Here is a 135,117-nt window from a genome sequence, read left to right as displayed (position 1 = left end):
AGTCCCTAGCCCTGCAGCACGGCTACCTCTCACAGCACCTCCTGGGCCCATGTGGCCAGTGGGGCTCCCTTGGCTCTCTGAGTGCTCCTCTGTCCCCAGGCAGGCAGGGATGCCTCTCGCAGGGAACTGAAAGCAGCCTCCACTCCCCTGGGCGTGGGGCTCTGCCTCGTACCCTGCCAGCAGCAGGCTGCCCATGGGAAGCCGAGCAGCGTGCTGTGGCGGCTTTGGGTAATTAATGCTGTTTCTCTGCACTGAGTGCTACCTAGCACTTATGCCCTGATTGATATCTGCGCTGATAAAGATACACCCTGCAACAACTGGATGAAAAAAAGGTTTGAGAGGAATCATATTATGGACTGGTTTGGGTTGGAAGGACCCTACAGACCAGACAGTTCCATCTCCCCTGACACCTCCCACCAGACCAGCTTGCCCAAAGCCCCAACCAGCCTGGCCTTGAGCACCTCCAGGGATGGGGCACCCACAGCTTCTCTGGGCAGCCTGTGCCAGGGCCTCACCACCCTCTGAGTGAATAATTTCTTCCTGAAGCCTAATCTAAATCTCCCCTCTTTTAGTTTAAGACCATACCCCCTTGTTCTATCCCTAGGCTCCCTAACCAACAGTCTTTCCCCAGCTTTTCTGGAGGCCTCTTTAGGTACTGGAAGGCCTCTATGAGGTCTCCCTTGAGCCTTCTCTTCCCCAGCTCTCTCAGTCTTAAAAAAAACAAGGATTTTTTGCTACATGACTGAACATGGGTCCCAACATCACATTCACCCTCCCAAAACACAGCTACACTCCACTTGGTGACCCCCCCCATAGAGGCCCCTAGTGCTCTCCCCCGAGCCGACCTGTGTATGTTGTGCCCCAGGCCCCTGCCTGGAGGTGGGGAAGGGGCTCGGTGCCCCCCACACTGCTCATGGGGACACCAGGGCTGGGCTGGGGTCAGGGGCAGCACCCTCCTGCCCCCCACCTGCCTCTGCCCTAAGGCCGAGCAGGGGGAGAGGAGCTGCTGCCACCCGCCCTGCTTAGTGTATGCTGTGAAGTTGTGGGGAATTTGTGTGTGTGTGTGTGTGTGTGTATGTGTGTGTGTGTGTGTGTGTTGTTTAGTGAGCAGCTTGCTGTGAATTTAATGGTTGAGTTTTGCTATCGGTTACAACTCCCCAAACTCCCCGAGCAGTTTATTTCATGTATACAGGAGTGAAAAAGGGAAAAGTAAGAACACCTCTGGGGAAAATAAGGGGTTGGGAAACGGCTCGAAATGTGAGCGCGAGATTGCCAAACCCACACATTCAAAAAGCATGAATCAGATCTCCAGGAATCACAAGACTGGTGGTCTGAATTTCAAATATGAAATCTGGGCAGTTTCTGAAGGGTATTTCCCTCCTTGTTTTCAGTGCTTCGGGGGAAGCTCATGCCCTGGCTCTTGGAGCCAGCACTTGTGGGCTGGAGGCAAGGCTCACAGGAGCCCGTCCTCCTCAGCCTCCAAGTCCCCCCAGCCCACCAGGTTGCACTGTTCCCTGTCCCTGCTCTTCCTCTGTGGGACATTGCTGCTGCTGGTGTCCCCACCGAGCTGCCTGGAGGGATGCCTGGGCCCTGGTAGGTGGGAAAGTGGGCTCTCTGTTTTGGGTGTATGGACTTTAATGAGAGAGAGACATTGCTTCAAGTAATTCAAACACTTGCATAACCTGGGCCAGAGCAGCACTCCCCAAGGCAAGGAGGGACATGAATTACCAGAGATTGCCCTGAAAGACTCATGCTGGGGCCAACACGCCTGCACTGGGCAGCTCGCTGCCTCTTGCACCGTCCTTCCTCCCTGAAGATGAGGGAGCACCACGACCTTGTTTCCAGATGATGGAACCTTCTGGCCAAATGCTGCATCCCCTCTCAGAAGAGGAGAGCACCATGGCATACTTAGGCAGTGCTAGACTAAATCTCCCAATTTGCTGGAGCCCAAAGCCCGAGGCAGCGAGCAGCCCTCACCCACACCTCCAAATATGTCTGTGCTGGCAGGAGATGGGAGCTTCCTCCCTCTCCTGCCTCACTTGAGGGCCTTCAGATCTATCACTGATCTAAACTGCTGTTGCCCAACTCAGCCTTGCAGACTCAGCTTTGCTGCAAGTCTTTTCTTGTCTATTCCTCTGGAGTCCCTCAGCCACTGCCAGTGCCATGGCGTTGGTCCTCTCCAGTTTCCTGGTCATGCTCCATCTGCTCAGCTCCAGCTGTCCACACCAGAGGACCTGTGTGGTGACCCTTTTGGGAGAAGATTGCCAAGGATGGTTGCTGATGCACCACCATGAGACCTTCTTCCCAAGCCAATGCACATTAGCATTGTCCCCCCTGCACTGGACCAATGTCTTCTTCCTTGGCAGACGTTACCCTCACCCTGTTGTGTTGCCCCCTTGTCACTGCTGTCCCAGCTCACAGTTACACGAGCGTCCCCACTGGACCTCATTGGTGAGAAATGTGGGGAAATCCCAGGCTGAATGGCTCTTCCCGAGCTCCCGTCAGTCAGGCAAATTACCTGTCACAGGGAGAGCGTTCAGCAGTTAGAGGGAATTGCATGCAAATGGAAAGAGCAGCCAAAGAGCTCCAGTTCTCCCAGACCTGCTGAGACTGAAGTCTGCAGTCGGCCGTGCACCTGCTTCGGAGAAGGGTGGAGCTGCAGTGGGTAAAACCTCACAGGCTTTCTCCTTCAAAGCTGAGCGGTGCATTATGCATTGAAGCATTTGTACCAGCCGCCCATGGTGGAGGAATCCGGGTGACTTCTAAGCCGGTGGGCAGAGACAGCAACCAGCGGGCAGCGAAACCACTAAAACCTAACAGGAGCAGGAGCTGTTGCAACGGTAGCTCATGAGTTGGTCGGCTTCCAGTGGAGGAATGACTCAAAGCCAGTTTATGGTTACCTGTGAGCTGTCATGCCCGGCCCCGGGCTCCCCGGGGCCTTGTGCAGAGACGTTTTGCTTCCTGAGTTCGGTGAAAGGGAAAAGGTGCCTCGGCCTCTATTGATGAGTGTGAATTAATCCACTCTTGCCCTAGGTTGGAGGTAATACCAACAGCACCAAGCACTCCCTCCTGCTGCATAACAAACAGGTGTGGGAGTATCCTGGCCTGAAGGACCAAGCACATTAGCCTGTCCCATAAGCGAAGTGCCTACATCAAAGCCGAGGTGAGAATAACGCGTACGCGCACAGCCAGCGGCACCTTGTAAACATGCCTGCTCGCCTTGTTAAAGGCTCTTTATCTGGTAGATGGTCTCATTATCTGGTAGATGGTCTCATTTGCCAATATGAATACACAGGTCTGCTTCCACGCTCGCTAGTGGGAGGCACACCGTGCATGCAGCACAGAAGCAGAGAGGGAGGCGAGCCCAGAGCATGTGAAGATCCAAGGCAACGTGCGCAGTCACAGCCCCAGGGGAGCAGACCCAACCACACCCCAGAGAAGCTCTTGCTTCCACTCCTCTTCTCCCAGTCCCTCCCAAACCACACCTTCCTGAGGGGGAGAGAGACCAGGAGAAGCCCTTCTCAATGCTTACTGGGGTCATGTGTAGTAAGTCAGTCTACACTCTTGGTTGGAGCTTGATGGAGCACCTTTAGCTTCTCCCAGGCTGAGTCTCTTCAGTGTAGTCTCCAGAGAGGGAAATTTAACCCTCTCTTCATTCTCAATCCATAGCTGGCCCCTCATGCTTTCTAGCTGATCAGCCAACACCATGCATGGCCTCCTGGGCATGGTGCTGGCTCCAGGGATGAATGAAATGGAGCTCCATGGCAAAGCCATCTCCAGTTGCTCCCTGACAGCCGGGGCTGTGATGTCTCAGCCCAAATGCTGCTCTAAGTCAACACAGCAAGCACCCAACCCAGATCTGTATGTGGCTCCCACTCTTCCTTGGGGACAGGGAGTGCACAGTGCAAGGTGCATGGATCGCCCTCTCGAGCCTTTTGTCCACACTGCAGGCCTGCTGAGCTACTCACTGAATCCCACCTGCCCAGTTTCCCAGATACAAATTTCCATTCCTGGAGGCTGCCAGCACTCAGGCTGGCAAGCCATTCCTCTTGGCCCCCTTGCACACTTCTCCCACCTGCTTCTCCCCCTGGAGTTGCCCACAGTGTTTGTTTTGGGACTCAGAGAGTCAGCCCATGGGTGACTCTCTGAGTGGCGAGTGAAGAATTTTACTCATCTCAAGCTCTCCATCAAGTTCGTCAGTGTGTGCAGGCTCTGGAAGAGCTGTTTTTATGAAGCAACACTCAGCTGGCTTTAGCTACGTGTGCCATCAGCCTACTGAACTTTCCTTTGAAGGAGAGGGATTTCCCAGCCTTTGCTGCAAACTTCCAGTGTGCAGAGAGGTGCTTTGGTCTAGGCAAGATGGCCTCGGCAGGGATGGCTCTGTTCTTCATTTCTGAATACCGCTGACTCTTCGAAAGAATGGATTTGCTGCTTGCTCCTTGGCTTCAGAGCAGCAGCCCTTACCCAGCTAAATCCAGCTGGGGGAATTCCACCTGTAAGACGTGCAAGTAAGGGCAAAGACATCCTCTGCTTTGTCCCTGTCAAGTTTCTGCTCCCCAAGGCCTTGCTTTCCCTGTTGGTAGTTCCTGCATGCAGCAGCAAGTCTGCTCCCCATGTGTTTCGCTAAAGCAGAAATGCCCACACATTTTTTCCATTGTGAACCTGGCTACATCCCTGCCAGCTCACGCAACAAGCTATTGTTAAGTAATTGTTTGAGTCATCAGCCGAGCCCACACCCAAGCAGGCTTTTTAGATTTGACACATGGAGGATTCACTACCGTTGGTGTTGCTCTGGGGTACTCGGCCTCCTGCCTCGGCCCAGGATGGGGACAGCAGTCAGGGCTGACCGTGGCCATGTCCTGCTCCTCCAGCCCTCAGCAAGCCTTTTCAGAGGAACAGAAGCTGAATGTGATGCAGAAGAGCCACCAAATTGCTCCACACAGGAGCTCCTTCCCCCCTTCCCAGTAGCTTGCCTTTGCTTCTTGATGTTGCTATAGATAGAGGTCTCTCTTGCTCTCCCTGTCCCCGCTGTCATTACCAGGTAATGCAGAGCAAATACTGGCGCTGCTTCCCCAGCCGGTGCCGATGCCTCCTACTGATCCCTGTTTGACGTGTGGGATTTATAGTTCAATTTAAGTTTGGCACGGTTGCTACTCCCCGACTCCGGCAATTAGGGGATTTGAGAAGTGCATTGTGGGACCCTGATTTTTCATATGGTCATTCTGGCTGACACCACCCTCTTACCGCCTTTTTACATACACAGCCAAAATGCTCGGCACATTTTCAGAAGAGGGAAGATTAAAAACCCAACCAAAAAAAAAAAAAAAAAAAAAAGAGGCAACAAAAAAAAGAAAACAAAGTGAATTACTAAAGTTTATAAGGCTAATACTTTATAGGGCTAGTATGCACAGGCCTGAGGCCTTCCAGATAATATAATCTAATACTTGGAGATCCCCTGATGAAAGGCACTATATATGCAAAGTGCTTTATAAACATTAATTAGTTAATGTTGAAAATTTTGCCCAGGGCAAAAAAAAAGAAAAAAAATACCAAAAATCCCCCTTCCCTCCCTCCCTCTAGTCCCTAACTATTCAACGTTAATGATTCTCTGTGTGCAAACTTAGAGCACATTTTAATTTCTGTTTACTTCTGGGAAGATGGAAGCACTTTCATATATATTATATTTCTGCAAGCACTAGTAACATGGTTCTTTTGCCTATCTTCTGATTTAAGCTTTGTGAATCAAGACACCTCAATGCCTCCAGCATGATCTTGGCCGCAGTGTTTGCAGTAACACTGTCCAAGCTCTGCCATCAGTCTCAGCTCATCCCTTCGTACTCTGTAATCACCAACCAACCAGCCCATGTGCCCTTGTGATGATAGCTTTCATACCACGCCACTTGCCCAAACCCTGGGTGCTCTGGGCAGCTGCTTTCAGCGTCATCACACCCCTTTACATATGCACGGGAGCAACAGGCAAGGCAATAGACTTGTTAGTTACTGAAAAATGAATGAAATAAGGGGGTCTGAAGGGAAAAGTAGACCTTGCTTCTGTAGCCTGTTGCATGTAGGATGAGGCTGTGTTTCAAAGCAGCTTGTGTACAGGACAGCAAGTTGTGCTTTCAATATTTCCATCAAGAAGAACATTTCATGATCCTTGCTGAGGAAGTGCCTAGCTTCTAGGTAACATCTCTGGAAGTGTTCAGAGTTGGGTGGGATGGGGCCTGATCTAGTGGTGGATGTCTCTGCCCATGGCAGGGGGGGTGGACTAGGTGATGTTTAAGGTCCCTTTGAACCCAAACCCCTCTGTGGTTCTGTGATTACTGGGGCTCCTTTCAGCTCAAGGCTACATCTGTGCTGGTCTGCTGTAGAGACACTGTGCAAGACCCCCTGACAAGCGAGCATGTTGCACCTTCCACCACAGTCCCTCCTGTTGCCTTCAGAGCACCGTGCTCACCTCCAGACTTTGCAAAGTTTGGGGACCCCCATCTATCACCCTGCCACCAGCTGGGCTACCACAGGCACCAGCAGCAGGACACCCAGACGGACATTTTGTGTCCACCACAGAGAGGCAGCACCAAGGGATGAGACCCCTGGTAAGGAGCCACCATTTCCCTCAGCCTGAGACTTGGTAACCGGTTATGAGCAAACTCCTCATGTGAGACAGCCCAAATAACCGCTGGCAGCGCATCCATCCCCGAGGAGTGGTGAGAGCTGACTTCAAAACGCGCGTCCCCAGCACAGAGGCAGGCAGGGAGCCAGGGCAGCACCTGCAGCAGGGCTCGGTGCCGGCGGGGCTACCAGCCACACGCTGCCTGGCCTCGGCCCTGCCCAAACTCGGCCCGGCGCTGCCGTACAGTCTGCACTGGGGAATGTGGAAGGAGTGCTGGAACAGCGGCCTGGCCCTGCTCTTCTCCATACCTAGGCTCTGACAGGCCAGCTTCAGCCAGCATGACCCAAACGAGCCCCGTCCTTGCAGTGGCTACCAGAGCAGGAGGTGGGGTGGCCCCAGCCAAGGGGCAGGAGGACATCTGAGGATGGGTCCAGACCTCAGCAGGCAGGCTGGGGAAGGCTGGCTCCTTCCCACCACCACAGATAGGGATGAAATAAAACGCAGGGCCCCAGTGAAGCTGCTGGAGGGCTCTGGTGGGGACAAGGGAAGCTGGACTCTTGGACATGTCTCCAGTCCAGCCAGACTCCTCCAGCCCTGGGGTCCTCGTGGTCTCCCAGTGTTGGGTCCCAGCTCCTCATCTTTAGAGAAGAGGTGAGTTATCAAGCTTGAACTCTTCAAGAAGAGTTTGGACAACACTTTCAGACGTATGGTTTAACTCTTATGTTGCCCTGTGTGGAATCAGTAGTTGGGCTTGATCTTCATGGGTCCTTTCCAGCTCAGGACACTCTGTGATTCTTGTTGGAGAAGCATTGTACCACAAGCTCCATGGATTCCTGAGGACCTCCAATCTTAATGACAAGCCCTCCTCCTATCAGCCCTCTTTGTATCGATGACAGCTATCGATGGGGCCTTCAGAGAATCAAAGTCTGTGGTATTTTGCCCTGGCCCAGTCCAACCGCTGCCACCTCTGGGCATTGTTGCCGTTCATCTGAGCATCCGAGGCAGGCGAGCCTTCCCGGGGGAGTTTTGTCTGTACATGAACGCAAGATCAAGCTAGCAAAGAGTAATCACTTACACACGTATCTAATGCAGACGTACCTGAATGAGCTAAGCTGTGCTTTCATCTCGCGCAGTTAAGGATGTTTAATTTTAATCCTGTGTCAATGGGGAGAAAAAAAAAAAAAACTGTACTGACGTTCTAATAAATAAACCATGCCACTGAATGCTCAGATCAGCACATCCTTGCTAGAAGCAGTACAGAAAAAGCCGCCTTCCAGCACTGCAGACTGTTAAAACATCCCTTCAAATAGATGCTATTGCAAGGCAGTGATACACTGGTGCTGTTGTGTTGACTTCAGATTGTGAAGTTGTTGCCATTCTGAGTGCATAAAACACCAAGGAAGAAGAAAAATGTGAAATATTTAGTGGCTCTTGATGTTCGGCTTAACTCTTGAAGACCTCTGATTTTTAGAAACGATTCAGCGTCTGCTCTCAGACAGTCTGGCTGTTTCAAGGTGCATCATGCTGGGCACCTGCCAAGTCAGCCACTGAAATCACGAGTCTTCTTGGAAAACCCAGATCAGAGATCGCAGTGGGGTAAACCATCTGCGCGGCTATTGCTGAAGTCATTGATTTTTACCTCTCCTGCTTTTAAATTACTTTGTGGCATTATCTGCTCTCAAGGAGAAAACTGGAAAACTGGAGAAAACTGGAAATTTCAAAAGCAAGAGAAGCCATTTGTAGTGCAACAGGCAAAAGACCTGATTTTCCTGGGATTTCTTGAATACTTAGGCCCTGGTTAGGCTCCCACGACAGCAGCTAGCACAGTGAACTATTGTGTCTCAGTCAGATGCTACCAATTTTACCAAAGCCGTCAGTCTGTGCCGCAGCAAAATTATTTGCAATATGTATTAGGACCAAAGCTGTTTACCACCCACTGACGAGCTTTTATGTGTAAAACGTCCCTTTCACTCTCTGTGCTGAAGCAGACACAGGTTTGTTGCTTTGATAGTTATATGAAAAACCTTAACTTTGCTTCAGGATATTTATAACCAAAACATGCAGAATTATTGCACCATAAAGTCTGCTTCACTGGGTTTTGCCAATATAAAGAGAAAAAAGGAAAAAGAAGGTTAATATAATAAAGAAAAAAAAAAAGACAGATGAGTACACTGAACACAGTTCAGATCTACAGCACTATATCGTCCCAGCAATGCCACCAATTCAATTTAAATCCTAAGGAAAAAGCTAATGCTATTGAGGCACGGCAAATTAACAACAGCGCTGGCCTTGTACATCACCTCTCCAAGACAACGAGCACATCAAACACCTTTGCTGCTCTGTGCGGAGACGGAGCAGGGGAAAAGTAGCATGAAAGTGAAATGGTTTCTCTTCCTTCGCCACGCCAGAGGCAAGTGCCAACTTTTGCTGCTGTAAACTGTAAGGCAAGGCAATCTGAGGAGCTATGGAGAGAAAATGAATGCTACACTAGCAGGCAGGCAGGCAGGCAAAATGAGACAGAGGTATTTTTAATTGATGCTAGACGAACATAAATACCTGAAGCTGGCATTAAGCAGCACAGCCCTTTTTCTCTCAGTGCCAGGTACCCATTTACCCGGGCTCATAACCAAAGGCCAACATGACATCAGAAGCCCTATGGTGTTTTGCCTTTGGGCAACAGCCGGTAAAACTGGTTTCATCTGGCAGATGAGTGTGTGAGCTGAGGTAATTGGTGTGTTCTTTTCTGCCTCAGATTCCTTATCTCATCCTGAATATTCCCATAACCTCCCTTTTTCCAGCCCTTTTGTTTCTCAACAAAAAAATATTTACATTGAAATAAACAGTGGGAGCCTCTAGATTGCATCATGGCGAGACACAGGTGCCGGGAGCAGCGAGCAGCGCAGCGGCAGCTGCGGGAAAGGGGAGCTGGAAATGGGGCTTTTTCTGGTGGGATGTCTCATGCGGAGCAGAAGGGGTTTAGGCAGACACCATTTGACAAAGGAGCCCAGCTCAAAAACAGCTGCCACCCTACCGGTCTTTCACTCACAAGATCCGTTTGGATTATTTTTCTGGGTTGTTTCACAACCGAAGAATAAAAAGCCTCTGAATGTGATGGCAGTGCCACAAGGGAGTCTTTCCTTCTACAAACCAAGGCTAGAAACAGCCCTGGCTGTTTCCAGCACAGCGTGAGCAGTGCTTTGCTCGTGCAGCCAGCCCGGGTTATGCAGATGTTGAGTGGTCTTCCTGCGGGCATCCCCCCCCATCAGTCCTTGCTTTGCTCGTTGGAGAGAGCAGGCCACAGAACAAATCCTGCTGGTAGAAGCATATTTTCCAAAATGTCAGTGAATGCACATTATGAATTTATTTTTAGTTTGGCTCTGTGGGTGAGGTGCTTCACCCATCGTTGCTGTTGGTTTGGGAAGACCACAACGTGTCCACAGCATACACAGGCTCAGAAGGCTACTGTGGGGCAGCACCACAGTCAGGCAACGTGTGAGCCTGTCATCTAGGTCGATGGGACAAATATTTCCAGCTTGCCAGGAACAAGCGAACCTCTATGAGCTGCCCCTGGTAACACCTTGAAAGGGAATAAATTTTGGGGGATAAAATCCCCTTCTTTCCAATTGTATTACTGACAGGCATAAGTATATCACAAGGACTGGGCATGATGCCTAGCAAAGAAAGGCTTTCCAGAGATAAGGTCCCTGCTCTGACACGCTGGATCAACCCTGGTGGGATAAAGCCTCCATCATCTGCAACCTAAGGAGATGTGCCCTGCTTTCCAGTGTCCTTTCTACCTACAGATCCAGCTGAAGCGGCGAAGGGGTGCTGGGTGCAGAGAGGAGCCTGGGAAACATGGCCAGGTACAAGTCCAGAAACTTAGTTTTAGTCTCCCATATTGGAACATTTTGGAAGTTTTCCCTGATCCTATGGAAATCACTGTTGAGGTTTCCCACTGAAGCCGAGCTGGATCCCAAGTCTGTCAACCCCAGCCTAGATTAAGAGGCAGAAGAAAAAGCAGATGATAGAAAAGGGAGACTTTAACTTGTCGAACAAGGCTAAAACACAAATCTAGTGGTTATGTTAAACAGTCCAAATGAAAATTATCCAAATGTACAGGATTATAGCAGAAGAAAGAAAACAGACGACTGGAAGGAGATGATGAAAAATGGGTTAAGGGAGGAGGAATATATAAAAGGTGGGAAAATGAATGGGAAAATCCACTCTGGGATGAGGGAGAGGCCGAAGAAGATGTGAGAGGAGGCCACATGGAGGAACATCGGTGTGAAAATGTGACAGAAGTGCAGGAGGTGCTGGGGGTGGGGATGGACACAGGAGGTTCAACACTGGGGTCTGAGCCCCATCAGTGACGCGAAGAGGGGGGCACTACCACCTCTGGAGAGGCTGGAGACTCAGAGCTGTTTGTGCCTGATGCACACATGCATCCCTCGTTGCACACCTGGGGATAGCCCTGTCCAAGGGGCTGTGGCACTGCTGCGGTGTGCCACCACTTCACCCCTACCTTGGCAGGTAGTTTTTTGGCAAAAAAAAACATCTTGAGAAGATGCTGAGCCCACCCAAGACGGTGCTTCTCCCATGGCCCAGACCAGACAGCTCAGTGACCACACATGATGGTCCTTGGCCACCATTTTCTAAAACAGGTCCGTGGCTATGAATTTGGGATCACGGTTTGGTCGCTGCCCTCTCTCCCATGCTTGGGAAGTCTTGGCCCCCTGCTTGGCCAGGGTCTCCATCACAGAGCAACTTGCCTCCCTCCTGCTTCCCTTTCTCTTGGGTGAAACGCCTGCCAGCACACAGCTTCAGGGACTGGAGGAGATGAATGCCTTGCATTCAGGAAACATGTTTCGGACTTTTAAGAATGATGAAATGAGGCAGCTGTCCATTGTGAGCAATTTAGCCTAGTGTGATACCGAATTCATCTGTTTAATACACCCAGATGCTCCAGCAGTGAGTGCATTAAAAAAAAAATCTTCAATAAATAATGGAGATGTGAATAAATTTTTTTCTTTTTCTAATGAAAATGGCAAAAACAGTAATTTGCTACTGTACATCTGCATCAGTTATTTAACATGACATCTTGCTGTAGTAATAATCCATCAACATCCAGCATTACATATGGATTCATAAAAAGGTTTATGCTTGTGTTGGTGCATTTGCTGTCTGCCAAACCAATTATATACATTTTACAATAAATTATACATATTGAACTGAGAACCTGCTGTGTTAATTGCTTGCATTTTTATAGGGGAAAATGTGGTCACAGAGTGATTTTTCTTTTTAAGCATATTGAGAACATGGCAGAAGAAGACGCTATGTCTTCAGTTTGCAGAGCTGAGAAATCAATATTTAGCCTGACAGTTTACCATCACTAAAACAAACTAAAAGATCAGCAACAAACACTTGGAAAAGCTTTCTCTGGTGCCTTCACTTTCCTCATTCCTTTAGGCATCCGTGCATTAGCTTGGAGAAGTATGGACATGTATGCACAGTTTTAGTATAAACTTCACAGTTTTAGACTAAACTTCAAAGGTACCAAGAGTTAAGGAGACTTTTCCATGCCTTCCCGTGCTGGGGCTCCATGAAGAACTTGTGAGCAGCACTGGGCCCACCTTTCTCAATGCTCTGCTACTCACTTGTTTGTTCTCCAGCAACAGTGCTGTGTAATTATGAGCTACGGCTTTGCTGCTCTCAGATGTTCTGTGAGTAATGCTTTAAATATGGTTCAATACATCAAGCTCAGCACTGGCGCTTGATGGCTTTCAACCCCCAGTAAGACTGAATCCCCATTCAGTTCCCTACTGAAAAAAAAATATATATTGCAAAAGACCTCTGTCAATTGAAAACAAACAAAAAGCAAAAAACAGAGGGCAGAATTAAAAACCCAGATAATATGACCAAGTGAGGAAAGCAGAATTAAGTGATATCTTAATTGTAAGAAAATCTGAGACCATATTGATGACAGAAACGAATGGTGTAACTTTAGAGTGACACTTGGAGGGAGAAATGCTCTTTGTATCATTGTAAGTAGAAGGAAGCACACATGTAAAACCCCTGTCCTGATGTTTTTTATTTTTGAGGCAGTACATGAAGACTGTTCTGTTTTCAGGGAGAAAAACTACAGAAAATACAGCAGTTACAGTTCCTGTTGTATAAAAGAAGCTGAAAAGTGAAACCATTTTCCAATGCTGCTCGAAAGGCTCTGCTTTCCTTTATCCCTGTTTCACCAGAGCTCCTGGTTGTCGCCTGCAAGAAGAGCTCTTCCTACAAAAGAGTAACAGCTTCATGCTACGGCACTTCCCAAAGCAAACCTTTCCTTAGACTCTGCCACATCCAGTTTCTCTCAAAATATATTAAATTTTAAGTTGAAGGAATGGATAGATGCAGAGTTCATAATCTCTTATTAAGAAAAACAGTCAGGTATAAATAATGCTTTTTTTAAAAAAAAAAAATCAGAATATTGTTTCTGCTTCTTTTGATGAACTTGCTAACAGTCCATAGCACATGCTGCTGAGCAAGAAAGAATGAAGGGATGGCCAGGCAGGAGACTGACTTCGTAATTAATGTAGAGATGTTGGAGGAAGAAAGTAATGAGAACATTTTCTGTAACAAAACAGGCTTTTTCAGGTTGTCTTTTCCACTCAACATCATGTGTTTTGTTTTGTTTTGTTTTTTCCTCTCTTTTTTTTTTTTTTTTTTTTTTTTTTTTTTTTCCTGTAGTACCAGGTGTAGCTGTAACATTTTCCTCTCTAAAGAATGAAAACAATCACGAGCTCCTCCTTGCACTGTCACTCAGATTCCTTCTCCCACTCTGGCATGCCACGTAAAAAGTGTGTGTTAGTCCCTTCATCTGATGAATGTTTCACTTGCCCTCATCTTTTATCATTCCCGTGTTTTATCATCACAAACCTAATACCAGAGCTGCCAGTGACCTTACATGCTGCTTTTATGACAAGCTTGTTAAACATTGCTGATGACTTACAGCTTCGTTCTCCCACGCTGGGACCCTTCCCTGTTTACACAGCACTTTTCCTCCCATACTCTCTTTGTACCCCTGCAAGGTTCAGCTTGCCCTGCGGAATGGCAGGGCTGGGATACGGGATGCCAAGCCCTCAGTCCAGCTAATTACTCAAAATGCACTTGTTGTCACCTGGGGACACAGCTGGCCTGTGCCTGTCACCACCAGGGAGGCCCCAGTGCTTGTCCAACACAGGCTTTGATGCCCTTCCCCAGTCTGCCTTCTTTGGCACATATATATATATATATATATAAAAAATACATATTTTTGTTTTAACAATGCTTGCTTAAGCTGACAGCAAAGCTGTAAAGAGTGTTTTCCCTGGTCTCTTCACAACTTCTGTAGACAGGATAATTGTCTCCCTGGATTTATTTTATTTATTTATTTTTGAGCTACAGGCACACCTTTCAGCAAAAAGAGGAGGACAATGGGTGGCCATTGGTCACCCGTGCTGTTCAGCCACCACATCAGTGCTGCTGAGCACCTAACTAGACCACACCGTCTGAGGCTGCTGCAATAAAAATAAAGCCAAGCAAGTATTGAGGAGCGGTAAATACCCTAATTTTTAATGACATGCATTGCAAGAGGTGGTTCATCTTGTACTGCAGCTGTTACCAGGCCAATTAAAACAGCAAGCAAGCAACATCCTAGGATGAAGCTAAATCTCTAAAGTTAAGAATACATAGCAAGGTAAGTATGTTTAAAATGAAGGCATACTGCCTAAGAGGTGCTAGCAAAAGACAAAGAGCAACTTCATCACAGTACAGCCCTGTAACATGCCTTTGATATATCTCATGGAATAAGTCAGAAATAGAAACAGTCCTGGTCCTGGGGAACAGGAAAGAAGCATTTCCTACACATTTTAAGAAACATTTTTTTTTTTTTTTAATTCTTTTCCCACCAAAACAAAGTATTTATTATCTGACTGATTTATTATCTCAGCCTTCGGGCTGAACGGATATATTAACATTAACAGGTAAAGACTTAAGGATCAGCTAAAACAGAGCTTGCAGCAGAGCTGTAGATCAGACTGATCTGTGATGTCGTTAGGTGGAAAAAAAAAAAAAACAAAAAAAAAAAACAAAACAAAAAAAAACAACCAGAAACACTCTGTTAAATTTAGGCAAAAAAAAACATTTGTGTTTAAAGGCATCAGTGAGAAGGAGGTGTGACAAGCGTTGGTCACCTGGGAACACTGGCCCGTCCAGAGATGGGATCTCGTGCTGTGCTGCTGTGTGAACACGGTTGGGGCTCACAGGAAGGTCTTTCCCGTGAGCCTGACATTCATTCACTCTCCAAAGAGCAACCATAGGATTTTCTTTTTCCTTTCGACGAATGAGATCAATCAGGAATGAACTTGACTGCATGCAACATGTTAAAGCACCAAGTTACACGCGCTATGTTTGATTTTTCTTCAACGCTGTTTCTCTGTGCCCCCTCCCCAGCCTTCGAAATACTCAAAGAACTCGGCTCATGCAATATCTGGTTTCAGGCAAGCAGTGTGGCAGTTTGCCTGAGCTGAGAAAATATGCTTGAAGTCTGCATTCACAGGCGGCTTCAACGTCCTAAGGAAAATGCTTTGTTTTTCTAGCCCGAAAGTATGTCACAAACATGAATAGAATTATCTGCTCACTCTCCCTCGCCCTCAATCCTCTGCACCTTAGGAAAAAATTATACACTTCCAATTACAGGGCCAGTTAAAATCAATACAAAGGTGGGAGAAAACAGATCATTTTTCTTATGGAAGTAACTGTTTTCATTAATTTTTCATTAGTCCTGCTTTTGTTGTGCTATCCATCACTGAAGGAGCTGGTATGCAGTAGATTACATTTAGGTTATCTTACATGCTTCCAGGATTTAGTAGATATTGCCTGATAAAGCTGCAAGCTTTATGGCTTTAACTTACATCTATCAATAATGCATCAGAAGAGATTTTTCTGCACAACAGCGGTCCCTGAGCCAAGCAGCTTTCTCCTGGAAGAGTTGCACTGGTTACGGCGGATACGCTAACACAGATTTCAAGCTACTCCTCTAAAGGCTACAACTGCACGAAACACGAGCAGATGCTTCAGGAGGAAGACGGTTTTTGGAGGGTTTAGCCCTAGTTTTCTGGTGTTGCCATTTTGATTTTAGAGCTTTTTAAGCCAGGAGCCAGCCGTGCTTTGCTCGATGTCAGCAACCACAGCTGGAAACCTTCCTGGCATTGACCAACCTGGTGCATCTGGGGATTTTGTTGTGATCACTTTATTGATGACCAAAGCTCTTTCACAAATTAAAAGGATTTGTTGTTGTTGTTGCAGGCTTCCCCCCTTCATAATGCCCAAGTTCTGTGGTAAGGAACCAAAACATCACAAATAGAAAATTACAGTCACTTCTGAAGAGCAGGGCCAGAGGAAGGAGAAGACATAAGTAGAGCCCACTTACATCATGACAGGTGAGGGGAATTTTCACAGAACGGTCTGGGTTTGAAGGGACCCCTGGAAGTCATCTGGGCCCACCTCCTGCTCAGCCAGGGCCACCTAGGACAGGTTGCTCAGGACCATGTCCAGCTGTCTTTTGAAGATTTTGTTTCATTTATTTTTCTCTTGCCTGGGAAGGAATTAGAAAAAAATCCCCAAGGTGTACCAAGCCTAACAGTGTTACTTTTTGAGCTTGTTCAGGTATCTCAAGGGTGACTTGTATGTGCTCAGCTTTAAAACCGTGTGCCATAGCACCTCACAAACTCCAGCTTCTTTCCATCCTGTATGGGCATTGCAGAAGGCAGCTGAAGGTGAATCCTGAAATGCAGCTTGCCACCCATGTGCTTGGAAGTCAGCCCTCACGAGTCCCTCCCCCAGCTGTAAGACGAGCTTATTGCTACCTTTTCTCCTTACAGTTGGAGAGACGCTTAACTGAAGGTTTGCACGATGCTTTGAAGAAACCAAGTACGGCGCTGGGCCAAAATTACTACTCTTGAGCTGCCTAGGCTTAGCCTCAAGCAGAAGAAAACCAAGCCTCCTGAACTGCAGAAAATGAGGGAAAGAAATGCATGGCTAGTTTTGTTATTTATTATCTGGCAATACATGTTTTTAACGTGAGCCCTCAAGATCTTAAACATTTATTCATTCAGAGGCAGTAGGAATTAGTGAAATTTCTGCTACAGATCTTCAGAACCAGCATCCATACTTGGGTTGTTTTGCCTTTTGCTTTTCCATTGACTGTGATTTCTTTGGGACTAATCAAGAAAGCATCAAACATCCCCTTGTATCCTTGCTGAGCCCCCTGATTTGAGCGGAGCCAGAATGAGAGCAGTAGGGGAGGTCAAGGGACTTCAGCAAATGCAGTTTTTGCTTTGTCAGTGCCCCGAGCAAGGTACACACTTAGCATGTTGCCACCCTGCCCTATAGGCTTGTGTGCCACCAGCAATGGGCTATCTGGAGAGAAGACCCTGTGGACCTGCAGCTCAGCCAGGCTTGGAGAGAGGAGTCTGATTGAACGAGGCTTCCTACAACCTTCAGTGGGAAATAGTGTTGATTTTAAAAATGGCACACCACAGGGACCATGCACAATTGCATCTGATGCAACCATACAGCTGACTACCATGTGGTGCCTCTTCTCATAACCCCCAAATTGCACCAACCTGTAATTCCATTCACAACTTGGGTGTGGGGCAAATTCACAATGAATACAGAAGGCAGAAAATGGGATCTGGCCCACAGAATCTAACATCAGTTGAAAAATAATGTACTCTATTTTAGGGGCACAGAACTCAGTAGCATATTAAGCCACTAGACGACAAATGTGAAGAAAAACACAGATTCAAGGAAAATGGCCTTTCTCCATCTGTCAGAAGACACCCTCATTTCTTGAGCTCGCTCTTGTACAAATGGAGGATGCTTTTGGGGGTTGGCATCAGCATTTTCCTCCAGCATGGACATAAGCATCCCAGTTACCAGCACTGTCTCAGCTTACAAAGGGATGAATTTTTGTGCTATGCATGTGCATCTTTTATTTAGAAGATATATGGTTTTAAGCAATGAGACTTCAACAATTTTGATCTCAAATAGAGTCCCCCAAATGCCAAGTCAGTTTTGGGGTCTTCAGTAACCATATCAGTGAGGTGGCAGCCAAAGCCAACACAGGGACCTGATGCAATGTATTGATTTTTGGTGGTGGCGATCCCTCTAGACCCTGAAGAAATAATAAACCACTCAAACTAAAGTCTGAGAAAAAGCAACTGATCTACAGGCCCTAAGGGTGTCTTGGTTTCATTTCCACTGTAAATAAACCTCAGGCTGCAAGAATGACTACATACAAATACCAGTTGTCCCTAGAAATAATTCATAATATAGAACTCTGCAGTCAAGAAATGACAGATGGAAATAAATGTTTTTATTTCTCTGAAAAAAAATGCCTCATTGTCAATAAAAATACTTTCCTCATCCTCGCCCCCCAAATCAAGTCTTCTTCCCCCAAGTCCCCAAAAAAGCAAACATCAAAGAAAAATGCACTTGATGACTTATTTCAGTGATGGTAAAACCCTTGTAATTATCAATCCGTTTTTATAGGTTGTTGTAAAAAAAATATGCTCATGAACAATATGTTTCTCTTCAAGTTGAAATCAGGGCCTATTTTGTGTAAAGAAAAGTAACTAAGGCTCAAATTTAATGTTTTCAGCAGGTAGTAGGATGTCCCCATTGGATTTTGTTATGGATTCAACCAGACATCAAGAAATAGTGCCTCACCTCTACGTGTCTGTGGCAATCAGACACTGAAATTTGTTCTGGACATATGGCAATAGAAAGGTAAAACATCAGCTGGGCTAGACTGCCTGGCCAGTAAGATCTTGGAGATAAAATAAATTAGCATCGCTTGTTTACAGGCAGTACTGCTGGAAAGAGAAAGTCATGACTCTGTGGGACTACACGCATCCCAGCTGGTGAAACCAGCTCAGTCTTCAATGGGACACTCGTGGCTTAAAGGTTCATCCAAGCATGCCAGGATCCATATTTATTTTATGCACTTATTTAATACATTAGGGAGGCAATAGGGAAAGAATTAAACCTCAGGTCGATGGCTGCTGCAGGAATCCAGTTGTCACGTTGCAGAAAGAAACAATGAAGAGCCAGCTCCTCTGCCTGTGTCTCACCATGAGAAAGGGTGGCAAGAGACATCTGCCATCTCTGCATGTCCACAGCGCTTCTCCTGACAACTGCTTGACCAAGTTGCTGAAGTACAATGTTGGCAGCTACTGTTCACTGTAACTCTTCCTCTTATTGAACACAGCACCACTGATAGCAACATTTTTAATTAAAAAAATTAGGTAAATTTAAGCTATGGTACATGTCAACACTACTAACCTCCAGAAAATAGCTGGCTGTAGAGTCTGGTCTTTCCCTACCCTCCACCCCCTTGAAATATTTCTCATTTGTCTCACTTTTTGTAAAGAACATTTTAAGAAATGTTATTTTTAACATTTTTTTTCTGAAGAACATTTTAGAAACACATGGTTACAAGTCTCATTTGCAAACAGGACTACCTCACTTGTTCTCCAAAATCCACGTCCAGCTTACTCCTGCAAATTGTTTGCCATCAGGCATAGCTGTGTTTACTCATCACCTCTGACTCTGTAATAGCACTGTAATCGCAGAGACATTCACATACAGGTTATCGGGGTGATTTATGACTCCTTTAACAATGAACACAGCCTCAGTGGGAGGCCATCCAGCCAGCCAGAGGTGTGGAAGGAGCACAGGGGTGTCCCTTGGTGCTGTCAACTCAAACACGTATGGACTGAGCAAGCAGAACTACTGGCTGAGCACAGCCTGATGGCACGACAAGAAGCAGAAGGAGCAAAAAGTGGGGTGAAGATCAAGTGGATCCACACCAAGGCTGTGCAAAGGCACTGTGGGGCCAATTTCGGGCCTGACAGTGCTCCCAGGCTTTGACTCCGGCCTACACCAGAGCCAATGCCCACACACAGGCACAGGGCAGGTCTGGATCTGGGAGTACGTCTGGGCTCAGCAGCCTGGAAATGTGTCCTTGGGTGCATGTGGGGCTGCACCTGGGAGCGCAGGAAGGGTTTCTGCAGCAAACCATCTCCAAAACGCCCCGTCACCTTGCACCAACGTCAGTCGGCGCATTGTCAGCCCACGGGACCGGCTTCTTTGTTGACATTGCTAACACCGTACCACTTCCAGAAGCCTGAAAATCTGTTAAAAATATTTATTTCCCATTTTTTTGTTGTCGTTTGTTTTCTAACCGACTTCTATGCAGACTAACAACCAAATTTTAGGCAGGAAGAGTAAGCATTTATTTGTTAAGAGGACTACTTGCTGCTGATTGAAAGCAAGCACTTGTGCTTGTTTGAGGCAGCTGTTTCAGTACTGGGAATAGACCGATCAGCGTCACATTGAAGATCTAATAATCTGCTAATGAACCTTAATTTCTGGAGTCCCCCTCCCCCTCCCATTTCCGTGTTTCAATAATTTCAAAACCCACTGATTATGTGCCGACAGAGTTATTTAAATATGCCCTCTGACAAATTTTAATAAAAACCAGCAAAATTGTAGCTTTGAGTTATCAGACTATATTAAAAACCTTGTTACATGTATTTACTTTAACAATTTCTTTTTTCTTTTCTTAAATAAATAGCAAAGTGTCACCAAAATGAATGGAACGCCGGCACCATTGCCTCGATAGAAACTTCCATACCAGCATGAGTACACAGTCATATTTTGGAATATTGCATAAAAAGATACTTTGGAGGAAAGAAGGTGGTTGCTGGTGCATCTTACGTGGCGAAAGCATCACCCTGCGAAGGGGCCGTGCAGCAGCCTCGTTACGTGGCATGTTTGCAAAGCCTTGCCAAGCCGGGCTGGCCCCAGCGAGGCTCTGCAAAGGAGCAGCTGGCAGGACAACCACAGGGACGGCCTGACACAAGGGGCTGGCGGCCTCACTCTCTCTAGGCAGAAGAACGCTAGCTCTAAACAAGGGAAATGAAGGGCATTAAAACAAACAGGCTGGCTAACACTCAGCAGGGCAAGGTCTTTGAGAATTGGAGCTGCCAGCTCCTTAGTTAAGAGGGAAGGACGCAATGTGGATGGTTACAAAACCAGGCACCCCTTTTTGACGGGCTTCCCTGGGCTGGACTGGTATTTTCTGAGCTTGGCCAGCAGCTGCTCGTCAAACTGGGACAAAGCTTACAAGGGACAGTGCTGAAGGAAGACCTGTGCACTGGACTGACCCCGCAAAGCAACCCCACAACAGCACCTGCTGCCTTTAGCTCACTCCACCGCGCCGGACTGCAGTGAGCTAAATCCCACTTCTCTGCTCTTGTTGGCTGAAATCAGACCCTCGTTACTTTAAACAGAGTTTATTGTATTTAATACATTATAAAATTTGAAAAATTGTAGGAAAGCAGCAGATTCAAACCAGAGCATCTCTACCAAATATTAATTATTCTGGCCCCCTTTGAAAAAACACAAAACGAAACAACAACAAAAAAAAAAAACAACGAAAAACTCATTCAAAAGAAAAGTTAACCTTTCACATCTGTGAGGGCAGACAAAACGTGTGCGACTTCTGTACAAACTACATTTAAAATTTCAGTCGACTAGCTTTCCAACGCAATGGATGGTCGTCTCCTGAACGCCTGCCCATCCACCTCTAAAAAAGACAGACATAAACCTCCATATGCAAATAAAGTTGAATCAAGGTGTGTACACATTAAAAATTGGATGGTGTTTGGCAATGGAAAATGCATTTTGTATGAGCAGTCTATGTATTCCCCAATGGTAATGGCTTGTACACCGTTAAGTGGGCCCGAGTCAGGCCTAGGACACTTAATGGCCATCACAGCACCAACCTCATCTACTTCTTTGTTGTTGCATTTCCTACTCTTTGACATATACATACATATATGCATGTACATACATACCTATACATACATACATATATATGTGTGTGTGTGTGTTTTCATTTACACCTTGAGGTTATTATTATTACTACTATTCCAAGTGTTCCCATATGAATTCAGGTGTGGTCTCTATATTTGATATAAATGTGTCTTTTATTCAATTTTAGTTCCAGGACGTGTTTGGAGTCCAAACTGCACATGAAACGTCCCCTTTTTTTTTCTTTTTTTTTCCTTTCTATCTTTTTTTTTTTTTTTTTTTTTTTGCATAAAGAAACATGTCCATTTTAGTCCAGAGGCTCTTGCTTTATTCGAATGACGGAGGGTGCACGAGATGTCCTTCTGAGTTCTCGTCTCAGTACGTATTCACTGAATTGGGAAGAGTCCACCCCACCTCCACACGAGCCAACAATCTCAAAACCTCTTTGCTGTAACCTCTCAAGTACCTGCAAAAAGAGGAAACAAAACAAAATGTGTAAGTAAATAAACAGACTATTTGCTGTCCAAAGATGATAGTTGCTGTGTTCAAATGGATCCAGCTAGAAAACAAATGTGGTTACACAGATCCACTAAGTGGTTCCCTAAGCTCCATTGTATTGTCTGATTTTTGCTGACTTTTGGGCACAGAGCAATAAGAAAAATGGAGAGAAATAGGTATTCTTTAGTACTGTCAGCAAATACAGTATTCTTCTATCCACCAATTCATGTCTGAAAAAATGCATTCTCTGCTTCACACAATTTACAATACAATAGGGCAAATACAGGATTGCACATCAGACACAGAAGCATGCTGAGCAAACACTTCAGTTCAATTGTGATAATGCAGATACTGTGGTCGCAATTTCAGAAAAGTTGCCATTAGATTTTCTAGAGACTTAAAAGTTACCATGACTGCAAAGATCTATGGCTGTACTCGTAACAGTGGCAAAACCTGGGACCTAGCTAGGACATGTGCTAGGACAGCAAGGGCAAGCAGAGAGTTGGGACAGAGGCAGAAGTAAGCTGGGATTCAAAATGCCTATAAAACTACAAGACACGTCACATTTTTACATTCATTGCTTTAGGTTAGCAAATGTCTTTCCAAAATCCAGCTAATTAACACAGCAGACAAATCTCAAAAAGCAGGAGGTGGGAAAAGAGTCTCAGAAGCCCCCAGTGAAGATCAAACATCAAAACTTCAGTGCAAGTTTTATTTAACCTGAGCTTTATCTTTTAATAATATAAGCCCAAATACGTCTCAATGCAAGCCACTGAAAAATAGAGGAAGAGAATTTCAGTGCTGAGAGAAAATGTGATGGGTCAGGAAACTAGTGAAGCCCTGGGCAAATCACTGAGCCTGCACTCCACTTTCCAGGCCTACCACTAGTCCTTGTCTTGCCTCATACTGTTCTTGGAACAGAGATGTTTACTTCCCCCAAAATGGAAGATCAGCGTGGGATCAGCATCTCTCTTGAAGCCTGTGTGTATTTTGCCACTCTGACTTGAGTTTTGCACATCACTAGGCTTGGCAATCCTTATTTGTGTGACAAAAATGTAAATATCAGGAAAAAAGCTAAGCTGCTGATGGATAAAATTGTTTTGACAACTATCATACGACATTTGTCCCCCTTGGAGTAAGTACTGTGTCCAGGTATGGGGCCCCCAGCACAAGAAGGATGTGGATCTGTTAGATCGGGTCCAGAGGAGGGCCACGAAGTTGCTCAGAGGGCTGGAGCACCTCTCCTGTGAAGAAAGACTGAGAGATGTTCAGCCAGGAGAAGAAAAGGCTCGGGGGAGACCTTATTGTAGCTTTTCAATACTTACAGGGGGCTTATGAAAAAGATGGAGAACAACTTTTTGATCAGTCAGATAATGACAGGACAAGGGGAAACACAGGCTGCCCAGAGAAGCTGTGGATGCCCCATCCCTGGAGATGTTCAAGGCCAGGCTGGATGGGGCTTTGGGCAGCCTGGTCTGGTTGGAGGTGTCCCTGCCCATGGCAGGGAGCTTAGGACGAGGTGATCTTTACGGTCCCTTCCGACCAGCCCAAGCCATTGTGTGATTCCACGGACATGTGGCTAAATATCCCTCTTTGCATGCAATATCCCTTTTCCATTATAATCTTGCATGCAGCGGTGTTCTAAATTTGAATTAGTCACTCTGACAAAACAACTTTGATGTTTCAGCATGACAATAAAGGCCAATTCTTTAAGAGACAACTGTCCAAGCATAGCATGCATTAACCATGTCTTGACAGGTCAGATATGACTGTTCCTCCTCCTGTGTTGAAGCACTAGCATTATATGCAGCATCTAGAGAGCCCTCAGCACATACCACATTGCTCAACCCTCTTCATCAGGGGATGGGAGCAGAGCTTTGCTACCTGGAGAGCAGGACCTGGCAGCAGAAAGATGTCAAGCTCAATTGGCAAGTCTCCATGTAAGAATTTGCTCCTAAGTCTGGAGCATTTAGGAGGTGTACCTAAACCAAGCAGCATCAATAGTGCTAATGATGATTCCAGATATTAAAAAGTGCTCTCCAAATTGCTGCCTGTGCATGATGTACTAACTTAGATGAAGGTGGGTGTGGATTTTTGTTTTCACTAACAAAGGATAAAACAGATGACACTACAGCTTGTAAGCTTAATGCAATTCTTCTAGAAATTACCTGCGTTTGTCTCCCAGATTATTTTACCCATTTCACAATTGTTCTTTTTTTTTAAAACAAATACTACTGATTTTAGTTATTGCCACATCCTCTGAATGGGGAAAAGGAGGCCCTTCCTTAAGACCACAGAATTAGATGGGTCCATTTTTGCAATATGCAGATGTGTCATTGTTGTTGCCACTGAATGAAGGCGAAAGAACGAGCCAGTTGTTTTTGTCCAAGGTAAAAAGCATATGGTACATTTGTTCAAGAAGCATTTAAGGATATCATAATCAATGACCTGTGTACCACTGGAAAAATATATGATAGTTTTTACCATATGTGTGATAACTTCCCCCCTACTGCCCTATAAGAATCCTTCACATTTCAGCTTGCCTGACAGTGTCACACAAGTGTCAAAGCCCCACCAAGATGCTCCACATTGAGGTGTAATAGAGAGAGCTGAGAGGCTCCTTTCTTCTGTGCTTCCTTCTCCAGAAATACTTGGTGCTACTTCAGGAGAAGGAGGAGGAGGAGGCTGGCTGTGCTCTCCCTTTGTCGATGCATGACCCTCATTTCAGAGGCTGGCCAACACTAATGTCCAGTCACCTTTCTCACTTTAACTCCTTTTTTCTCTCACTTATCCTGTGTTATCCAGAATAAGAGACTAGGGCTTTACTGTTTTTGTTCTTCTCTCTATTCAGTTTCCGAGCTCCTAAGGACTCTAGGAAATCAGAGCACCTCCACCACCTTTCTCAGTGCACGGCAATTGTTACCTTCCAAGGTGAAGGGACATAGCCTGATGCTCACACAGTTGCTCTGTGGAGATGTGGCACCCTCCTTCCCCAGCTTGAGATGTCCCTGGGCCCTTGCATCAATCCAAAAAAGCAATTTATGACAAGCAGGGCATGGGACTGGAAGCAGGGTTGAATAGTCGCCTTATGTTCAAGTGTCAAAAAAAATGTTTATCCAGATATACAGTGTCTTTATAAATTGAGGCAAACATACCTCTTAGAGCTGATTTTTTAACCCTAGTGTAGTTTGTTTTGCAAAGAGATTTGGTGATGATGTGTGAGAATTAAGTTGAGAAAGCAGCCCTGACCCACGGAAGTAAATAACTAGCTCAGAGACTCCAGCTGATTTTGTTCATTGAAACCTTCCAGTGAGAGAGAAGCGCATCAACCCACAGGTACCTGGCCAGCAGGCTCCCCTCCAATAAACGTGTATGCGACCTCCTACCTGAACTGAGTTGAGGTGACAGTATCCGTTCAGTGGAAATCTGATGACATGCGTTGAGTCATGATTCCAGCCGGCATTGACAGAATTACACATCACATCACCGATTTCTGGAAACACTTCTTCTATCAACGACTTATCGCCACTCAGTGTAATCCTCTCTCCGAGATCTGGGGCAACTCGCACCACCAGGCACTCGCAAGACTTCGAGAAGCGGCCACTCTCCCGGTCCTGTTTCCACCTTTCCATCTCTCCTAGCATGGGCTGAAGCTGGAAATACTTTGCTTCTTCGTATAGCAAACTGTAGTCCTGAAAGACATGCATATTACTGTGCATAATTAAGAAAGAGACATTGATAATGTACCACTTAATGTATATGGTTATTCAGGCTAACACTGCTCTGTATCTGGAACCTTTTAGAGCTCATAGCTCATAAGTAGCTCATAGCTACTGCGTAGGAAGGTGTAATAAAATAATAGTGCAAGCAAAAAAATACATATATAAATAAAAAAAATAACATCAGCAAATTGAAGCAGACTGAGTATAGCAGCATTTGTGAGGGGAGGGGGAGGTTACGCTTGATCAGGTAATCATGCTATGGAATAATCCAGGCAGCCACATTCCACTTTTCCCCACATCTTTATCCCCACAGTGATGTCATAAAATAATGACCTCATTGAACAGATGGAACAGAATTCAATCAGGATTCAGAAAATTCATCATTAGGATCCATCGCTTCTTACAGCAATACTAGCAGGCATTGTAACAGGTATAAGAATGTAAATGAGAGAGACTGCAATGGTTCTCAGTGCAAAATGCTTCAGATATTTGCATAATGAATTGCACATATTACTGCATTTTAAAAATTAAGTATTTTTTAATACCTCTCAATTTTGCCAACAGTATTGTTTACTACATCATCTCAAGCACCAGAGCAGAGAGAATGCATTTCTACGCATAGCCAGTACAGATGTAATTTAGAATTGATGATCCCGAGTTTGTCTACTGCTGTATTTTAAATAAATAAATAAATAAAGATCGAAATCCTGTTTTTCTACGTTTAAGACCATAAGACCATTTGGAAAATATACAGAGAAAAAGAAAGAAATGAGAACTATAGAGGGCAGAGGAATCAAATGACCACTAGAGATGATTGCTAACAATCAACACAGCCCTGATTTGGGCTACAGATGGAATACTTGATGAGTATAGGACACCTGAAGCATATTTAGAATACTGTTTATATTTAATGTCTAATTAAAAAAATCATCTATATATTTCTAAAGAAACACAGGGCTGAAGTTCACTTTAAGCACTGATTTGTTAGATGACTTACAGCACAACTGGAAGGGACACCCCTTTGAACATCATGGGGGTTGGGTGAACTTGCCAGGAGTTAACGTCTCTAATTTCAGCTGAGCTATGGTATATTTATGTGGTTAAAGCATCCTGCATATATAATTTCTTAATATTGCATGGAAGGTGGCTTTTCCTTTCTCTGTACTTCTGATTACTTTTAGGACAGGCGCTCAGAACAGCACAAAGACATTCCAAGGCTTCAAAAGAGGGACACGATGCTATCAGCCGTTTCTGAACTCCCACATTATTCGGGTAGGTCTACCACATCCCCCAGGGAGAAATATGTAGGTATCTACAACAGATAATTCAAAGATTGCTCCTGAACCAAACCTCACACCTATTATGCCTCAAACACCTGAAAATGTCTCAGGTATGAGGGATAAAAGACTGCACTCCAGTGTGAACTGCTCTAACCCTTCCACATCACCTCTTCTGTTCAGTCTAAATTGCTGCATTTCCTACGGTGAACTAATGGTGCAGCCAGCCACTCTGATATGCATTCATAAAGTAATGATAAAGATCTCTTCTGATTGCAACTTTGGTCTCCAGCACTCACTTCACTGACACCACAGGTACACCCACATACCTGCAAGCACACGAGTCTGAAGGTCTGCCTCTGTAGGCTGAAGTCTGACATGGGGAACTATTACAAATTTGTTATCAAAAAGAGAAAAGCAGACTTTTTAATAAAGGTTAAATGATAAACATAGAACTACTCATCCCTGACTTCTCTAAAAATGTAAAACTAAATTGCCATTATGCATCCAGGAGTCTGGGGAAGAAAATATTCTTCTATGACTTAATGCTCAAATATTACCACGTGTGCTGTTTATTTTGTCAATACCATGATTCCCACATGGTTCTCTGAATTTCAGCATGTGAGTGGAAGCTGGAGTTGCTGCAATCAGAAGGGAATGATAAAAGAGGATGACAGGACAAGTAACCAGCAAAGCTCATGATTGGTTGGTTGCAGATGGTAACATCCTTTGATTCCACCATCATCCTGCAATGTTTAATTTCCCTGGGTCAAATGTGGCAAGATTACTCCACCACACTATAGCTAGGAGGGGAAAATGTAATATTGATGCCACTTTAGGAAAGCCTGACAGATGCCGCTGTAGCAACCCAATGCTTACTTTTGCCAAGTACCTGAAATCAAACACCGTATTCCAGAAGTACCCCCTGTCTGGGGCTCTGTTTTGACTGTATGTCAGACTCTTATTTCACCAAGGTACATGCAAAACATCCAAGTCCCTTGAAATCTCACCTTGAAATCATCAGGAATGAGGAGTTTTGATGTTCTTAAAAAATTCAAGATATATCTGAACATTTGCCCATCTCTGTCGATGAAATAATGCTGCTTGAGGCTGTCGAGGACGATGGGCTCCGTGCCATCAAAGAGCCTGCCGATTCTGGAGAGGAAACAAGAGGTGAACGTTAGTGTCAGACCACACACAGTTCAGCAGTGACTGGGAAAACTTGCTACCCAAGCCCTGTCTCGTGAGATGACAGTGCTAGAGTATTTGGGGCACCTTTCTCAATGGCCCCTTGAGCAGTTGCCATCCCACCCTGCAGCACCAACCTCCTCAATCAGCTCCGTTTCGCTTCCTGGAGGAAGTACATGGTGAATTAGCTTGAAAATTAGATTCAGAAAAACTTTTTATTTAATTATTTTATTATGAAATTATTGTTAAACTCAGATCATTTCTGGATGCTATTTACTGCAACCAATGCTTGGACCGCCGCAATTGAGGGAGCAGCGGGGATTAAGTAGCTGGGGAAACAAAAGTTATAATATTTCAACGTGAGGTAATGATTTCACAGCAAAATCCAGCCATTTGTGGCAGGTATCAATTAGCATGCTTTAAATTAATCAGGAGAAATGCCTCAGCATTTACGGAGACCACCCACCACTACGCAGTTGCCCAGAGAGCATCCGCTTGCTAAAAACACTTGCAACATCAGCTGCTGGCTGAACGCACATTTTCTAAAGGTGTTCCTTGCAAAACCTGATTTAGTCGGAGCTGTAGGAAGGACTAAAAACTGGGAACAACCCCCCTGCCACAGTAAGACGAAATACACGCCGTGTTTTTGCGCTGAGGTGTTTGCAAAACACTCCGGAGTTACTCACAATTTCCCAATGAAATCACCAGGGGTGACTGGCACGTCTGATGTTGTGTGCATGTTTATGTGCCTATACGTGCATGTGGAAGCACTTTTTGACTCTTTCCAATTCCACCCCTCCAAAGAACTGTAAACAAAACAGTCTCAAAATAGCTAACTTGTGATACGTCACGTGGGCGCTTTGCATGAAACCCCACTGACATTCTTGGGCATGGTTTTTGAGCCTTGTCACAAGCTGTTAGATTCTGCTATATTCCGCAGATTTTGCACCTTCATGGTTTTAATGAAAAAGCTCATTCGTATGTAGTTTTTGTCCTAATATAATCAATCTGTTTTGGGAATTAGCACAGAGAAACCTATGCAGTTCACTAAGGAACGTGCAATACCACCACCGTGCACCAGCATGCAGCTAGGGGATGGACTCTTGTTCCCTGATCACACTCTGCTTTTGGCATAGGCAAGGTACAAGTCTGTCTTTTTACAAAACGAACCCCACAAGCACAACAAATAGCCATGACACACTGTTTTCCTTTTAAAAGAAGCAAGGAAACACCATTCCTCACCACCATCCTAAGGCTGCTTTGATCTCTCACAGAAAACCAAACCCCAAACCAGCACAGCTCAGACACGACCAACCCTCCTGGCTGCACAGAGCATCCCAGGATGAGATACACCTGTACTTGAGCAAGGAAAGGAGATCTCCAGCAAGGGTTCAGGAGGCAAAAAGATGGAAACAGCTTGCAAAGTTGGAAGGATGGCAGGGCTTGCAGTGAGGTTGTGGGGAATTGCTGAGAAACTGAGCTTCACGTTATCATCAAATGGTTGGGGTTGGAAGGGACCTTAAAGATCACCTTGTTCCAACCCCCTGCCATGGGCAGGGACACCTCCCACCAGACCAGGTTGCCCAAAGCCCCATCCAGCCTGGCCTTGAACACCTCCAGGGATGGGGCACCCACAGCTTCTCTGGGAAACCTGTGCCCATTCCTCACCACCCTCAGAGTGAAGAATTTCTTCCTAATGTTTAATCTAAACCTTCCCTCTTAAACCTTCCCTCTTTTAGTTTAAAACCATTACCCCTTGCAATAAGTCTCTCACCATCTTTCCTGCAGGCCCCCTTTAAGCATTGTAAGGCTGCTGTAAGGTCTCCCCGGAGCCTTCTCTTCTCCAGGCTGAACAACCCCAACTCCCTCATAGGAGATGTTCTCCAGCCCTCTTCCTTGTGGCCCTCCTCGGGACTCACTCCAACAGGTCCATGTCCTTCTTGTGCTGGAGGCCCCAGAGCTAAACTCAAGACTTTAGGCAGGGTCTTGTGAGAGCAGACCAAAAGGGGAGAATCACAGAATGGCCGAGTTGGAAGGGACCTCCAGAGATCATCTAGTCCAACCCCTCTGCTCAAGCAGGGTCACCTGGAGCATGTTACACAGGATGGCATCCAGGCGGGTTTTGAGTATCTCCAGAGAAGGAGGCTCCACAGCCTCTCTGGGCAGCCTGTGACCCAAACCATAAAGGGCTCTGTCACCCGAACCATAAAGAAGTCCTCCCTCATATGTCAATGAAATCTCCTGGGAATCACCTCCCTTGGCCTGCAAGACATTCATCTTTTGATGTGGCCCAGGCTCTCTGGGTTGCAAGTATACATTGCCAGCTCATATTCATTTTTTCATTCACCAGTACCCCAAGTCCTTCACCGCAAGCCTGCTCTCAATCCATTCATCACACAGTCTGCACTGATGTTTGGGATCACCCTGACCCAGTGCAGGATGTGAACAGAGGATGCTTCGCACCCACAGTCATATATCCTTCCTTTAAAACAGCACAGCCAACCCAGACGGGTCTCCTCTCACTAGCCAGGAGAGGTGAAGACTGGGAAAGAAATAAAAACCCATTAACCTTGGCTGGCCATTTAAAATTCTGTAGGAAATGCCAGAATCAATTCAAACCATGTGAAATCTGTAACATATAAGGAATTAAACATATTTTCCAGAATGATCCAGCACAAAACACTTTTTTCTCAAAGCTATCCCTTAGAACAATTCAAGCTTTCTTCCAAGGTTACTTGTTACTGCCTGCCCCGCTGCTCAAAATTTAAGCTGTGACAGGCCATATAATACAGACTTCTGTTCGCTAGGTGGATGAGCAACATTTATGTCTAATATGGTAAAATGAGGCATTTAGATTTGATTTTCTCCCATACTCAAGCACGTTGTCTTGGAATCTGTCACAGAATTCACACACAAACCATATATATTTGGCCAAGTCAGTCATTACTGAAATGTATAATTGTAATTGGTTTCTGCAGCATTTCCCTAGATCTAAATTACTGTTATAATTACATATTTTAAACCTCTAGGCTTTCTGTCTTCATTTTATTAATTGTTTAGAAGAAGAACAAGATAGTATCGGAGGCTGGAGCCTTCTGACAAAATCACAAAGCTGACACCAGCACACAAAAAGCAGGGACCTGAAAGCCAGTCTGTCCGGCTTGGAGGAGCTCGCAAAGTGCCACCTTCGTGTGCTGCTGCTTTCCAGCAGCAGCAAACCACGAGGAACTGCTAAGAGCTGAGGAACTGCTAAGCACCGACTCCTCCCCTCCCCAGGACCACTTTGCGGTACACAATGGTATTTTCCAATGGTACAGCAGCTTCAGGAGACATCTGTAAATAAAATTAAAGCCTTTTTCAGACCGAAAACTACAGAGTCCAGCTTCATTGGCTCCAGGGAAGGACTTGTGATAGCTCGGTGGCAGGGTCTAAGTTGCATCTGCAGCCATGAGAAGAGACTGGAGACCAGAAGAAGCACAGCAGAAAACTTTGCCTTGTCTCGAGCTGCACACTTGCTAGACGGTAATATCTGAGCACCCATCCTCCCTGTCACCCACAGCTCTGCTTCTCCTTCTGCTTGGTCTCATGCTGAAATTACAAATGCTTAAGTGACACCAGACTGCTGGCATGAGAAAAGACTGTGAAACCATGTTCATTAAAATTTTGCTTCCCAAGAAAACCTAGAAGATGCTTTTCCCCATCTCCTCCTTGACAGCTTCAGATGATGACTGACAAAAGATTTATATATCTATATTTTTAAATGACAAACACAAAACAGCTGAATGGATTGCCAAACAGCAAAATGCTTTGAAGGATGCTTGCAAAATAAGTTGATATTTATATGCAGAATTAGCCAAATATCAAGGGTAAAGGCTAAAAAAAAACCTGTAGTCCATTTATAAGGAAATTTACTTCTGAAATGTTTAATTAAAACTAACAGGCTGGAATTTTCTGTATATATGGAAAATTAATGTCCCATGGGTTGAAAGTGCGACCTCCAACGGGTAATAATTAACGTCTTTGGCTTTAAGTATCATAATCCACTGTCAGAAATCGAATACTTTAAGGGTTGAAAATATAACCATTGTAAAACCCAGCTTCCACCAGAGAACTTGGGTTTACTTTAAGGACACAAACCTGGTTTTAGTGGGGAAAAAACAACAGGACATGGAGAAGATCAATGTTTTACTTCCATAAAATACTACAGGGACCCTTGTCCCCACAGACCAGCACTTGCGGAACAGCATTTCTACAACAAAAAGCAGGGGAAGATGACATTGCTTACAGGGTTTCTCAAGTTCTTCAGAAACAAGTCCTGTTTGTCAAGTATAAAAATACACTCAGTCTGCAGCAAAGCTGCACAGCATAAGTGTTTATATCCTTGCTCTCTGAGCATATAAATATTTACATATATTATTATAGACATGAAGAGAAAGTCTCTCCTTTAGTATATTCTGCCTCAGTTGAGTATTTGGGAAAGAAGCGGTAATTAAGAACAAGATGGACAATATTAATTGAACAAGCCAAGTACTGCACAGCTTTCTCACCACTATTAAAATGTTACAGTTCTGCAGATTGAGTGACTTCACTGGACAGAGCAACAATTCTTCTCTTTTGTATTTTGTATTCTCAGAAGGATACAAGGAACACGGAAAGGCAGCAGGCTTTGTTATCTGCAAGCATGCAGAATATTGCCTTACGTTTAATCATTTCAAGAGGTAGAAATGAATGTTTATTTTCCCCAAGAAAATACAGAACTCTTATTGCTCAATATATTCAGCATATAATCACTCATGTTATTATTATTTAAAGAGGACACTACAAACTCAGAACTGATTTTTTTTTTTCCCAATAAATCCTTTTCAACTGTTCCAAGTTGTCAGCTTTTCTTGTTCTCTGTGCCTTTCACAAAACAGCAGAAAGGGAGGAAAACTCACGATGCAAAGTCCTTTCAGTAACCTGGCAGAGGAAGAGGTGCAGCATTGGCGATGTGGTACCTGCAGTCCCGTGCTATCAACCTGCCTGGGACTTGACTGTGCTCTGACAACCAAGTGGCAAACCCACCTCTCCTTCCTCAAATAATGAGTTGCATGGCAAATAATTATATATATAGAGAGAGATATAGATATATAGATATAGATATATAGATACAGTTGAAAGCTTACATGGTTGGAGCCATGGAAGCAAAGACAGCAGGGATGAGTGAATGCAGGTTTTCCTATCTCGTCATTACATTTAAGTGGCTAATGCGAATGAATGCTTATTTAACACTCCAGGGTGTGCAGAGAGTGAGTTGGAAGAAGCTTTTACTTTTTTTTTTTTTTTTCTCTGCGACTTTTTAGTCCACATTGTCCTTATTAATTTCTTTTCATTTTCTTTTGCTGAGTGCTCAAAGGCAATTTGCATAAGAGCCCATTATAAATTAGATCTGTTTAATGGTATGCTCATCTCATGGCTATTTAATTTTACTTCCTCATATGTCTAAATTATATAATTTTGCACTCTCCCTAGAAGCTAGTACATTTGAAGGGGTAGCCACACCACGGAAAAATGCTATGCTACCCAAGTGAAGAATGACGAGGCTTTTATTCATTTTTCAAAGGACCACTTTAGCAGTAACAACCTGCTCATTTTTTTTTCCCCCAACATCTCATGTCATTTGGATCCACAGCGACTGAATACCTAGCAACCTTCATAACTCTGCATAACAAAAGTTGCCTCATAAACATGATATAAGAGAATAAATTTGCAATTTTCAGTAAGACATACATTATGAAAACCACATTTTAACCAAATACCCTGTTGTAATCTCCTGCTCTCAGTGCTATTATAATTTGTTCTTATCTCTTCCTCCTTACATTTAATTTAAGGTTTCGTGTCCATGAGTCTCAGGAATTCCTTGGCACAGACAGACAGTTCCTAAGTTATTAGAAGAGGCATGAATACAATGATTGTAAAGTGAAGGTAACGGGGGAAAAGTGTATTAACACCTAAAATCTTATTAAACCTTCTAGAGAAAAGGTATTTATATAGGAGCCAAAGCAGACAAAGCAAGAAGGAGAAGACATTAAAACATCGGGTCTTATGAGATTTAAGAGAGAATGTTACATGGCATTTTAAAGAACAGATAAATCCCAGATATTGAGTGGAAGTGATGTCAGAAACCTTTGTGGAAATATTTGCCAAAGATTAAAGGACTGAATCATTTACATGGAGACCATTTCAAACATCTTCTGATTGTTATTTGAGCATGGAGGCAAAAGAGAGGGTAAGGACAAGCTCAAGGGGCTAATAAAACACTTAGAAGGAATTGAGATAGATGGGAGGTGGTGAGTAGCCTTAAATGCAGAGTAAAGTATATGAGGAACAGATGGGAAGAATTCGAAATGATGAGTGAGGTGGTATCATGAGGGAAGGCATCAGAGACAAAAAAAAACAAAACGTGGGATTTGCTATAACCTGCTTGATCAGCAGCAGCACCAGGAGCAGAGATGAAAGCAAATCAGGCCTATTAAAACTGAACCAATAGTCACTGGATCCAACCCACATGGACAAACTGACACATTAACTGGGAGAGAACAAATTGCACAACTCCGTGCAGTCATGTTGCAGGAATGAGACGGCCACGAGAGACAACTGCAGCTTTATATGCTGCAGATGAGTGTGGAGATGCTGGGGATGTATAACTGAACGACAGCCATGCAAACGAGAACATGTGGGTCACAGGAAACTTTGGGGTGAACTAAACAATGGATGGCAAAGGCCCCAGAAGACAAAAGCAACCGCCTGATCTGTTTGCCTGAAAAGGAAGTTTTTCCAAGAAAAATTAAAGCCTGTATTTTCCCCACTAAACAGGTGATCTGGCAACCAAGGAAATTCAGAGCAGAGGCAAATAATTATTAAATAATAATTCTCCTGTGATGTTCAAATGCCCACATTCAGGACCATCAGCCACCCAGATCCAAATGGCACTTGTAGAAATACTGATGATTTAGAAAGGAAGGCAATAAATAATTGGGATGGGATGTTGAGAGCTGGTGACTCATGGCTAGAAGAGTATATATGTGGGCAGACAGAAACCCTTTCCCCCCACTACACGACTGCAGCCTGGGTGAGGCCAGCACAGTGCTAACCCCAGACTGCAGATGATGGGATGGGGAGTTTCTGTTTACCATATACCCTCTGTCTCTGCTCTGTACCTCTCAGCTTCTGGTATAACAAAAGAGATGCAGACAGATAAGAGGAACAGCCCTTTTTGCTACCATACAGACCCGTCTCCCAACAAAACCAAGCCTTGCAAACCCCAAACAGGCTGTCCCTTCAGCTAAACCACTACCTACAACACAGCCCCTCTCCTCCTTCCTGCAGGACCCTGAGACATCTCTCCAGCTGGCCAGCTCCCTGATCAACCAGACCTACACGCCAAGTCAAGGGCTGGGCACTTGACCATTGATGTTTGATGCTTTGTTGTGTCACCTTCTCCTTGCTCCTTTTTTCAGACTCACTCATGCACTGGATCAGCTGCAGAGCAGGCTGCAAGCCTTTAAGCTCCACATCTCCTGCAGTGTTTGATATCTTGCAAATAAGTCCCAGGAAACTTTTTAGTTTTCCAGCGCGTATCAAAACCAGTTTTCCTAAAATCACTTAAGCCAATGAAATGTTAAATCAATTATTTACGCAAATACTTTCTCCATCTCTATTTTTTTGTAACCAAGTTTTCTTGGCAATGATAACATTTCACAGAAAAATTAACAAATATTCTCTTTGCTTGCCAAGATAATTTTACTAAGCTCGAATCCGATTTCATTGAGGTACGTTATTTATGTTTTATCTTGAGGGAAGCTGCCTATTAAGTTAGTAGCAACCGTGTCCTTTTGCTTATGATACGGTTATTACCAAGTTATCAGGAGTACCTTTAAGTTATTAGGGTGCAATGGCAAATTAAGTACTTTGCGTCATAATTAGCTAATAACTTTTGAATTATATTTTAATCATGTTTAAGATGGTCAGGTTTGCTGTGAGTACAGATAATGGAGGATAGGAGCAGAACTGGAGTGTTTATCGTTCAATACCAAAAGCCAGAAAGCAGCTAAACTGGTGAATGTGCAACATCCCAAAGGCCATGATGCTCTATATATGCAGAAGACTGAGCCCCTTCACAGTCAGCAACGTATTGAAGTAGAACTCGTGTCTTGGGACCGCTTTTAGGTAGAAAGCAGAAAATGTATCTGCTCCAACCCGCCTTCCTTCAAGCCTGTCATTTTTTTAAAAAAGACATGTTAGCAATAGCCTTCTTCATAGCTCTGTCAATAAACCCTGTAAACCTAGATTACACAAAGAGACAACGCTAAAAAAAAAAAAATAAGAAAAGCTACTAGAGACATTTCTCTTTCAAAAATCTTGGCACTGGGGAAAAAAATCACCCCAAACTACCTTCCCAGAACGGGGGAAATTCTTTGATGTATTCTTCCGTACATCAAACTTGCCCCTCAGCTTTCATGAATTTCATTCAAACCACTGCTAGCTCTCAGTATTTCCTCTGTACCCTGAAGAACGCTCAGCATTAAAATTCCACATTCAAATCACTGGAAATTAGGAAATACTGCCATGAAATTGTAACAGATCAAGCTTTCCAAGATCTTCACAACTCTGGCTACTTAGCCAGAAACCCTACCTGTGTTGTTTTGCTAGCTGCTGCCTCCTCTAGAAGGACAGATAACCCGTTTCTGCAGACGGGACAAGAAGGCACTTGCCATAAAGGCATCAGAGTGTGAAACCAACCTCTGCGTGCCACACAGGGGGTCCTACAAGGACTAATTCCCGAGAGGCCACTTCTACATTGCAGCCTAATTAACAGCTTCTCACCAATGAATAAATTTCAAAGTGCTTCTGAAACCTCTAGCTGTTAACTACAACAAGCCTGTGTCCCCGGAAAACACAGCACCCAGCACGGAATAAAGCATTCCCACGTACTGTCACAAGGCAAATTTGCCAGGGAAGGTGCAAAGTTCTTTTAAAGCCTTCTAAGAATAGACAAACGGGGAAAAATACACATGTAAAGAACATTGTCCTAGTCAAAACAAGCATCGCAAGTTAAGATGTCAGACACCGGAGGTCCTTCTGCAGCTTCTGTTTGCAAACCTCCCTGTGCCTGAAATGTGACCTTTTTGTGGTCTTTCGTGACCTACAGCCTTCCCACAGCACCCTCCACTCGGGCAGCACGGGATGTGGGATCAGCCAGGGCTGCAGAGTGTAGCAGACCCTTGCCCATGGGACCCCTGCTTCAGCTGCTGGAGGAGCTGGGAGAGGCCTGAGGGGTGAGGCGAGGGGAGGCAGGAAGGGGTGGAGGCCATGCAGAGAGGGACCACGCTGGAGAAACAAACTCCATCCAGATCTCCTGTGTGATGCTACCAAGTGTGTCTGCCTTATTTTGTGAGCTCCCACCCCACAACACGGGGGTCAGCTCACAGAAGCACTGAGAGCTCATGGCCTGAGGTGCTGCGATGCCTCGGAGAGCAGCGGCCTGGTGGCCAGAGCACAAACCCAGCCACAGCCTCCACGTCTCCCCACCTCAGCCCTTTTCACGTCACATCTCTGCCTTCAAACACAATCTGCCATGAGTGAGGCAAGAAGGTGCCAGGCTACGGAAAACTGCAAGAAAGCATGCAAGAATGACTCCTCAGAACGGGACTTGAATAACGTGCAGAAAATACAGCCCAAGGACACGTGCTGAACAGTGAGGAGGAACAGGAGATGCTGACGAGATGTTTATTAATTGAGCAGCACATTTCTCTGTGCAGAGCAGCAGGCAATCACGTATTGGAGATGGTATTACTGCACATCTACCATGAAGATGACAGACTAAGGTTGCCCTGGCAGCTCTGATAACGTTCTTTTCCTATTAAAGCTGACTTTAATTGCACGGAGAAAAGCTGCAAGGCCAGCTACACAGTAACAGGTTTACTACATGTGTCTCGAGCACTTGTGCTCTGCTTTAGTGCATAGATCACCTGCTCCCACATTCCTCCACCCGGACCGAGGACGCGCTTCCAGGTTCACAGCTCAGATTACAAATTCCTTGAGAAAGGCAACCCAGATAGCATGAGAGCACGCACAATAGAGGCAAGGAAGGTGTGGGCGTTACGACCACAGAATTTACTATGAGAAACGCAGGGCCACGCACTGCTATTGTTCTGACTAACTCTAGCTTATATGCATTACAATTACATTGCCTCGATTCCTAGTGTGGACACCCGTGTGCCTACATAGAGAGACGTGTTTATACCTGTCTAATTTATTCTCATACATTTACATGTTTAACTGCTTCCACGCTAGAGGTTGAAATGATTTAGGCATTTCAGTAACTAGGAAAATCACACCATTAACCAAATCAGTTAATACAAAACCTGTGTGCTAATCAGTTAGGAGGACAGGAAAGTCCACCTAAAACATCTTAGACTGTGGCTCTGAGCAACAAACAATGCTTAATGCATAGGTTAGAAATGCCAAAGCCACGCCTGCATATTCTGCTGGTGGTGGGGGTGATAAAAAGCACACAGATAACATTACTTCCATTGACAAACTTTACATATACTAAACAGTGGCTTTATTGTTTATTAAATTAGATGCTGTCATGGTGTAATAGTCCCTGCAGCCATACCAAACCCCACAGTAAGAATGTATTTCTGTGGAGGAGGTAAAGAAGAAAGGATAAGAACTGAGATACCGTTCAGAAGCAATACAGCCCTGTAAATAGGGTGATGAGGATTAATTAATCAATGTAGCTGAAAACAGACAGCATTATTCTGGCAAATGAAGCTCTCAAAAATACCATGTCCAACATGAAAGTCACACCACGGTTCTTTCAAAGCAGGAAAGCCAGGATGCAACTCAGCTGTCAAACTGAAGGTGCCTGGTGTCATTTGGGATGCTCGAAGGCATCCTGGGGACCCCGAAAGGGCTATGGACGATGCAGGGAAGCTGCCAAAGGCTCACGGAGCAGCCACGGAGTCCCAGCAAGAGCCGTGAACGAGCACTTGCTGCCCATGCTCAGCCAGCATCTCCCACCCATGGGATGGCCAGATCTTACTGGTAGAAACCAGGGCAGCCCAACAGCCAGGATTTCCTTGTGGCTACACCAGGCTGCTAATAAACAAGTTGCCTCCCTGGAAAGCTGAGCACTGCTTTTAAGCAAGCAGCTAGACGTTGCTCATGGAGTAGTCTACTGCTTGAATCTATATATTTTTATTATTTCCTATGCTTAATTTGAAGCCTTTCTCTAAAAAGACATTATGAAATTTAACTATGCCTGGATTAAAGGGGGGGGGGCGGGGGGGGAACAGACATTGCTTAAGGGTCTTTCCATGCTGTATCTGTCCTCATCCCCAGACACAGGTACTGCTGCTGCACATTTCTTCTAGCAATAGCTTAAGTTGCAGCTTGCACTAACGATGGATACTGAAAAACCTGATCAACGCCTAACATGAGTAAGTGTACACCACAAGGCCACAATTCCCTTACCAACAACAAAAAAAAGACCTACAAATCCTATAAGAAAAATCCTGAATTTCAGAACTGCAATTTTGGAGAATAACACAAGTCCCAACACAGGCATTTCCAGGGACAGAGAAGTGTTTCAGTGTTCTTTTCCTCTCTGTGCTTGCTGAAAATAAAACATGTTTCAACAACCTTGCATTATCCCCTCCACTTGTGTAGCTACTTAATACCAATACATTTTTTCTCTATTCCTGAATGTAATAAAATTTTAATTTAGCAGAAATCCAGGTGTTTTGTTAGATTTTTTTTTTCTTGCATCACCACAAGGCATAGATGTAATTGTTTTCTGCTATCTTTACAGGAGATCTACAGAACCACATTCTGGTTTGCCTGAAAATAGTTTAGGATGATCAAAAGCTGTGCTGTTTCATCAAAGCTCTGCACCCCCCACCTCTCCAGAATTTGTCAAGGCTGCAATAAATGGTTTGGGGCTGTGGGACGGTTCTGATCATTTACCACTACCTTCCCGAAAGCCTACTTTTCTTGGAGTTTAGAGGCAGGTAGAAGCCAATTAGCACAACACAAGGCTGGAAAAGATAACGTCTTTTAAAACAAGCAATTCCAACCATGAAGCAAGACCACCAAACTATACTTTCTCATTAACTGCATCCATGAAAGTCTGTCTTTATGTGCATCAGCCATGCAGACCTCTATGAGGAAAAATTATGGATTGCCCTGTTTGGCCGATAACTTTTGCACAGCTTTCTTCCCCTCTTGGTGTATGCTGCAAGGTGCCCAAGTTGCCAGGCAGAAGCTGCTGCTGAGCACCAGCTTTGTGATGGGCTTTACCAGGAGGGAGAAGGCTCTGAGATGGTTGGGCACTGCGATGTTAGCAGCAATATTGCAGTGATACAGCTGACAGGAAAGCAGCAAGTACGATGAGGATCTGTTTGCAGGTCTGCTGATTGACATCAGTCAAGATATGCTTGCTCCTTAAAGTCAAAGGCAAAATTAATACAAAAAAAAAAACAACACCAGGCATAATTAAACTCCCAATCCCATTTTGGGAGCACATTGCTGGCTTATCATCACAGGACGTGCAGAGAAGACAAAGAGGGGATTTCTCGTGGACCCATGGAGCACGGATGGTATTGGGAACAGCGCGGAGCCCTTTCTGACCGTAGGGACCAGCCCCGCTCACACACTGTCCCACAAATGTTTTGTTACTACGGCAGAATAACATTAGCACAGCGATGAGGAAAATAAACTCTCCGTGCTATGATGGATGTGCCCTCCTTTTGTACGTAAGTTTAGTCAGCAATGTACTGCAACAGACCTGACCTTTACTGGCACTGGGTTTCACCAGCCCTGTTTTTCCAGACCCCACCCCGTTTATTTTGTTCTGTCTGCAGCCTCCTCAGCTTCCAGCTGATGAAGCTTTCATAACTGCTCACCTTCCCCAGAGGAAGCAGTTTGCAAAGAAAGTTACCGAGGCACACGAGCCGAAGGTCCTTCGCAGGACGGGATGGGGCTGCAGGGAGATGTGCTCCTGAAGCAGCCCTACCCAGGCTCTCACAGTGCTGCAGCCCTCTCCACCTGCAGTTTGAAAACAACGTGACTGATTTTTCTCCTATGGATGAGAACTGCGCCACCAGCTTTATGATTTTTGCATGGTACAAAAACCGGGTGCATGTTCTTCACCAATTCCTCTGGCCTGTCCTGTTTTCAGGACTCCGTTAGAGAAGGAAGGAGGACTCACACCCCTTATTTAGCTACTTTGCATTTTAACAGGAAATAAAGTGACCCACATAGAAGCTAAATGCAGTAGAAAGTTACAGCCGTAGCAGCTGTTTCTATTTTCAAACCAATGCTTTACACCTTATAATGACACCAGACAAGTAGCGACTTCCAGCAACATCCTTTTCACCTCTCCTTTTGTTGAGCCTACCAAAGAGAGAAGCATGAAACGCGCCTGATTAGGGCTGTTATTTCTGTATCTGAAGTGAGGAATTAAAGGCTCACCTGGAACCAGACCTCTGCAGCTTGGAGAGCAGCATCCATTCAGTCAGAGGGAGCTGCGCCATTAATCCAAAGTGGAAAGGGGAAAGTGCAATTGTAGCTCTGCTGATGAGTTTATCTGGGTTAGCTACTAAGCAGGGAAAGGCCGGCATGAAAGGCATGGCCCAGGGCCCAGCTTTATGAGACAACAATAATAGAAGCTGGAAAAATGAGAATGCCTGACAAAAAGCGGAGCCTCCAAATACACATTAGCTACTGAAAAGCAGAAGCTTTTCTCTCCTCGTCCTTTCCCTTGAGTTAGGTCTTCCACAAGGAAAATACAAGCAGGGAGGCATCTTTCCCCTAGCTTACTTCTGCCTGTAACAGCATGTTAGCAAGACTTAAGAAACATCCATTCAAAAATAAGACACCGGAATACTGGGAGTCAATCATGATTGGCAGCAAAATGACTTGAAAACCAAAGAGCAGAAAACAAATACAGTATATATGTTTGAAAAGTAATTGTCTGCTTTTCAAACGCTTGCTGGTGACTTCATTCATAGGCAGCTGTACCAGCAGCACTTGGAGAACACGCAAATTACCTTATTTTTTCAAATACAACACACGCTGTTTCACGCGACAAGCTCCAAGTGGAAAATTAAAAAAATACATTTTTAAAATTCTGCAATTATACAGCTAGTAGAACAGAATTTAATAGCCAAAGTGAATAAGCAGTAGGTTTTGAGGCTGGAGAAATTACCATCGCGGTGTTATCTAATCTCTCCCCAGAAGTCAAGAATTATGACTAAGCCCTTCCAACATAGATGCAGCCTGCAATCCTATGTCAGAAGTATGTCCAATTGCATTTGGCAACCCTTAGTCAAGAGAGAGGCTGGATATAATTGGATGAATATTTGAAGTACTTCATTATTCATGTAGGAAGGCTAGGTAGAAAGTATTTTGTAGTCCCAAGACACTCGAGGGTGTGCGTTATTGGGTAATAACCAATTAGGAATGTTGACAGCACTCTGCCTTTAGGATCACCATGGCCAACAATGCACCTGGGTGGATGTTGTTGTGCAAAAGCACACACCCACTGCTTACTGCCCAGTTTATTTAAGCAAACCTTTCTCTAAAGGAAATGGAGGACACCCCGAAGGACGTAAGCTTGACGAGTCAGTTGTATTCTGGAATACTGTCTGTGTTCTTCCCGTTGCAGCTGCCCTCCAAAAATACATTTTTTCACTAGTCCTCCTGGATTATTGATACTACTGATTACTGGAATTGATCCTCATTTCTTCTCTTTTATTTCATATAATTTAACAAAGAAAAACGTCCTTATTATTTGCAGCAAGGAAACACTGGCAGCAAAATATCAGCTTCTAACCACACAATCTGGTAAAATAACACCAGTAAACACTGCAAACTCAGAACAGCTGAAACCAAGTATCTTCCTTTCATGCTCGTCTAAGTAAAACATACAAATCATTAATACAGGCATGCAAAAAATTTAAAAAACGTCAATGTTTAAAAACTAACAGTTGTGACACACTCAACTCACAAGAACTTGAAATTCAACACCAGTTTAGCACATGATAGTGCCGTCTAACCCCTTGACAACCTGCCAAAACAAGGCTAGAATGCACTGACAGCACATGACACCGATCTTTTTCTTTCCTCTTTTATTCTCTTTATCATCGTAAAGCAAAAAAAAAAAAAAATCTGAAAGAAAGTTTGTATTCTGATCTAAAGCAAAGCAATTATTGTAATAGATGCCCAACAGGGCTTTCCTACCGACACAAGAGGCACTCAAAACTTTTCCTGAACGATTTGTTTGTGTTTCAAACATGTAAAATATGAAATCAATTTGTTATAAAAAGGAACATATCAGTTTTGCTGCAGCTCTCATTTTCTGGCTTGTAACGTGTTTAGCCTATCCTGTGGCACTGGGAGCACCACAGTCTTCTCTGAATTCCCCGAACGCCGCCTCACCCTCTCCCCCCACGTATCACTGAGATGATGATGTTTTGATGAAGCACCACACGCAGGCCCTCAAGATAATGGATTCAACGGGATACACTCAAAAGATCATTTTTCTCTTTTGTATTGACTGCCTGCACTGCTCTAAGACAGGAAGGGTTTTCATTTTTTATGCACGCCGCGAGCCCCCCAGGGCCCTCTGAACTATTTAAGAGAAATCAATTCTCAGATGGGCGAAAGGGGCCTGGCGGAGCTCCTTGAATGGGGTGGCTGTTTTGGGAGGCTTCTCCTTTGGATTGCCGGCAAGTTTGGGCAGACCAGGAACCATCTCCCAGCCCGGTCGCTCTCTGGCACAGCGGCGCTTCCTAGCATTTAAGCTCTGAGGTTAGTGCTCGCGCAGAGCTGTAATTTATCATGTGCATATGGGCAAGAAAATAAGAAGAAAAGTTCCACAGAAGCAAAATCATCACCGCTGCTGATGGAGATAAACAGCAATATTGCTGCTAAGCAAAGCAGTCCTTGGCACTCGCATAGCGGCAGGAAACCATTGCCCCATGACAAGGTTTTAATACCCTGACATTGTTGCAATTACATCCAGGCAACCTAACAAAACACATTCACTGTATGGCAGAAAATATTTCCAATTCAACATTGCAACATTTATTTTTTAATTATAGCACAAAGAATGCTTTTGGGGTGTGGAAGGACGTAATCCATCATTTGCTCTGAAGTGACACACTTACGGGAAATGCCCCGTACTATAACTTTCTACGCCGCAAGAAGTAACTACAAGCAATGTCTCAGGCAGGGAATGCAAAGAGCCTGGGTGCGGCCCTGGGAGATGCTGCTTCTCCCTCCATCTCCCTCGCTGGCAGCAGGAGCCGAAGGCAAGCCACATTTTGCTGCTCTGGACTTCAATCGCTCCCGCTTCACGTGTGTATCACACAGATCAGGCCAGCTCCCTGCAATGCGCCTCGCATGGAAAGGGCTTCAGCAGTTCGGGTACTGACTGCGCCAGGACACAAATACAACTTTTAATTAAAAGGAATGGTATTTTAATAGGTCACTTAAAGAACAATTATGCCTACCATTTGATTGACAGACGAGTCACATTTCAGCATGGAAACCCCACTGGGGTTTAGGAAGTAGAATTAATCTTTGTCTTTATAAATTGATGAACTGCTAAAGTATACTGCCATTGAACTTAATATTGCTATGCTCTGCCATTTAATCTTACGAAGAAAATCTCTGTACCTTTCTATCACTTTCCCCTTTCACCTCTTTTACTCCTTCACAAACAAAGTTGATTTATAGAAACTGAGTTGCCAGCATTGCTCTCCTTTCACCGAGTGCCTGTGCTGCAAAATGCAGTGGTGCATAGAAATATAAAGTATTGGTCTTCAGTAATTAGCTTGGGTACCAGCGGCAGCACAGCTGAGTTAGCTGGAAGCAGGATAAACGAGTCCAGGTGGAGCGTTGTACTATATTGCTCTGAGCATCAGAGCTAACCCAAGTGTCTACGCAGACTGAGCTGTGCAGTGGAAGGACTGGGTGGAAAGGTGACCGTCAGACCACTGCTCTCCTAAAGGTATGCTCCTGCAAAGCAGGCCGTGAGAATTAGCTACAAGCTCAACTCAAAGCTGTTGTTCCAGCTGTTACAGGAGCCCCTTGATTCTCTGAGGCAGGCGGAGTGCCTCAAAAGTGCCTCGATTGTCCAAATGAAGTGCAGAGACAACTGTGCTGGATCTAAGATAACATACCCACCACAGTTATCAATGCTTTATTTTGATCACCGATTCAAAGATTCGGTGCAAAAGATTGGTATCAGTGAGTCTCAGAGCATCCTTTCAGCTGATGTCACTATGAGTGAAAGCATCATATGAGATATCCAAAAACCAGGCTGGCTGCTTAACTACACCAAGAGAACTCACCATTAACAGGAGTCAGAAACCTAATGGTGTGTGGGGAGAAAGGGACAAGAAGTAAGCAATGTGCCTTGATCTGGTCAGGTAAAGATCACTTGTGATCTTTGTGAGCTCTGATTCCCTTCTGACAGAGACAGAAAAACACAGGTGAAGAAGAAATGAAGACAAAGCAATGAGGGAATTCTGATGGCAAAATTAAGCTCGATGCTCAGAGATGAATGCGGACAGAAAAAAAAGAGGTAGTCAAAGAGAGCGACATACTGAGAGCTGAAGATTATAGGGAAAGAGACTGAGAATGAATGACAAAGGAGAACTCAAGCCTGTCAGCTGACAGTTGTCTGGTTATGACACGACTGCATTTGAATACGCTGCAAACCAGTTAAGTTAGAGGACGTGTTCACATAACAGGAGCTGGTGACAATCCCACAGTACTTATGCATTATTTGTATTAGAAAGAGCGCAGATAAACATTGGGTCCTAAGCAGTTTTTCCAAATTCCTATGCAAACTTTGCAGATATAGCCCCAAATGGCAAACACACTTGTATGCCTGAAACCCAACAGGAAAATTGACCATTGTCAATAGGAAGACAAGTCAGAACCTACGTCCTAAAGCTCCAAACACACCCAATCGGTGGCCAGGTGTTGATGGCAAAACTGGAAACCAAATGTTTACTTCTCCAATTGCGTACGTAGGAGATGCCAATTTCCTTAGCAACTGCATTGCAGTTCACGAAAGACCAACAAAGAGCAAACAGCCCATGTGGCAGCGGAATCAGGACCTAGTGCTAACGCACAGAGGTCCTCGAGTGCAAGGACCGGGTACAGCAAAAGGCAAAACAAACCAGTGAACCTCCAGGCTGTGATTCAAATCTGGACCCAATCAGAAATGACCGATAAGCACAACGCTTCAGTGCCAAGCAGGAAGCTGCCACCTCAGTTTCTCATGGGCTTGTCCTTATCAGAACAGCACAACTCACAGGCTGAGCACTCCCTTTTCTCTGAGCATTTTCTTGGTCAGTTAGAACGAGCCATACAGCTCGGGTGGCTTTATGCTGGTTTATGAGCCACGCTACCGGGCTACAAGTCTGAAAGCTCCTCAGCTGTTCCTCACTAACAAATTTCCACTCACGGAGCTGAAATCAAGCAGACTGTGCAATGAGAAGATTTATTGGAGCACTGACCCTTCACAACCAGTAATTAACATCCTCTTGCTGACTGACAGCTTGCACCAAACCATACCACCTCGCCCAGGCCTACTGGTACATGGACCTGTGAGCCATGCTGACAATATGGATACAGATTTTCTTCTTTTTCTTCTAGAAAAGCATTTGTTACCTCAGAAGACTACTAGCCTCAGAAATAAGGAGATGAAGCCTTTCACTTTGTAACACTCATGAGTGTAGAAACTTATTCTGAATACTTCTACCCACACCATCACACTCATGCAGCCATGGCTAAGCATGGCATGAACCCCTGTGATAGAAAGTCCTTGGGCCTGCATGTGTGAGGACTGCTCTAACACTTTGCTATCTTGATTTCACTATTATTTTACTCATTAGACTGAAAATGTATATAATAAATAGAAAACCATTTAATCCTACAAATAACTAATACACAAAGACAATTTTACTGACACTTTTAACAGGAAGACACCAACTTGATGGCCCCTTTCAGTGATGACTCACTACCAGTTACTGACCACACGATGTGAAAACCTGCTAATCTGATCATGCTATTTCTTTCACCCAGTCACTAGCCACAAGCAACGGCGATGGCTTGCTGACCTTGCTAGGTAAACATAGTACAGGACTAAGATTCAGAAAATATTCGCTTCTACCAAGGAGACAGTGATGGCTGACCTGTGGTGATCATTCGTTGAGGCAAAGTGAGGTCAATATATACCTTGAGTTCAATATACATACCTAGAGATACAATTAATCTCAGCTCAGCCATGACTAGAAAATACCCCTCTGAGCAATTTATTGACAGATGTGTGTTACAAAAGATTTCTCTTTACAAAATCAGTTGTGTAAATTCTCTAAATTTCTTGAAGTAGGAATGAAGTATACTATCATTTACTGTTCTATTTTCCCCCCAGATCTGTATACGTGGTTACAGCAACCAAGACAAGATAAAGAACAGCAGCCCAGGAGTAACACCAGGTGACAGCGCAGAAGTTTTAAACTTTGTTGAACTAACTGCATTGTGCATGGTCCTTCTGAATCAGCATTTCATTTTTCACTGATACATGCTTCTGATGATAATAATGTCATCAACTGTTTCTATCGCTGTTACTGGCATCTATAAATATTTATGCTTAGAGACGGCAATCTTTTACACTTCAATCCTCATCACAAAGCATTTTACAAATTGCTTTTTTGTTAACCTTAGCAGGAAGCAACCAAAGCTCAAAGTCAAATCAGTTATCTTGGGTCACAGAACACATCAGTGGTAGAGGGTTGTCCTATCCCAAACCTTTTTTCTTACCACAAGACCATGCAGCAATCAAATGATGAAATATAAAAAGTGAATGATTAGATGAGCAAGCCAGGGTAGGTAACAAAGATTAAACCAAGACTTTGCCAACCTCTTCTGTCTATTTCCCCTTGCCAGGACAAAAAACAAAAACAAAATATAAAATAAAAAATACAAAATATTAAAAAATTGCCACCTGGACCACTCATACTGAGGCAGCTGCCCAAGTATAACAACACTGAAAACTCTCAAGGGAGCTTGCTTTTTACAACTTACAGAAGAAAAAGCTGTATAAGAAATTTAGCACAATGGTTTAAGTAATATTACCTCAGCCAGCTTTGACGTTGCTACTCTAGAAAGATCACCAAATAGTTCTGCTGATACAGATGTGCCTTCCAGGAAAATGAATTCAAATAAGGAGACTAGAAGTAAAGATGTAATAACACCCATTCTGTTAGCATTTTCATAAAAACAACCAAAAAATCAAACATAAAGCTCATTAATTAGAAAACCTAGCTTTTTTTTTTTTTTTTTTTTTTTTTTAAATGACTAGCCTCATATGACAATAGTTTGAGAGGTACCATGAGTCAGAAACAAGTATGAGGACTGCTCTCATGAGGTGTTGCATGGGGACTCCTATACTCCTATGCACAGCACGGAACAGCCCCACCACAACAGGCCTCCTACCTAACAAGAAGCCTCCAGCATGGCCTTGCAACCTAGAGAAGCATGAACCAAGGGATGTGTCTTCTTCTGGAACTGCAGACAGCCTTCAAACAGCAGAAACTGCCAAAGCTCTGAAACAGGCAAACAGCGGTACCCTGCCTAATGCACAGGATGTCCTTGGGGGTTCACATACGCAACCTATGAAGGGTAAGGCCTGCTCCCAAACTCTCAGTAAGGGCCAAGGGCAATCTGGGCATTTTCCTAAGTAATTTTATGCTATTGATGCAAAAGAAACCCTCGTCAACCAAAAAAGCCAGTGTCCTAACTAGATCCAAGTGTGTGAAATTTAATTTCCCTGAGGGCTGAGAATGAAGATTGGGTAAGAAAACTGGGACATGAATGGATTGGTTCATATGAAAACCTGAAACAGCCCTGGGCAGAAATTTGGAAGTATTGTGAAATACTATACAAGAACCCATCTTTGTATGCAGGGAGTAACTCAAGATGGGAGATGTAGCAACGCAATCAAATACCCCAAAAGGTTCTAGAAGGAAAAATATCTAATGTTTTTAAGAAATCTTCTGATTCTACAGTGGGAATACAAGATGTGCCAATTTGATGCCATGGAATTATGCAAAGGTTTGTACTGTGCGAATCGGACAGAACTAATTAAAAGTCCAGATGCTTTGAACCTGTGACAGACCACACTGCTGCTATTGCTGATAACAGAGATATCAGAGAGCTGATGCTCATACGGATCAAAGTCAAACATCTCATTTAGTTACGACAGTCATTTGAGGTTGTCTTAGCCTGGCGCACAACAACTTTTGGTAGACAACATACAGACAGGATAAGGCTGAGAAATGTAGGATTGCCATCTCCAAGCAAAGGGTTGATCTTATGCAAGATGATAATACACTGAGAGAAGGTGAGTAGGCTGCTCGGGTTCAAACACGAGAACTAACAGACCTGTGTTTCCTCTACTCATAAACTCTACAAACACAAGCTACTTTCCTCAGACTCTTTGGTAGCCATGAAGAACAATGGAAGAACTTGCACATGCCTCAGCTCTCAGGTGAGAAAGGCACTTCTAGGAGATCCTCATCTTGTATCCATCTTCCCATTAAAAAATGTGAGGCTTATTCTGGGTTGTTAGAAAGCAGGCTCATTTTTGAAAATCTTTATTTGCAAAAACAAAGTAATAAGATAAAAAAAAAAAAAACAGTGCATCCAAATGCTTAACAGAAAACCATGTTGCCAAATATTATCCTGCATAATCTAGTTCAAAACAGAACAAATTCTAAAACCTCGAGATTTTTCACAGAGCAGAAACAACCACATCTGGTCCATTCACATGGACATATGCATCACCGTTGGTCAACAACTGAAAAACAGGAGGAACAATCTACACATGAGTGAATGCAGCAAAGTTTACAGTATTGTAGGGAAAAGGTGCACAAAAGGACACTTGCCCCTGCTCAGGTACTTAAAGAAAAATAGCTTTTTAATTTTTTTTCCGGCCTTAACGCTAGGTTTTGTAGGTAGATAAACTGATTCAATTTACCTTTTCATGAAGCCTAACTCTGGCAAATTTTATTATTCAGCTGTATGAGATCATGTCTGAGGCATGGTTTCACTGATGGCTTGGGAGAACCTGAAGTTTGTTGATGAGATAAAACAATCATATGAGATCTTCCTTGTGAAAACAGCATGTTCTCCCTGGTCTGAAATATAAACTGGGCTCCCCTGCGTTTTATACTGCTGATTCGTTATGAACTGTATTTTTTTAAGCATTATTTCACCTTCAGAATTTTACATTCCAGGATTACTTAATTCAAAGATAAGCTGCTTGTCTGCTGGATTTCTTCACTGCAATCAGCCTTTGGCCAGAATACAGTTAGGTCCTGACTCCTTGGTTTCTTTGTAAGAGTATTTGAGAGAAGCCCTCGATGGACTTTCCATAGCAAAGGGCAAGGGCCCAGCATCATCAGCAAGAAGCTTTTATACTCTCACCTAGGTTTTCTTTGGAGGAATGGATGGATGCTTGTCAGTAGGCGTTTTACATATCAAGTCACAAACTGGTTCTGTGGATCTAACAAAAGAATTACAGAAAACGTGCCCTGCAAGCTGCAAGTCTTTACCTGGTACCATTTAAGGAACCCTTTTTGAAGTACTCTTTCCAATTCCTACTATCCTGTCCAAGAAGGGAAGAAGGGAGAGGCACAAGAAGAGATGTTACTGAACCCAAAAGGAGAAGGAAGAGTACAGTTGCTCCAAAGCAAAGACTGCTCTATCAGGACAGGTCTCCTCCATACTGGCAAGTCGCAGTGACTCCAAAGCTGCTGCTTTGGATATCACCCTTTCAATCTCGCAAAGAAAGATGACTCTGGTACCTGGCCCACAGATGAAAGGTTCATTTTAGGCTTCTGGCCCTTAGACTGCATGTAATACGAGTCAGGAGCCTAATGACTTTCATGTCTCAACCTGTTAGATGCTGGAGCCTGCAACCTATGCCTTGACTCATCCCTGGAGCAGTGCTCTTTCAGGCAAGATAGTCAAGACCTTATTTTTCAAAGACAATACTTCATGTGACAGTAAGCCTCAGGAGGCTTCAACTCACCCTAAGAGATTGGTGAGGCCCTGCCTTAGTTTTGATTTCATTCACACACACAATATTGGTAGAAAAAAATTAATAAAAAAAAAGCAATGTTGACCAAAAGCTTGGATTAGAGTAAACCAGCACTAACAAAGTTAGTCTGTGGATACAGACTGATCAGGTCAGGCTACAAGGAACAATTTCTAGTAAGGCCCAAATACTACTAGATAATGTGTACCCAGCACTCACCATATGTATACACAAACGCAACACTGGAAATAAACGTTAAGGTAAGATCTCACAGACAAAAAACAAGCTACAATATCATGATTGCCAGCTTATTGCTTCACGCCACGGTCTTGACATCCAAACGAGTTTAGTAATTGCTCTTTTGAAGCTGCTAATGTTAAAAAAAATATATCTCAAGTTCTGGAAGTGTCTGGGAATTCCAGATTCTAATAACTGTACTGGAATTATTCACTCATCAAGGGGTTCAAAAGACACTTACTGTCAGAACTGAAACATAAACGCATGTCAGAACGACTTGAAACAGAATGACTATAACTTAGAGTTTGGGTTTTCTTTAAATTATGTTTGAAGAGCTTTAAAATGTTTAATTTATTAAACCAGCTTTGATACTAGAGGCATGGCTTCCACTTTAAAGTGTTACAATAGCTCAATTGAATGCAGAATGCATTAAGCTTAAATTCCACTGCCACCAAACACACTTATGAAAGACATTTCAGTGTTTCTTCACTTAAAAAGGAATATGCTGTCCCGGTGAATTTGACATGGAAACAGAAGCTGCATGCATTATTAATAGAAACAGCCACTTCTACTGCACTGAAAGAAGGAATACACAACAGGAAGGCACTTCCCTACAGTTTCAGACACCACCACTACTACAGCTACTGAGAAAACGCTAAGTAATCACCACTTCTAGTAGCTGAACACAATCAGGTCCTAAGAAAAGCTTCTGAAAAGGGCAGATTCCATTCTTGAAGAACAGTTCAAGCTTTTCCAGACATTGCTTCAATCTCTCCTGGCAGGCCTTTGCTTTGGCACTGCTTTTATTACTTTGCTCTGCCTGGCCTTCCTTGAGGAGGTTGTCATAAGAAAGGCCATGTGTTCAGCTGTTTCTCTTTCATATGCCATTCTCTTCCCATAGCACTGTCAGCTCTTACTGTTAGAAGCGCTGTCCCAGTCCCATGCTGCAGAGGCAGTAGTACCAGTGAAACCTATGCTTAGAACAAAATTATATCCCATGAAGTGTATCTTGTACCCTCTGGAAAGGCAAGTTAGAGTTGTGGGATCAAGAAACTCACAAACTCGCCTCTGGTCTTCACCCTCCACAACCCAGTAGCTAAGGGCTGATGGAAACAAAATCTGAGAAGACAAAAGAAATTCTCTGAATAAATGCTTCAGTTGTGAATTGCTGCTATTAAAATAGCTGAAAATAATGGGCAAAAGCGACACTGGAGACCAGTCATGTGATAGGACAATAATTAATAGAGGGAATTGCTCTTGAAGCAGAAACAGAGAATTGGCTGCTTGAATTGCAATAAGGATCTTTCTGGGTAATTGTTAAATGAACCACTTAACTGAGATTCTACTAGAGCGATAGGATTCCACCAAGACATGGACTAACCTGAATACTTCTATTCTAAGTTTCTCTTAAAGCCTTAGTCAGCACTGATTTAATTTCTTTAGGTCCCAGTGCAAGAATTACAAGTCTCATCATGGTGAACAGGATCACTCAAACCATTCACAAAATAAAAAAAAAAAAAAAAGGATCTCAATGCTGCCAAGAACCCCTCTGGCCAAGAATCTGACAGACTGCACCTTCCTTCTTCCACTAAACCCCCGTACACCAACCCATCTGTCCTGTTAGAAGTAATGAGACCTGCCCTCACCCCTCTGCAGGACACATGTCAAGGTAGCAATGGGGCCCCTCTGGGTCTTCCACTCCCGTGAACTTATGCCGACAACACTACACAGAGTTTCTTTTTTGCCCTAGTAGTGCAGAGGCTGGGGGGAATGGGAGCTGCACCTTAATTTCTTCCCCACTCAAAGGTTGGCGTGGAAAGACCATGAAGGTAACCCTGTCTTCCCGCAGGATCAGGCAGTGAAGGGCAAGGTGTAGACTAATACTGTAGACACAATCAACCTCTGATAACTGATAACCACTCTTAGAATTACAATATCACTACAATGTTTATCTGCCACCACCACCATGAAACATCCACATACCACAATATGTTCGATGAACTCTTGTTCTCTTAAAGCTGCACTTTTATTACATCAACTCTACATACACCCTTTGCTCATGCACCCCAAATTTTTCTAACTGCTTAATGCTAGTAAGTTACCAAAGCCACTAAATTCTCATTTAGAAGATACATGAAGTGAGAGTTAAGAGAGTCAATTATGTAAAAGATCCTAAGATTCTATAAAAAGTATGAAATTAACGCTGTCCTATATTCTGTTACATACAACCTTGCCTTTACCTCAATTGACACATCTGCAAATCTACTGTGACAGTACAGGAAAGTAGACCCAAAAGAAAAAAATCCCAGCACTTCTACATTTAGACTTAAATGCAGTACCTATACAGTTTTGGATTGTCATAAACCACAGAACAGGTCCCAGGCATCAAACCAGAATCCTACGTGGTAGAAAGTCAACCTACTTTACCATCAACTTTGTTTTAGTACATAAACATATGGGTCTGTAGAGATGCCATTTGTCTGAAACACAGTGGAGCAGGGGAAGAAAAGTCAGTGTCTAACCTCCTAAGAACAAAGAAACCTCATTTAATTTTGAAACAAAAGGAACTAAATTTATCAGTCTAAGACAGCCCAGGGATGTCCGAGCATGAAATTGAAGAAAAAGAGTTGCCAAAGACATGCAGAACAATCTTTTTAAAGTTACCTGGAATCGGGATATTTTGTAAGCGTGGCCAAGCTGCTGGTATACATGTGCCCACCCACATCAATGTGAACTGGTGCGTTGGATTTTGTGAGTTGTGCTGGAGTGGGGATGCCTTGATTGTTCAATGGAGATGCAGGGGATCTAGTGATCAGAGGTCTTGACATATTGGGCCGACTGTCCTGTGAAGAGATAGACGTGGGTTAATGATCTCCTTGAAAACCTCGCAGAAACCCACAGTCTCGAGTCAATAGCACTGTCTCATAGTCTCAGCTTATGATTTTCATCTCATTAAAGCACAGACAAATATTTGGCAATCTTTAAAATCAATCCAAAAGTCTTAACTGGCTATGTTTTAGGTAGGTAAAGTGTGGCAAAACACAACGACCAAACCCAGAAAGTAGAAACCACGTTCAATACAACAAGTTCTTCCTGAACCCTGCTCATGACAGACGACCCGTGCAGAGAGAAAAAAAGCTCATTCTCGCATTTCAGAGCTGATATAGGCTCTGACAAAGACACCACGAGCTGCAGACAGAAAGCCTAAGAACAATTACTATTTTAATTAAAACCCACAGGTAGCATATCTGCGCTCCTTCCCAAGCCCTCCACAGTCATTGCGAGGCAGTCAGAAGAGAAATACAAACCCTCAACTCCTCCATTCTGCACACTCTTCTCTCGAATTTCCAACTCACATATCACGGAAACCGAAGCAGAGACACCTGGACTAGCCAACTGTTCATGCACTGCAGACCACTGGACATCGACAGCCTTTGAGAAAGACATTTTCCATTTAAAAGTTAGACGTATAGCGACAGATGCCCCGGCGTGCCCCACATAGGCGGCGGGTCTGAGCGGCTTCCCCGGGCAAGCGAGCTCGGAAAGTGGAGCAGGAGCAGATGCTTGCTGATGAAACCAACTTTTAGTCACAAAGGCAGAGATGTAACGCCGGTAAACAGCGCGCTCGTAGTCTGTGCGCCCAACAGGGTGGGGCAGGGCAGAGCGATTTGCTGGAGCCAGTAAGGCAGGCTGCATTCAAAGTTGGGGATTAAAATAGAAATGCATTCGAGAGCGGTTTTGAGACAGGCGAGCTTTCTGCTGAAGGAAAGCTCCACGCACCTTGGAACCTTACAGAGATGCCCTGAGAACTAAAAGCCCTTGCAAATTACCAGGTTTTACATTTAAAAGGTAAGCAAAGCAGCGAGAAGTCAGATACACTTCATCACAAAACTCTCTTTGTTCTTTCAACACATCTTTTAGCTGCACAAGGTAATGGCTCCTTTGTAAACATCTCCGCAGAGCCGGGTACTGAAACCTCGCAGAAGCGGGGAATTGCGGGGAATTTTGGCCGGCGAAGCCCTTCGCCGCCGAACACATTTATACATTTTTCACGGCTGTTAAAGATTCAAAGCATAAAGGCAACGTGAGCCAGGTAAATGTCTAACTGAAATGATTTACAGGCCAGCATTGCACAATAAATCCAAGTAATATGTAACAAAAGGCATCTATAAACCACAAGGTACTTAACTAATTTTCTTTCATACGCAAAAGCAAGCTTAGGTCAAATACCGATAAAAACGAAGGGGATGAAGAAAAATGCCTAGTTTAGATGTTGAGGGGGGAGGGTTGGGTTTTGTTTTTTTCTCCCCCTGTTTCTGTATAAGCAGAAGTTAATATATTATTTGCAGAAATACCACTCTTAATCACTACAATTGCTCGAGGAGGTGCCTGCAGCGCAATGAAGACAAGTCCAGACAAAATAAGGTACACACGCTATGCAAAACTAATGTCTGCTATAAATGCTATGTGGTACAACCACCACCCAAGATGCTACTGATCTGCAGTGTGATATTTAGTAAAATAATGAAGAAAAAATGAAAAACAACAACTGGAAAGGTGAAAGTAAGAAGGCAAGAAACGATACGAAGTGGGGAAAGAGCACACGTCATGGGGAAAGGAACACCTTTCAGTGCTTAAAAGCAGGCAAACAATTTGAAAAATCAACAAAGGAGGCTGAAACTAAAAGGAAAAATAAATTCTGTAACTTGTATGAAATACATAACATCACTCCCCTCACCAGGATCCTCTCAGTCAGAAAAACACAGCCCTGTTACAATTTAGCAGACTGCAGCACCGCGGAGCCTGTAATAGTTTTTCAATTGGACACATTCTCCTGTATAACCTGCCTGGGGCTGCTCGGGAGAAAATGAACAGATTTGCAGGGTTAATATTGTAGTTAGGCTGGGACCTCATTCAGCATAGCTGTGATAGCACTGGGTGTACAAAATGGGAGAAGGTGGCGTAGGATAAACATCACCGCGAGGATGGGATATTGGTCAAAGGACCGTGGGTCTTTCACAAGGCAAAAAGAGGTATGAAAAAAGAACTGGTTTCCAAAAGTGAGACAACCAAGCAGCCCTTTACAAAGTTTACCTCCTAAAACTCCCAAGAAATACAGAATAAAAGTACATACAATTTTATCTGAAAACCTTTGCTATTTTATTTCACCCTCCTCCTTTTCAACGTTCCCCCTTCAAGTTACCTGCAGTCGTTGTGCCTCAAAAAACAATGCCCCATATACTTAATATTTAGATATTAAAAACTCTAATGCTAATATTGCTCCAGCCTCAGCTCACAAAGAGCATTTCCCTGGATGAAACCTGTTCACTACCGTTTTGGCGGCCACTTTGAAATGAAGCAATAGTATTACTATTATTTCTATTTCTATCCAGTTGCCCCGGAGAAATTAATGCAGAAGTGGGATTCAAAGAACCAGGCGATTGAAAACCAGCTTCTTTTATGTGGCGCAATCCACCAGCGCAGCAGAGAAGATCACCGCTCTGACATTTGCTTAACAGATTGGAGTTAAACTGTTGTTTTAGTTCAGCTATGGAAAAGATGATAGGGGCAGATAGTCCCTCTGAAAAATATACTGCTTTTGCTGGATTACTGCAAATACGAGGTGAACAAGCTTAGATTAAAAAAGTGGTTAGAATAAGGCGCTACTGGTAAATTAGGCATCCACTAACATGAAGTGTTTACAAATATAATTCCTTGCACACAATTAGAGGAGGAGAGAAAGCAGTTACGGAAATCAAACTCAGTGGGACCCAGCTGATTTCAAGCTATTTAAAACAGCTGATGATAAAGAGGGCTGAAAGGCTCTTCAGCAGCCTTCCTTGGGGTGTTTGGTCTCACATAGGTCCCTCTGTGACCCAAGAAAGGTCTGTAGCTCAGCCATGGCTGCTCCCAACCGGCAGGGAGATCACAGAGGTGGTTTTGTGCCTCAGGAACTGCACTGACTTTGTTCACGAGCAGGACACAAAGCACAGCCAGAGCCCATGCAGGCTATAGGGGCAGCGACCTTCCCAATCTGCTAGCAGTTCATTTTTCACTTGGTATCTTTCCTTTCCAAATATTTCAATTTTTGCCCTATGGAAAATTTAAAAAGAACAGGAAATCTCAGTGTTTTACACCACTTCCCATGGACCAAAATGCTTGAAATACCTTTTAAACATTTATCATTACTACTACTCAATGACTTTTTTTTCCCCCCAACAACTTTTCAAACTAATGAGTTCAGATTTCAAACAGAACAAATTTACTGCTGGAGCTACATATTGAAAGGACTACTAAAAATCTATGCACCGGGCAGCTTAAAGATATTTAGCTTTCAACAGCAAGCAGTTAGTCGGCCCAGGTCATCAGAGGATATTTGAACCTCCTTCTCACTTTCTGCCCTAGGAAAGCCTTCCTGTAGACTCAACAGAAAAGCAACCTTGCCTCAACTCCTCCTCCCCTGCACCTACAGAAGTCCTTAGGACTGAGAAGCCTTTCTACCAAAGAGGACCAAAGATCGTGGAGGAAAGCTTTCAGATCTCTTCTCCTCCCTGTCTTCCTCTCACCAACTCCATTGAAGAGGGTTGGTAAAGAATAAGCCTTTACATCCAGGCTGACAAAACACAGTAACTGTAGGGCTGAGATGTGCACCAATGCCACTGGTCCACCAAAGGACAACACAGAAGCCATGTCAATCTTCTGGCAGCAAGTGGAAGAAATAAGAGGTATATAAACTCATATACATAAATATAAATAAGCTCAAGAACACGAGCTATTAAAATGTGCTGCTAAGTGTACAAAATCAAAGAGACAGGAGGCTTCCTCCTCCCCTGAAAATATGTGCTCGTGTTAGGCTTCTGTGATTAGAAGCATTTCAAAAGTGTTATTTACACTCTGTGGTCTTGAGCAGTCATTTCAGTTCCCTTCTTAAACCAGGAACCCTGACATAAGCCACAGCACTACAAGACAACCCGTGCTCACCCAACTGGAGGACCAATGCTCAAGTACAAAGAATCCACCTACCTGACCCACAAGACTGGGGTATCATTATTGGTTGTGGTTAGTATAGCCAATATACGTCCAGGAGCCAGCCCAGCTCAAGCAGGAGCACATAAATGCTACTCGATATACTACAGGTCTTGTCTTTGTATCATACTGGATCCTCCCTGACACAATTCAAGGAATTATAATTGCTGAGAAACTCCAAGTTACATATTTCAAAGTTTCTTGGATTTTTTGGGGGGAAGGTGAGGACAAGCTTGTCTCACCTAGACAGGACAGCAGAAAAGACAATCATGCAACAGCTTATTGTATTGCATCAAATCTGTCTGTACCCATTATCTTTTCTTACAATAGAAAGCCATGAGGGAGAGGTTTCTCTTCACAGAAGCTCTGTGCTTAGGAATCACTTCAAGTAGCAAAAGCAGACAGCGTAGTCACACCAGCAGTCTCTGGCAGAAACATCTCCTCCAAAGACATGCAACCCCACTGTGTGGAAAATGAATCCAAATGGTGAAAAAAAAAACCCTTCAGAAAATAGAGGCACAAATGCCTATTCCTTCAGTACAAAGTAGGAACCATTCAAATCTCATGGACAGCTGTGTGCCCCACCACTGAAATAAACAGCGGGCTGATACTTAGGGGTGTCTGAGGGTATGCGCGATACCCTGCTTCAAGTCCCTCATCCAAACCAGGAACATTAGGATGACTCTCTCAGATTTGGCTCCTGCAGAAGTGTCCTCGTTTTGAGGCCACACTTTTTCAAAATAAACATTTCATTAAAGATAAAAAAAAAAAAATAATCATGATCATGTCTCACCACAATGCTTAAGCAAGTACCCCCCACTTTTTTTCAATTCAGCAGAAACAGTCACCACAACAAAGAGGCTGGAGAATATATTTATTCAATATAAACAATATCAGTAGAGTACAAACAGCTCTTCTGAAAGGTGTAAGAAGCACACAGAGATACAGAGCTACGTGTCCAGGAAGCCCAGACACTTTCTCTTGGAAGGGGAAAACCCAGCCCTGGGTTCCTTCACGGGCTGAATCCTCACATGAGCTGAATCCTCTGGCTACAGCCATGGTATGCTGCATCCACAGATGACACCAGGTTGTGCTGGCCCCTCAGAAGGAGCCCACAAGGTGTTCAAAAGACGACTATGTGCACAGCATGGAGCGTGACAGATGCTTTTCAGTCTCCTAAGTCTTCGTATGCCATCGTGGTGCTTCTCTTCATCTTCGTTCTGAGTAACACAGACACCAAGAAGTAGCCCAGGCTACTGGCCAAACCCTTGCAAAAGGTGTTTACACATGAGTATATCAATGCTCTTTCTTCTGCTTCTTCACCCTTACCCTGACAGGTGGTAGCTCTCTGAGGAGATGGTTGGGCTGTACTGGAGCCACTGGGTCTGCAAAACAAAGAAGTAACGCATCACTTTCCCCAGTGAAAATCTGCCGATTGTGCTGTAATGTTTTGCCTTTCATCAATATAATGAGTGTTCTCTCCCTTGCAGCTGCGAGCTTTAGGACTGCTGACTCTGAACATTAAGAATTGCATTTATAAAGCAAAACTCCAAAACAATTGTGTTTGAGTGCTGCATGAAAGACAGGCCCAAAACACTATCAGATGCAATTTAGTGCCACAGTAAGCTGAGATACTAGGTCCCCTGAGATGCAGCAGTAGTAGTAGAAGAATTATTTTAGACCTCTGGAGGAAAAGTCTGATTTTACATCCTGAATGTCTGTCAACATGTGATGGAAGACCAAATTATCCTATACAAGAAAGTCAAGTACAACAGAGAGCTTGAGAAGTTAGGAGGGTTTTCTTGAGATGCTAAAGCACTGTACACTAAATGAGTACAGCACAAAACCAACTACTACACCAAGCAGCTGCTCACTGCCCACCACCAGTGCCATGTCTGCAGCAATCAGTACGATTTGCAGAAACACGTGGCTGCCTGAGAGATAGGACACAGATACCCAGAGGGGAACATCATAGCCGGGGGTAAGGTACAGGCCATCAGAAGACAATGACATGGCTCAAACCATCTCCTAGAGGTAAGTTCTTCTGCATTGTGCAACAGCTCAAACACTGACCAAGTTACAAAAGCAATGACGAACCTTTGTCACACCAGGGTGGCTACAGCGATACTGAGTGGAGCACTTACCTGACGGGACAATTTTAACTGCTACATCCTCCTTGTCCCAGAAGTGCTGTCCCCAGGGGTGGAGCGCCGATCCCATCCCTCGAGACAGGGGTCCCTTTTGCTCCATATCCTGCATGCCGGCTGCTCACAGCCTCCTCCTTGAGACCTGGGCACTGCTGAGCATATCTGCCCAGTCAGTGCTGCAAGCGCTGGAGAGAATGTGGTTGCATTTCCTCAGTGTAACGAGCCTTGCTGGGATTTCACCGGAGCTGATCAGGACCTAGGATAAACGCCACAGGTGCAGAGAACCATGTGCAAGGCAAGGGATCGAGGGAAAAAGGAGCGCTGCCTACCTGCAGGCTCAGGACAGCTAAAAGTGCCCTTGGACAGGAGCCTGAAGATGCTTTGAAAACCCCAACACCCAGGTGGACAGTAGCCGAACCTGTAGCTCACGATTGACTTCAGCAGCTCTAACCACAGAAGCTCTAACCACAGCTTCATCAGAAACTGTCCACTGAGAGCTTAAGAAAATATCTAATTAACCTGAGAAGGGAGGCTTTAGGGATAAGGGCAGGAGCTATGCTTATACCACTAGTGCAGCAAGTCCGAAATCTGGAGAAGGTCAAGTTTACAGAGAGAGGATATATTTTTTCGAGTGCTTATAAACTTTTCTGAAGCTTCCCGTAGGCCTTGAAACTGCATACAAAAGTTTAATACCTCCCTCAAGATATTCTGTAATTTTGTACTCTTTATGGGAACTCAGCCCCTTGCCTGTTTGGGTAGGCGCTGCTGAGGCCAGCCCAAATGTTTTATTACCTTCAGGCCCTGCAAGTAAAGCTCTGTTCTTCTGCACCACCTCCCCATTTCTCGCTGTGCACACCCTCTACACTTTGGTCAAGTCAGTGGTGAATGTGGCCGGCACAGGACTTGACCTAAGCCCATGATGCAGGCAGGATCTTCTGCATACATGCAACCCGCTGCACTATTAAAATAAAATCCCCACGAAACTCGGGGGCCCAGCCCAGGCCCATCGCCCTCCCCCAGTACATATCCACTGGCCACTTTGCTTTTCTTAATGGAAGCAGACTTGTACGGTCTCGGGGCTTGCTGCTGATTGGATTCTCGCTCAGGAAAAGTGGCAATTTAATTTACAAGCAGAACCGGATTTGAAAGCTGCTCCCAATTACCGTGCAGCACACAATGCCCACCCGACACCGGATAATCACAGGGTGCGCACCCCAGCACGCAGCTGGCAAAAACATCCCGTAAGCAAGCAGGAGGACGCAGGAGGACATCAGACCAAAGGTCAACAGACCTGCTGTGCCACTTCTCATGGCGTCCCAAGATAGGGATGGGCTAGATACCTGCAATTTCAGGCCGTTTGTTCCACGGGGAGCTTGTTTGTTCTGCACCGGCTTCTACTCAAACCTACAATAAAGTTGATTTAGGAGTGACCAAAAGGAAGTGCAAGGCCCCAGCCTGAGCCTTCCTGAAGTAACGTGCCCAGCCCCAAATATGTGAAGGTTTGCATAGCTGGGCATCTCAGTCACCTCACTCAGCCACCTGTGTTCTTGTGGACAAAAAGTGGATCCTGCCAGGTCCTGCAGAAATTATCACAAGACACAGACTGCCAACAGATCCCTCAGTCTCGATGGAGAAAGACCACAGTCATCTCGGACACCTTTATGTAGTTATTTTTATTTTTTAAAAGGAAACACACGACGATGAGCAGTCCCTGGGAAAGAAGCTTGCAGGCCTGAGAGCGTTTAGCAGCCTGGCAGCCCTGCCCACAACACTACAGCTGATACAAAAGCCTTTGCTTCTGCTGCCCCCAGGACAGTTTCATTCACTTCCCTTTAAGCCTGGAAAATAGGTCACTTTTCTTCTTCTCTTTCCTCTATCGAAGCTCAGGTAGCAGAGAGGAGGTGAATTCTCTTGCCCTCCATACCACAGCAAGCACACGAAGGGAGCTTCACCTTTTGGCGAAGGACGGAGGTGACAGACCCGTTCTCCTCCGCACAAGGCTTCAGTTGTCCAGCGGCAGCGTTGATCCAAACACCTTGGACCACTTCATCCCTTCTGCAGGAGGTACAGTGCCTTTGCAGATGAGATACCTACCTGCTCTGGGCCCTCATCCAGGGCCAGTACCTCCTGCCTGGAGGTGGCAGCTGCCTGAGCAGCTCTCCCTGGCCCTTGGGAAGAGCCCAGCCATCAGCTCCTGCTCTTGATGACGACCATGCAACAGCCACCTTAACCCCACGTGTGTACATGGGATTCAGATCAGGAACGGAGGTGGGAAGGGGCAGGGAAGCTCCGAACACTGGAAACCATCTTCTAACTCCTCCCAGGTGGACACCTCGCAGCTTGAGATGTTGATATTAATAGCATAATTTTTGTCAGACTTCTCACTGGAGTGTTGCCTTTCATCCACTTCTAGCAGGCACTCTATGCATATTTTGTAAGAGTCTTTACATAATAAAAGCACAAGGAAAAAAAAAAAAGCAACAACAGAAAAAAAATACAACACTCCCTCCTGGGTTTAAAAGAAAAGAACTTATGTTTGCCAGGACCATGTTGGTACATTTGAATGCAAAGTTAAACAACTCCTTAAAGATGCTGTCAAAATTTGAGTGGGGGAAAAAAAACACCAAACAACAACTGGTTACATTCTTCTTGTACTGAGTTTGTAATTTGTCCCATAATCTTCTGGTGAGAAGCAACACCAAAAAACAAGCATTGCTAAAATCTGTCTGTTTTGTTTGCGAGTTAAGATCCTATCAGCAGTACATGAATAAAGATTACCATCTTGAATTGCAGTCATATCTGAAGATTTTAAAGACTCATAAAAATGCAGACTTCAGTGGGATAACTGGAAGATTGTCATTAACTGTCAGAATTTGAGAAATGGGCCTTTTCTGCAAATTTGACTCACAACCCCAACAGAAATAAGCCCACACTACCTTATTTAAAGTTAATTTACACTACAGTTTGAATAGCACCTGCCCTTGGGCATGTTCCAGAAGAACGTCTACCTTTTCACAAAGCCAGGCTAACACCCATTGTAAAACTTCCAGAGGCACATTAGATGTCTATTCTCCCCCCAGCAATTTCACCCTTAGAAGTAGAAGGAACGCTGCCAGTTACAGCCTGTGCTGAGGAAACATGAGTTATAATTTTACCCTGGGAAAATTGCTGAACTGGGAGCTTCTGGTGTGGCATAGGTCTTGCCTTCGCAATCCAATGGTTCTTTTGATTCAGAGAGGCTTTGAAAGGGTGGTGATGAAAAACATAGCCTCTCCCTTTGAATCAGCCAGCCGCCTGCTTTCCTCTGCACTTTTTAAATTTGTTTTATTAATTTGCCTAGGAGCAGAAAGAGATAATACTGACCCATCTGGAGCACAAGCATTTTCGGACATATCAACAGAACATTATCTACTTCAGATTGAACAAGCAGCCAACAGAAAAAAAAAAATCTTCAGACTAGCTAAAGAAGTTTATATCTAGAATCACCTTAAAAAAAATAAAAATTAAAAGACCCCAAAAGCCTCTGTTAGCCCTTCCTGCCTTATGAAAAGGAAACAGACAAATTATAAGGATCCAATAAAACTGTATCTATGAAATGCCGTAGCACACTCCAGCTCTAAGCACTCTCCAGATGTTTCTTGCAGCAACCAATAATAAAATATTCTCAGCCTGAATCGTAATTTTGAAGACATTGCGTCCACTTAGTAATTACGAGACTAGACAATACAACAGACAGATAGCTTCATCTATCACCTCACTGCAGAAAAGAGGCACAAAAGGGCTTTAAAACCATACCTTCATAATTATCTAATTTACAACGAAGATGTAAACACAACTGCGTTTGACAGTTACAGTTCAAGCTGGTGCAGAATTAGAAATACAGTGGAAAATTGCAATCCTAAATTATACATCCCTCACTCCAGAATTGATGCAATGCAACACTATAGGCAGAAAGAACCAGCTTTCAGGAGCCCTCTGCTGTCATGGGGCTCTCCTCCTCCCTCCCGCCCACTTCCCCTCCCAACGCTGAGCTATCAACGCAACGATGCCACCGCTCAGAAAACGAGGATCTGCTGAAAACCTGCCAGATGGACTGAGACCACCGAGAGGACAGTGCAAGGAAATGGTAAAGACTGAACTTACTGAAGCAACAGGGTTTTTGGGAGTCTTGGTGAACGCAGACTGCAATGAGGAGAGTTTGCTCGGCTCTGAAATGATCCCGTGCATTTCCAGGGCTGGCTGGAAGTCTCTCTCTCCTCTTGTAACTCTCATTGAAATTATCAGCCTACATATTTCATAACACACAGGAGAATGAAAAAGTCCAAGCACTATCATGAGAGAAATCACATTATTTATCATTATGCTATTTCAAAATACATGTAGGTTACTTAATACCTAAGGACAGGCGGCACAACAACATACATACAGGTGCTTGGAGAGGAAACAGGCTTTTGCTGAAGAGACACACACAAGGTGGCACAGGACAGTCAAGGGGTCCGAAGAGCTCTCCAAGAGGGTTGTTCACTCATCATGCCACATATGGGAGGTGAGCTGAAAACCCTCAGCCATCCAGATGCTTTTCTATCCCTGCCCCATACTAGAAATGTGATGCTCTTCAGATGTGGAAGCCCTCAGAGAGGTAGGTACGCAGCTGGTGGGAAGGGGCTAAAGTCTTGAATTAAATTCAAAAAGCTCCTTCATGCAGTAATGCATGAACTTTTTTTTTTTTTTTTTAACCTCTTTTCTCTTTTTTTTTTGAGGTTTTCTTAAATGCTGGGAAAACACTTCGGGATGAAGGGAGAAAAGGAACAGCATGCACGCAACTATCAGGCTCAAGCAGTGACTTTTTTGGGTACGTGAAGGGCAGGATTTGAGGAGAGGAGAACGCAGGATCCTGCTTTGGAAGGCGAGAAGCGTGCTTGGCAAGGCAGCGACCGTATGGCATAGGAACAAAGCATACTTTAGATTTGGTTCATTTGATTCCATTATGTGTAAAAGATACTTTCAGATCCAAAGCTAAGAAATACAGTTTTGATTATTATTGTTTTCAAACCTGTAGGGATTTCTCCAAGTAGTCATTGTAGCTCATATGATAAAAACATCCATTTGGCAGCTAATTTTAGCATTTTTTGCCCACAAGGGTAGATTAACCACGAATCTATATAACCATGTGCTATATGCTAACAGAAGCCACCATCACCACTGCCAACTTCATGAATTAGCAACTGGCTAACTAGTTTTAGACAGCTGCTAACTAGTTCATTAAATTTTTTATTTCATATTAAAAGGCTTTAACTTGATCCTACACCACAACAGAACACATACGCATACTCAGAACACCAGTCAAAATTTTGGTATCTTAACATACATTAGCTTGGATTGCATGTTCTGTTTGAGCCTGGTTTTGTGCTTCTCTGGTTATTACTAACACGTGAATTGCCAGTGCTTGGACAACAAAAGGAACTGAAAGTGTCTAAAGAAGCATAAAGACGACATTGGTTAATCGACGAGAAATGCCTATCTTACTTTCTCTAGCTACTGGCTTTTATTGCCTCAAATGTTCAGTGAATGTTTCAGTAAAATTGACAAGCAAGAAATACAGACACGTTAACAAAGTCATGCTAAAGATAGCTGCGCTATGGCAGAAGCCAACAACACAGAAGAAAGACCTAATGAGATGATCCTGGGACAGCTCGAAAGAAAAAGGGCAATGGGCAGCTTCACCAGGAAAATGAAAGCCAGACTTATAACACACACACACAGTTACCTCATTTTTAAAACATGCAGAAGCTACGTTAGACAACCTAAGGACATTCACTGCCACTTGCCAGAGCTGGTTCAACCACCGTGTGGTAACCACTCAGGTATGAAATTTCTCTTTGGTAGGCTGTTCTGTACCTGGGTTCTCGGAGAAGTTGGACATTGCCAAGAGGTTAGCCTAATTTAACCACTGATGAGGCAGTAAGCTTGATGTGAAATTATTCTCCTTCAAAACAATACTTGAAGAAATCTTGCGTTAGTCTTGGGGGAAGACTTCACCTAACTAAAGCTGCAGGAAACAAATCCACTACCTAGAGTGGTAGCAACCACTAGTAGTAACCAGTAAGAGCATGTCAACAAGGGGACACATCCTTTATAAACAGCTCGGGTCCCAAACTGACACCTCCAAACTACACTGCCTTCTGTAATAGAGAAGAAAATTTTAGGGAAGGATCGAGACCACAAGATCTGAGAGAATCTCAAAATGTCTAAGACAGCAGTTCGAGTATATGATAATTAAGTGCTTAGAAGACTGAGTAATTTGGGATCTGTTACTAAAATGTAATCACTTACTAGAGCAAAATCAGCTTGATTTCCAAGGAAAAAAATAGGTTAAGGAACTGTTTTCTACACAAAGTAAAAGAACAAAAACTTACCTCTACCCAAAACAAACAAAAAACCAAGAAACACAACACACAAAACCACACACATACAAAAAAAGAAGAAATGAACCACACACCAAAACAAACAAAGGCAAACAATGATTAAGACCCTGTCCCTTCTTTAGAGAGGATGGACCCCATGAGGCTTTCTCCTTAGGCACACATGGGAATACAGCTCTGGATGCTGTGAGTGGTGCCCACCCAATGCAGCACGTGGCAGGCTGCTGATGCTCAGTGGCCAGGACAGAGGACACACTTCCTCACCCCTACATGAATCAGAGGGAGAAAAATAACCCTTCTTTGCAAAAGTACTGCTTTCATGTGAAAAAGCAAACCAAACCACTGCATTCCAGACACCTGAAAAGTGGGAGCAACCATCACAAGAGAAAAGCTTGGCAGCTGAAGGGGCTGAAGAGGGGATGGTCACCCACAGTGACACATCTCAAGGCTTTAAAGAGCGGTTCCAGACAAAGTCTGGAAGATAGCACCTGCAGAGGACTTTCTCTGGATGCAGGAAAATATTGGGGAAAGGCCAGGGAAGTGGCACAGGACACCAGCAGCTCCCTCCCGGCACAGAGTGGAGGGAAGCAGGGAGGCTGCAGTGCCTGCGAGAGGCGAGAAGAGCAGGCAGCGGGACGCCAAGTGTGCCTGGGGAGTGGGAGAGGGGAGACAAAGCATCCCCTGTTGGGGCAACAAAGCCCTGCCAAAAGAGAAAAGGGTAGGCTGGAGGAGGCGGCGTTTAATCTGCAAGAGTGTGGAGAAGGGTGGTGAAACACAAAAAACATTTAAGTTGTCAGGCTTTGGGCTCCCCTTTGGAACAAAAGCGTGCCTTCAGGAACAGATGAATTTTAAGTGACAGACACGAGCAAGAGCACTTGGAACAAACAGGAAAAGTTTCACAAGTCCTGCGATGAGCATCTAGCAGCAGGGAGCAGAAAATAACTTCAGCAACAATTCCTAAATTATGGATTTGTCTCGTGGCTGTCATCTGTGGCCCCGTTATAGACGTACCTGGGCTGGGCACCTGATTTCTGCCGAATGCAGAACCGAAGGGGATTAGTTTGGGGAGAGGGGGCAGTGTGGGAGGATGTGGAGAGACTGCCTCATGTTTCAGCAGAAACCCCAAATCTCTGGATTTCCACCCGTGCTGCCTCGCAGAGGGAACAGGGTTTCAGCCCAGAAGACAGCAGGCGGTGAGGGTATGCCTTCCCCCACAGATCTACGAAGCCGTGTGGAATGAGGTGTGGCGGTGGAATTTATACACCCAGTCCTAGCTGGAAACTGTGGCGGGATGCCAACCACAATGTAAAGGTCCTGTCATCTCGACTCCAAGCAACGTCCTGACGATCCCAACATTTTTTCGTACCAAAGTGATCCACGGGTACAGAGAAAAAACTACCTTTTTCTGTCAAGAGGCCCAGCAGCCACAGCACTCTTACCTGCCACACGCCTGCCTCAGCGAAACCCTGTGACCCACCTCACCGTGATGGACCTTGCAAAGGGCTCAGCGCCGAGTAGCTCCATGGAGAATAATACTCCTGCCAACAGTGATTTCACCTGAACACAAGCAAGTCTGAAGGTTTCTATCAGGCCGAAGCAGGGGTAGCTGGTGGTGGGTACCCAGCAGTAAGGCTGGAGGCTCGCCTGGTGGGGCCAAAAGGAAGCACACCGGGGATGCATCACTGGGACTCAACACCCAGAAGAAGGCTGAACGCACGGCAAGCTGAAGCAGTAGCAGCGACACCAGAAAAGGCTTTTAAACACAAAAAGGAAACTGAAGACAGCCAGATAGACTCTAATACTCGTGTGCAGATTACAATCAATGATGACTATTGTTTTTTATAAAGGGCCTAACGATGCAGAGTAAGCTAATTCCTCCCATCTGAAGCCTGGCACCATTTGGTATTTTGAATTAAAACAAAAACAACAACAACAAAAAAACAACAAACCAAAACCCAAACAACTGAATGCCTTTTTTCTCTCCCCCCCTTCTCCTAGCTCTTTTGCCATGCTAACGCTTGTTTGCATTATGTCTATTTTGAGCTAAATTAAATAGGAGCAGCAGAGTTTTGATTCAGTAGTAGCAATAAATGGGGTTAGCCTGGCATTGATCTGTGTAAAGGGGCCAAAGCTAGGACTGCCAGCAGCAAAACGTGGTCAGTGAACTCTGCAGTACCACAGAGTGACCCTGCAGCTGAATTCTTAGCCCTGATTACAACAGAAATAGACTTGCCTTCCTGAACAAAGAGTATTTCAGGCAGCAGATTAGCAAGAGAAAGTGCACTTATAACAGCAGATTGAGGAAACAGAACAAAAAAAAACAAAACCAAAAAAACACAGCAGACTTCTGAGTATTTTAGAAAGCTCCTAAACAGTGCAAAACATGCATTCATTGCTCTGCATTTCTTGTAAGCCAACACTAGACCCAAACGCTAAAGAAAATAAATTTATTTTGCATTTCAGTTAAACAGCTTCAGTAAGCAAGCATGCAGCAGGGAAGATGAACCAAAACCACGTCAAGGATAGCAGACTGAAGAAGTCTGCAGACTGAGAACATTTGCCTTGCGGTCCTGCAGGAAGGGAAGTCCTGCTTTCTACAAGAGGCAAGGTCCCCTTCATAAATCATGCTCCAAATTCAGCCAGGAAATTTATACACAGCCAGAATTTCACAATCCTCAGGGAACACGGATTAAATCTGCTAGCTCGCTGGGTGTTTGTGCTGTTGTGCAATGCAAAAAAAAAGAGCGAGAGCGCACCAGTAAATCCATCCTCATGACTATGGGGTTTAATCAGAGTGCATCCAGGATGCAGAACAAAGCGGCTCTTGTTCGCGCCGCGATCCCCCTGCTCTCCAGCCGAGCGGGGTCAGCCCGGGTCTTTGGGCAGGGAGCCCCAGCAGGGTGAGCCCCCGGTGAGGCCATTTCATGCAGCACGAGCCCATGAGGTGCTGGATGTTCATGGACATCCCAACCAGCACCACTGGCTGCTGCTCCCACCGCCTGGCAGGTCCAGAAGCCACAAGACCGGCCTCGCTGAGCCCCTCCTCACTTTTAGCTACTTTCTTTTCTGTGTTTCGCAGTAAATGCTCATTAACACAAACATTTCCTTAAAAGCAAGCAGCGCAAAATACCGAGTCACTCCAAATCCTTATGAACAAGCCACTAAAGGATTTCAGCACCCCACCCCCCTTTTTTTTTTTTCTGCACAAAGTCCCACTGTGGATTTTTGTTGCTTTGTCAACCTGCAAGGACACTTTAAAAGTCTGTCGGTACACTGACAGTCTGCAAAAAAAAAAAAAAAAACAAGTCAGAAATGTGCAGGACAGCACCCCGCCTTTTAAATGCCACTCATCTGACTTGCCACTCTCGTTACGGGCTGATTGCACCCTTCGCCAGGGCTTTGTGGTGGCTGCGATGTCAGAGCATGGGACATGTGGTTGTCACAGGGACTGGGAACTTGCCGACTGATTTATGGGAACTTACAAACCCACAAAACCAGAAGATATTTGTATTCGCTTATATCCTGAGTGCTCCTTTCACCTCTCACTGAGTAACTCTCATGCAAGTGAAAGTTTATGTATGGTTCAAAACTCCCTTTTCATTCTGGGGTAGGCAACATCACGTTATAGCACAGCGCCCAGCCCAAGCAGCTCGAGGCCAGCACCGGTAACAGCAGCTGGAAATTAAGTTGTCATCTTAACTGGTTAACAGGTATTGAGACATCTCAAATAGATTGTCTCATTATTTAAAAACAGGGCAATTATCCTAATTTACACTCTTCACAAGAGCAACAGGCTAAGCTTTAAATACGGTACCATACCTGCCTGACCACCCTTTTTGAATGACGAGAGCTGAGGGCTCCAGCTCAGCCAGTGCTCAGCAAACACCTGGGCATTTTGGGACTGCTCCTTGCAAACATCCCTCTCCCCAGGGGTGCTGTCAAAGCAGGACCACCTGCCTGCTGGGTCCCCGACCAGGCAGTATGGCACTGGTGACAATGACGGCCCCCAAAAGCCATGGAGCAAGGCTCAGCACAGCTGCTGAAGCCTGGGCACACCGCCGTACCTTTTGCTGACTCCGCAAGGGAGCAAAAAAGCTCCAGCAAAGAAAGGAGGGCAGCCGAGGGCAGCAACATCAAGAGAAGATTTGCCAGGGCTTGCCTGCCAGAGGATGGAGTCTAGCGTTTTAACCATTTTTGGCACATTCCACATTCGGTATTTTTCAGAAGCTTTCTAGGATGTTTATGAAACAACTGCAAGGTAGGCAGCTACATTCACAGCGGTACGAAGAATTCCTTCCCACATTCCTCTCCCATGCTCTGCAGTCGAACTAAATGAAGATGTAGTTTATGTTTCTTTAATTACAGTTTGTTAAAAAGAGAACAGGTTGTTAAGTTATGGTAAGGAGCCTATGAGCCTGTACCCTGCTTTGAATACCACAGCGGTGTAGATTTCACTGAATCAGAAAGCCTGGCCAAAACATCCCTCGGGGGGATGCGTCCTCTGCTATTGTTCAGCAGAAAAGAATTCACCTTTAAACCAATCATGGTAATCAAACCGATCAATTAGAAAATGATCTTAAAAGATCGCTTCCAACATAGAGAATACTGTTAAGTTTCAGTCATTTGATATTAAATATCACAAGGGTAATACTGCACATTTGTTTTATGACGTTTTTATACCATCCATCTTCTGCTGTTTGCTTTTAATCCTGCTTTTCCCCCATTAAATACTTACAGTATTTATACAGCCTTGTAAAACTCCAGTACAAAAGAATAAGCAACAAGAACTTTTCCCCATACATTACTTACCAACTTAATTATGTAATGTAATGTGAAAGGTTTATGTACACCAGCTGGATCTCATTACTGCTACGTTTCTCTCTCTTTAAAGCGCACTTTATCTGGAATACTCAAGTTGCTAAGAATTCCACTTAAAATACGTTCGGCTGGCACACACGCAGGCTCACGCTGTACGATGCTAACTCATTAGATAGATTCACAACAACTCGAGTTTGTGGATGCTTATTTCTGAATGTTAAAATGCACCGGGTAAATTAAAACATTTGAAGCCAAGCACTTCAGTCTTCCCCTCCTAAGCATCGCAGTAACCTCGGAAATCTCTTCCACGTACAGTAAGAATGAGAAAAATGAGAAAGAAAAAGTTCCACGAGACTTTTGCTTTCATGCCCCTACCGATCAGTGCTAAGAGTCGGGGGTGTGCCAGCTTCATATACCTGAAGATACATCTAAAAAACAGATTTCAGAGCCATGAAGACCTCAGCGGTAAGAGCTCCTCTTCAGGGAGGCTATTAAACACCCAAGTGAACCGAGGCAAGCTTGTCGCACGCCTTGGTGCCACCAATTGAGACATTCCTGTTCAACCGTGAGGCAAGAGTTGTGGTTTAATAAACGAAGAGAACAAAACCAAGCATAAAAAAAATCCTGTGCAATGGTTTTATTTTTGTTGTATATTTGACTGTAATTACTGTCTTAAGTACTTTAATTGCCTGGCTTTTCTTCAAGTGCCTTGCCTGTGGGGAGGGGAGGCAGGGCAGCTTATAGTTTGTCATTAATGAATAAAGTACAAACAAGTTTACCTTGTCTCTAATCAACATTCCCATCAAAACAGTTCGAGAAGAAAGCGCAAAGGGGTCCGTCCGTTCACCCCACAGACCCAACAGCATCGTGCTAATATCTGATCTATAATGATTAGCCTCCTCCTGCCACACCGCTTACACCTCAGAGGGGAGCTGGCAAGCCTTTTTACAGCACCCACACGAGAAGCATCCGAGCCCACCACAAGCATCGCCCCCTTGCCCGTTTCCAACCCTCCTCTACAGAGGTTGCTCTTGGCCACCGGTCTGGGGATGGGGCACCAGGACAGCCAGCCTTTGGGTCTGACCCCGGATGACCCTTCCTTGCATGCATGTGAGGTGAGAAACAGAGGGAAAATCAGTTCTGCTGTTTGCAAGCAACTCTGTAGGACCATTTACAATTTTGCTGTGCAACAACACGCATCCAGCCCTTCTCAGCTGGAAATAATTTTAGCCTGGAGTGGAAACGGAGTGGAGGGAAAACAAAGAGTGACAAAAGGAAGCCCATGCAGGACAGAATAAAATACACCCCTCTGCTTCATTAAGAACTGATTAGGCGCAAGAAGCCATCAGTAAAAGTCAGAGCAGTTGTATTAAGGAGATGGTAAAGCCAGGAAGATGGTGAAGCACAGGGCTATTTTTCACAACAAGTGAAAAACATGAAGACGACAAATTTGGCCATTAGTCTTGTTTTTCCACTTAAATTGGTACAGGAGTCTGCTGCTTTTCCACAACACATTCCCAGCCCAGCAGACTGTCCCAGCAGCCAACGCACCACTGCCACCAGCGTGCTTCCTCCAGCAGCAGCTCACCTCTGGGGATGAAGGCAGCTCTTCCTCCCCCTGCCTGGGGAGGAGGAGGAGGAAGCGTTGACCACACTCATCCCCTAGGGTGCTGACTGAGACCACCACCTTTCCCCTAAATCACAAAAAACCTGCCTTAAGAACAACTAACAGCTTCACGTTACTTTGGATGAGGGCTTCCTTCCACACTTTGGGCTAAAATTGACGGTGCATCCTGATAACATCCTTTATCACCTCTCTCAGCAGTACATCTCCTCCCTTCAGCCTCGAATCAGCTGGTACACCATCCCCAGCACCCTCATCTCTCCCTTGAAGCACACCGTTCACCCTTACGGGACAGTCCCACTGGCACACAGGCTGTGCACTTCTCACTCTGGGAGGTTTTATGTTGTGTTGGCCACTTCTCGCGTGCTTCATTTCCCCCACTAGCAAGACACAGAGCTTTTATTCTCACGGCACGACAGAAATAGCACATCCGACAGCGTCTCCGAAACAATACTACTGATTTGCAACAGCACTCAAAGCATCTGCCTGCCGCTGCCAGCCGAAAGCACTGCTGATCAGATGAACACCTCTCCTGGAGTAAGTTTATAATAGAGTGCGTGATTATATATCTTGATACAGCCACATACATAACGGAGGGAACCAGATGATTTAAACACTGATCTGAGGTCTTCTGCTCGTTAAGATGCACAGGCAGAAGCCTGATAGAAGGGAGATCTGAAAAGACACTGTATAAAAGTTTAAAATGGGTTTATGAAAAATGGGCTACAGCATGAGAGCAGCTTAACTACTCCTGAAGAATTACGTGCTGAATGCTAGCAACCAGCCATCTACCACCGGATCCACCAAGGAATTCCTGATGTCTCAGAGCTGTGCCCTTGCACTTGTTTCTTTAGGGGGGAAAAAACAACGCATTTTGATTAAGCACACCACCGAAGCACCTGAAGTTGTGATATATAGCACGAACTGACTATGCAATGAAAACACGGGCATTAACACACAGCATGGGCCAGCGTACACAAGTAATTTTAGACGCAGACAGCTCTTCCTAGTAGAAATTTAACAAAGCTGGTATTTCACTAGGAAACCGTCATCCAGATAAATACAGCAGAACCAAGACCCCAACCCTGGTCCCAGTAAAGCTCCCATATCATCGTGGTGCTGCGGGAGCCCGTGTGGCACCCAGGTGGGATAAAGCTTTCTCTGGAGGCAGGAACACACTGGGTTCTCTGCAGCAATTTTATGAAGTAGCTTAAAGATTAATGGAGTAGATCGCCAGCTCATGCAGCACTTTGATCAAAACCATGTTTTCCCAACTTCCTCACCGAGTTTTAATACGATGTGAATGAGAAATTGATCTGGACACTTTAGTTTACAAGGAGTATTTCGAGTAGCTTGAGGAAACTAGTTTATTGTCCATTAGGAATAAAAACAATCACAGTGCTTATATGCCATTTTACCGCAGTGCTGACAGTGGATGTCTTCTGGGATGCACACCCAAGAACCAACACTGACTCTGAAACAGAACTCTATAGACAACCACGGGTGTAAACGTCTCCTTTTTTAAGGTTAGGGAAATAAAACCTCTTAGATTTCAATTTCCAAATTCAAGAATACAATGTATTTAATTTACACCACACTCAGTTTCTTTTAACTGACTTGGAAGTTGAAGAAAACCAAGACCACAGTGCCCCCAAAACCCAACCACTACCACTCTTTCACATTTTGCTCCAGCACTTCTGCTCTAAAGGAAATACACAATTTTTCTTTGCCACTCCTCAGCTCTCTCTTTTCCTTGATCAAATTGTGCTTCAGTGCCTTTCTACATGTGTTATTTAGTATTAAGAAGGGCAAATTTTATTATTTCCTAATTCTAGCCCCGTTTCAAAGAGAAGCATTATTTCCCACCCTTGAACACACCAAACTCACCCAGCAGCTGGCCCTACAGAAATGAATCTGTTTCCTACCTGACGTGCTGCAATGAGGAGATGGGTAACTCTTTCTCACCCTGCTTTCCCTCCCTTCTTCATTTCCTATGTCAATGTTTTTCCAGCTCTTTTCCTTACCACAAAATTCCTACGTCCTAGCTCCAAAACCCAGCTGGCACTGTTATTTAGCCCCACTTGCTGGCTTCCAGATGGGTCGGAGGGCTCATCCCCGCTCTCCTCCCCCATTCAGGTATAACAGCTACTTCGGACCACTGCCATTAAAAGAGAATAAAACAATTTCAGACAGCACGCTTGCTTTGGAGCTTTTCGGCTTTTATAAAGAGTGTTTGTGTGCGAGGGAAATGGCAACGCTTTGGTTTTTCCTTACAGCACTTGTTTACAGTTCTGGAGGAAAACCCAGGGGGCTCAGGGAGCCGCGGGCTGCCTCGCCGCCAGTGCCCGACGTCCCCAAGGCAGGGCTCTGCGGTCGCTGCTCAGACAGCAGCACTGAAGGGTTTTTTGTTTGGTTTGTTTCTGTTTTAGCTAAAACATGGTCAGGGCCCTTGTGAAATCTACAACAGATCCACTTATTCATCAGCTATTGTATCTTTACCTGGACATATGATGGATTTCACCTGATGCTTTAGTATCTTTCAACTGCTGAAATAACCAAGCTTTCTAACAAGCTTCTAAAAGCCTCTGTACATTTCACATGACTGCCACAGTTATTGCCATATCATCGCCCTGCACTGCAAACCTAGCCCACTCTTACATTGCTGATCCTGAATGCACCTGTTAGCAGTCTGGTAGTTCAGCATACTGAGCAAAACTGGTTAAAATTCCACTTTAGCAAGGGCAGGAGGAATCCTTGTCTAATGAATTACCACAGTAAACTTAGAAAAAAGCATTTGGTTATCCTGCTTTCTGCTATGTGGATACTTTCACCATGTACATTATAGCTTAGTGCTACTTCCACACCCCAATGCAATGCACCAGCACATTTATTCATGCTACGTTTCGTATTATTTACATCACCACATTTTAAACTGGATACCCATTTCAACAAATTTGTATTTGGTGGTTAAAATGAACCTGGCTTTTTTTTTTTTTTTGTCTGTTTGTTTGTTTTGGCTTTCCTCACTTCTGAGACTTTCCAATGCCTAAAAAAAGAGAGCGCGGTTTAGGTCCAGAAGTACTTTTAATGGAAAAATTTGTATGCACTTCCCCCTTAAGCAACACCAAAAAGACTGGGAATGTTTCATTTCAAAGCAGCTGACAAATGCAGGTGCATTTCAAAAACAAAGCTTAATTTATTTTATTTTAAGGTAATCTGCAAGGTATTCTAGAGATTAAAAAAAAAATACAGCAATTAGACTGTTAGAGAAGCGTGTCAAATACCCCACAAAGAAAGCAAAATTTCAACTGTTTTGAGAGGACATTAAAGTTGTCTCTGTTTCTTAAAAGTCAAACCTTAACTACGTTACACATGCTGCTCTGGATTTGCAACAGCTTCAAAAGCTGATTTTCCAGCAGCATTTTTCTTTTTTTTTCAGCCTGACACCTAAACCCACGTCAGTCCCACTCTGCCTGTTTTATTTTCAAGCAGCACTTTGGCAAAAGAGCTGGAGTCAAAGGCTGAGCGAGGAGGGATTTGCACTGCAGTTCCTGCTAAAGAATATAAACTTGTACAGCATTTGTGCTGGGGAGAGATCTCATTCCTACCGACTTTGGCCAGTGGTACAGAAGGGAGTGCTGCAGGGCTGTGTGTGACCCCCTCCGCCGTGAGAACGGCCGCTCCTCCGCTCCCTGAAGTCCTTGCGATCGTGTCTGCCACTACCGTGTATTTTTAGAAAGAGCGTGCTTTTGCAGAGAAGCTCTATTTTCAGAGATATAATCAGCAAAACAGTTACTTCAGCATTACCGAATTAAAAGGCAATAGAAAAAGAAGGCGTAAATGATGCCGAGAGGCTACACAGTTCTTTCTCAGCCAGTTATTTGCCAAAACCCACACACTTAGAGCACCTTATTACCTTTTTCCCCCCAACAGCATTTTTAAAAAATCAAGTATAGAAATGGGAACCTGGTCTTAGCTGGGTCTAGGGAGAGCTTCTAGAAACTGGTGTTATAACAGAAAAAGGGCAACACGTTTTCTAAACCAAAGATGGGAACTAGTACTCACAGACTCAATAAAAGCCCACAGAAAGCCTCATCTCCCAATCCAAGCAAACCTGGTCTGCTACCTGTGATATCCAAGATGAAGACAAAAGGAACAGCACACAAGAAGACACAGTGAATGCCGTTAGTAATAAAACTATTAGAAATGAAGGAAAGCCCTCAAAAGTGCAACTAATTCAGGCAGGTTCCCTCTTTATCTGACATTCACACATCATCCATGCTACAGCCTGTAGGTTTGTCTGTTACAACATCTGTGTTCCCATCTACACCTTCCAGCTTGCCACCACAACCATCAAAATTAGGTCCTCCGAGCCTGGCATCAGAGCCACGTGGGTTAATTACAGCACTTAGGGCAACTCACACGCTTGGGGGCAGCATGATTTTGGTACGAGGAAAGGCTGCATCGAGAAGGGAGGCAACTCCTCAACCCACCTGCTCCCAGCCTGCAGGCACTCGGAGGGAGAAAAGCCTCAGCCCAAGCAGAATCCAGGTGGGGAGGGTAACACCAGAGGATTTCCCCTCCTGTTTTGTGCCAAACCCATGTATGCCATTCCCCCCACACACTTCTGCTGCTTCATTTCCAGATGAGCTTCGAGCCAGAGGATGCTTGGTAATTAGCCACTGATTGCACGCAATAGTTTTGGTGCAGTTGGCCATTCCTTCAGGTGTGCTGCAGGCACCTCAGCCATGAAAACAACAGCTCACACCAGCAAGATGGGCATGGGCTGCATGGCTGGTAACCCAAAATCAGAGTAACAGCTCAAGACTACTCTTTTGGACCTTAATAACACCAGATGGAGCATGCTGTCTTGCTTCTGAGCACCTCCTCCCTGCCACTTTTGAAGCCTATTAGAAATACACAGAGAAAAATCAACAGCAGGGAAAGCAGCATATATACACACCCAAACACACATTATCTACGTAACTGCAGTTACTAAAAGCTCAGGGTTCAGCTGAAGGGTTGAGAAATCACTCTTGAAATTTCTCCTGCAATCCCTAATTTTAAGCATACGTAAACGGACACACACACGCACACAGACAGAGGAGCTTAAAATACTGTGGTGTTTTAAGGAAGTCATTCATTTACGCATTGCATTTCTGACAGACAGATGCAGAAGTAGTAACAGCATACACAGGCGCCAATTTACGGGGAAGTCCGCGAGCTGCAGCCCCTTCATTAGAGCTACCAACCACAAGAGTCACAACTTCACAGCCTTCTCTTCCTCCCACTCCCCGTATCAAAAAAAAAAAAAAAAAAAAAAAAAAAGACAACCCACAGACTAAAACAAATGACAGCATTGCCAGATGCTGGATTTGGGTGCTTAAGGAGGAGGGAGTGAAACACAGCCCCATGATAGACATGAATATTAGACCAGAAACTGCCCCAGTGCTTCCACAAGCTCTCTGGGATAAGGAAACAGAAGGAAAGCCAGAATCGATCTTTGTGCCTCACCTCTCATAGAGAGATTTATTTTGCCCTCACCCTGTGCACCTCTGAACATCCCCACACATTCCTGAGCATCCCTGGGCTTTGTCCTTCCACACTCCCCTGGCTCCCAACAAAAAGGCAGAAGAGGACAGCAGAACGCGTGGGTCTGGCACCGCCAGGGCCCCCACGTCCAACTGCAATGATCTGTCCTAGCCACAGAAGTGTACAGACAGACACAATCAGCAGGCGTATCAATTAACTGAGAACTTACTGAAAATGTACACGCTGCATCTGTGCGCTGCAACTTTGATTATTTCCCAAACTAAAAATGGCACTAAGAACAGATCAAAGGCACTTGTCCTCATTAGGGATTAAGTCCCTAGCAAGTTTGAAGGTTTTCAGATCAACTAAAATTGGCTGAGTGCAAAAGCACGTGAATTTGTAAAAGCCTGGAAGAGCCATTTTTCTGTGTGGATAATCCTGAAAAACAACGAGAACAGAATTCAATCTCATGTCTTCCGACATTACTTTCAGATCAAGGTATTGTGAGAAGTTGCAATCCCTTCCTTCCTCCCCCCTCGAATGCCTGAGAGGCTTACAAAGCATTCCCCGAAAACATGATTATATATTTTTTACTATCACAACATTAATAAATCTCTTCTACATCAGATAAAATGCAGTTACTAACACTTGTCCCTTGAATCCAAAAATGCGATAAAAAATTATCTTGCACGTACATATTTGGCTACATGCCCTTAATGATTTCCTCCTGAAAAGCAGGGTGCTTTTATTGCTTCAGAAAGAGAAAAGCAAAATAATAAGAAAAAAGGACACTGGGAGAAGGATGAACAGAAGGGCTTCGAAAGTGACTGAAAATCTACAACATAGCTAATTAGGTTCCAGCTTCTAACACAATAGTGGGTGTACCATGGTCTGTTATCAAGTTTATAGCCAAGGGCACAAGACAATACAACCCCACATTCAATTTAATTACAGCCTATGGCTTGTGCAGTAGTGGTGTGTTTCAAAGGGTTTAAGCACTCATTTATTTCTACACCACACATGAAATAAGGCAGCTCACTGTCATACAGACTCACCAATTAGACCGAACAGTTTCTGATCTCTTGCTCTCTAGCAGGAGAGCACTGGGCAATGGGAAATCTTTTACAGGATAATCACAGAAGACTTTTTTGTTTAAAAAAAAAAAAACAAAAAACAAAAAACAAAAAACACACCACCTCTGCTGCCTTTAAGTTTGTGCAGCTTACCTCTGATGTTCGCAGAGGAAGAGTACCAACTTGGTCATTTCAGATTCTGTACAATTACAGAAGCATCAAAATACAGCAGCACTCCAGAGATGCTGTTTTCCCCCTAATTGTTTTGAAAAGGGTCATCTTCATTTGGTTTACACAAAAGGGATCGCCTCTGGCATTCTTATCAGCGTCACTGAAGGCTGGACTAGGCAAGTTTCTCACTACTTCACACGGTGAAAATAACTTAAATATGTTTAATTTCTAAAAAGTAAAAATATTTTAAGAATTGACGTGCTACTGGACGAAACCACCACCTGAAGTTGTTACATAATGTATTTTCTCCAGTACATCACCCCAATGCATCTAAGACCACCTACCAAGACAATATAGCAGATGTGCTAGACTTTATACTCCAAAAATCTAAATTCTACCTGCGTGTAACAAAACACCATTCTCACATCTTCACAGAAACTCACCCCGAGTCACCTTCAAGCAATCTCCTCCCCAGCAGCCGACCCAAACAGACCGTTTCCATTCCAGGAAAGAAAGACCAGCTCCCTTCATTCATTTCAGCACGAGCACAGCCCCCAGAGCCTAAAGGAGATCACTGACCCCAATCTCTATTCTGCTTCTCTTGAGCTTGTCTTGGGGCACATTCATATTCCCACAAACCTCCTGTTGGTTATAAGGAACACAGTTTGGGATGTCTTACCATCTTCAAAAAATAAAATAAAATAAAAAGCCCTGTTCAAATTTTTTTTTATTTTTTTTTTAGAATAACTGCGAATTACAGCACTGAGTGACTGAGGAGAGCAATAAAAAGATTTTGCTATGGAGATTGATAAGAACACAGGTTTGGGGGTTTGATACCTCTGCTTCCCCTGCATTTAAGAGCAACTTTAATGACCAGCAGGTATAATAGGTACCTCCTACAGTTGATCACTTTCCACATCTGAAACTCTAATGGAAAAAGAAAGAATTTCCCATTAAGAAAAACAAACAAGAAAACAACCAAAAAAACCAACCACAAAACAAACACCCTGTAAAGTAGGTACAGTTTTTATTGTTCTTTTCACCCTCACACTTAAAGATTTTAACATTGGTGCTCCTTTTAAAAGAGACACCTAGCAAACCCTAGGTTTTCTTGCAAGCTCTGATGATCCATTAATCAAAGAGGATGGCGCTCACCAGACAGTAGCACAGCCACAACTAACCTCAGAAACTAAGTAAACAGATATACTCCCACGAGAACTAACAAGGTATTTAGAAGTCATCAGTCTTAATAGCTGCTGTGCTTTAAGCCGTTAAGATAGGGATATTGCCCCATCTATTATCTGTATAGAAATAAAGCCTAGCATCCTAACACTGCCTCCAGAAACATCCCTGGAGCTTTCTGAGGAGTTCTCCTATTCTGCACACTTGGAAAGCTCCTAGTGATGAACCTGGACAGAGTACCAAAAAAAATTGTACAGAACAGAAGCCTCTTTTGTGGCTACTTTATGGAAACGTGGGATGTTCTCATACCAAACATTAAGCAGAAAGATTCTTATCCACTTCCAAAAGAAAAAGATTAAAAAGAGCTAGACTAACTTATTAATTACGATGATTTGCTGCAGTTTGTGCTTACTCCTTACTTATATTCATCATGTACTACTGTTTTGCCTTGCTTTGCCAAACCTGCAGTCAAAAGAAGACTTTTGGATCTGGTCAAAGTAAGCCCTTCAAAGAAAGCATAAGGCAATAAAAAAGCACTTGCCAGATCAAGAGAAAACACACGCACAAACAAAGCTGGCCTTGGGTTGAAACCAGAAAGAAAAAACCTTCAAGTATCTCCCAGACACTATGACAAACGCATGTGAGCCATGCTTAAATGACTGAACATTTGGTAGATGTCTTAAGAGCCGATGAAACTCTTCAGAACTAGCCCAGAAAAACCCAACTGAGTTAGAGAACTGATGTAACAGAATAATTTCAAAGCAAACCGTGACTCCCCTCACCCATGGCATAAGCCGATGTATTTCCTTAGACCTACTTTGGGAAATTTGTACTGCAGGAAGTTCAGCATGTACCAGACCTATAAATCTCAACAGCTAGCACCAGACTGTAGCATCAAAGGCTTGAACTTTAGCTATTGTTCATCTTTCAGTAACACGAGAGATGAACAACAGACAAATTACATCCCTCTGTCATCAACTTGAGCTGAAGCACTGCTGTCAGTGGCAGGAAAATTGCTACACTTCAGAGCAAATAAGTACTGAAAAGAAAGTTGTGCCATGATGGCACAGTATGCTTAAAATATACTGTATAATGCTGCTCTCACGGCTGCAACTGAAAGCAATCGCTGGATCAAGTTGAGCATTTGATGTACCTTTCCCCAGCTCTGGAGGAGGCTCCTGCAAACCAAGAGCTACAAACACGTCTTGGGGCTAAAACAAAAGGGAGCAGCCACGACAGAAGAGAGTAAAATTAATATCCTTGCTCAGATCCTTAAAGTTTGCAGACAGTGCAAATTCAATACCTTCAGCTTAGTGCCTCCATTTAACCTTTTCCATACCTTGCTTAAGGTATTAGTGCTGTAAGAAAGCGTCCGTACACACAAACAGCATAAAGTTGCTGAGAAGCCCCCTCCTTGCACTGATATTTATTCAACGGGGTGTTTCACCTGCCCAGGGGGCAGCAGGATCTGTCCCCTGGACCAATAATTACGGACGGGACCAATAAAACACGAGCTTCTGACCTTGGTGCTTTCAAGAAACCAGCAATATTTGTCAACAGCAGAATTCAGTGTCACATTACCTGATGAGCTGTATTCAGTGAAAAGGCCTGGAAAGCCTTTGTTTATAATTAAGCAATAACGATTGAGGGCCAGGGCATTTCCTGGGGATTAATGACCAGCTGGGAGAGTTGATGGCCTGAGGCAGTGCCTTGGGCCATTAACCCCAGCCAGTCATTAATTTCCCCAGGAAATGCCCTGGCCCTCGATTAGCGTAACTATTATAAAAGGTAGCTAGGGAGAAAAAGTTTAGCATTAACAGTCTCCCAAGGAAACCCAGACAATGTTTTTTCATCGCGTCCCAAGAAGAAGTGCATAAGTTAAAACTGACACGACAAGAACCAGCGATTAGGAAGAAAAAAAAAAAAGCTCCCTTCTCCTAAAGACTTAAATTACTGAGTTTTGTAGTGCAGGCAAGATTCAGCTACAGAAGTGGCTGGGCAGCTTGTTTAGCTCATTAGATTGTGAATGGAGATGAACATTTCCATATAATTACTGAGAAAACCCACACTGTCTAGTATCCTTGCTGATTGCTCATTTTCCTCCTTGCTGCAGCTAAGAAGGCAGCACATGGCCGCGTACGCTCCCGTCTATTCAAGGCATTTCTCCCTTTTCCCCCGATACCAGCCACTAATGAGAATCGCAGCTCCGACCGTGCAGCCACACAACGAGCGGTCCAACAGATGGATTTCTCCTCGTGTGAGCTTTACGGGGGCGTTATGGGATTTGGGGGACAGGCTGGGACACCTTGCCATGCAGGTTATGGGCACGCATACTGCACGATGCTCCCTCCCTCCATCACCATGGGTCCCTCTGCCCCATCCTCACGTTCACGACCTTCCTAGGAGCCAAGCCACGCCTGAAGTTCCCAAATCACCCACTAGCTCACGAAACGCAAGCACGAGAGGAGTCTGGGGTGAAATACACCTGATGTAATCCCTGACATAAGGAGCTAGAACAAAAGCACTATCTGCACGCAACCGAGCCTCCGAGCCACCCGCAGACACCAGACCCAGGAGGTCAAACCCCAGCGCTCCGCTGAAGTGGTCGAAAAACCCCAAACCCACAAAACACTAGAAAGGAGAGGTCACAGGTACCGCGAAGAACATCGATGCTTATGCAGGCGTTCCCAGAAAGCCCCCCTCCCGCTCTCCCCTCCCCAATTAGCCCGGGGCTGGCTGATTAGCCGGCAAGCTCCCTGAAAGGGTCACTCTGTCCAGAACTGGTATTTCCACTTCGGGAGCAGCTCAGGCATGTCGGATACCTGCCTTCACCCCACAGCACGGCCTGACACCGAAATCCCTGTTACTGCTCAACACCAGCACGTCGCAGGGTGGGGGGGGGGGCAGTTGGTGACCGCGCAGGGCAGCGAGCATTAAAGCTGCTCGGGGTTTTATGGGGCGCGGCGTAGCTGCAGAAGTTTCACAGAGGGAGTTGGAAGGACTTCCAAACTCGGAGCCAACTGCAAAAGCGTAGCGAGTCCCTAATTGAAACGCGGCGCGGTAATTTAGCTCCAGCCATTGAAAAAAACCAACTAAAACAACCCAAAAGGAGACGGATTTTGAAGGGTCCGGGCAGCACGTGCGGCGGAGGGGACTCGCAGCGAGGGGCCGGGGGCACCTCTCCACTTCTCCACTTTGCCTGGCCCGCCTCAGCGACACGAATCGCCTCCAACAAACTTGGTCTCGCTGCACCTAACCCGCCTAATTGTGCTGCTGCTGTATATTTCGCCACTATGGCAACTAATGCAACTAAAGCCAATTTGCCTTATAAAAAAAAAAGAAGAAAAAAAAAAAAAAAAAAGAGGATCACTGCCAGGAAACAGAGCTATTTTAAATAAACAAATACAAGATGAATGCAATTGCCATATTAACCCTCTTGTTAACTTCTGAAGTTTAAAATTACACCCTCATTACTAGTGTGTAATTGAGTATTCTCCTGGCTGTTTCCTGCATTTGAGGTTATTCAAATAGTTCATTAGCACATCAAGAACACCACACACACTAATGATATCTGACGCCCTTATCTACTACTTTGGCCCGACTTTCGTAACTCGTATCTTCCGCAAAAAGAGGGGGGGGGGGGGGGACAGAATACAAAAAATAAAACAACAAGGAAAGAGGAAAAGAAAGCAAAAAGGAGGGAGAGGGGGAGCCGCAGGACTGGTGCCACCGCCGAGGGGGAGCAGGACGGTACCTGGGCACCTCCCCGCGGGACGAGCGGGGTTTGGCCGGCTCGCGGGGGGCTCTGGCTGCCCAACGCTGCCACCGGCCCTGGGGGAGACGGGCAAGCGAGGGGGGAGCGCAGGCTACGTGGGCCGGGGTGGCCAGCTCGGGGGTTGTATTTATCTCTATTTTTTTCCTCCTCCTCTCCTTTTTCCGGTTACCTGTGTGGGGGAAACAAGAGCAGGTGAAACTACTGTGGGTGAGGTGGTGCTTCTGTGCCCATTGGCTTCGGGGAGGAGGTGAGGCAGGGGGTCGTGTTTCACTGAGACCACCACCACGGCGGGCGCGGCGGCGTCCAGGGGCTCGGCGGGGCGGCGGCAGAGTCTTTTGGGGGAGGCCGAGGGCCCGCAAGCGTCGCCGCCGGCCGCGGCCCCCGCCGGGAACACCGCCTCGTAGAGGGCACGCTTGGCCGGGGCCACCGCGGCCGCTTCCGCCTTCACCGGCGCGGCGTCGCCGTCTTTGGGCAGCACGTAGGGGTTGGCGGCGGGCGGCCGGGGCCGCGGCCCGCCGTTGAGGGCGGCGGGGGTGTAGCAGCCCCCACCGGCGGGGTGGTGGAGGAGGTGGTGGTGGTGGTGGTGGTGGTGGTGGGGAGGGGGGTGGTGGTGGTGCGGCGGTGGCGGCGGCCCCCCCAGCTTGGTGCCGATGCCGGCGATGCTGTTGAGGGTGGCGATGGAGACGGCGCCGATGCAGTGGTTGGTGTAGGTCTTGGAGAGCTTGGCCGCCTTGGAGAGCATCTGCATGCGGGTGCCCAGCAGGTTCTTGCCGATGGCCTTGTTCTCGTACCAGGTGATGTCGCCCTCGCTGCAGTGGTCCCGCGGGCGCTGGAAGAAGGCCTTGCAGAGGGGGTTGCGCTTGGAGAGGTACTTGACGAAGCTGGCGTAGGGGCAGAACTCGGTGCCGGTCTCGTACATGCGGGGCAGGTTCTCCTCGTCGCTGCTCTCCGCCCGCTTCTTGCTCCAGGAGGACGAGCGCGACTTGTGGTAGGGCCCCAGAGCCTTGAAGTAGACGAACTTGCGGCCGTCCTCGTCCACCGCCAGCCCGAAGGAGTCCTCCTCCAGCTCCCGCTGGTTCTCCCGGCCCCGCGTGCAGAAGTACATGCAGGTCTCGAACCAGACCTTGTTGAGGAGCCCGAAGGGGCTCTGCGTGCTGAAGACGCTGCAGGTGTAGAGCTTGCGCAGGTCGGCGCGGGTGATGGCCTGCTTCTGCACCACCGGCCCGGCGCCCTGCTCCTCCAGCTTGCGGATGACGGCCGCCAGCGTCAGGTTGGCGGCGCGCAGCTCGGGGTCCTTGGTGAGGTCGAGGGTGCGGCAGTAGGGCGGCTCGTTGAGGTAGCGGTTGAGGGAGCTGCGGATGCTGATGAGCGACGACTTGGAGTAGAGCTGCCCGCTCTTGGAGCGCGCCTCGGCGTAGAAGGAGCGCAGCACCCGGCACAGCGCCCCTTTGTCCATGGTCTCGAAGTCGGGGCTCTGCGCCTTCTCGCTCAGGTACTCGCGGAAGATGCGCACGGCGTAGCGGGTGGCCAGCCGCGTGTTCTCGCTCAGCCGCGCCCGCTCGGGCCGCTGCAGCAGCAGGGCCGCCTCCAGCTCCGCGTCCTCCGACGGCGCCCCCGCGACCCCGACGCCGCCGCCGCCGCCGCCGCCGCCCGCGACGCCGCCGCCCGCGACGCCCCCCGGGGCAGCGCCCGCGGCTCCCCCCGGGGCCGCCCCGACGCCGCCGCCGCCGCAGCCGCGCTCGGTCCGGCCCGGGGCGGGGGGCAGCGGCTCGGGCTCCTCCTCGCCGTCCCACTCCAGACCCATCTCCTCTTCCTCCTCCTCCTCCTCCTCCTCGTCCAGCAGCAGCCCCCCATCGGCTCCGTCCTCCTCCTCCTCCTCCTCCTCCTCCTCCTCGTCCCCCGTTATCTGCACCTCCCGGATCTCATCCTCCTCCTCGCCCTCCTCCTCCTCCTCGCCGGCGCTGCAGTAGCGGGGCGGCCGGGGGGCGCCGCGGACACGGCCCGGCGGCCGCTCCCCCGCCTTGTCCCCAGCGCCCCCTCCGCCGCCTCCGCCGCTCCAGTCGCCGCCGCCGCCGCCGCTGCCAGGCATTCTCGCCATATTGCCGTCTCCCTGCCAGTCCTCGGGCTGGGCGCATGCGCTATATTGGACCGCAGCGCCGGAGCGCTTTTGTGTTTTAATGACCTTCAGCTACCGGGAGGCAAAGCCGGGCTCTTAAAGGGAGCGCGCTCCCAGCGGCGGCGGCGGGGAGCAGACGGGGCGGGACGGGGCCGGGACGGAGCCGGGATGGGGGCTTCGAGGTGCTGGGGGGGGGGGGGGGGGGGGGGCCGCAGGTACTCACCGCGCCGCTCACCTCGGGGCCGTCCCGTCGAGCCGCGGGGAACGGGCGAGGGGGGAAAGCCGCCCGGCCGGGGCTCCCCCCTCGCCCGTCCCGCTGCGCCTCGCCCCGACGGCTCCTCCCCGCTTCTTTATGGCTTGCAGATGTGGCTCGCTCCGTGCCCCACAGCCCCGGAAAGACACTTTTCCTTCGCACGGAGTATGGTTGGGGGGGGCGAAAAGGATGAACACACGTCGAGGCGGCCGGTCCGGGGAGGTTTGGGGGTGGGGAGGGTTGGGAATGGAAGGAGGGGGGAGATGAAAATCGTTGTCGGGATTTTGCCAGCCCGGAGGTGTCGCCCCGAGGTCTCTCTTTTCGCTCTTCCTCCCCCCTTTTATTTTATTTTATTTTATTTTATTTTATTTTATTTTATTTTATTTTATTTTATTTTATTTTATTTTATTTTAATTTTGTCATCCCCAACAGCTAAAAAAGAAATCCCTGTCCTCAGCCGGGATGCGAGCCTCACGCCTCCAAACACCTCGTCCGTTCAACTTTCATCAACAATACCAAAAAAAAAAAAAAAAAAAAACAAACCACAAAAACCCCAAACAAACACCTCGTCCTCGTAACTTCAATAAACAATACCAAAACGAAAAGATAAATACCCTAAAACACCGCACACCACCCCGCACGGAGCCCTCCGGGCTGCCCTCGACGGCAGAGCCCCGGGGGCGGCCCCGCGACGCGCACCTGGGGCGGGCTCGGGGCTTTTGGGGCTCGGGGCTGCGGTGAGGCGGCTGCCGCCCCCGCCGGGCTTGCGGGACCCCCAGGAAGGTGCGATGCGGGGAAATGAGGACTTTGGCAGAGGGGAGTCCCCGGGGAGCCTGGCTCTGCCCTCCACCGGCTCCGAGCATCCCCAGGGAGAGCCGTCGGGGAGCTGCTTTACCCTTTCCCCTTCCCCGGGAAGGGGACGTGGCCGGGCTGGGACCCTGGATGGGACCCCAGCAGCTCCGCAGCTGCTCAACCCGAGCTTTTCCAGAGCCTCCCCCATTCCCCGGCCGGCAGATTTTCTCCTCTTTGCTCCGTTGGAATAAATATTCATTACCACCACCGGGCTACACCTGAAATTAAAGTCTTAATTGCAGAGCTGCCGGCCTGAGTTACCGCATTTGGGGTTTACTCATCCGTAGGCGATTGTTCAGCACCGGGCACCAGCCGCGGGGTTATCGTGGGTCGGGGGGGGCTCAGCACCGGCCCCGGCCCCGGTCCCGGTCCCCGAGCCCCGCGGCCGCCCCCGACGGGGCGTCCCGGGCAGCGGCTGCCCTCGCAAGTCCCCGCAAAGGGGCAGGCAGAAAGGATGCGCGAATCGTCGAGCAAACGAGGCCAATTCGAGACAAACAAGCGCTCCAGGAAGAGAGCCTGCCACTCCCAGAAAATAATTGAAGAGAAAGCCGGCACTGTTACACTGATGTAAGCCCGGAGTAATTACACGGAGGTCAGAGTTGTTGCATGCACTGAAGAAGTTGTACTTGCTCTGTAGTTTGACAGCGGATTATGTCGATGGCATATATATATTCTAGTTTTTTTTTCCTATGCACATAAAGAGCATAGAAATCTCTCTCTCCCTCCCCCCCCCTCCCCGCTCCCCCTCATATGGTATTTGCAACCCAACACTGAGTCAAAATCTCTAAGACCTTCTGATGAGGTGGACCAGATGCTGAAACTGACAGCTATCAAGCAGAAAGACCATTAAAACCTAAATGCCCCAAACGAGCTCCCGAACTCCCGTAAGGAGCTATAACAGCCCATCCCAGGAGACACAGAACTGCAGGGCTTGCAGCGTATACGCTTTCTGTGGAGATCCGTTTCCTTTATTGTTCCAGGAGATGCTAAAAATGACGTGACTGGCAATGACCTTCGAACTTGATTCTGTGTACGGATCATAGAAGTGGAGATGCCTTTCCCCTTCCCTTTCCCCTTCCCCTTCCCCTTCCCCTTCCCCTTCCCCTTTCCCTTTCCCTTTCCCTTTCCCTTTCCCTTTCCCTTTCCCTTTCCCTTTCCCTTTCCCTTTCCCTTTCCCTTTCCCTTTCCCTTTCCCTTTCCCTTTCCCTTTCCCTCTCCCTGGTTTTCAGAGCCACATGAGCACTAAAGGTAATTGAACTTTTTTTTTTTTTTTAACTTTAAAAAAAGATGAACACCAGGTTGACAGCTTCTGTACTTGGATGTTCATTTAATCACCATTTCCTGATTACAGGAGGTGAACTATGTTGACAGACTTGGAGATGAATATGGAGCCAAATATACTAATAGTAAGTATAAAGGACATAAAGAACTTGCAGTGAGGTTGGAGGGGAAAAATATATATGGAACATCCATATTACACACATCACTGGGAAGCACCTCAACAGCCAGGGGGAAATCAGAGAGTAGCAAACGAGGTGTTTAGGGTGCTGCAGGCGACCATAATTGGGTAGACACCCATATAACCTATATACCTGTATAACCTATATGCGTATGTATATGTGTGCATGCGTATGTATATATACATGTATGTATGTTACTTGCATATACGCGTGAAGCTGTCTATCTCTCTCGGTTCCTAAAGATAAAAATTAGCCTAGTCAGTTGTATTCCAGAAGTCTAAATCCTATTGTTCCAGCTCTTGAGCTACGCCAGGTAATCGAACTGCATTCCACAACTGCCAGAGTTGCACAAGGTTATCTAATTGAGGTTGGCATGATGACATTAAACTTAAATCTACCCCACCCTCCACATCACTAATCAAAGTTTTATCCTGCAGAGTGCTCCACATAGGCAGAGAGAGCCTTCTCCCCTCTGACTTGAGGTTTGGGGCTGATTCTAATGTGAGCTCTGTCCACACCATGAGAATGAATTTCATTACTGCTGTCAGCGAAGAAGATGTAATTACCCACAGAACACTAATAATGCACCTGCCCCGCTAGGGCTGAAACTCTAGACCTGATTTTCCTTCCTTTCATATACCTGGGGATCAGTTTATATGCAACAAAATTAGCATTCCAGGTTAAAAAACAACAAAAAAAAGACCACTTTCACAGTCAGTTGGTTTACAATAAAGGTAATGCTTGTAACCATGCTACCAAAGAGTTTCAGGCCTTTCCTCACGTCTTTTTCAAGCTCCTCTTCCCCCTGGCCCCTGGTCTGGCTCCTGGCAGGCATGGAGCTTAGTAGAGCTGAGGTCTTTGACAATTAGACCATTGTACTAAAGCTCTCCACAGCCTTGTTCTCCTTCAGACAAGCACAAGCTACTTCTCCTGTAGCCTCCGTAAGTGGTTATTTGACTTAGATCCATCTAAGGCTTCCCAGTTCTGTGTTTTTCCGTACATATTTCATCATGAAGCCTCACTAAAATGGAATATTCCCCAGAAGGCAAGCAGCAAAGAAAATCCACTGGACTTGCTTGTTCCTTGGGATCCAGGCTAGACATCTAGAAGAGATTTTCAAAATCGATGTTTAAAACAAGCTTGCTGGTTAACCCTAAGGCTGACCACATGGCACGGTGCTGGGAAAATAGCTTTTCTCCATGTACACTTTTACTGATAGTTTAAATACAATAAACATGTTCTTAAAAAGTGTTAATATGTTCTCTAAACACAAGCTATTTTCCCCATAGAGGCAGGCTATGCAGAAGGTGGTATGAGAAATCCACACTGACACTATAGAACTTGAAGGCAAATAACGCTTGCGACTCCTGGAAAATTCACTTAGGGAAAAAGCATGTCCTAGAAATCCTTCTTCCACCCAGAAATACTCAGTTTTTAGTAAGCTCTTTTAGCATTTCAGAATTGTCACTTCAAAATGTTGATACCATTTTTCTTTTATTCTTTTACTTGCATATATGATATTTTCAGTTGTTTCATTACTTCCTGATACTAGGGACAGCCGATACTGACATGCTATAATAGATTTTAAATATCTTTTAGTTTAATTTTTCTTTCTTTTTTTTTTTTTTTTTTTTTTTTTAGAGTAGTGGCTCCTGTCTGTGTGGCAATGAAACAGCTTTATATAACTCAACAAAGGAGACATTGATTAAGAAAAGCAATGATGTATCCATCAGAGCTAAGTTGCAGCTGTTCTTAATGAATTTTAAAACAGGGAAGCTATTTCACCTATTAGATTGTCATATTATGAAATGTTAGCAGTAGCTGTGCATATCAAAGCGCCAGCTCCTACCGACACATTGTGAAACGTGAAGGCAGCACCAAACCACCCCCCTTTCCAAGCCCCATGCAGCGAATCATGAGCATATTGCAGCGAGTGCGCTCACTTTTTTTTCCCCATAGGTACCGGCCATTACTCACTTAATCTTTTTTTTTTTTTTTTTTTTTTTTTTTTTCCTTTTACAAAAGCAGTGTTTTTGTTGCTGAGGACACGGCTCATTTTCTGACTGCTCTGTTTCCCAAGTAAAATGAAGAAAACCCGAGTCATCATCTTTGCGAGAAAGCATGTGCTTAGTGCTCGGGAAATTAAAAGCCAAGACTTTGTGAATTGTTGTTATTTTCAGTGTCAAGCAGCTGGAGCAGTCTTTGCTTCCAGAAGCACAGACCACTGTCAGACAGCTTGCAGGGAGTCAGGTAGTAAATTGCATTGCACTGCACAGAGGTTTTAAGGGGCTTTTAAAATGTGCTGGAAGTAGGTTGCCAGGAGATATATTAATCTTTTATTTATTTGTGTTTGAGCTTGTGTTTGTCTTTGCTTCTGTGGTGATGACGGCACTTGAAACAAATTAGCCGCTCTGTAAGGCACGGCTGGTACAGTGGCTCTAGCAGTTGTGCAGTCATTTGTAGGAACTGCTGACGCTGAGCAGTCCTGTACGGCAGGGACATAATATTTGTCCTCTGCGGAGGGGAGCAGCTCTTCCCGTCCAGGCTGATAATGTAGGGTAGCTTTCAATCCTTCTCAGCAGTGTCCATAAACTCTGTGGGGTATGGAGATGAAGGAAATTTGGAAGGACCAAGCCAGTAACTTGGAGAGAAACCTCAAAAAAAAAAAAAAATCCCCGTGAAACCACAAAGCCTCGTTTATAGGTGTTGTAGTCCTGTGGAAGTATGGGTTTTCACTTTTTATAGTGCTTTTAGTAGTATGTAATGGAGCATAAATTAATACTGTATTGGATATGGACTTCTCAAAATCCTATTTTCCGTTCATAATCTTGCAATAAAAATTTATTTTGAACTAAGAGCAGAGGCTGGAAGTCAAACTGGGGGCTGGATGAAATCTATAAATTCAGTGGGGAATGAACAGTTATATGGCAGCCAGGCTTCTTCAGAAGATTTCTGAAACATTCTCAAAAAAAAAAAAAAAAAAGAAGAAAAACTCGAGCCCTTACAGTTTAACAAACAAAATGTTACTTTGGAGACCGTGAAGAAATGCCACTTTCCAACTTGTTTCTGTGCTGTGTGGGTTCTGCTTTATCTTGTTTATTTTCTCCATCCCTAGCAAATGAGCTGGAGCCTCTGGGTCTCTCCGAGGTGGGGCTCAGTTCTCCGACTCCCGCGTGGGGCCAGAGGTTGGGATTTACACCCAAACCCCCTCATTCACGCCAGGCTTTTCTCAGGGCTTGGGGTCCCCGGGGCACAGGGCAACAGCTGGCTTTCAGCACAGCCTGGAAAAGGGAATCTTCCTCCCACCGCCAGCTCATGGCTTTAGAGCCTCTTTACACCATGAATTCACAGTCAATATACTTTTGTTTTGACTTAGTGACTGAAATAAACTGATTATTCCCCTTTTCCACCAGTATTATGTCCGTGTCACTGTGGATTTGGAAATTCCTTTTCAGGTATTTATGTAGCAAAAACCACAGCACCAATGACCTGTCTGCTTGGATTTTCTTCCCTCGATTGAGTTGTCTCAGCTGGGCTGACACAAACCCCGTTCAAGCAACTTTAAAACTGGGTGAGTTCAAACGGAGCACACAGAGAGTGTCACCAGCCTGCTCATGAGTGTCAGAGCCCTGCACAGGCTGTCACCCAGACCCACCTGCCTGCTGCTGGCTCAGGACATTTAATTGGATGTTGTACAGCCTAAACCAGGAGCTGCTTAGCACCTGTTTATGCCCCTCTCTTCATTCACCCATGTTCAACTTGGTAGGATGTTGGCCTGTGCAATTTTTTGCACTTATTTTCTTTTGAACTGTTATCTGGTCACAGTGGTTTCCTGCCCTAACAATGAGATTCCACACTCCCTTCTCCACGTGTGAGATGCTAAAGCCTCTCAAGTTATCCTGGTAGACCTAAACGCACAGGAACTGTCCGCATAAGGTTTGTATCACAGACTGTGCTGACTATAAAGCAGCATTTTAGCAGTAGGGAATAAATTCATACATCATTTGGAAGAAGAATAGAGGGATAACAAAGTATAGCCTGTTTATTGCCAGCCCTCGCCACGTCCTCTATCAGTCCATGATTTGATTCACATTGTGAAAATAGAAGTAGAACAGAATGAGGTGGAATATTACTAGATAAGCAGAGCTAACTGTGCACTGATTTTAACTGGACTGGTCCTTTATGTGAAAGTACTTTCACAAAGTGAATGAGTACGTGAGTTCAGATAAAAAATTGTAGTACTATCTTCAGGGTGTTGTCAGGACTCTCATTTGTTGTTTGAAGCCACTGACTATGGAGCAAAGAAGGTGCAAACTGCAATAAAAAGCTGTATTTTAAGTTTTAGAGCGTAAAGCCCTCTTTAAATAAAGCCTGGACAAATATAATAAAAAAAAAAAAAAATCAAAATTGTTCTTTTTTAAGACAAAGAAACCTTACAAGGTTTCACAAAAAAGACTGAATGCGTTGGTTATTACCTCTCTTGTTTCCCCCCTATCAAATATTACTAAAGCAGATGAAAAATACCTTCTCACAGCTGGTGAGCATCAGTATTTTGTGAAGGTTTGGCATTATGAAAATGTTACTTCTATAGCTGTTGAAAATGCTTAAATGCAACAAGCTTTTTGTCCATCCTTGAGGCATATCTTGTTTTGAATAGCCTTGCCTTCTTATATTCACGAAAGATTAAGCTGTCCCCACTCCAAAGTTTCCTTATTTGGTGATCAAGGCTAAAATTCAGTTTCTTTTCACAGAACTGAATGTGTCACCAAATAAATAAAAAATAATTTAGAAAACTCTCAGCATTGGCATTTTGCACGTTCATGGACTGGGTCATCTAATTACAGGCAAGGAAGTTATTAGATAGCAAGGATGCTACTTCTTAGGATCAATGAGCATTGTTAAAATAAGCAAGAAAAAATGATAAGCAAAAATGATTTCTTTTTTTTTTTTTTTTTTTGCCTTGGACAAAATGAGGTCACATTTGCAATTTGCAGTGCACAATCCCTCCATTAGCAATCTTGGCAAAGGTTTATCAAGTTATTCCGAATAATTTCCTCCAAGTTGCAAGGGTGTCACTTTGCCTGTTACAGGACAGTCCCTGCAGTTTACTCTACTGTTTACCTGTGCATTGTCAGGCTTGACAATTGGTGATTGGTGTCAAAGGAAAAAAGCAGTTTTTAAAATCAAAGCTTCAGTGTGGAAGGATATAAAGTGTGAAATCCAGACCCATTGCTTTCATTCTGGCTTTAGTAATCACAGAAACCTGCTGTAGGGCAGGAGTAATCTGCCAGAAAATTATTATTGAGCCCTGGTAACTCAGATATATGTGCAGACATGAAAATGTGGTTCTTAGTGCCAACTCGAGGTCCTGCAAGAACCTCACATGCCATCCTCCACCTGGCTTGCAAATATGCTGCATTCCAGCGTAAAGGAGAGGAAGTTTGTTAATTCCCAGGCAGCTGTGAACAATTTAATCTCTTTCCAGACAGCCCGGCATCCTATTCCAATTGTGAAGTTTCTCGGGGGATGGAGTTTGAAGAGTTGCTGAGAGATAATAGGGCCTTTATTCCAAGGTCATTCCTACGTGTTTGGCCTTGACAGTAACATCTTGATAGCGGGGCTGCCAATTCGCGCAGTCTCATGATAGAGTTTTTGGAGTTTCCTCTTCCATATGTTGGAATGGAGAGGTTGAAAATTAGTGATTGGAAGGAAGAAAAGCTTGAAACCTTGAATGACTGTGCCATAAACCTTGGACATCAGATGGAGAAGCAGTTTGGTAATTTCAGAGAGGAGAAATCCTTGTGATATTTTTAAGATAATTTTTAAGATAGACTTCTCACTCTGAATACTCGTTGTTGGTACTCCTGAGATTTCCTGAACAACGTGCCCATTAGGATTGAGCTGGTAATTTGACTTGTTTTTCTGGACAGATCTCTAAATTACTGACTTTTTTCTCCTCTCAAGACTTCTTTATATATGTTAAAAGAAACACAAACAAACAAACACAATCAAAACAACAAGCAAAGATAAAACCAAACCAAACAAAAAACCCACCACCACCACAAAAACACACTACACCATCCAAACAGTGTGCAAGCCCTTTTTTGCTACCTCGTTGGGAAGACGTTTTGAAGAATCAGAAAATCACAAGGAGCTACCTCAAGAAATTCATATCCAGCTTTCTTCAAGCTCTCAGAACCAGTGACTTTGCTCAGGTTTTTTGAAAGTCTCTGCATTCAGAAGCGGTTGTAGAGGCATTTAATCCAGCTGTACTTTCAAACAGGCTTGCACCTGATACGGTTTCCATGGGAGCTGCTTGGTGCTTAGCCATTTGCAAACATGGCTACTTATGTAGATAATTTAATTAGAGTTAGTGAACTTCTGAAAACCTGACCTTTGGTCTTTCTGGCACACCAGTAGATGAGTAAAGGAAAATACATATTTTCTGTGCTTTACCTACCCTGCACCTCCATATTAGCCTCTAAAAGCAGCTAGATGTCACTTTTGGGACTATTAACAAAAACTCTCAGTTTCACTGTATTTTCAGCAACTACAATTGGATTATTCTGCCCAGCTGTAGTTATAGTATTTAATTAGCTCAGTTCTTTCTATTTTCACTGTATTTCTCATATTTTAGAGCTTTTCTTTTATTCAGCAAGATATATTGAGTTTGGATTACACAAAAATGTTTAGTAATATTTTCTAAGTAGTTTTATCCCATCAGAAAGTAATGACATTTAAGTATTTAGGAATCTTAGTCAACTGTAAAATAGAGAGGCAGAATTACAGGAGCTTTGTTTGTGAAGCTAAAGGGATCAAAGTATCTGGATTAATTTGTAACACTTTTGGGATGGGCACTTTATTTTAAAGGAACTTCTAAATTTGGTTTGTTAACCCATCACTCCAAACGAACTTGTCAGATCCCAAACAGCCAGGAATGGGATTTTGTCTTCTGAATTCCAGTTTGGTCACCAGTGCATGGAATAATTTAGGGCCAGGTAGAGAGAAGTCTGTGAAGTCCAGGAAGCTTGGTACCATTCTGGGAAGTCATCGTGAGTTTCTGTTCTCAGCAGTAGGATCTTTACCACACTAAATCTACACAGCCACCCTGGCGTTGGGGAAACAACACTTCTGAATGAGAAATGCACAGTCACTGCTCCAAGAACTTGCTTAAACAGAAAGATACTGACCCCCTGGAAAGCACAGGTGTATAGGAGATAGCAGAAAGTTGCCCAGTCTTCATCTCTTCCCACTTTCTGACCACAGACTGAGTTTTCATGAATGCTCTCCCTACTGCCACGAACAAAGGCTCCTTCCTTGAAATGAAGCCCACCAGGCTGACAGGCTGATGATGAATTCTGGCTTTGTGCAGGCTCTCCGCATGGCTGTCCAGTCTCTTAGGCTTTGTCTAAAGCTGGGTGACTTGTTAAAACAAGAAATACACCCCAAATGATACTTTTTTAGTATTTATTGACATTTTAGTGGAGTAATTTTAGGAGAATTTTGAAATAAGTTTTGACTCTGAGTGCTTCAAACACAAAATCTTTCACCATAGTCTGAACTTAAGCACCATGATATTTATATTAATCTAGTCTCCTCCACATAGTACGTCAGTAAAAATACATTTTTAAATCAAAGGTGGTAAATACCAGCCCTAGAGTAGTTTCACCAAGTCTTATGAATAAACAACCATTTTAAGAGGTAATAGAGCACTCTCCTACATGAAGGGTCTACCTTTCATTTTAACCTGAGAGAAAAGCATTCCTCTCAATTTCTTCTGCTTTGCCAAAAAGGACATAAAAAAAAAAAAAAAAGTTGTGAGTGTTCTATAGTTTTGGATATGTTTTAAAATTTAACATTAATAATAGTAATAATAATCATAATAATAATAAACTAAGATGAAGATAATATAAATAAGGAAACTGAAAAAAAATAGATAAAAAACTTATAATAAAACTTCTGTTTTGGGTGACAGAAGAGGTTTATGCACTGCTAAATGAGGATCTTTTCCCTCAAGTGTATATAAAATGTCACTGACTCAACAGAACAGTATGCAGAAATGAGCAATAATTGCATTGTATTGGAATAGTGAATTTGAAGACAGTCAGCTGGATAATGAAGAAGAAACATTTGTCATGTGGAAGCTACCAATTAAAGCAAGGCATTACTTCAAGGATCATCCGAAGAGCAAGAAAAAGGAAAATCTCAAATCTAAGATCCCTGGTTGCACCTCTGCTTCCTACCATGAGGATCTCCCAACAAAGCATGTCTTGGCAAATAGGCTGGGCAAATGAGAACTGAGTCTCAGCTGTTTGCAGACATCTGAGACCTTGTGGTGATCTATGCCATGTTGTTTGTGCTCACTGTGAAGTGTTGACACCTTAGGGGGAAAATGTTAGTAATCTGGGCACAAGAGTTAAAGACTTTCTGGTAGAATAATCTGCATTTTTGGCTTAGTTTCCTCATGGGAGAAATAGGAAGCTCCCTTGTTGTACATAGTCATTCAGCTTACCATTTTATTTTTAAATGACGTTCTCAGTAAACAGCAGGGATGCCAAAGCTGCTGATGTGCCATAATAACGTATGTGAGACCTTCATGTTCCCATTAATACAGAGCCCAAATTCCTGAAGATCTAGGCAAGAGAAGGAACTCTAGAACATCTCCTGCCATGTTTGCAAAACCAGCCATACTGGGAGAGCTCAGCTTGGGCTCATGACAACCAGTCTGACAAACAGTGACTTGTAAAGGCAGAACAGATAGAAGTACGACTTCACCATGGACATTCCTCTTGAGTAAAGAACCACCCACCCACCCAAACAAACAAACTAAAAACCGCTGGAAACCCAGACCAAGTAGATGGCTGTTTTCTCCAACAGCATCCTCTCTTGATCCTGTTGACCAATGCCTCAGCCATTTCAGAGCAGATCCAACACCACTATGTGCGGCTACTTTGGGTCAGCCAAGGAAAAGAAGGTGGAACAATGGTGAATGACAGGAGAAGGCAGAGGGGCTGGTGTTGGACCACAGAAGAATATGGACTGGTTCTGAAATTGCTCTAATTCAGGTTGTTTTACTCCAACAGTCCCTGTGTATCCTCTAGGTCTGTTGGCAGTTATCTGAACCTTTACAGCCGTAAAGCCATCCTGATGTCAGACTGAATGCTATTCATCTGATACTTTGCTGAGAGGAGCCTTTAACAGAAGATGTGGTCTGGTTGCCTGCGGTTTCTCCCCATCAGCTGTCCCAGCAGGTAGAGTCACTGTGGGAGCATTTCTGTAGCCCTGATGGTATAGCCACATAGAGATATATTTGTGATATCTATACCCAGAACAGGGACAGGCTTCTCAGTAGTACAGCTAGATTTGAACTTTACTGCCCCAGTGATGGGGAGTAAGGGACAGGTGTGACGGAGCCAGAAGGAGGGTGCCACAGAACCAGGCACCACAGCGGTGCCAAGTGACACACATCTTGCAGAAGTCATGTGTCTCCCTTGCAAGTGTCTCCATTGGTAGACAGAGCTGCTTTGCCTCCAAATGAACAGGAAGTCTGGCTTTAAGGCACACTAAAGCTTCTTGAATTTACCTTTTTTTTTTTTTTTTTCCAACCCCCGAAGAGGTATAAAATCTGCCACTTTCTCATTCCTCGCTCCAATTAAATGCAGCTGTGGAGAAATTCATCTCATTCCCCTTCTGGTTTTTATTCCTTTGATACCACTCTCAGCAGTCCAGCCCCATGCTGGTAAAAATGGCTGATTAATGTCCCATGCCTATCACTCTCCTTTCCGATGCTGTTCTCCTATGAGAAACTCCCCAGTTTTTCCCTTCTCCCTTGTGCATCACACGCAGGTAACTGAAATACTTCACAACAGTCCCAGCTCAGAAAATGCTTCCCCTCCTCATCTGCCCTCCCCTCTCCAAATCCCCTTGTTCTTTCTCCCAAGCTGCACCTCCCAAGCTGTGTGAGCCATTTCCTAGATTTCTATTTGTGAGGATGGAAAGATGAAAGACAGAAATGTGCAGGAGAAAATACACTGATCTTCTAATATCTCCTCCTGCTTTATCCCTTTTCCTTTGCAATGCCCCGAAAACAGGCAAGAGAATACCACACACTTGTCAGCTTCAGAGTAGGGGAAGAGAAAAAAACATTCCTCCCTGAGCTGAGCATATGTCCTGGCATGGGTGGCTTCCCGTACTTCTTGGGGAGAATCCCTGGCTGCTCTGTTGTTCCTGTGGGGCACACAAACAGATGAAAACACTGCTGATATTTGTAGGAAAGTCAGGATGATCCTCATCCTCCTTCTCCAAGTGCTTCCATTATTTTTGCGTAGCCCTGCCTGCCTCCTTGGGAGGTTTCACCTCCTCAACTTGGCATAGGACACGAAACAGCCGTGATGCTCCACTCACATTGGCACCATGTGCTGTGGCAGTCTGCCAGTACTGATCCCCATGGCCATGTGTAGGGGAATCTCTGTGCTTTCAGCTGTGTGTCGTTGGAAATGTTTGGGTACAACAGTGCCCACCCATTGCCAACCTCCAGTATTCATAAGCACAAGATGTCCCCCAAAAAAGAAGCATGAGGAAAAAAAACCAACTAAACCAAACCAACCAACCAACAACAACAACAACAAAAAAGACCAACAACAACCTTGATTATGTGTTAATTAAAAATAAATAAATAAATAAATAAATGCAGCGTATCTGGGGGTATTCATTTAACTTCTGATTTTGAGTTTTTGAGTTTTCAGATTGCATTTCATTTTTCAAGTCCTCTTCTGTCTTCTCTTCTTCCACTGCCCTACCAATTCCCCCTCCATCCCAAACATAAGGCTGAGAAAGATTGTTTCCCCCTTTGAAATCTGAGAGTCTCTTCGTTCCTGGATATAAGGCTCTGAGAAATAAATATACTGAGAGGTGAGGTGGGGGAAGTGGCTTGGCAGCCCAAGAAAGAATGCAATAAACCAGTCATTTCCTTCCCAAGCATTAAACTCCACGCCCTAGAGTTAGTGGTCTTTATGACAGCCTACTCAAATAGGAAAGGGCTCTCAGAAAAGCGGAGGAGAAAGGTCCCATGTTTCAAAACTAATGCATGGACAAGGTGCCAAATGATTGCATTTCTTTCATTTGCCGCAAACTGAGTTAGCTTTGAGCTTGAAGGAGCAGGTTTTTAAGTACTGCTTCTGGGCCTGGCATGAACGCTTCTGTTGCCATAATGAGTCAGACATCAGAGGCAATACACACTAAAGGATGCAGGCCAACACCTAGGCAAATACAAGCGGGAAAGGAGGGCTTAGAAAATACAGGCACCTGACAGGGAAGAAGGACTCCAACCCCACAAATGTTTTGAAATGATAACCTCAATTTCCTGTGCTTCAGCAAATAAAATCACTTCAAAACAAAAACAATGAAAAAACCCCTCTAGAATCTGTGCAAGGTTAATTTGCCAGAGGCGGATTTTGTTCTGTTAATTGCCATTTGCCATGTACCAAAGCCACAGACCCCAAATGCTCTTGCACATTTCCCATCAGGCAAGCAGACACACGATTAAGAACATTTGAGCAGTCATCCTTAGGACCGTAAAAAAGATAAATCTTTAAATGAAGGGAAATTAATCTTCTGAGCCACAGAAATCACAGCCACAGATGCCCCTTCCGCTTGTCACCTGCCAGGGCTCCTGAAGGGCTGCTGGATGGCTGGGGGTAGGTAGCTGGCTCTGGGGACAGAATATGGGATGGAAAGTGCACTGATGGAAAACATTTGACACTGATTTGCACCCTGATTTGGTCTCCACTAGGAACTCCAGCCTAGAGACGCTTACTTGATACCTCCTGCTTATTTCAGCTATTGAGTAAATTTCATGATTTGTTCTTATCTGCCTCATTTTTTCCCCTGTTTTTTCTTCCTCATGAGTTCATTTTAAGACCATCCATCTTCTCCATCCCCTCTTTGAACTTTCATAATGATCTGGAGAAGTGCTATGTTTTGCACAGTGCTCTTCTTTATTTTCTGTTAGTCTCTCCAACACTTCATCAAACACAATTTTCATGAAGAAAGTATTTACTACAAGAAATTGTAATGATCTGCTAACCATCTAATACAAAATGACCAACTACAGACTTCTAACAGACCTCTCCTGTTTCTTCCTTTCTCTCTTAATAGGCTTCTTGCACCATTTCAGGACCAGCCTAACTTTGACAGTTTTATTAATGCAACTGATTAATGGGAATAATTTTAATTTTATTCTGACCAATGATTGTACTGACAGAGCCTCATCGCCATTATTGTAGTTGCATTGTTATGAAGATGACCTACACAAGTCACCTTTCTGATGAGACCACCACCACCAGACAAAGCACTGTGCAGCTACAAATAGATATCTCTTTTTTTTTTTTTTCCTGAGATGTATCACTGAACCTGCCTTCTGACTTAAAAATTAGAGCGACGTGTCACAAACTTTGTGTTATAAAGCCATGTGATGTAAAAAAAGAATCACCTCTACTAATGCACACAGAGATCAATAACCATGTTTAAAAACCTCCAGTACCTCAATTTCCATGGTGTTAGAGAGCACTAACACTATACAAGCCTAAATGGTGAGGTCACCACTCCGATGAGAACAAAATAACGAGGTCCGATACCCACAAAGAATTTGTATTCACATGCCATTGTTCTGGAGCCAGTTAATGATTTACCCAGATTAACTCCTGTGCCTTGTGGACATAATGCCACGGTTTCCCCCAAATGCATAGGTACACAGATATTGTGTAAGAATTTTGAAATAGATGATATTTTTAAGACTGCATAGTGGTTAAAAGCGAAGATCTTACAGAACATTAAAAATGTGTACATTTTCCGACCAGCCGTTATTTCACATGCAGTGCCGTAGTATGTCAGGTCATGCCTACTTTGTGTGATCCCACATACACGCTACAAATACTGAGAATGTGATAAAGCAGAAGGCTCATGATTAAGCTTTGATGTGAGGATGGATCCTGACTTTACTGTGCTGTTGAGGGTTTGTGGGCACTGAAGGGAATATGGAAAATTTGCTCAGGGAACTAAGGGTGTGACATTAGTGCAAGTCACCCAACAGTGAGGTCTTCCACACAGCCATGTCTACAATAAAGCAGTTTCCCCGCTAGTTAGATTAAAGCCAGTGTGGCTATGCTTCTTCTTCTTACTGCCACATTTTCCTTTGCACTTAATGATCTAATCACATCCTCTTTTTTCTACAGGGCCTTTGCCTCGTTCAGTGCCCAGGATGGATGGGACTCATTGAATAGGCATCTGCAGTCCGACAGTTTGTCTGCGGAATTGCCTGGAGCTTCAGATACATCCTTTGATTCTATCCCTGTCTGTGCCACAAAGTTCCTGTGTTAGGATACGGGGCTACTCACTTAAACGAAACCAAACTGGGCGCCTGACTCAAATCACTCGAGATCTCATTTGCAGAAGAGCTAAGCACTCATTGTGTGCAACCGGAGCAGAATGTTCCAAAATGCTAAGTGTTCAGGGAAAGGTAGATACTAGGAAGCTAAAACTTAAAATTAGGAGATGGTTTTAGCCATGATCTCCCAGGACTTGTCAGACAGCTGCCTTATGCACATTTCCTATCTGGACTGCTGAGACTGTTGCAGGACTCCCTGAAAAGAGAGTACCAGTCCCTGCTTCCAAAGGTTGTTGCTTTGGGTGGAGTCTAACTAGGCTTGCAAAGGCAGCTCTTTCATCTGAACTCTGTTGTGCCAACTCTGGATGCTCCAGAGCTCCTGGGGAGGTCACCTGGCTCAGGTCACCACCCCATGCTACAGACTTGGTGGGTGACCAATCTTTGTGGAAATCCCAGTAGCCCTGGTTTCCCACCTGAGATGCCTTCAGTTTTCCTCAGAAGGGTACCTGGCTTCTGGCTTACAGTATTTATTTGGCACAACTTCCTATAAACTATTAGAATAAAGCTGCCACCTCTGTAAGCATCCAAGCTTTATTCCTTCTTCCCATACATATGTCCTTCTCTACACTGCATCTGAATCTCCTCATCTCTCAGGGACAGAGAGAGAAGAGAGATCACTTGTCTAGTGCCCAGGGGAGACAAGGAGCACCTGGGGTGGCCCTGTTTATGCACTGCACAAGCCAGGTAGTCAAAGCTCTTCTGAGGAGAGGACTCAGCCAGCCTGTCCCTCCTAGACTACAGCCGGGTATTTCTGTACCCTTTTTCAGCAGTCCTTGGAGGATGAAAAAAAATTAGGCAGGACTATTAAAAGAGAGGGAAAGAGGTCAGCAGGTTGTGTCAGTGACTACAGGCTTTGCTGTCTGGGTGCTGTGCACATCACTTCTAACAGGGATCAGTGCAATCTGGCACTTAGGCAGCGTTACAGGGAGAGCGATTCTCTTCTGCAGCGTGCTACAGTTGCTTGCGCAGTGTCAGATTTGGTATCATTTCGACGTCTGGTCTGTGGCACACATCCATCTGTTGTAACTGAGTAGGTGTTGGGTGGGGTTGGCAGGAGAGGCTTGTTTAAGTGTTTGTTTTCATCCTGAAGGGGAACTGCAGCGTCAGCTCAGCAATTAATTAAATACTTGTCTTCTAAAAAAATGTGTGTACTGATATTCTAAACAAAGGGTGAGTAAGGCAGCTGGTGCTTCTCACTACAGAAATGTGAAGAATTTGTTCCCATTTCTCCTTGGTTCCATGCTTCATCAAGTAGCTTTCCCCACCAGGCTGGCACTCTGGTTTCGCCTCCTGACTGAGCCAAATGCCCCCTGGCTGAATTTGGATAGGCCACTCCATCTTCCATGCAGCAGTTCTCCTCTCTGTAAAATGCATCCAAAGTTAAACACCTCCTTCGTTAGAGGCTTTGAAACCTGCTGATAAAAAGTGCCGCAGAAGAGATGGCCGTCATTATTAATATCATGAACTTGTTGTGTGGTTATTCCATTGAAATAATCATAGCTTTCAATTAAGCTTTGGTGTCATCTACCCATAGCAGAAGAGACATGGTCTCGTGACACAATGGGAACCTAAAGTTGCCTCTCCAGGTAAACCTGTGTCCTTTGGGAACCTATTTCACTCATTTCACCCAGAACAGAGCACAAAAGCACTTTCCTCTGCTTCACGGCCTGCCTGTACCTATTCATAAGTGCACGGTGTACCAAGCAACACTTCCCCTCCATGTGTGACCAGGGAATGCTCCACCTGCTCTGTTTGAGCTTGTGGACAGACCCTGGTGTCCAGCTCTTTGCCTTGGGACAGTGACTCCTGCTGGCTTGTTTTCCAGTCTAGCAGGACACAGTTGTACTTTCCGTCTAGCAATCAGCTTTAACCCGATCCTGTCCATGGATCAAAGAAGTGATCGATAGGACTTATTGCCACCTTCAGCAGAATATTTATTTGGGAGCATGATAGATACCCAAGGAAATGGGGGACCTTCCTGCGCACAGCTAAATATATCCCATGTGCCTAACCCTGTGAAGTTCTGACCACCTCCACCAAAACCTGGGGACAGCAAGGGGTCATCCTGAGCAGCTCACAGACTGCTATTTTCTGGCTAGCAGGCCTGAATGCCAATTTCATTAATACCTGGGATATACTTAAAGATGTACACCCACCTGTGGGGATTACAGGATCTGCCCTTGTGAGCAGAGCAGTGATCCGGCTGTTCCCTTTTCTCCCCTCACCTTCTTACAGACACACAGCAATAGGCACTGCCCTAGAAGTCTCTGTAAAGGAGTTGGTGGGAAGATCCTCACCTGTTGCATGCTTCCTATTTCCTGGCAGCCCCTGGAAAGCCTAGCATCTTGGCACTCCCACAGGTTCATGATTTTGCTTCTAACATTACCAATCCTGTTGAACAAAACCATAAATCAAATACCAGGCTTTCACATGCAGTTTCTGATAAAATACTCTGGAAGAGCCAGACCAGAAGCATGCACTGGGGCACTGACTGGAAGGGACAAAATAGGACTTTCATTCTTGTTTAGGTAAATAACAGAAAAATGTCAATGTTGGCAATATCACTCTGACGTCACCTGTATTTTACCTATACTGACACTCTTTGGTACCAGAGGAAGGTGTAGGAATTAAATCCTTTATATTGGTGGATCAGGCTAGGAGAGGGGCTGTGTATTATTATTTCTTATCTTGCAGACTAAAGCACGTACTATATGTGGGAACAAAATTTATTGTTCTTTTCTCCACTGTGATTTGTGTCATAATAAACTTTAGTTTCTCCTCTAAATTATTTCCTTCTCTATAATTTCCTCGGGTGACTCTTGGACCCTGAAGTGCTACCAGTCACAAAATTACCAATCGGAGCATTTTGGACTCTAGTTATTCACAAGAAACTTGTACTCCTCACATCCCACAAACACTGTATTTGCAGTAAGATGAAAGGAGCACTCTGTGCTTTAATCATGCCCTGTTCATTTCCATAAACTAAGATTTCTTTTCATTCAAGTGGCTCTCCATTTCTTTTTTTTTTTTTTTCTCTTCATTTGTGAAAAAAAAAACCTCTACCATCAAATACCCCCATACTGAACTGAGCATTTTTCACTAGCAGTTTTGCAGCAGAACATGACCATTACAAGAAGAAGAGAAGGAAAAGACACAAGAACAGTGAAAACAACCTTTGGATTACAAAAATCATTAATTCAGCTGTAATACTGGTGGTGCTAGATGTGGCTTTCTCCAGATTTGCTTTCAGGAAGTCCTCACCTCCATCAGATAGCTTGAACAGCCCATGATAGCAACTCCATTCTGACTACATCCTAGCAGAGTTTTTCTCCTTTCTCTTTTTCTACTTCTCCCACTTCTGGCTTTCTCACTTTTCTACTCGTCTTTTTCTTCCTTGTCTCCTCTCATCTCCCTGCTTATTCTTTGGGAGAAAATTGCTTTATTCTCTATTCTTTATATTCTTTTATTCTATTGCTTTATTCTTTATTCTTTGGGAGAACATTGCTCTGGCCATGTCAGTTTGCAAAGGTAAGGAAACCCAGATAGAAACATGTGGGAGTGATGGTTGCATCCAGTATGGGCAGAAATACAGAAAAGCTGAGTGAATTGTCCAGGAATAACACCAGTTTCCTTGATGGCAATGGGCACCCCGCGGCTGAGCACACCCAGCACAGGGTGAGGAGCCCAGCTGCAGTGCAGGAGCCCCTCACGCTGCCTTTAGGCTCTGTCCATAGAAGCTGGGCACCACTGCCCCTTCAGCTGCTGCTCTGCTCTCAGCTGACACGTGAAGTAAAGCCTTAAGAGGGTTTTCATAACCTGATAGCATAACCTTTGGTCCCCAACTTTTTCAGCCTTGTCTTGCTCTGGGTGACTGAGGGGGCAGACAATTTTGTTGATTTGATTACATCCAAATACCACACCTTATTGTTCAGATAATTCATCAAAGTATCAAAAAATACCCTCAGGGTCTACCTGGGGGTATTCTGCTGCCACCTTTGCTAACCTTGCTAACCTTTCACTTTTCTTTCTCACTACACTTCCTTTCTATTTTAAATCAAACACCAGAGCAGATTTTTGCGTCTTCCCCATTGCTGCTAGATTTCCCCAATAATAGTTTTTTTTCTCCTCTTGTGAGAAAAGCTATGATAGACTTTCCAAAATCCCCTCTAATGTTTATATTCTGCATAATCCATGGCTTCATTGAGAAACTTCAAGATTCTTTTTAGGAAATTAAAAAGTCATACTTTTCCCTGACTGGCTTCATCAAGTCTAACATTAAGCTCATCTGCAGGTTTTATAACTCACTCCCTTGTAGTTCTTCCATTCTCATGTGTGTGAGATTATCTTGATTTTAAAGTAAAACACTTGCCACATTCCATTTAGCTGGTATAGCAGAATATTATAGATATTTCTAAGGGAAAGTTGCATGATTTTCTCAACAGCTATCAGCCTTGATTAATGCCATCTGCTCTGGGAGGCTTGTAACTTTAGCATGTCAATCCTGTAGTTTCTCTTTTGATACCTCGGTGTTTGACAGACCCTCATCTTTGGTAATTAAAATAAATATATAGAGAGTGAAGATATTTCCAGCCAGTACAGACTGATGGGACAATATAACTTAGGCTCTGCAATACACTTGTCATTTTTTAATTGCCCCTTTGATCCAGCAAATCCACTAATTCTCTTTCAGATACTTGTATTTCTCAATTGTTTGTAGAGATGTGTCTGTTTGCTTTTGAAACTTCCTCTCCATCCTCCTGGTTCCCATCTTTCACCTTCCTTTGCCAGTTTACGTTCCTTTCTGTCGGGTTAGCCAGGGCTAGATTTCCTTTTCCTGAAGGTTACCTGTTTGGTTCATCATACTGTGTTTGTTTTTTCTTGCCTTCCTGCTTCCTTTTTGGTTTCGGGGTATGCATACCTTCTGTGATGCAATTATGGTATGCTTAAGTAGTTCCATGCTGAGGCTCAGGATTGCAGTGTCTTCACTTCTGACTCGTTTCTTTCTCTGTACTTCTCTCCAGCCCTCCCCTCCCTCCAAATCCAAGAAATTTAAGGGATTATATTTTAATTGCAGTATAATTTAGGTGCTTGCTGGCTATTGGATTTCTCTCTCCACCCTGGAAGGCTTTGTGTGATGTTTTGTGTTTCTGGTGCTGTACTGGCGCGGGAGGTATTTGCATTAGCTTCTTTATTTAAGGCTGGCCCAGACCCAAGGCTCTACACTTCTAGATACTGCATGAAACCCAGTCGTGACACAAACAAGTGACAAATGCAATTTCAAACAAAGGTCCTGCCAAAGCACTTTGAGGGGAAATGACAAATTAAGATTGGTCAGACTGTTTGATGCTGGAGCATGCTTCAATAAGTTCAAGGGCACCACCGAGTTTTGGAAAAAATCTGGATGTGTTATCAGGCTGGCATTATCCAGGAAGGGAGGAGTTGCTTTGTTTTTTCCACTGTGATCTTGTTTAACTATGTTTGTTAAACAAGAAACTGGGGGGAAAAAAAAAAGGAAAAAAAAAAAGCAAGAAAAATCCTGGTTTAAAACCAACAGACACACATGCTTTGTTTTAGCATCTCTCTGCCATGGTAGGACAAACAGCTTTAATCAGTTTCAAAACAAAACAAAGCGAAGCAAAAAACGTGCACAGCTCTGGAACCCAAAGGGAAAAAAAGGCATTTACAGAAAAATGCCAAGAGCACTGAGAAGGAATGAAATGAGAAGGTCGGGGAGGAAAGAATTGACATCTTGCCTTCTGCTCACACGCTGAAAGTAAGGGTATTATCCACAACTGGGAGAGACAGTGGGGAAAAATGAGGAAAAGTCATGCAAGGCCCCAAATACAAACAGCCTGCATACAGAAGGTGGCCATAAATTACACCAAATTACTGGGCTGCAAAGCTACAGCCAAGTCCTCACAGGTCCAGCGTGGAGTGGGGGAACTGAGAGCATTTCCCATCTCCATGCCACATCCCAGCTCAGCTCTGGGCAAGAACTCACTGCCCTTCCCCACCAGGCGGCACCCCCCAAGCTACACCTGCAGTTTGGAGGTGACAAGTGCCACCACACACAGCAGGGGACACTTTAGAAAGAGTGTCACCGAATTCCCCAGGTGGAAGTGGCTGAAGTCCCACAGCATGGCAGCATCGCATTCACTGGGCTTTGGCTTTAAAAGGAGATGTGTAAAGGAGAAGAATAGCACCGATGTATTTTTAGGACACAGAAAATTTTTATAAAAAGATACGTATTTTGAAACTGACCCTTGGAGGCCTGTTTAAAAGAGCTTGAAACTATCTGAACTACATAAGGAGGAAAAAAAAAAAAAAAAGGAAAGAAAAACATGCCCATGAGGGCTGAAAAATCACTTCAGTAATAGATGACTTTTAACTTTACATCAGAAAATGTTTGGCAGGCATAATTTTAAAGTGTTAGGGAAATGTGTGTGATAACTGCTCGGGTGAAAGAGCAAATGTAGTCCACAGTGAGATTTATCAAATGTTCACATAAGCAGTCAGAATCTGGCAGGGCCAGCTGCCGGAGAGGGACAAGGAGGATCACAGCTCTGAACTTTGAAAATCTAATGAAGCCCAGTGATTTCTCACAGGAAATTTTTCTTTGAGCATGTTCATGTGTCGTGGGAATGCTAGGGAGCAGAAGGCTCTGAAAAAATGCCAGCTATAAGGCACGAGGGAAACAAAACCCTACATGACCTACTGAAGGCCAAACCACCCTTTCCCTCTTTTAAAGCCACAAAGATTCTCGATGCACCAAAACCCTGAGCCTTATTGTATTCTCCTCAAGTACACAAACAGGCCTGTAGACATGACTGGGGTTATCAGGAGGGTCTTGCAGGATTGGTCCCTTTTCCAAGAGACCCGAAGAGCATTGAACAATCTGAGGTCTGTGTGGGATTATGAAGGCAGTGCCACTTGGGGTTTTCATGGGAACAGTACCTGACTATCTGCTCGCAGAAGAAAAGAGGGACTTCAAAGCAAAGAGTTACAGGGCTTGGAGGAGAATGGCCGGAGGAAGAAATGCAGCTTAAAGCAGAATTTAGCTAACCCTGGTTTTGCACCACAACTATGTAAGCAGCTTGCTTTTGCTGTCCTGCTACAGTTGCATCCTAGCAAAGAAGTGCACAATTTCAGCACCTTTTGTGTCACAAGATGCTTTAAAAAGGTAGGTTTTATAGCTCAGACACCTCAGAGATCTTTCCCCGTGCTTAAGGCATGACCATTTTCCAATGCGATGACATTTGGGAATGTGTTTTCATGTGAGGTTCCTTGCAGCATGGAGCCATAGCAGCTGGGTAGCCCTCAGATCCCATGTGCCAGAAATGATGGGACAGTCAAACCTCTGAGGTGCCCCAGACCTGAACTGGGCTTTTGGAGAGTGCTGGATATGCTAGAAATGTGTAACAGCCAGGCCTAGCTGCAAATGTCTGAGGAGGGAGCCAGATGGGTGAGTCTTCTGTTCTTTGTGAGAGTCTTGACAGGTTGTGGATAATTAGTTCATTTAGACTGGAGACAAGCCAGCACTACCTTAGCCTTGATCCCACATGCCTGAAGTATGAGTGGGAGTGGGGGGTACCCAGCACCTCCCAGGAACAGGCTGTGTCCTACATGTCAAAAGCTGGAATTTGATTCTGTTTCTCACTTTCAGCAGGACTGTGCTGGTTTTCCAAGTCCCTGAGGATGCATGAAAGCCATGTGTCTGTTTGGCCCAAATCGGTTGTAACTCATACTTTCCATATGAAGTTCACCATACAATAACAAAGAGAAATGACTTAATTGAATTTGTTTGGAACCCAATATCAGAGCAGTGTAACAAATAGAAAACAGTTCAGTGCTGTGCAATCAAACAGTTAGGGAGAAGTTACAAATTTCAACACGCATGCAGCTGCATTGTGGAAAAACAATCAGAACTACTACATGCAATATGGTTGTGCTTCCATAACAATTTCCATCCAGGCATAGAGAAACACTTTGCATATTTTACTTGATATTTCCCAGCGCTGTTTCCTGGGACAAAAGGGGGAGCTGCGGATCTCTGCAGCTGAGTGATTAGCCCAGGGTCACAGGGCAGGAGATGTGGAAGCAGGACTTTGGACTCCTGGTGATGTACTTTAACCACACGACCATCCTTCAGTCTCCTTCACGCTGATGACTTTGGAACTAGCTTTAAAAGATCCAGTGAGACGCAATGATGGGAGTGCTAGATAGCTGCACTAGATAGCCAGAGGCAACAAAAATGATTAAAGACATGTGGGGGTATTTCTAAACAAAAAGATTAAGACCAGAACTATTTTATTTAGAAAGGAAAACAGTAAAAGATGATAGAATTGAGGTATATAAAATAATGAATGGTGTGAAGGAGAAATCAGATGCCCTTCATAAAACAAGAGGGCACCTAATGGAATTTAAAAAGGCATTAGCTTATAAATGGGTAAGGATATCACTCTCCAGCTTATCTCTAAGCAACCCATGTAACTCTCAGTTGCAGTATATTGATGTAAATGGTTCAATAAGATTAAGGAAAAAAGGAATGATTATATATAGCCAGTAATAAACACAGAAGATTTGGGGGCTAAAGAACATACTTCAAAGCTACGGTTTTGTCCTGAAAGAACCACCTCTTTTCCTGAGGAAGAGCTAACTCTTCTCATTCCCAGTTGAGTCTCACCTGTCCGAGTGCAGAAGGCCCAGCAAAAGCTGCAGCTGCTTTCTCAAATGTCCCCAAAAGAGGAGCACTCCTGCACACACGCTTTTCAGGAAGCCTGTTCCTCAGAACAGCACCAACAACCTTAGAGATTCAGTTCTGCTAATACCCAAAATCACGTCCCCATCTTGCCCCCAGGAACACCAAACTATCTTTGTACCACAAAGCCCTGTCCAACACAGACTGTAAGCCTGTCTAACCCCTTTCCTGACATGCTATTTAGAACGAATCAGGCAACTGTATATAAATGGTGCCAAATTTGCCTGCTGGTGGCAAGCTAGGAAGGCCTGTGCTTTCCTCGTGTGAGTGATCCTTAGTGCTGGGAGTATCTCTCTTCAGTGTTTAGAAAAGTGTTTGAGGTAATGGGCACATAAACAGTTAAAAAACTTCCAGTGATAATTTCTGACAACTACTCAGCACTGGTCCCTGGTGTTGAATGGTCATGCTCTCTGAGCATGTTTCTTTATTAAGTCTTTCCTCTCCTTGTTATACAGTGTGATGAAAATGAATCAGAGAATCAGAGAACATCCCAAGTTGGAAAGGACCTGAAAGCATCACTGAGTCCAACTCATGTGGAAGGGAGTGAGTTGAGCAAGTGAACTCATGATAAAATGAATGTTACTAAACAAGTCAGAGGAAAACAATAAGCATGAAGGGTTTGACTTGAAGAAAAAAAAGAAAAGAACTATAGAAAAAGAAATAGTTTTGCAGCTGGAACAGAGAAAAAATGAAGGATATATCTACAGGGCAAATCAGAAATTCTCCTCACGGACAAACACATGCAACATTTTCACTGATCAGAACAACAGGCATTGACTGTGGATTTTTTCCTGTGAAAAATTCAGATGATTTTTTAGATTCTATTTTTTTTTCTGTCAGATGGTCTTTCTCATACTTCTATTTAATTAAAATTCAAAATAAATAGTGGCTTCCAGTTGTGAGAAGGATCTGGTTTCAGTTTTATAACAGAATCCCAAATTGCTTTTTGACAGATGTGATTTTTTAAATGAAAATGTATTTTTTTGCTTAAGGAAAGTAAACTTTTTTTCCACTGACAGAAATGCTGATGAAAAAAACCTTAGTTAACTATAGCCTATTGGGTCAGTGCAGGTAAGCTCACCAAGGTAAAGGACTGGCTGGGCTTTCTTTGTAAGTCTTCTCCAAGAAGCTGAAGCTTTGAAGACATGCCCAAAGCAGAATATTAGCGAATTAAAGGTATCTCACTTTAAATTGCATCTTCTAGATGTTGTATCAGAATGTGTTCTTGGACACAAACACTAAACAGGGACACATTTATTGTCACTTAGCTTGAGCAGATTTTCTCTCTGGGATTTACTACCTATGTATACTTAATGCTCATATCTCTTTCCAGACTGTGTTTTGCTAACTTGGACACTCAAGCACCTTTGCACCTCCTTTCACAAGACAGATACTCCACTCCCTGGTCATCCTTTTAGCTCTGGTTCCAGCTCAAGTTCATCGTTCCCCAGGATGGATGCTCTGAGCTGCACACCCTGCTCTAGATTGCTTCACCGGTGCCTTACGCAGAACTATTAATATTTCTTCGTGTCTGCTGGAAATGCCTAGCCTGGGACAACCTCCCATAATTTCTGCCCAGCCAAATCACAATGGGATTTCACAGTTCTTTCAGGAGAACCAAAGGCTAGGACAGATGAAGCCTGGCAACTCTTGCTACAGCAGTAGGAGACAGTTTTGTCCCCACACCAGCTGTGTGTTTGACAGAGGCCACCACGCTCACCCCAAGCCAGGAGTGGGCTGCATATAGGTGAGCCGACGCACTGCCAGTTACAGCCCCACATCACAGCTGTCCTGTAAGTCATCTGGAAGTGTTCCTGTGAAAATAAAGGAAACCCCATAGATGCTCACGCTGAACCCAAGGTCTGGGGCCACTGGTGCTGGCTGAGGGGGAATGACTGCAATTGTACAGGCCTCACTTGGGAACCACAGGCAGAAAGTCTGGGTGAGACAGAGTTCCTTCCCTGTCAGAGGGGACAACCTTCTTGTGCAGTGCTATTTTTATTTTATTTTATTTTTTTCCACAGGGCTGTTTCTTATTCAGTGCGAGTACATCAGGCAAGGAAAAAAACAGTTGAGTAAAAGCCACTAAATAAATTGTCAGGGTGAGTTGTCCCCTGCCCCGACAAGCACTTCTAAGGTTTGTATCCCTCACCTGTAGACTTCGGCTACAAATAAACCACCTGCAAAGCCGCATTTGTGCTAACCTGCCAACCACATCAAACCGGCAGCTTCCTTTGCCAGTGGGGGCAGCCAGCCCTACGAGCAGCTATCAGGAGGTTATCAGGTGAGCCATTTATTTCATAAACACGGGCTTAAAGTGACTGAACATGCATCGGCACCCACTTTGGTGCAGTTGGGTATGGGATGATTGGATTTCTGCATCAAAAGCTCGATTAAAATTCACAGCAGACAACCCAAGATTATTAAAACTACGATGTACATCATCAACGTGGAATGTGCTCATGGCTTTCACGAATATTTAAAAAAGTGCTCAAGGTATTATCAGCTAGAAAGGTAGTAGTTACTGCCTCCCCCTGCCCATACGCATTCTCTAAGCGTATAAATATATTCAACACCTTTTAGCAGAGAAGTAGGGAAAGAAGACCCTACTCTGCCTGCACAAGGAGTAAAGCAGACAAAATAAAAATGAAGATCTGCATTTTATATTATTCACCTTTGATATGAAAAAAAATAAAATTAATTTGTATTCTACAGAAAGTAGGACAACAGCAATCTGTATTTTAGCACAGTAAGGGAAATTAATTCTTTGTGAAACAACACAGAAGTTGATGGAACTATACCAGAGATTAAAGTTATCCAGGCTGTAAAAAGAAAACATAAATACAATGCAGACCAACAGAAGAGATTCCATTTAAAGTAAGAGTTATGTTTCTGTCAGGAAAACAAAAAAAAAAAAAAAGAAAAAGAAACAACTAACTAAATTTGTTTCCTGGAAGGAGATCCAACTTGGCTCCATTGCAGCAGTGTAAAAGTGTCCAAAATAAGTAACAGCAGGCATCTCTGCTAAAATTTGCTTCTGATCAACATTATTTTTCCTCTGGTACCAGCGCAGAGCTGAGCATATATTGCCAGTGAGGCACAGAAGTTTACTGCACAGAATGGGAAAAAGGGGGCTAAAGCTCTGGATTTTAAAGCTCAGCTCAGCCAGTGAACCAATGCATGGTCTTAAACAATTCACATGCTTTCTGTGAGGCTAACTCCCACCTAAATGCTTTAATTTATGAACACATAAGGTGTTCATCGAGGTGGGACCCTCACTGAAGGAGTGTTAGCAATACTGGGCGACTATCAGCTCCTGAAACAGCAGCATCCTACTGAGTCCAGCTGATGAGTAGTTACACCAAAGCAGGAACTTTACATCGTGTTTTAGTGGCCGTGATTTGTATATACCAGCACACATTAATAAATGAAGAGCAAAGCACCATAATCACAATCTGCACATCTGTGTCTGTTTTACGGTATCCTGAAAATGTTTCTAAAGTAGCTCGACTACAGAAAGCAGGAATATCTTTCCTTCCCAGCTGGGCTTATGCGAAATTGTGCCCGACTGTGACTAGCAGATATGATATTTTGTTAATTGTGAGAGACCCCACTTTGAATAATGTCCTCACATTTGCTATGATCAGTGAGTATTTCCTTTCACGACACATTTTCTCCATACATAAACTTAACATAATCCCATAAAAAGCCTGCGTGTGCAGTTCTTCTACATGCAGCCTTTCCACTGTGCAGGGGAAGGGCTGGCTTTTCTATACACGATAGTCATGCGATTTTTTCATTTCTGCGTGAGTGAGACCCACAATGAGTGGAAGCCTGCCTCATGCAAAATCGTTTGCTCTCAGGTTGTTCCAGCCTAAAACCGAAGGCTTCATTCGGAGACATCTGGCAAGTAGCGCTTCTCAGAAGCCAGCAACAAAAGCTGCACTAGACATGAGGAAATTGTTCATTAAAGAAACAATACCAAAAACCAACTAGGGAACTATGCCGATGTGACAGATGAAATTGTAACGAAAAGAACAGAAACAATCCAGAGCCAACACAGTCCCAAAGTTTTGCAGTAAATTGTCTTTTGAAAATGAGATGTACGCCAAATATCCTCCCTAAATTCTCACATCTAATTCGGTCGTGTTCAAAATGGAATTTAAATGGAGGCGCTTTCTGAGGGACAGAGCAACACCTAAGGTCTGAATCTGGCTCAAATCCAGAAGAATTCTCCTGAAATCAACGATTACAACAGTGCAAATCCGCAAGAGATCTAAATCTGTCCTAGCTGATTCCAGATCTATCTTTTATTTGCTATATGGCTTGAGGCAAGTCAGTGACCTTCTTTTTATTTCTCAGTTTCTCCATCCGTAAAATGGTGATAATACCGCTTGCAATACATGAAGGCTGGGGGGGCGAGTTCTGTAACATGGTCTGGATGTGAAAATTGCTTGGGATAAGTTGCTTGTGGTCACCTCTACCACCTCTCTTGGCTCTTTATAATCTTAATACTCATCTTTTCACTGGCTTGCATATTTCTCTTTTGAAAACCATGAGCCGTAGCCTGAAACCCTCACTCAAGTTTTCCGCTCTTTAACTCCACAGCGGGATCCACAGGAGAAAACCGAGGGTGAAATTTGGTCCTTGGCCCCCCCAAACAACAACGACCTGCGAGGCTTTTTGCAACGAAAGGCTCAGTGCAGGGAGGTCTCGTCCCCCTCTGCCCGGGCTGGGGTCCGTCTCGGTGCGTTTTGGCAGAGCTCGGAGCGCCACACACCAACAGAGGTGGCAGCTCTGCCTCCCCTCGCACCCGAATCACGCATCTCTAGCAGTGAAACCCCCAAAAAACCCCAGGCTGAGCACACCCTCGCCCTGGCAGCTAGGAGAGGGACCTCTAGCGTGTGCTGCCGGCTCTGGCCGGGTGCTCGGGGCGGCACGAACACAGCCGAGGCACCGCAGTCATTTTCAATGCGCCAGGGGAAGTTTCGCTGAGTGCCTCCCAACTACTTCGCAAGCATCCTCGCACGGGAGCAGCTTAACCCAATCGGCATCAATTAAAGTTCCACTTTTAAATTATTATTTTTTTTTCTTTTTTTTTTTTTTCAGCCCTTTTCTTTCCTCCCCCGGCCAAGGCACCGACTCCCTTGCCTACCCCCCCCGCCTCTTTTCCCCCTCTGGCTCGCCCTCCCCCGGCGGCCGGCGAGGGAGGGATTTAAGGCGAAAAGTTGCGTTTTGGGCGAAGCGCTTGTGACAGCGAGGACGCGTGAGGGAGAAGAATAATAAGCGAGGAAGGGAAATAATAATCATAATAACAAACGGCCGGGCCCCCACACGCACCGGGCGATGCCCGAGGCGCAGCGGGGAGGCTCCGCGCCTCGGGGGCCGGAGGGAGCAGGCGGGGGCAGCGCTGCGCCCATTTTTCATGTGCCCCAACAATCCCAGCACGCTCGGTGCCCGCGGGGCATTCTCGAATAAACTTGTATCTGGCTGATTGAAAACAGGCGGCGGACGGCTCTTTTATTTATTATTATTATTATTTTTTTTTTTTTTGGAGGGGGGCGCAACGGCCGGTCCCGCGGCGCCTCAGCCCCCTTGGGGTGGGGGGGGGACACCGCGGAGGACGGGCTGCGGGGCCGCGCAGAGGGGGGGTGAAATGGCCGCGGGGCCGCCTCCCCATCGCCAACAAAGGGCGCTGAGTGCGGGGGGGGGCTCCGGAGGGGCTGCGTGAGCCGCGAGGTGCCCGCAGCTCCCCGCCGCGCACACAATGGCGGCCCCCTCCCGCCGCCCGCCGCCGAACAATGCGAGGCGCGCACCCCCCCCCCCGCGCAAACACGGCCGATGCCATGAAACAACCCCCCCATCACCAGCACCAGCACCACCACCGCACGCACACACCTTGGAGGGGCGGCGGGGAAAGGAGGAGCCCCCACCAGCCGTCCGCCTCCCTCCCTCCTTCTTCCCTTCCCTTCTTTTCCCTTCCCTTCCCTCCCTTCTCTCCCTTCCCTTCCTTTCCCTTCCTTTCCCTTCCCTTCCCTTCCCTTCGCCGCCTCCCCGCGGCGCTGCGCGGGTTGCGCGGGGGAGCGCGGCGGGCGGCGAGGCGAGGGCGGCCGCGTCCCCGCGCGGGGTGCGGGCTGCGAGCGCCCCGGCACATGCGTGGAAAGCAGCGGCACCCTCCGCAAAACAACAACACGCCCGGGCAGCCCTTACCTGGAACATCGCCGCCGACAAACTCTGTCCCTCTTTGCCTTTTTTTTTTTTTTTTTTTTTTCCTCCTCTTTTTTTTTTTTTTTTTTTTCCCCCCTTTTTCCCACCGCCCCCCCCCACCCCCCCTCCCCAAACTCACACACTTCCGATATTTCTCTCTCCCGGCAGCGGTCTGCTCTCCTCGCTACACCAGAGAGAAATGCAATAGCTTGGCTAAGGTAGACAGAGCAAAATACAGAGAATAGTTGCTCCAGGGCTTTGAAACCCCTCAAGGCAAGGATCAGGATACAATTAGCTCATGTCTCTACCTCCAGTCTGAATCAATCTCCGAAATAAAAGTTAAATTAAATTAACTGATCACACGGGCATAAAATTGATCTCCTTCGAAACGTGCATATAGATAGATATATATATATATCGCGTCTAATTTTTTTTTTTTTTTCGGATTTCATTTTTTTTTTTTCTGTGTGGAAAAAACAGTCTCATTCCAGCCTCCAACTTGCTTTTTACTCTCCTCTTGCACAGAAAAGCTGATTTTAATCGTTGTGATTAGTTTTGATGTAACGTTTCCGCGGGCGATTTCTGCAAATGGATGGAGTGTTTCTTTGCCAGAAGAGGGAAAAGCAGCAGATGATGATAATTATAAGGATTGTTGGTTGTTTCTTTCTTTCTTTCTGCCTCTCTCCTTCTTTTTATTTGTATTTAGAGCTGTCTCTTCACTTTCCCGAGCTGACCTGACATTGCCATTGCACTAAGGTCGCACAACTTGTTGATTAGGATCACCTCCCGTTTTGATCGAGGGATATGTGATAATTTGGCAGTGGAGCAACACATTTTCTGTTCCCTTGGCTATATAACTTCCCAAATGACGTGTATAAAAATAAGCACATGGAGTCTGCTTTGCCCCAATCAAGTCTGAATCAATGCCTGGGGGTGATACACAAACTCATTTCAAATGTTCAACCATGCAGAATTGCAAAAAAGATTGAAGGAGTTGCATTGCATTTTTTATTTTATTTTATTTATTTATTTATTTTTGGAAGCAGTAAAATTAAAAGAAAACAAATCCTTGTAAGCAAATCCAGGAATTTACCACTTAGCTTCATGTGACATTGCTCACAAATGCTACTAACTTTCTTTCCCCAATTATCCAATTAAAATGGAGCCCTGCACGTTTCCTGTTCTTCAGCCGGGAGTTTGCAGCTCCCTTCTCCTGATGAAAATGAAACCAGGGATAACAAAATAATTTGGAAATCTTTCTCCTGACCGGGGTTCACTTATTCTGCCTCCCACTTACACTCCCACTCCATTGCACGTTGCATCGTTCAAAGCTCCTGTGTATAGAAGTCTTCTTTTTGTTTTTGTTACACTGGGCTATTTTGTCATAAACCCATGGGTCACCTCCCATTAGTGTCACATCCTTGCAGTACACTTTTTTGAAACGGTATGTTTCTAAGCACTTCACAGTCCATTAATTCAGAGACTCTGCTGACATTTCTTGTGAAAAAGACCAGGCTGTGAGGCCAAAGCTGCCCAAGAAAGCCCCCGAATGATACCAGACATATCCAGCAAATACCTACAGTTAGCTTTTTATTTGTGTTTATTATTTTAAATAAAATAATGCAAAATATGACAATTGCCTTTTCCTCATAAGGCAGTTGATGTAACCTAAGGAATGAATAATTCTCTTGCTTAAAAGTAGATCCAACCCAATCCACTCTTTTTACCTTCTTTTTCTCTCTAAACACAAGAGTAATAATGTGGTAGCATTTCTCACGTAGGAATCACATCATTTGCAACTGCTTTGCCATTGTGATATACCACATGTAGATATATTGTGTTGATTAATCGAGAGTGGCTGACAGAAATTAAAAGGAAAAAAATTAAGGAACCACACACTTTCAAGCCCCAAGAAATACTGAACCTAGCTTCATCTGCAATTTTTAATTTTTAATATTCTTCCAAACAAACCAGTAGCACACAGGGGGAACACCTCCCCTCAACCATTTGTGCCTTCCCGACTTGTTTTTTTGTGGACCATGGTCACTGCAATTCTTACTGATGTTATGCAGCTTTAGCAACTGAGTCACTTTTAAGAACTTAACGCTGGTTTAATAACTTAAAGTCTTACGGCTCGTCAGTGAAATGCAGTAAAGAAAATGCTCAAAGTTTTCCATCCAGTTGAAGTGAGTAGTTTATAGAGTTCAGTAGACCTGTGTCTTGACCCAACTTTATTTCTGGCTCACTGTGTGTCACTGCAAAAATTTTTATGTCTCTCTGTATGTGACTGTTTTAAATGCTTCACTGCTCTTCTCTTTCTAATAAATAAATAAAGCAATGCCAGCAGCCTGGTACTCATTAGCGACCTGCATAATACAGAGAGAAAATCAGGAAGGGAACAGATTTTAATTTTAAGCTTGCATGTGGCTGTTAGGGAGAAAGGTGAGGGAAATAGAAATGTACCTTCCTTTAAAAAGGCAAAAAATATTATTATGCTTTATTTTACCCACACTGAAGGCTTTATCAAATTATGCCAACAGTAGGTTAAAAAAAAAAAGAGAGAAAAAAAATATTTTCTTCAGAAGCAATAAAATGTTTTCATTACCTCATGAAGGCTCATTTGGTAAAACTTTCATCTCTGAGTCAAAAAATGATGGGCTTAAGTCTCACATCACATTTACAGGGTAGGGGACATGCACAATGGGGGTAGCTGCAAACCATGGTGGGTAGTAGATATCTACTAGTAGATACAGGGGTAGATACCTCTGCCTCCGTTTGTCTGCTGCCATTCCATGGCAGGACTGCAGCCTCCTCCTTCCCATTATATGATGGTGAAAAATATGCATGCACATAAGTTAGATCCTCAAAGAAGCCAAGGTTAACGGTTACGCTTAAATACCATCTGCATCTCTTTTTACATGCAAATTAAACATTTCCACAGTACTTTCTAAGCAGGGCAGAGGAAAGACCCAGCCTGTGGTTATCCTGCCCTCTCCCTGCAGCCACTACCCGCAGCCCTCCTTCCCTCAGCTCAGGCCTCAATTTACTGCTGGCGTGGCCCTGCTCTGACCTGCAGATGTGTTTTTGACATCAGTACAGTTCACAAAAAGACAGCCTAGCTCATAAGGGCTGTCACACATATATATATACAAATATATATATATATAAATATGTTAGCAGTGTTTACCTTTATCAACTGCTCGGAGGTAATTTGCATGTTAAGGAGAATGCATTAAACCAAATTCTTTTCTATTTTACTCGGAGTTATCTTTTTTTTTTGAAAACAGGTTTACATAAAACTTCATTGTGTTTGTGCATTATAAATATTTTACTGATGCTGAATAGCAACCTTAATGAGCACAAACTGAGTTCAATATTTGATTTCTGAATTTTTGCTCAAATCATCACCTGTTCCTAATTAGCCTCTGGAAAACTATAGTAGTTTTGCTGCATCATTGTCAATGTTAACAGTTTGGAAAATTGCAGCTTTTGAAGAGGCAGGGTTTCCAACGGCTGCGGATCATATGTGTCCACTTGCTAAAGGGCATTATTTCTGATTTATCTGTAATCCTGTCTGGAAACAAATACAGGGGCTCTTCTCAGGAAGGCCCTCATGTCAGCTTGACCTTCTTTTCAAAGTTTCCTCCTGCAGGTCGGTAGGTTTTATATATGTATCAATCTCGCTTCAAAAATATTAAGAAAAGCTGGTTAGTGTGGAAATAAAGGCTAGCAACAGTTGCCTACACTACATAGTTTGTAAGTGATTCCTTCTCCTTTTTAGTAAAAATTAGAGGATTTTAAATTGCATGCAAAGGGGGAGATTTATGAACACAGTTTCTCCGGATTTGTTTTCCCCAAGGACTGTTTAAAAATACCGTATCTTTTTCTTTATTATCAGTAACATTTTGATGCAGCATTTGAAGAAATAGATTTTATTATTTAACTTTAACTTTAATGTGAATTGAACAGGGCAAGCCCTAACAAGCAGGGAAGTAGCCTAAGCAATGATATCCTTTCTGCACTTGTGAGAAGAAATGACTGGAAATCAAGCCATGGGTGCACTGTAGGAAGGTGGCTGACCTCATGCAGTTCGACCCTGCCTCTTAAGGGGTCCAGTCGTTCCACTACCACCTATGCCATTTATGCCCTAGTGCATTTAGGAAACCAACAGAAGTTGAATAGGGGTATTTCTGTATCCCACTACAGTTGCCAGCTGTTTCCATGTGGATCCCCTCGTTCTGCACTTAGCTGCCCAGAGATGACAGCTCTGCCTGCCCTGCTCCATGGGAGGAGATGATGTCCCTCCCTGCACCTTGGGCTCCAAGCTTTTGGTTATCTGCTTCAGGGAACAAGTGCAGAGTCTGTGGGTAGCTGATTTAAGGACAAATAACATCACTGGATTGGGAGATAAAGTTCATTTAACTTATTATGTCATTTTTCTAATTGGTATGAAAACTGAGATTGAATTAGGTTCTTCCCCAGAAACATAGGTTTTTGGTGTATCATAATCTCCTGAGGTTAATCTCCTCTAGGTCCCTTGTGAAGATATAGATAAGCTTACAGACTGTAAAACTGTATGGATAATCCAGGGACCACAGAGCAGTTTTACAGAAAACCTCTCTTCATTTTAGAGATCTCTTCTATGAGTGTCTTTCAGAAGCCTTCAGTACCCCCAGATCCCTCTGCCAGTGATGGGAGCTGGAAATACTCAGACCTCTAGCAATTCATGAAACTTGTGGATAGGTAAAAAAAGAAATGCTTAGAAGATTGTATTCAAGCACGCAGGACTAAAACTGTGAGTCTGGGTATAATTGCCTCCTATGTATATTTGCATTTATAATGAACTTTGGGAAATCCTCTGCATTTTTCTGATGTTCTCTACTTCTCTTTTCCCTCCCCAGTTACTCCTTCCCCAAGAAGCGTACCCCTCTGCTTGCTTGGTGATTGCACAGAGAGGCTTTTTGAGGAGCAGAATGGGACAATACCACAGTGCCTTTGTTTCTTGCCTTCAGAGAGCTGTTGCACAGAAAAGTTGTGGAAAAAGAGCCAATTCTGCAAAACAGGTGGAAAAGAACCAATTCTGCACAACCTGTGACGGCAGACAGCAAACTGAAGTTCACCCGTTCTCCTGCTGTTACTTACTTCTTTTTTCTTCTTTCTTTCCCTAAGCACACTTGAAACTTCTTCCCTCCACCCCAACACAAGCCAGATGTTTTATTCAGATTAGTGTGTCCACTTTACCAAAGGACTAATTCACCCATATGGTCACTGTAAGCTTTTCTGGGCTGGATTGTGTGAAATACCAGAAGAATTGAACACGTAAGAAATTTGAGTCAGTGTGGTAGATAAAGCATGCAGAATTCAGGGCATAACTGATAATGCATCTCATGAGATTGTACAAATTGCTCTAAGACCATTCCAACTGAACTGCTCAACTATTTCTAATTAAAGACTACGCTGAGGAAAAGAGGGTAAAGGCTGTGTGTGCGTGTATGTGTGTGCACGCTGAGGGGTGGAGGGGGGGAGAGGAATTGGTAGGGAGTAAAATATGCATTTGATTAACTTGTTTTTCCTATTTTATATTTTAGTACTCTATAACAAAACACACAGTTTCTAGAGGTAGTATAATCTGCCTCATTCTCAGTTCACCTGGTCCAGAACCACTTAGCTTCGCTTCACGGTCCTATTGCCTGAGCCAAAACTGCTCATGAGAAGCCCTATAATACAATGGTGGTACCCTCAGGGCACCATATAAATTTATGTTAGAGTATCTCTTTGTTCATCCTTTGGGTGTCTGAACCTCTTAGCTTTCCTGCCTATAAAAATATTCCCTGAGCACACCTATGCACATAGTGAAAATGAGCAGAGGTATCTGGTGTTGTTAAATAACAAAACACACCAACAACCTTCCCTTCTGGATTTTTAGCATTAAAACCACCATTCTCAGGATTGTTATTTAACTGTACCATGAGTTTTCAGAGAGAAAATTGGCACTGATGATACATAACTCTCTTTCAGTATAGCTATACTTCTATACACACTCTTCCAGAAAGTGTGAGATAGTAGCAAAATATGGTAATACATTGAGGTAGTTATTTGAAACATGAATTTCTACTCAATAAAGCATCCTATTCAACTGAGGAAATATTTCAGAGGGATAGAAAATACAGCTTTAAGAGAAACTCAGGCTGTAAAATCTGGATTCATATTTGTGTTTTGGAAAGCCCAAAGCCTGGGAGTGCATATGTTGGTCTGGGGTGTTCAAGTGGCTGATCTGGATAAAGAAAAGGTTTGACTGTAGCATTTGAACCTGCCTGTTACTATGTCCCCCCTTCAGAAGCAGTCTGTTCCAAGGTTTTAGATCTACAAATAATGACTGTAATTAGTGATCTGCAGATTTTGGAACCATACTCATTTACTACACTCATTGTAGACCAAGTGTATCTTTTTAAAAAAATCATTTGAAAGAGATACCGTCTGGCTTTCTACTAAAAATCAGGTACTGCTTGTAGCACTTTCCAAATCAAAAATGTATTTTGATTGGTATTGTATTTCTGTAAGACAGAAATTACCCTATGCTTTCAATGCTATGCATGAGTTTTGAAAAACTGATGTTGCCAATGTACCTTTGCTCCCTCTTTGCAGAAAAGCAGTGGTACTTTTCTGCTTGGAATAATTTGGAGAAAGCCACTTTTAAATCAATGATGTTTTTCTCCTAGCCACTTCATGAAAAGCAGCCGTTTTTCACCTCATACCGATTTTACATCATTGTCATTTCCCAGGCTTGCAAGGTATTATAGGAGCTGGGCTAGTCTAGTCCTACTTGATGGATGAGCTTATATAAAGAAGGAGTGGTACAAAAATGTTAAGCTACTGTCTGCTCCATTCTTGGTTATATATGTTATGTGGATATCACACCTGCAGTTATATTGGTGATTTGTATGTTTTAGTAATGGCCCGATACTTTGTTTTATACAAGGAACTTGTAAGCACTGAGTAGTACTATACAACAGTAGGTTTTTGGGTAGAGACAGCAGCCAGAGGTACGAACCTTACCACCTCATCACTATTCTTTTTTGTTCATTTTATGGTTGAAAGTAGTGGCTTGCCAGAAGCTCATCGATATTTTAATCCATGCCCTGCTGGTCCTGTCACAGCTGCTAGGGGGACATGAGGAGACCTACAAGTTTAAAGAGGATTTTAGTTGACTGCCTGTGAAAATAGAGACTGTCATCTCCTAAGGCAAATGCTGAAAATGTCTGCCAGGGAAAAATGCCCATCTGGAAAAACTCTCCCTCTCATGCCACAGTCAATGAAAATTGCTGTGCTAGTTCATGCAAGGGCAGTACCATAGATACCTTCAGGCAACCCTTCTGTGTTCTAGCCAGCATGAGACAGATGTTGAGAGAAGTCCTACCTTGTCAGCCAACCTTCTGCTAGCCTTCTTGGGGTTTTGCCGTTGTTTTTCTTCCAGTCTTCAGTCTTCTTGTGAGTGACAGAACCATGGAGTGTACATCCTAGAGAGCCTCTAGGAGAAAGGACACTATGATCACCAAACATATATAGGTGAAGGTGGCGTGAAGGAGGCATCTCACAAGGGCACGTTAGCAAGGAAGCATTGCTGCCAAGGCCACGTCTATACTAGGAACACTCCCCTGACAGAGATAATAGCAAGGAGTGCTGGCAAAGAGTCAGTGGCTTGATGTAGCTGGCATAGCTGCTCGTGCAAAGGAAGGAATAGAGCTCTGTGTTAAGGCTGCTGATTGCCTTTTCCTCTCTCTGCAATTACACTACCTGTGCACACAAATAGCTACTCCAAAGTGCACTCACACAGGCAAAACTGCCTTATCTCTCTGCCTCCTGCACTTCTCTGCCCCAGCAGAAAATGCAGAGTTCTGCTAATGCAGCAGCTGCTGCTCTCCTTCTTCTCGTGACATCAGCCAGCAGTGAAAAGCAGCATCCAAAATGATCTGAAAAGGGCACAAATATGAAGAAAATATTCTTTCCCTTTGCCTGGGCATTTGCTGCCACTATCCAGTGCCTTGGCCATGGTATTATCTCCTGATTTCTCTCTTAGAAAGATGTGCTCAAGAAAGATGATGTGCTCAATTTGCTTTTTTTTTTTTTTTTTCCTTAGTAGTCAGCTAACCAACCCACTCTGATGCAAGTACAGGAGCAATACTCTCTGTTACTTCTCTGTGCCCAATACAGGTAGGTGTGGAAATGTGCAGGTTGTTGCTGTGCAGCAAAGTCAAACCAAACTTAATTCAAAGTAAAACCAATGAAGTCACAGAGAGAATGGTGCCAAAGTTTATTACCGTACACTTGTCCAAGACTAAGCTCATTTGATCTTCAGTTATCCCCAAATTCAGGATACACCAATGCCTCTTAATTCATCTCAGGCTTCTCTCAATCCTCTTCAGCTGCATGGGACAATGAGTACCATTAGCAAATGTCGCTCAATCACTGTTTATTTTCCCCTGCCAGCTCACTAGTGCAAACATTTGCTGGGAGTGGTTTCTGTGTCCCCCTGAGGAGCAGTCCTTTCTCCCTTCTTTCTCACCAACAGCTACAGTCCAAAACCTGAAAGATACCAACCACACCAGGAAGGTCCTGGGCTCCTGTGACAGCTGTGGGAGGGGATTTAGTGTGTTCAGCCTTTTGCAGGAACAAACTGAATTACAACAGGTATAGTTGGTGCCACAGCTGGATTCATTTTTTTATTATTTTTTTTTTTCTGCTGGTATTTATTTTCTGTAGCATGCTTTAGAATTTATTGGTCATGACTTTCCAAGAAGCTGAGTGTCCCTGCTTCCCTGGGAGAATCAGGTCAATACTCTTCAGCTGCTTTACAAACATTGACCAACTAATCCATGCAATACCCCCCAAGATAGGAAAAGGAGGCAGAGAGATTATATGACTTGCCCAAAGCAACAGAAGGAATAAGTGTCAGGCTTATTATGAACAGGGCATATAGATCAAAGGAAATACAATGAGAACTCAGGAGTTCCTGTCTCCCGGTCCAGTTTTTACAACAGAGAACAACACTTCTTTTCTACTGTGCAACTTTTACAGGGTTTTTTAAGCAAGGAATCTTGTCAAAAGCTTGAAGAAAATCCAAATAAGTCATCTTAACTATGTTGGTGCAGATGACTTATGTCTGTGAAAGAAACTTGCAGGCTTGCCAGCTTTCAGTGAGAAATGATGTTGTAAGATTACAAGGCACAACCTCTTTCTCGAATAAAGTTGTTACAACGACTTCCCTCTATGGCCTTAGCTATAAAGCTACAGGATTATTTTTTTTATCTTTTTTTTTTTTTTTTCCTTTTTATTCCCCCCCCATTTTTACTTTTTTCCCCTCTTAATATGTGTTTTAAGCCTTCTCTTCTTATCTAATTTAATTAAAAACTTTACTAACTGAAAGATTTGAGTTTCAAACCTCATTGTAATGAATTCTTGTCTGTTTTAACCATAACACTTTGGTAAATTAGGAGCTTACAAATAGATGGGTGCTGGCCATCACCCTTCTGGACTCTTTGGAGACTTACATGGTTCACTCCAGCGATATGTATGTCCCAAGGAAACATCATTTTCACTAGTTCCACTAATTTCACTAGTTCACAAGTTCCTATGGCTTTAAATACCACAAAGTTGTACTTCTCATTTCTGATTTGTTACGTAACTTCATTTTAATGTGGAGATCATATCCAAGTGTAAGCTTGTGGAAACAAACATACTGCAATTTCATATTAATTTTAGTACTGGTGGTAAACATGTTCTGTTAATATTTTGTTCAAGTTTTAAACATCATGCGGTTGTATAAGCACTCCTTTACAGGAGTGGTAGTACTGAGTACTCTTCTGCACATATGTGTATGTGTGTGTATAAACATGCATATCTCTATCAATATATCTATATATCTATCTATGAGCAACAGAGAGGACAAAGATAAGACGAACAAAATCCTTACTTTGAATTTTCTAGCTTTTAAACAATGAGATACGCAATCAATATTTTATTCAGAACAGTTTTCTCCTCTTAAAATAATTCATTTTTTTTTAGAGAGAAATGGGAAAATAAGAAAGACCACTGGGCAAACTGTGGAGAAATTTTCAGGAAGGTACCTAAAAGCTGGGTTCTGAAATGTCTAGTTTGGGTCACAGGCAACCTGAAGGCTCTCTCAAAGTCCAGGTGCCTATCACCCCCCTCAACCACTGTGTGTTTCTGAGCAACTGTAGGTGACAACCATCTCTGTATGCAACAGGATCTCCAGTGATGGGAGGTGGATCATTTCCTGCCTATCATTGCCAGAGAATCTCACCCTCTCAGAAGGTGTTTTCTTAGCACTTAGACTTGGATTCTGCTGCATGATGGTATTTGATTACTTTTTACCTTTATTTATTTATTTATTTTTTTGGTATGAGTATATGCCAACCAGCTCGTCCTTTGAAACAGTGCTCACAGTAGCTACAAGATGATTCACTGGCTTTAAGTGCTTTGTTTTGCCCTTCAGCCTGCTAATTCCCTTGCATTCTTAGATTTTACGCTTAGAAGTTTTTATTCAGATGCTATTTTATGGAATCATATTATCAGTGGTCTGAATTAATCAGTAAATATTTACTCCCCAGATTTTCTATCAAGTCACTGAACTAGCTAAACACTTAGGAAGAGACTTAGGTCTCATTAAGTGCAATGATACTTAAGCACATGTTTAAATGCTTTAATGAACTGAGGCCTAAAGCCTCCACATTGTTATTACACCAGATTAAGCCAGCAATTAAAATTTACCAATTGGAAAAAGTTAGTTGTTTCTGACAATATTGTTAGAATGAATATTCTTTTGTACATACTCTCTACCATATGACTTAATAGAAATGCTCATTACATTCCCCCAGCATGAAGGGAAAATTAACAGCAAAGGGGGAAACCCTTGTTTACAGGGATGCTGGTATTTACAGATTGTCTGGATCATGAGGTTTTAGTAAAATGTCTCTCCAAACCATTCATATATCAACTGGCAAAGTAAGTTGGTAGTAGGTGAAGTAGATACTGTTGCTATACTGTCCAAGTATTGAATTTTATAGGTAGTTCCATAACAGATTACCTTCAGCAATATAGAAAACATCTCTTCTAATGCCACCTACTATATCATTTAGGCACAAGGCTCCTAAGGCAGCTAGGTGCACGAATCTCTTGGCTGCTGTGTTGAAATATACAGTCCCTATGTGGTTGTGTTTATTTTTATTTTTTATATATTTATATATTTATATATATATATTATTTTTTTTTCCAGTTTCTTGCTGCTTGGTTATACCCCATGTGTTCACAGAGTGCTTGCCTAAACCAGCCAGATTTATTCAGTTTTGGTTCTGCTGAGTTTCATTTTAGGTTTGAGTGCAATCCAAAACATAGGCAACCACGTGCCATCCCAGGCACGTTTTGGCAGGTGTTGGCACAGCTGGACTCCTGGGACGTGTCTAGAGCCCATATAAACCTGGGCAGACCTTTTGATCCTTTCTACGTTGTTGGGGTGAGAGGCTAGCTGGGTCACCTTGTTTCCTAATCATGCTAATTCTTTGCTTATTTGTGGTGCTTCCTATCTGGAGAATGCTGTTTTTTCATTGTTTAAGTATCCTGAGAGGCAATTGTTGCTTCCATATGTTTACCTTCCCTGCTGCTTATAAATGGCACAACTTGAAACCAGCTAAAAGGCTGACAAATGAGTCTGAACCTTGTGAATACAGAGAGGAAGACATGCAGCTGTAAGAAAGACAATCTTCTTTGTTTTGGAAGAATTTGCTCAACACCTCCTGGCATGTTCTTTGGTTTGTTACTCTGATGCCAAAGCCTTTAAGAGAGAAAGAAAGGCTCATATGATTATGCCCACTTGCAGTACAGCTGACTTTAGCAGTAATTCATTCACTAAATGAATACTTTTAGTTTGGGATAACATTTCACTTATGGATGAGATTAGTACACCCAGTGTGAAAGTGGAAGTGTTGCTTCATTCCTCATTGCCTCACTGTCACAGCTTCTCTGATGACATCTTCCAGAAATCAACAAAGGAATCACGAACTAGCTGTGAAGAATCACAAGGCAGGGAAGTGTCAGCACTGCTAACTAAACTTGAGGCCAATGTACACCCATGGAAACTTTGCTTCAATAGAAATGTGTAAATAATGCCAAGATGATTTTGCTTTATTTGGATGCCAAAAATAAAAGTAAGATCTGGCTACCTAGTAAACACTCCAGGGTAATGGTGAGTGTAGGACACAGCCCTGCAGGGTGGAGTATCCTCACATCTGGCTCATGTCAATGGCAGCACAAGGTTATCAACACCATCAGCTGTCACTCAGCACTGTCAAGATCAAGCCAAAAGAGAAGAGATTCTTCTCACAGTGCAAGAAAACAGCTCAGAGTGCATACTGGAAGCTTGCCCCTGTCAGATGCCTGCCACTGTTTGCTGCCCATTTGTCTCATCATCGCAGATATTAGGGTTCAAATATGAGTTCTCATTTGAGACAGACCATAGGAAACGACAAAGAGAAACTCAGAGTATCACAGTTATTTCACTCTCCGGGGACTACAGCATCCTAAATGCAGGCTTGTGGCTTGCTTTAGATCAGAGCAGAAAGAGAAGTTGGACTGACAGTAAAATCCTGTAAACATAAGAAAATATAATTTAGGCAAGCACTGGTTCCAGTTGAGCTGGAAGCTCTGTTTCAAAGACTTAAAATCTTATAACGTAGTTTTGCTTGAATCTTAGTTCTGAACCATCTTCTGTGTTTTTACTGGACTGGGTGAAAGAACTTGCATCAAATTAAATGGAAAGAGTTATAAAACACAGGAGTTTCCATAAAATGCTCTTGTTCTGAGCCAAAACCTCAGGAGGTATCAGGCACCCTCTGTAAATGAATCATTCATCATGCAGCTTCCTCTTACTTTTATTTTTGGCATCTTAATAAATACAATCAATTTAAGGTTGTTTACACAGACACACTGTAAATGAAATAGTCTGGGCTGATTTATTTCATATGAAGGTCTGGCCTATTACTATTTGTGTAAAAAAGAATCAGTGTGGAAAGAATTCTCACAGTTCTTGTAATTCCCCCAAATGATCTTAAATTACAATGGGGCTGCTTGAGTGTAATTAGAGAAGAAAGGAAAAATGAGTATCTTGATCACTAGCCTTGCTCCCATGCCCCATCCAAACTGTCTTTCTGATTCACACTGATTCTTTTAGAAGTTACAATATTAAAAGACAAACAAACAAAACAACCAGAGAACCAGCCTGCCCTAACCTTCAGTGGAATTTACTGTACTGCAACTGTATGGTTTTCTAGCAGAATCTACAACGTGATCATAAACCAGCCTTGTTGTGTCCTAAATTTTACGGTGCAAAGATTGCTTGGAGGAATAACCCCTTTTGTTTGGCACATTGGAGCCCAGATTGCCATGACTGTGGCTCATGTTTTGTTCATGTGTATACATATGTATATATTTTCACTTTCTGCTCTTTTCATTTCTTTTGGAGCACTGAGGCTTGTGTGTTAGCTAGTTTTAAATTTCTGCAGCAGGGGAGCTGAGGAGCAGCTCTTTATTTTTTTTTTCCCCCGTTTGTTCCCTGAACTCTTCTTGCAGTTTAACAAGTCAAATACAAAACACGGGGGGAATAAACATCCACATGATGGTACTGTGCGTGATATCGCATCATTGATTGGATATACTGCATTGGAACATCACACAAAAGAGCCTGTAACCAAAAAAATTCAGTTGCCTGGAGCTTTGAGCTTTCAAATTAGGCTAAAGAGGTTCCCCTGATAACCAGCAGTGTTGAAGCTTTCAGTATTATTTAGCTGCCCAGACATCAGTGAAGGTTTTCAGTTAGAAGGGCCTGGAGAGCTAACACACCAGCGAGGTAACCCACCTGCCCACTCAATACTTTAAGATCAAAAAGTCTATCTAAAAATCTTCAGTTTACCAAGCATAACTGGGAGCAAATGCGACTTTCCCTTCTTCAACACTATCTCTGTCTGTGCAGCCTATTTTGCATCAAAAGATCCATTTGAAAGTAGAGATCCCTTAGAGCTAAATATTCTAAACTGACAGAAGAATTTCTAGTGGCACACCAGCCTAGAGCCATATTTTTATGAGGACATCACTTTCTATTTCTAAGCTTCAGTATGCACTCATGCTTCCTCATCGCCAGGAGCCATGCCACATCAAGTTGCCTCCTCCCAGCTTTTATGTTTTTTTAATGGAGTCCGGTTTTCTGCCTAACTTATGGCTATCTCCCTGACAAATTGTCAGACACCTAAGTCACTGGGATGGAGGAGACTTGGTGTGACGCAAGCCTGAAAGGGCATCATAGGTGCTATTAAAAAAATATAAGGGACATCCATTTTTAAATCTGATTATTCCTGAAAGTTGGGAGAGATTTAAAAGAGAACGTGGAAAAAAATGAAAAAGAAAAAAGAAAGGACAATATGCACTATGTAGCGCTTAATATAAGCTGTGACCTAGAGATAGACAAGACACTTCTCTCCTCTTCCCAGAGACTTTTACATTCATGGGCCTGATCCCGTACTGCTTGGCACCCCGTGATATTCCTACAAATGGGAGCTGTGTGGGACCCTGGCACCAGCAGTGCTTTGCACGACTGCCCTGGGGTCACTCGCTCCTTGGGGCAAGGCTCGTGACTCCTTGTGCATCTCATTCAGCACTGAGCAGACTGCCGGCACTTAAATAAACTGCAGTCCCTTTGGTGTCTGGCTAGAGCCCTACACGTCGTACTGCTGGGTTTAAAGAAACAATAATGGACCTTTCTTGATTTCATACCAGGCGGAAGCACTGCTTTTACAGTAATGAAGCTCATTTGTTTTCCTGATGAAAAGGCATCAGGGTTTAGCTGCTCCTTTGCAGTGCTGGGGAGTTGAATGCTTGCTAAAATATTCTGAAAGACTAGCACAAGATTTCGGTCCTACAAATTCCACATCCATCAAAGAAGGTAGGAATTTTTATGTTAAAAGAAGAAAGATGTGCTGTTATAAGTCAGCAACTTAAATGCCTTTATCTATCCAGCCTGCAAGACATCTGCAGAACATTCAGCAATTAAATATGCCCCCAGCTGAACAATAATGTTGCTGCTTGGTCTGCATATAAATTAGGATGAGTTAAGGGTGGCTGTTCAAGCTGGGCTCTGTTGTTGTCAATATCCTATGCCATAAGATGCCTTTGAAATCACCCTGGACTCTGTGAAGGACCCTTAAAAGGTCCCGGCCACTCATCTCTTCCCTCCCCAGACCTAATAAAACAGAGCTGAGATCCTTGTGAGTGGGATAAGTACTAACCATTCATCACCTTAGATAGCTTAGGTTGTCTCTCAGATTGCCAAAATGCACATCTTTGGGAAGGACGGAGGAAGAAGAGGGCTGCACTGCATCATTTCTGAGGGTGACTAGAGGATATTGGCATCAAGGGCCGCCTGTGGAAATTTTATTGTGCATACATCTTTTCTCTCGTGCCTTCTGTATAAGGATCCCAAAGTATTTTGCAGATGTTAAAGTATTTCTTGAAGCTGTTGTATTTCTCTGGCAAGGCAGACAACCTGGGGATGATCTATAGGTGCCCGCTAACATGCAGAACAACAGCAGCTGCAGTTCCTCAAGGGACAACAGCCCCTGCCCCGGTCTCTGGACTCTCTCCTCTGCCTGAGGTCACCCCTGTAGGAGCAGAGGTAGTGGGATAGACGCTGGGGACACGGACATCCACAGCAGCAGGGGTGAGATTTGCCAGAGCTCAGCTTTCAGGACCCTGAGGCATAAACTTCTCAGATGACTTACACCTTCCTTAGGACTGTAGCACCTTTCTGCTCATATTAAATTGCCTTGAGATTAGAAAGAGGGGAGAAAAAAAAAAAAGAGAAAGCATTTGTCTTTGCCTGTTGGAACTTATCCTCCCACACAGCAACAAATTTGTATCTGAGAAAGAGAAACACTGGCTTGCTCATTGCTCCCAGTAGTAACCCTGTGGATAACCTGGAGAACACAGGAAAACACACGGCTACAAAGCACAGCACCTTGCATGTTGACTGGGCTCAAGCACGTGTGATTGCATAGCAAAAAATCGAGTTGGAGCTCTGTCTTCTGGGCAGAGCTTTCCATGTCAGCTCTCAGCAAGAAAGAGCTACTTATTCTGTGCCCTGAATCGAATTTTAGCAGCACCTTTATTTATAAGCACTACAGAATATCTGTCTTCTTTCAGCAATTTTATGGCAACAAACAGCTCACACCTCCCTTTCACTGTCAGCTTCTTTTTAGTGATTTGAGAAGAGGCTCTGCATGTAGCTTGGTGCAAAAGGCGTGAGACTTGTTAGAGATGATATAATGGGACGGAGGGACATACACTACACAGACCAACACCCTTGCATGTCTTGGCAACCATATAAGCTGCTGGGAGAAAGGTACAGAAATATCCAGAAGCAGTAAGTATAGTAAGGTGTGCATAGGGCAAATACAGCCCATTAGCTAGGGACTCATAATGGAACATTGCCATCTTTAAAGGCATTTTTGTTTCTACAATTTTTTTTATGACAGTTTTATGGCAATTCTGTAACTACTGTACTTCACTGCTTCACAGCGATTCC

The 135,117-nt window shown here is 44.3% G+C and overlaps 1 protein-coding gene across 8 annotated transcripts; it reads right to left on the bottom strand.

Moving 5' to 3' along the window:
* Positions 1-20,194: 20,194 nt before the first annotated feature.
* On the bottom strand, positions 20,195-118,639 carry KCTD1 (potassium channel tetramerization domain containing 1). 8 transcript variants are annotated; one of them, XM_068671835.1, is made up of 6 exons: positions 87,722-87,859; positions 85,362-85,551; positions 54,277-54,455; positions 28,031-28,175; positions 25,408-25,713; positions 20,195-21,989 (listed from the first exon to the last, which is right to left on the bottom strand). In XM_068671835.1, exons 3-6 carry the CDS (start codon positions 54,438-54,440, stop codon positions 21,831-21,833), a joined length of 774 nt encoding a protein of 257 aa, XP_068527936.1. In that variant the 5' UTR covers positions 54,441-54,455; positions 85,362-85,551; positions 87,722-87,859; the 3' UTR covers positions 20,195-21,830. The 8 variants fall into 8 exon arrangements, with proteins under 8 accessions (XP_068527936.1, XP_068527938.1, XP_068527934.1 ...); XM_068671837.1 differs by lacking the exons at positions 85,362-85,551; positions 87,722-87,859 and adding an exon at positions 118,614-118,639; XM_068671833.1 differs by lacking the exons at positions 85,362-85,551; positions 87,722-87,859 and adding an exon at positions 118,476-118,497.
* Between the last annotated feature and the right edge of the window lie 16,478 nt (positions 118,640-135,117).

Source organism: Anas acuta, chromosome 2, assembly GCF_963932015.1.
Source record: "Anas acuta chromosome 2, bAnaAcu1.1, whole genome shotgun sequence".
In the NCBI taxonomy this organism is placed as follows: domain Eukaryota; kingdom Metazoa; phylum Chordata; class Aves; order Anseriformes; family Anatidae; genus Anas; species Anas acuta.
Note: the sequence above shows the minus strand (reverse complement) of the source record. Positions and strands in the feature narration are given on the sequence as shown.

Excerpts from the sequence above, each read along its gene's own strand:
- KCTD1 (XM_068671830.1), bottom strand. The coding sequence starts at position 87,480 with ATGGCGAGAATGCCTGGCAGCGGCGGCGGCGGCGGCGACTGGAGCGGC. Across the intron at positions 54,456-85,551 it reads CTCTTGTTTCCCCCACACAG|GACAGTCGGCCCAATATGTC; the intron begins GTAACCGGAAAA and ends ATCTCTTCACAG. Across the intron at positions 21,990-25,407 it reads GTCACCTCAACTCAGTTCAG|GTACTTGAGAGGTTACAGCA; the intron begins GTAGGAGGTCGC and ends CTCTTTTTGCAG.